The sequence below is a fragment of the Aquarana catesbeiana genome, linkage group LG05 (assembly GCF_042186555.1).
Source record: "Aquarana catesbeiana isolate 2022-GZ linkage group LG05, ASM4218655v1, whole genome shotgun sequence".
Lineage (NCBI taxonomy): Eukaryota > Metazoa > Chordata > Amphibia > Anura > Ranidae > Aquarana > Aquarana catesbeiana.
In genome coordinates, this window is record NC_133328.1 from 173,618,177 (window position 1) to 173,762,355 (window position 144,179).

General features: G+C 43.8%; 2 protein-coding genes, 1 long non-coding RNA gene and 1 pseudogene across 3 annotated transcripts in view; 1 reads left to right on the plus strand and 3 right to left on the minus strand.

Moving 5' to 3' along the window:
- Nucleotides 1-17,843: 17,843 nt before the first annotated feature.
- BFSP2 (beaded filament structural protein 2) lies at nt 17,844-120,588 on the minus strand. The gene is made up of 7 exons (XM_073632678.1): nt 119,741-120,588; nt 65,890-65,972; nt 55,957-56,113; nt 53,512-53,673; nt 50,841-50,969; nt 47,215-47,435; nt 17,844-18,044 (listed from the first exon to the last, which is right to left on the minus strand). The coding sequence occupies exons 1-7, from the start codon at nt 120,194-120,196 to the stop codon at nt 18,041-18,043; spliced, it is 1,212 nt and encodes a 403-aa protein (XP_073488779.1). The 5' UTR covers nt 120,197-120,588; the 3' UTR covers nt 17,844-18,040.
- On the minus strand, nt 43,311-43,429 carry LOC141146321 (5S ribosomal RNA; annotated as a pseudogene).
- Nucleotides 46,332-66,417, plus strand: LOC141145837 (uncharacterized). Its single transcript, XR_012244668.1, has 3 exons — nt 46,332-46,889; nt 65,937-65,997; nt 66,216-66,417. It is a non-coding gene; the product is annotated as an uncharacterized lncRNA (long non-coding RNA).
- A 10,839-nt stretch (nt 120,589-131,427) lies between the features above and the next one.
- Nucleotides 131,428-144,179, minus strand: part of TMEM108 (transmembrane protein 108) — a 313,069-nt gene continuing 300,317 nt past the window's right edge. Inside the window, exons 5-6 of the mRNA XM_073630355.1 lie at nt 136,747-136,901; nt 131,428-131,906 (exon numbers count right to left, since the gene is read on the minus strand). Of these exons, the coding sequence (XP_073486456.1) occupies nt 131,784-131,906; nt 136,747-136,901 (278 nt within the window). The 3' untranslated portion in view covers nt 131,428-131,783. The remainder of the gene's footprint in view (nt 131,907-136,746; nt 136,902-144,179) is intronic.

The following is a 144,179-nucleotide window of genomic DNA, read 5'->3' on the forward strand; positions in this document are numbered from 1 at the left end:
TGATGGATTGAACAGTGCTCCGTGAGATCTTCAAAGCTTGGGATATTTTTTATAACTTAACCCTGCTTTAAACTTCTCCACAACTTTATCCCTGACCTGTCTGGTGTGTTCCTTAGCCTTCATGATGCTGTTTGTTCACTACAGTTTTCTAACAAACCTCTAAGGGCTTCACAGGATAATTGTATTTATACTGAGATTAAATTACACACAGGTGGACTCTATTTACTTATTAGGTGACTTCTGAGGGCAATTGGTTCAACTAAAGTAAAGGGGGCTGAATACAAATGCACGCCACACTTTTCACATATTTATTTGTAAAAAAAATTGAGAACCATTTATCGTTTTCCTTCCACTTCACAATTATGTGTCAATTTGTGTTGGTCTTTCACATAAAATCCCAATAAAATGCATTTTTGTTTTTTGTTGTAACACAATGTGGAAAATTTCAAGGGGTATGAATACTTTTTCAAGACACTGTATGTGCAAATCAATATAGGATTTTACATTTTGACCATACAGTAGATATTTTATCAATGGGATATTGCCTCAATTGAGAGTATTTCTAGGGTGGGGGTGGGTACCATCATTCATATACAGTATTATAGAAAAAGGTGCCTGGGGTCACCTCAGAAATGCCCCTAGCAAAGAGGTACCTCAAGGACATAAACAAGAATATATATTTAAAAAAAAAAAAAAGATTTAATAATAAATAGAAAATAAAAACATTGTGGAAATATAGTAAATGGCATTGAATCAGGGAAGGCTGATGAGCGGACATGTGTGAGTGAGTGCTCCACCCCCCTCAGGACTCCCAGGCTGAATCCACAAACAAGCAGCTGAGCTGCCGATCAGATGATCATGACGACCCGTAGACAAGCCGTACTGCAGCCGGTGGGAAGGGGTCGGAGCTCGATGGACGGAATCCGAGCCTACTTGTCTCCCCATGTCTCCGATCACGGAGCGGGACGGCAAACGGGGAGACAGGACGTAAAGACGCGCAGTGGAGTAAACACTACTGGTGGCATGGACCGAATGGAGCGGAGGCTCCTGACAAAGAATCTCATTACCCAGGCAATGGGAGACGGTCTCGCAGAGCACGGTAGGAGATCCCCTGCAGAAGGTAGGGGGAGGAAAGCCCCTAAACAAAGCTCTCCAGGTGGGGGACAGGGCCCAAGGAAGACTGGAGAAGAGGTGAGGGCCGGGGAACAGGGCCACTTAAGTCCCGGTGCGGGAACCCCAATAGCGGACATTGATAAACAGGATCTATTAACACAGGACCAAGGTGACTTGGATCAACTGGAGGCTAATAGGGGGACACTAGAGGCCCTACACTGTGCAGAGACTGTATTAACAGCAGGAAGAGAAGTCCCAGCCCTCAATACGGGTCAGGTGGTCATACAGGGCATCCAAACTTTGGGGGAAGCAGACCTCAGTCAGGGCTTGCTGGAACACTATCAGTCCTTAATGGTTAATCATTTAAGCCCAAAAAATGGGGATAGGCAACCCCAGGGTCCGAATAGACAGATGGAAGAAATGGAAAAGGACATCTGGGTATTATTAAGGGCCCTCCCCACAAAAAATTATATCCAACAATTAAGCAGCGCCGTGGAACAGTCGTGTTTGCAAGCGGTGGAAAGTTTAAAGGAGGATATCTGGGCTCTGGGACATAGAGTAGAAAAAATGGAGAATGAACAAGAGGCCATAGTACATGCAGTGGCGGATGTTCAAGATACTATTAAAAAACATGAAGAGGTACTAAATTCTTACAGGGACCAGTTGGACGATTATGAAAATAGGGAGAGAAGACAGAACATCCGTATAAAAGGATTACCCGAATCAATCCCAACATCTGAATTAGTTTCAACAACCCAAAAAATCTTTTGTCAGATCTTGGGGGACTTGGCACCTGAAACCATAGAAATAGACCGGGTTCATCGGGTTCCATCCCATAGTGCACAGAAGGCTGAGACATCAAGAGACGTCATTTGCAAAGTGCATAAATATGCAGTGAAAGAGAGCATTATGAGGATGGCCCGTAGCAAGCCTGGAATTCTGTTTGATGGTTTAAATATAGCATTGTACCCAGATATATCACGTCGGACTCTTTATCAGCGTCGGTTAGTCCGACCTCTGTTAGAAGCCCTACGTTCAGCGGAGATTAAATACCGGTGGGGGTATCCATTTAGTCTCACAGCTTCCAGGAATGGTAGAACAGCAATGTTGCGTACCAAAGATGATCTAGGAGCGTTTGTGGAAATATTGGACCTTCCCATGGTGGACTTTATAGATTGGAGAATAAATTATCTAGGACCCCCTCTACAACGGCCTGAGCGATGGCAAGAAATTTCGGCAAAGGCCAACATGGGCATGGCTCAAAGAAGACACAGGCTGATAAGGGGACTAAATAGAGGAGGGGATCTGAAGGGACCTAAAGAAAAATGTTTTTTTTTTTTTTTTGATATACGGAAGCGATAAAGTAATTTAGATCCAGTCACCAGGGAGGGGAATTGTAGGCAAAATGCTCCTGAGGAGGGAGGGAATGAATGAGTATGGTGGGAAAGGGGGACCATTTCTTGGTCAATAGGTCAGTCCCGATTTAGGGGATTAGTTAATCTGCTAAAAGCAGGAAAGGGAGGTGGCCTGTGCATAAGGGGTGTTTATTTGCACAGCCCCCGCCCCCCCCCCGATTAGTAGATATACTCCAGGGGGGAGTTTTTTTGGTGTGGAAGAGGATTGTGTATGGTTTTTTTTTTTTTTTTTTATGGTGTATATTTGATGAGTTTTTTTTTTCTTTTTTTTTCTTCTTTTTTTTTTCCAATGTATTATGTTATATTGGTAACTGGGTTAGTAGGATCAGTGGCAAGAATGTTAGGGAGAGAGGTGTCGGGGGGACAGTATCAAGGGATTGGCACTGGAAGTCCACAAGGATAATTTAGAGAACGGCTGCCATATTGAAAATTATATCATATAATGTAAGGGGGTTGCGTTCACAAATTAAAAGAGGGTGCCTCTGGTTGGAATTGCAACATCAGGCAGCAGACGTGGTCTTCTTACAAGAGACACATTTCAGGGAAAGCTCCACTCCTAGCCTGCCTCAGAACATAATAAATCAATGGTACCATGCAGTGTCACCAATTGCAAGGGCAAGAGGGGTTACAATCACCTTTAAGAAGTCTTGCCCATGGAAAACGGAGACCCTTCAGAGCGATCCAGAGGGACGTTTCCTATTTGTGAAAGGTACACTGCATGGTGTACGTTATACGTTTGCATCGATTTATGCACCAAATGAAGGGTCGGTTAATTTTCTTGCTAGAACATTTAGAAAACTGGAAAAATTTAGAAAAGGATGTCTAATGGTGGGCGGGGATTTTAATCTGGTGTTGGACCCAAGTATGGACACATCAACAATTAGAACTGTCCTGTCTTTTAGAGCCTTAAAGCATGTTAAACAACTTCTACGTTCTCAACATCTTGTAGATAGCTGGCGGGTAATGCATACAGGAATTAAGGATTATAGTTACTACTCTAAAACACATGACATGTACACCCGACTGGACCTGTTCCTGGTGGACCAATTTTATTTGGAGAATGTCCTCACAAGTACAATTGAATCCATAACTATGTCAGATCATGCCCCCATAACTCTGACTTTTTGTCCCATTCAAATGGGTCATTTGGAGCGAACCCAGCGTCTGAATGAGTCATGATTGGATAAAAAGGAAATCGTGGAGGAATAAGGCCTTAAAATAAAAGCATATTTTTAAATAAATGAGACAGGGGAAGTGTCAGAGCAAGCAGTGTGGAAAGCTCATAAAACAGTCATAAGAGGGGAATTGATAGCATATGGCTCATATATTAAAAAAGAAAGTAAGAAAGAAATAAAGGAACTACTAGAGAAAATCAATGTATTTGAGATGAAACACAAGAAAAATCTCGACCCTGCAGTTAGTAGGCAATTGGAGAGCTTACGATTAGAGCTCTCACAATGCCTAGATCGCAGAGTTAAAAACAAAATTAGGTAATTTGCAAATAGGTCGTATGAACAGGGGAATAAGTGTGGGCGGTTATTGGTTAAACAACTTAAAAAACAACAAGACTCTAGATATGTTCATAGTTTAGTAGTACAGGGTAAGAAGGTAGTTGAAACTAAAGCTATAGTGACAGAATTCGGTAGATTTTATGAGGCGCTATATAACATTCCCAAGACAGATATATCGCTAACAGGGGACAAAGAGAGACAATGTAGGAATGAGATACGGGATTATATTAAAGAAGTATCAATGCCCACGTTGTCAAATATAATTATAGCAGAAATTGAACGTCCAATTTCGGTAGAGGAGTTGAGTGGGGTGATAGCAGCCTTGCCATCAGGAAAGAGCCCAGGGCTGGATGGGCTGACGAATTTATATTATAAAAAATTTCTTCCAGTATTAGCAGTACCACTCTGTAACTACTTTAATTCAATCAAGGCATCCAATCCACTACCGCCAGAAGCCCTCTTGGCTTATATAACGGTTTTGCCAAAAGGGGGGAAAGATCCCCAAAATTGCGCAAACTACGGGCCTATCTCCCTACTCAACTCTGATACTAAATTGTTAGCAAAAATCCTGGCCTTGAGGCTTCAAGAGCACATGGGTGAATTAGTTCATCTGGACCAGACGGGGTTCATGAGGGGACGCGAGGCGAGGGACAACACCATTCGTGCGCTTCACGTCCTCCATTGGATGCAAGATGGTCCAGATAGAGCCCCAAGGATCATACTATCAATGGACGCCGAAAAGGCATTTGATAGGGTGAATTGGGGCTTTATGAGAGAAGTATTGAGGGGGGTAAGCCTGGGGGAACGGATGATGGGTTGGATAATGTCTCTGTATGCAGAACCAAGAGCAAGGATTAAGGTAAACGGCACATTGTCAGACTACTTTAATATATGAAATGGCACGAGGCAGGGGTGTCCATTATCCCCTTTAATATTTGCTATAACACTAGAGCCATTCCTACGTAAAATCAGGAGTAATAGAGAGATACCCGGGACGTGTATTGGCCCTGGGGAAAATAAGGTAGCAGCATATGCGGATGATCTTCTTTTCTTTCTCTCTGCCCCACAGACATCTTTAGCAGCACTAATGGTGGAAGTACATACATTTGGTATCCTATCTAATTTTAAAATTAACTTCGAGAAATCTATTGTCCTGCCTAGTCATGTTCCATTAGCATTAGCTAGGTCACTGAAATGTACATACCCATTCATCTGGAACAGAGATTCGCTGGAATACTTGGGGGTACACATTAGCGCAGATCAGAAACTGCTATATGAACTTAACTATGGTTCATTACTGACAGGGATAATGGAGGACTTGAAGAAGTGGAAGGGCCAGTATCTAACTTGGTTTGGACGAGTTAGCGCTATAAAAATGAATATATTACCCAGATTAATTTATATACTGTACCGATTAGACTACCAGAGAATCTTTTTAGACAAATACGAAGGTCGTTTGTGGCCTTCGTATGGAACGATAGAAGACCAAGACTGGCCTATGACATCTTGCAAAGGAATAAGGCTGAGGCGGGCTTGGGATCACCAGATATCGCATTATATTATAAGGCCATGACCTTAGTTCGGATTCTGAACTGGTGTCGTGACTCACAGAATAAATTATGGGTCCAACTAGAAAAGTCAATGGCAGGGAGGGATCTGGCAGGGGCACCTTGGATTTCGAGCTTATCAAGAGGGCTTTCACAGTGGACGTCACCGTTAACTAGGAATTCGCTAGAGGTGTGGGACAAGTTGAATAGGAGGGGTAAATATGCCCCTCAGGTGTCCCCTCTGGCTCCCCTGGAGGGATTCCCTTGGTTCCCTCCGGGAGAGGAGACGGGATATCTGGGGGCATGGGTTCGAGGTGTGGATACCACGTTTGGCAGGTTTGCCCCGAGTGGAGTCCTATCAACCTTGACGGAAGTGGTGTCAAGATTTGGGACTATACCTCTGGCGGATTGGAAATATCGTCAATTAACAAGTTTCTTCAATAAAATAAAGTTTTTAACAAGACCCCTGAATTCACTCACTATGTTTGAAAGGCAGTGTGTACAACTGTTGGATTCTAAACACATGCTGTAACAAATGTATAGAGTGATTCTTAGTGGGCAGGAAGGGACAGTTCCCTATTTTGTTAGAGAATGGGAGAGGGAACTGGATCAGGCGTTGACAAATACACAAATTAAAAAGATGATAATACTAACTTATTCCGCATCTATAGCTCAAAGGTGCAGGAAATGGCATATACATTCCTATCAAGATGGTATAGGACCCCAGTCAAACTATCACAGATTTTTCCAACAACAAATGATCAGTGCTGGAGAGGTTGTGGCCAGAAAGGCACATTTCTCCACCTGTGGTGGATGTGTCCTGTAATTAAACCATTTTGGGAGTCAGTGGCCCCATGGATTGAGAAATTGACTTCTGGACCCCTGGAGTTCAAATCATTACACTACTTATTCCATGGGATGCCTGGGTCTATTAAAACATATTGGAAAGGCTTAACTCCGCATTTATTAAATGCAGCGAAAATAATAATACCGAAATATTGGAAGCAAACCCAATGTCCTACATTAATAGAGGAATTAAGTTAATTCAATAATGGAAGCGGAGAGATGGGTTTATGTAGTGAAGGATCAACAAAGGAAATTTGAAAAGACCTGGGCAGGGGTGGATACATTGTGTTACGGAGATAGAAAAGGAGAGAAGCACTGCTGAGTAGGAGAGAGAAGATATGGTACAGTCCCTAGGAACAAACATAATATTAGAGGTTGACACTGAAAGTGAATCGATAATGATTGTACACTAATCCTATATACTTACTGAAGTGGTGGGGGGTGGAGGGTTTGTGGGGTTTTTTTTTTTTTTTCCCTTGTCCATGAAAGAGGGTGTTGATCAGGATATCTTAAATTTTAAATTCACAGTGTGGTTTTTTTTTTTCCCCTTGCAAAAAGGGTTTAAAGTTCAGGTAGATTGTCCATTAATGGCCTCTTACACTACATGATAGTTAATTGATAAATACACTTTTTTTTTTTTTCTCACAAAATGATTTAAAGTTTGGACAGTTTGGCCATTACGGCCTCCTACACTATTTGATAGTTAATTGATAAATACACTATAAAAAAGGGAAGAAAAGGAAAAAAGGAAAGAGAATTTTTTATTTTTTTTCTCACAATTGGGCATGTACACAGGGGGTATGGGAAGAAGTAATGGGTTGACTCTTGATCAACAATAAAGGTGTAAGGGGGAAGGGAGAGGAAATACATTTTTTTTTTCTCATGGGTAAGGGATAGGTCTGTGAAATTGCGAAATGAATGTAATGTAATTGTATAGTTCTTGTTTGTGGTTTAAGAAACACAAGGTTATATAATGATGTATGGAATGTTGTATTTATAAAATGAAAATAACATTTTGATTATAAAAAAAAAAGAAAAACATTGTGGAAAAAACTACGTTGACAAAAATTGTTAAATACAGTCAATAGTTACAGCCATGTGTACTGCTTAAACATTGTGGGAGAGATGAAGATGACCCCCAGTATTGAAATGGGGTATCAGATATGATGCGTCTTGGTGATTGTCCTTTACTCATTTTGCAGCAATTGCTGCTTCTTCAGAAGGAGCCAGTCATAACCATCTATTGAAATAAATCATGATCGTAATTTCATATTTAAACTATTGTTTATAATATTGGTGCATATTTCAAAATAGAAAGATTATTTTTTTTTAATATCATACAAAACTAATATGGGTTCTGAGAAAAAGGTATATATGCGCATTGCTTACCTAAGAAAGGGCAGTGGCAGTGTGGCAGCACCAATAAAGGCACCCAAAGGCGTTTTTCCCCCACGGTGGAGACGGGAGGCTCTAGGGACCCCTGGGTTCTAGATTAATTGTTAATAATGCAGCTGGAAGCATCAGGTGCTTGTCTACCCTTTATGAACCCATGTTGATCAGGTTGTATTAAGGAAGGAAGGATGTCGGAGGTGGAGGCGTTGAGCGATTAGCTTAGCGTAAATTTTTGCATCTTCATTTAATAAAGAAATAGGTCGGAAGTTGGCTGGTGTGTCTGGGGTTTTGCCTGGTTTAGGCAGAGTAATGATATTGGCCGACAGCATCTCCTCTGGAAATGTTTTTCTGGATGCTGCTTCTGTAAATACCTCCACCAAATACAGCGAAAGTATTTCAGGAACAGATTTAAAATACTAAAAATAATTTTGTGATTGGCAAAGGGGACGTTCACAGCCTCCAGTTGTGAAAGGGATAAAGAATTACATCAAATTACACCGGAAATCATTAATAAGATCTGGGGTTGATTGAGGAGTAGACATGTCCTCTTTTAAGTTGTAAAGAACATTGTAGTAATCAGAGAAGGCCTTGGCAATTGCCTGGGGGTTAGTGAGCTTTTTCTTGGTGAAGGGGTGTATAATAAAATGTATTCTGACTTTAGCACTGCGTGTTTTAAGTTTATGTGCCAAAAAATTGCCTGGTCTGTTATTATAGGTGTACTGATGTAGTTTAAGGCGTCTCAAATATTGGTCATGTTGGGTGCATAGTAAGGCATGCAGTCTCAGTTTAGTCAGTTTAGTCAAGCTGGCCAAAATGGATTCCTTGGGGGTAAGCTTGTCTTGAGATTTAAGGCTATGGATTGAGCCGAGTAATTCTGTAAGTTTACTATTAAAATGTCGTTTGGCCTGAGCCAACATCTGTATAATAAGCCCCCGCATGTATGCCTTATGGGCATTCCATAGGGTGAATATGTTGGAGGTAGTAGAGGCATTTATACAAAAAAGTTCTTCCAAGTGTTTGGAGAGTTTTTGCCAGTTGTCAAGATTTTGTATAATCGCATTGTTGCAACGTTAGACAAACACTTTGGGACAGGCGTCCTCCTCCTTAATGACAATAGATATAAGGGCGTGTTCTGACCACGTTGTATCATGAATTGAGAAGGAGGAGGTCTGTTGTAGTACCCATTCATCTACTAGGAAGAAGTCTATTCGAGAGTAAGACATATGTCTAGGAGAAAAGAATGAATAGTCTCTTTCATTGCTGTAGTGACATTTCCACACATCATAGACATCTGACACATGTAGAAGGTCACTAAGATCTGGGCACAGTCTTTTACCTGACGAGGAGGTGTCCTAGATGGCGTCATTCACTGCATTGAAAACTCCGCCCATGATAAGGCTGCCATGCAGGACAGACTGCAGCTTCTTGAACAACCTCTTGAGGAACCTGATTTGATGGACATACACATTCACAAGGGTATATGGATTGGAGTTAATATGGCATAGGAGGATAATGTAGCGACCTTTCTGGATCTAGGATGGTTTCTTTGAGAGTGAAGGATACTGAGTTCTGTATGGCAAGTAGAACTTCTCTCTTCTTTGCAGAGGTAGAAGCAATGAAGATGTGGGGATACAATTTGTGGAAGCAATATGGAGTAGCATTAGCAGCAAAGTGAGTTTCTTGGATGTACAATCAATCAGGGTCATGCTTTTGAGCTTCTTCCCACATAGAATTCCTTTTAGGAGGGTGGTTTAGGCTGTTGTCATTTAGTGATAGGACCTTGAGACCCATGGTTTTCTATGAGGAGATGAGCAGTGGTCGATCTGTCTTTTATGGTGGCCAATGAAATACCGGTCTGGCATAAGGGAGGTGTCTCCAACCGTAGGAGAAAGATCGTGAAGCGTAGTTGTCAAGATGTGGAATAAGTTCTGTATCTGTGAGTCTCCTGAGAGACCAGTGATCCTGAGTTGATCAAGTTCCAACTGGGAACTTGAGAAGAAGGATACAAAAACTAAAAAGTAAACAAAAGTAACCATAAAAAATAACGTCCTCTTGTGCATGAAGAGGGACAAAGGCAGCCTGTGCTGCTGCACATATGCGAGTTAGGGAGTGTGATGGATTACATGCCTTCAGTCGCTGGGAGTTGATAAACTTAGTAATAGTTGGAGTGGATTGTGAGCCCTCAGGTAGGTTTTTCAGGTGTTGCGCTTGTGTCGGGTAGGTTGCCAATCAGGAGCCTGTTTTGAGGTCGCTGATTGGCCAGAGGTGGTTCGGGAATAATATTCCATTTGCGGAGGGTGGTAAGGACTTCTTCCATTGAGCTGATATGGGAGGTCGATCCTTGGTGAGTGATTTCTAGTGTAGCAGGATATTTCCATTTGTAAGGCACATTATGGTTTCTAAGTGCCTTTGTGATGGTTAATATATTTTTGCGCTGTTGCAGGTATATTTAGAGAGAGGGAGCAAGCGAAGATGTTGTGCTTGTTCTGGAAGTTGTGATGGATAATGGAACGCTTCTAGTAACTGTTCTTTGACCTGGAAGAAATGGATCCACAAGATAACATCTCTAGGTATTTCTGCTGGTAGGAATGCTGGTTTAGGCAATCTATGGATCTGGTCAATTGTCAGATCTGCCAAGGAGAGGTTAAGAATAACTGCCAGAAACAGATCTCTCACATAATGGGGGGAGTTGAGAGGGTAGGATCATTTCAGGTATGGCTCTAATTTTCAAGTTGTTCCTGCAGGACCTATCTTCAAGGTCTGCAAGTTTTGCTTTAATCCACACAATATCTTCCCCTTGTACGGAGTGGGCATCAACTAATATGTTAACATTTTCAGTGAAGTCCGAGAGAGTGGTCTCTACATGATCCAGCCAATCTTCTAAACCTTGTAATTCTGCTTTTTGTAGATTCAAACATGTTAAGAAATCAGATTGCAGAGAGGCCCTGAGAGACAATAGCATGTTTTTGAGCATTGTATCAGAGACCGGTTGCCCAGTGGTTGGGAATGCTGCTATAGGGTCTTCCTGTGGTGTAAGAGCAGGTGTAATATTATTACTGTCGAGGCCTACTTCCTCAGCACATGGTGGTGATGGGTCCCTGTGTGGCTTTGAATTTGATGGGCTGGCAAATGTAGGTGTGCATGTGCCAGATCCTGTTGCCGCTGTGGATGCAGTGTTGATCGTGGAGGCAGAGAGATTAAGCAGTGTGGCTGATGCTAGAGGTCTGGCCGTGGGCCGCGGGTGCTGGGTTCCGCCGCCATTATGCTGTAGTCCGTGGGCTACAGGTGGAAAGAAGTCCAAGAGTTTGCGGGGCTCTCTTCCAACGAGGCATGCTGCAGAGTATCGTAAACCTGGTGCTGGTGGTAGTCAGAAAGCGCTGAGGGCTCACTTAGGATTGAAAACTCCTGGCGATCATGAGCAGCTCCCAGTTCACTTGTAAAGGGCCTGCTTTCTTTTAAAAAATGTGAAGGTTTATTTTAGGGCTTAAATAAAATTGGGAGAAAAAATGCAAACAAAAAAAATAATATAGCATATACCATTGCGACACAAGTCATATTGTGATTGAATGTTATTAAAAAAATTACCTTTCCTTTTCAATCTGCAGCACTGTAATTTTCTGTAAAATGCATTGCAAAATGGCTAGCTTGAGTCCATAATCTCCCTCCACTTCGTTTTCCGCCGTCCTGTGCCTTGGCGTTTACCCCTACTCATTGGCAGCGCTGCCCGGGTGGATCCTGTTGGCCACGACTGGGTGCTGTGTGTGGCTGGATGCACAGGGCTTGGGTTCCTTTATGACCCCTTGCCTATTTTTGGCCTTTGTCAGCTGTGCTGGTGTCATGATCCCTTCTATGGCCCACCCTCCATCACTGGGCTGCCCTATCCCGCTTGCTGGGCGGGTCCCTGCAGAGATTTACTCCTCCTGCCTCTGCATGCATGTCCCTCGGTGCTATGTTGCGCTGCACGTCAATTGACGCGACGCGTCACGTGGTACACTAGGCCTACCTCCCAGCACCCTGGGAGATGTAGGCGAACAGAGGACTCACTGGCGCATGCGCACTGGCTTCTTTACGTCCACACTCGGTCGGTGACGTCAGACGCCGACCAAGTGGGGGGTATATAAAGCCAGCACATCCAGCTTTCCATCTGCTGGATCCCAGGAGCGCCTATGCTACTAATCTGTGAATTTCAGGTATTTTTTCCAACATATCTATTTTTAATGGCTTTATTTCAATTGGCATAGCATTATTTGACCCAAACTATTTTTGTACTACCACGTTAAGGTCCCGTTCCGACATTTGATACTCTGAGCGTTTTTTGAAAAGTTGCCTTACCCTGCTCTATGTGTCTACACAGTGTGATTGTAACTTTCCTGGGTTGCAACTATACCAGGGCACTTACACATCTGACACTATAGGCAAGTGATATGGAATACCCTACTTTGCCTGAATTCCATCTCTTTGATTAATAGCACTTTTTACATCTGTGTAACTATTATTAATTTAATTTAATTTTTATATTTATTTTTATTCCACTTTTTAAATTTTACTTGTATTTTTTATTTATTTTCCACACACATGTCCCAATTAAGACATATGTTCTTTTTGCAACATGTGTCCCACTATTATCATTTAATTACTTCATTATCTGCTATTCCATCATTCCCATATATTGATTCATTAAAGTCATAGTTTTTCTTTGACTTTATACTTTTCCCTCTCCATGCAGAGGGCCTCTTGGTTATGTTAAGAACTGTAGCCTTGCTCAATTGCGAGTCTCTGGCACCCCTGTACCCATGTTTCTTTCTAACCAAGTTTTTGTAAGTATTGAGGCTATGTTAGCCCATCATATAGGACCATACTATGTCCTTAATCTTAAACTTCCTCCCTCCTTATATATTTTTTTTCTCCATTCATATTTAGCCTGGTCCTTATATGTTCCCTGTAGCTACTTGAATACGGCACCCTCTCCGTGGTGGCTGGATTCCTTTGGTGCGCGCCCTGCCCGTGGGGACACTTAGGTAGGGGGGGCCTATGTGGTGGGTGATATCATGAGTCATGCCACAAAATCAGTTTAGTATATGCGTTTGTTATTTTGCATGCTTTGTAAATCAAGTACTAATCTGTTGCCAATTACTGAAACGTTGTTTTTGTATCCATTGTTATTAGAGCCATTGTCTCACACTGGTAATTACACATTTACCCTGAAGAAGCCAACGTTTGGCGAAAAATGTAGGGATTCACTACCAGTCACTACTACAGGCATATGGATACTCTGGCCAGTATTAGTTACTATATGTTACTCTTTTATTTTAAGCACCTATGATTGTTTTGTTATATTTGTCTTGTAATAAAATATACATTTTAAACAAATCTGCATTTTTATATATATAATGTTAGGCACCGTTATAATCCCAATCTCCAATTTCCCTATTTTCTACTATTACCAGGGATGAGGTGCCGCATCTGTTGAGGTCACTCAACCTACATCCTATCACATTTATGGCTACCTAGAGGAGTTCTGTAAACAGAATGTGTACAGAACACCCCCCCCCCGATATGTAATTTCCTGCTTGTGTGATTGGCCTACTGATTTTCCCAGAAGTGCCCTAAAATACAAGTCAGATTTTGAGCATCCACTGCAACAAGAGTCATATTTGGTTAGATACGCTCAAAGAGAAATCATGTCTAAAGGGATGCAGACCCTGCAGCTTGTCTCATTAGTGCCCTGCAGGTGCAGCAGCTGATTGATCATTATAAACCCACTCCCATACAGATTCACTCTGTACATGGACACAGACAAACAAACAGCTATTCTTTCAGAATAACACAAATCCCTGTAATGTACATAGATCACCCAGAGGGGAAAGTGTTACTCTTTAAAGGCCCATTTAGTTTTGTGTATTAAGGTAATGCGCTGTAAAATGTGCATTTTACCGCTCTTCACTGCAGTGAGTGTTTCGCAGTGTGTTGCAGTGCTGTTCATGGTGACTGGACCCCCAAGACAAATGCACAATGTAGCATAGTGCATTACAGAGCACTTAAAGAGTAAGACCCCATACACACTATTAGATTTTCTGCAGATTTTTGTCTTCAGATTTACCAAAACCATATAATATGAGGTCAAACCTTAAGAGTTTCAATTTGTATGCAATCAGGCAGGCCCTTGCACTACATGGTTTTGGTGAATCTGAAGACAAAAATCTGCAGAAGATCTAATAGTGTGTATGGGGTCTAACTCTACTTTTGTTGCACCTGCAGGGGACTAATGGCACAGGCTGAAGGGTCTGCATCCCTTTAGACGTTATTTCTCTTTGAGCGTATCTCACCAAAAATGACATTTTTTGTTCCAGGGGATGCTCAAAATCTGATTTATATCTTGGTGCAGACTTCTGGGAAAATTAGTAGGCCAATCGCACAAGCAGGGAATGACATATCAGGGGGATGTTCTGTACGCATTCTGTGTACAGAACTCTTCCAGGTAACCATATTGCATTGCATTTTACAGAAAACTACAGTGCTGCAGATTGAAAAGGAAAAGTAATCATTCCATTACAATATAATGTTTGATGTAACTGTAAACACTATGTTGTTTTTTTTCTTTTTATTTGCTCATTTTTTTTTTTTCCCACGAAAGTGGAGTTACCCTTTAAAAAAAAGGGTGAGTGTCTTGATGTGCTAGCACAAGGGTCTCAAAACTTTCCAAAACAAGGGCCAGTTTACTGTCTATCTGGCTTAAGGGGGGTTGGACTGTCACAAATGGGAAAAGAAAATTCCCCAGCATCAGTGGGAGTAGACAATCTCTTATCCCTGGTGGTCAGTGGGAGTAAAAATATTACATAGCGCCTTTGTTTAATTTGAGGAGGAATTTTGCCCCTTCTCTGGTATTATAGGGAGGACATTTTCCCCATCGTTGGTGTCCATGGGAGGAATAGTACCCAATTGTTTATATCATTTGGAGAAATGATGTCCCATCGTTGGTGTCAGTGGAAGGAATAATGCTCAATTATTGGTGTCAGTGGAAGGATTAATGCTCAATTATTGGTGTCAGTGGGGGGAATTATGCCTCACTGTTGTCAGTGGAAGGAATAATTTTTTTTGTTGTTGGTGTCAGTGAGAGGAATTAAGCCCCCAGTTTGGAGACCACTGTGCTAGCACATTCAAAATGAATGGGCCCCCTAAATGGGACATAATATTTACAGTATTTCAGTTGGTGCTGTACTCTATGAAGTGGAGTATTCATATGCCTAAAAGATGGCCGTCTTCAAGCCACTAGGCATGGATGGAAGTCTGAGGAAATGTAGGGACTTTTAGTCCAAGAGTTCTTGTTGCTAGCAGTGCTTTTAGGATCTCCTGCTCTCTGGCTCCCAGGTCACCTCCTGTCATGCTCGCCTCCCGCACTTCTCCCAAGCCTCTCCCATCCTCTGGAACTGCCTACCCCAATCTGTCCGACTATCTCCTACTGTGTCTACTTTTAGGCGATCCCTAAAAAAACATTTCTTTAGAGAAGCCGAAGCCTATCCTGCCTCCACTTAACAACTGTTTGAGCAGGGTGCAGCATGGTGTGGCGGCTAGCAGAGATCACACAGAGCTCAAGGTGAATGAGAACCGTGTATTAACAAAGTTACAAAAATTAACAATTAGGTCCAGTGGGTAGGCACAGCCGACCGGTGCCACTTACGAAACAGTAGCAGAGAAGCGTTATCTTGAAATTATGCTGATAACTCCTGCAGTGAGGCACGGGAATGCAGCCTGGCTGGTCCACATTCAAATGGGATGCTTCCTGAAAGGGAATAGTGTAGTCCCTGCACTTTCCCTACTCTTCTCAAACCTCTCCCTGCCGCTATGCATTGTCCCTGACAGGCAGGGAACCTGTCCCTACACTAACAACTCCCATAATGTGTGCCAACTCAGGAGTCCAGGGCTTTAAATAAGCTCTGTGCTCATCCAAGATGACCATGGAGGTCACGAGGGGCACCAGCATCCAATTTGACAGCTATTCCCCTGGTGACCACAGGATATCATAGAGGAGCCAAGTTCCTCACGACTTCCTTCCCCTTCTGTATTGCCACAGACACATGTGGATGTGAAAGTGAAAAAATGAGAATAAGAGGGGGAGGGGCGTTTTGGTGTTGACCTTCCACCATGGTCTCTCACCCTGACCCCTGGTTGACCACCAATCATCTTTTCTGCCCCTCCCCCTCTTATTCTCATTTTTTCACTTTCACATCCACATGTGTCTGTTTTGTTCACATTGTCCCACACTTATAGGTTTTTTTCATTTTTTCACACCAGGTGAGCCTGGGAGTGTTGGTCTGCTGTGTTCGTTGTCTGTGTTGCCTGCCGCTATTGGACGCGCCCTCTCGGTTCCCGTTACTGACCATGGGCTGGCCCACTGACCTGGATGCCTTGTGTCCTGGTGTACATACCCAGTAAGTTTACATGCCCTACCCGGGTTCTGGGTGGAAGGTTACCCATACTCCCCCAACTGCGTTATTGAGTTTCTACGTATTTTCTATTACAGACAATTCGCATATCTGCTCCTGAAGAGCGTCTTTAAGCCGCGAAACGCGTCGAGCTAATTGATGTTGTGAACCCTTTATACACCCATTATGTTATGCAAGATTTTACATTTCTACCGATGAAGGATTTAAGAACTTTTGACTGTGCAGTTGCCACCTTTTGAAATGTTCTTACATTCTATGAACACTGGTGGACTCCCCAAAATTCTATCATTATTGTACAGGACTGTAAACATCTTGTTACCAGTTGTTGCTACTATAGAGTCTGGCGCCTAGTCATGGGTGCAGCCTCATGCATGTGCAATTTTATGTTGGTTAAATATGTTTTTATGCAATATTAAACAATTTTTTATCGTCCACCAATTAGTTCATTTTGTCACCACGAGCTTCAATTAAAGTCCCACCTCTTTTGCTACACTTTGCTGCCCTGGCCGCTTCAGTGTATGTCTCGCCCTAGTTGACAGGGATGGAGGCACATGGTCCTACCCAGCCATACTAGCCTCATTTAAAGTCCCATCTTCCCAATCCCCCCCTTTTCCAATTTAGCGATCTCCCCCGCTGAGCTATTGTGTTCTGGCAGGGGGACAGCCCCCCCGCCAGAACACTCCGATCAGCTCATCGGGAATTGGTCAGCTGCTTATTTTTTTTTAGCATGCTCGTTCCACAGAAGCCGGCCAAACAGCCGGCCTCTGTCGGACAGACCGACATACATCAGATGAATGTCAGATGTTTTTTTGGAACCGGCAAATGTCTATTGACATTCGGCCTTGTGTACTCGGCATTACATGCATTCAGAGTATCTAATCTGTCCCAGAACACAGATTTCTATTATTTCTAAATGCAAGTAAACTGAAAGAACCTGAATGTAGGTAAGCACACAGTTTTAATTATACCATTTAAAATCAATGTTTATGAGGCCTAAGAAAAGTGTTCTTTCCTCTCCAGGGAGGGTTTCAGTTCTTCTGAGGCTGCTGCTCCTGGGGAGAGCTACTGAGACAATGGATTGCAGTCTGGGTCTCAGCAGGAGCTGGGATGAGAGCATGGAGGAGATTGCTAATAGACTTTTTGCTGGAGGGCTGTGTTGTGTTGTCATGGTCTAGAGAAGGATCTTTTAGTTCCCTCACTGAGGATCTTCCTGTGGAGGCTGGGTGGCAGACAGCTCCTGGGACCTTGTGAGTAGCACCTGATTTGGGACTGTAGTGCCTGCTCCTGAAGGGATTTTTCTACTATGAAGTTTGTCCTCCCATTGATTGCTATTAATGTTTTGGCGTATCCTGTAACCCTAAACCCCCTTCTCCTGTACTTCAGCAATAAATACTAAAAAAGACATCCCCTAGGCCTAGATGGATTCTGAATTGCTGGTGTGTGTGACTGGCAGCCTCTGTACCATTGCAGGAGACCTGGGCATATTCTCAGCGGCCCCTTTGCGGATAAACGCTACATTTAGTTCTATTGATATGCCTTTTTTAACAGGTAAAATATAACAGGGTAATATCTCCAATAACTTTATTTGAATACATTTCTCATACAACACTTTTAATCTGCAAGCAAATTAAAATGGATTGCACACAAACAAAATAGAAACCAGATCAGTGTTGGTGTACCCAAATTTATCACAATTCCATAGCACATATACTTAGATGCACTTTGTCATCTTGATTGTGAGCATTGCCTTTTTTTGATTGCTGTATAAAACATCATCTAAAAATTCAACAGAAATAAGCAAAGGTTACGTTTACAGTAATGTGGTGAACTGCATCTTACAAAATAGCAATATAACATTATTAATAATAGCAACAGTAACGCCCCGTACACACGGTCGGACATTGATCGGACATTCCGACAAAAAAATCCATGGATTTTTTCTGACGGATGTTGGCTCAAACTTGTCTTGCATACACATGGTCACACAAAGTTGTCGGAAAATCCGATCGTCCTGAACGTAGTGACGTAAAACACGTGCGTCGGGACTATAAACGGGGCAGTAGCCAATAGCTTACGTCTCTTAATTTATTCTGTGCATGCGTGGCACTTTGTGTCGGATTTGTGTACACACGATCGGAATTTACGTCAACGGATTTTGTTGTCGGAAAGTTTTATAGCAAGCTCTCAAACTTTGTGTGTCGGAAATTCCTATGGAAAATGTGTGATGGAGCCTACACACGGTCGGAATTTCCCACAACAAGGTCCTATCACACATTTTCCATCAGAAAATCCTATCGTGTGTACAGGGCATTAGAGTTTATATAGCATCATCATCTCCTGTGCTGCTGTACACAGGATATAACACAAACAAGGATTAATCATCATGCAAAAACACATGTACTGACAACTGCATATGTAGCACCCTTGTCCCTAGAATAGGGCTATAGGTAAATTTAGTTGTGCTGGGTGGTATCCAGCCTGGCTAATTTGTAGTGTTTAATGATTACATGACTTCTGTTTAATTCCTTTCAGTTGTGGCTTCTCCCTTTTGTCAGTAGGTGGCACTGTTGCCTTTGACATTAGTATGATGAGCTACAGTACATTTCGTTATGATAAACATACTTTTCTCAGACAATCATATTTTCTGCGATGCATGCTGGGAAAAGCTATTTAATGGAAGGAAGTCAGGTGATCAGGGTCAGTCTTCCTGTCCAGGGCTTTGGCCTTAGTGGATGTGTGTACAGTTTCTGGCTGCTAAAGCCTGAGGCCTATCCAGGTGGCTGCCAGGCCTATCTGAGGCCTATCCGGGTGTTCAAGTTTATGCAGAGGAAAGCCTGCCAAAGATCCGGAAACTATTCTAGAGGGATAAAGTTCTAAAGAAGCACCAGGGGTGACCCTTCATGAGCAGGAAGCTATGAAGTGGCTGGGACGACTTCAAGAGAGAACTCATCCAAGGGAAAATGAAGCAGTAAATAAAGTTTAGTTACTAGAGGAGACAGTCTGTCCTACAAAGTACAGATGTGCTGGTTCAGCTTAAAGGCTCTATTTCCTGTACTGCTGTCTACCTCACCTATTTTTGTCTAAGGAGTCTGCCAATCTGCCTGTTACTGATCATTTTTAAGGGTGTCCTGTGCCCTGTCCCTTCTTTCCCACATTATTCCTGTTCTGAGAAATAAACTTCTCTACTGTTTAAAGCATAAAAGTGACTGGCGCCCAATGTTCTTTCTTGTTCATTACACACCATGCCCACAAACCTGCACCCTGAGAATGTATGTCATCCATCCCTACACCGATAGTCACCATCAGGCTCCTGGAAAATTGGGGTAGGCTCTACACATAGCAAAACATTCATTACTATAGAACTACAGGCAAATAAAAAATGTGTTATACATGCTCTTTAATGCAATATAAGTTTGCATATAAAAACAAAATCCTTTAAATATAGATTAAATACTTGGTGATCCTACCAGTAAGGGATGCTTCCTCCTAGAACAGTGATTTTCAGCCTTCTTTCAGTCAAGGCACCCTTTAGAATTGTGCACAATCCCAGGGCACACCAGTCTGAGGTCTCGCTCACATAAGAAGGTGCGTCCGAGCGCGTTGCAGATTTAATTAGGCTGCTCTATGCTAGTGAAACATGCAAAAAATGTGCTGCCATGATTTTTAATTTGAGCCCCACCAAAATGCATGGTATTGAGGTGCCATGCATTATAGTAGGCGAAAACATGCATGCAATATGTGGATGTATGGGGGTGCTACTAAGAATTGCAATGGTGCATTTACTGCACTGTACCTGGTGTGAAAAAGCCCTGTTGTTTTTAAGACAGAGTTAAGCAGTCAGTAGGTTGTAAATCCCCCCCCCCCCCCCCATCCCCTCAACTAGCTCAACCCCCCGCTTGTAGCATAAATCCTGTGTCCAAAATGCACCCTCCTACCACAAGTCCCCCCTGCAAAGTTCCCTCTCTAGCACAAATCCCCCCCCCCACGCCTTTATCACAACAAACTTACAGAAAGCCCCGATACAGTCCGATGATTAAAGGTTTCCTGTGTTAACTTCTGTCTATACGGAGCAGGGAGAGCACATCCTTCTTGGGGCTCTCTCCCCCTCCCTGCTGCTATCTATACTACTGCCGGCAAAACTGAAAGCTGTGTGCACTGCCTGACCTTTCCTTAGCAACCAATGACATAATCGGTTGGTAGGACGCATGCGGCTGGCTTGTACAGTTTTCAGTTTTGTCGGCAGTAGTATACAGTTGTGCTCATAAGTTTACATACCCTGGCAAAATGTATGATTTTTCAGAGAATATGAATGATAACACAAACTTTTCTTTCACTCATGGTTAGTGTTTGGCTGAAGCAATTTATTATCAATCAACTATGTTCACTCTTTTAAAATCATAATGGCAGAAACTACCCAAATGACCCTGATCAAAAATGTACATACTCTGGTGATTTTGGTCTGATAACATGCACACAAGTTGACACAAAGGGGTTTGAATGGCTATTAAAGGTAACTATCCTCACCTGTTATCTGTTTGCTTGTAATTAGTGTGTGTGTATAAAAGGTCAATGAGTTTCTGGACTCCTGACAGACCCTTGCATCTTTCATTCAGTGCTGCACTGACGTTTCTGGATTCTGAGTCATGGGGATAGCAAAAGAATTGTCACAGGATCTGCGGGAAAGGGTAGTTGAACTGTATAAAACAGGAAAGGGATATAAAAAGATATCCAAGGAATTGAGAATGGCAATCAGCAGTGTTCAAACCAGGGCCGTTTTATTGAGAAGGCACCCCTGGGCACTGCCCGGGGGCCCCTGGTGCACATGGGGCCCCATCAGGGCCAGTTCTGTCACAACCTGGCAGGATGCGGTAGAGCTGAGGTGAGCTGGAAGGACTGCAGTGTGGTCTCTGCATAGACAAGTGACAACGATCAGCGCTGGGGCTGCCTAGTTCGGGAGTCAGGGGACTGCTTTTATTCTGCCTGCCTGCAGGGCTGGCTTTCATTTTTCTCTCCTCTCCTTCACTCTTCTCTGAGTGGACTGAATGTTGGCAGCTCCACCTCCTCGGTCTCCACGGCAGCAGGTCCTGTGCCTATCCTGCACTGTCACTCACCATTCTCACAGGAGGTTTCAGAGTGAACAACACTGGACCTCGGTGTGCTGAAGGCCCCTGTAAACTGACCAATCCCTGATTCCCTGCTGTGCCCAGGCTAGCAACCCCACCCCCTGATGTGCACACACACAGCATGGTGCTAGATAGGTGTGTGTGCAGCTGCAGCATGAAAACTGCAATTGGAGGAGACTGGAGGCTGGAAAATCGGTAAGTCCACTGTCCAGACAATCCCCTCAATATAACAAACGTCCTTCTCTGCTGCTCTGAGCTGGTTCACACTATGCGGTGCGGGGACTGCATGCGAGTTTGAACAGGAATTGCACCGCATTCCTGTTCAAATCACATGCGATTCTTCAGCAGTGTGAATTGAGCTATTCATTCTGTATGGCTCAAATCGCACCGAATCTGCACCAAAGTGGTGCAGGACCCTTTTTTTTTTTTTTGGCCGTATGGGTGTGAACAGATTGTATGGTGTGTGAACACCAAATCGAATTCTGCAAATTACACCATTTTGCCAATCGATTTCAGGGTGTCGTTACCTTAACATACACACCTGCAGCGAGTTCACAGTACAAAAGTGTGAACCGGCACTTAGTTTCTTACTGTAAAAAACTGCTGCACATGGATTGCTTTTCAGAGGTATTAGATGGGCAGTGAGGAGATGATATGTTGCCTCCTCACCACCTATTTTAACCCCCTGAATGCTGCATCACCCCCACCACAACTATATGCATTGCACATGGTTGTGGGAAAGTTGCAGCACAGACTCTTATTTGATTTGGTTGCATTTGGTAAGCAGTAGTGCAAATGCAACTGCTGATATAATTCTTGCTGCAGTCAGGAATCAAAGCATCGTGGCTCCAGCATGTGTACCCCCCCAGCTACTGCCTTGTCAGCAATTCACCCCAGCTGCTGCATTACAACATGCTGTGCTTTCTTTTTTAACCACCTGCCACCGCATACTGTATATATGCGGTGGCGGAGTGGCTCTCCTGCGTAGCATCACGTACCTAGTACATGATCCTGCACTTCCAGGTCTAGGGCGCACACGGATGCCGCTGGCAATCCACTCACACTGTGATTGGACACAGCAGGAGCCAATCACCAGGTCCGGCTGACTTGATGTCCGCCAGCACCTGCCGATCGTTCGGGACACAAGCAGAACAGTAGTCTGCCTATGTAAACAAGACACACTGCCGTTCTTTCAGTAGGGAAGGTATTGATCCTGTGTTTCTGCAACAGAACAGTAATTTGGGCATTTCTTCTCCCTGGAAAGCAGGGTGAAAAAACAGCCAGTTCTGTAAGTGAAAGCAGCACATATTACACACATTACTCTTGCTAGGCACACAATTAACCCCTATATGTTAACCCCTTCCTAGCCAGTGTCATTAGTACAGTGTCAGTGTATAGTACTGTATGACTTTTAGTGGGACTGTGATAGGGTAGCAGGTAATCTGGTACTAACACACCCCCGCAGGGAGGTACACTGACTAACTGACACTGACATCACTAGTGACACAGATACAGCAATCAAATATAATACTTAATATAATATATAATATAAAAAATGTTATACTGTTTGTTCAAATCTATCAACTATTTATACTTGAGAGTATGTGTGTAAATTGGGGAAGACTTGTAGGGGCCCCAGTGCATTACTTTGCCCAGGGGCCCATGATGCTATTAAGATAGCGCTGGTTCAAACTCTAATCAAGAAGTGAAAAATGAGGGGTTCTGTTGAAACCAAACCACGGTCAGGTAGACTAACTAAAATTTCAGCCACAACTGCCAGGTAAATTTTTCGCAATGCAAAGAAAAACCCACAAATAACTTCAGGTGAAATACAGGACTCTCTGAAAACATGTGGTGTGGCTGTTTCAAGATGCACAATAAAGAGGTACTTGAAGAAAGATGGGCTGCATGGTTGAGTCACCAGAAGAAAGCCATTACTACGCAAATGCCACAATGTATCCCGCTTACAATACGCCAAACAGCAGAGATGAGCCTCAAACCTTCTGGCACAAAGTCATTTGGAGAGGAGTCAACAAGGCCTATGATGAAAGTTACACCATTCCTACTGTGAAACACGGAGGTGGATCGCTGATGTTTTGGGGATGTGTGAGCTACAGGTAATTTGGTCAAAATTGATGGCAAGATGAATGCAGTATGTTATTAAAAAATACTGGAAGAAAATTTGCATTCATCAGCCAGGAAGCTGCGCATGGGACGTACTTGGACATTCCAACATAACAATGATCCAAAACACAAGGCCAAGTCGACATGTCATTGGCTACAGCAGAATAAAGTGAAGGTTCTGGAGTGGCCATCTCAGTCTCCTGACCTCAATATCATGCAGTTCATGCAAGACAGCTCAAGAATTTACGGGAACTGGAGGCTTTTTGTCAAGAGGAATGGGCAGCTTTACCATCTGAGAAGATAAAGAGCCTCATCCACAAATACCACAAAAGACTTCAAGCTGTCATTGATGTTAAAGGGGGCAAAACACGGTATTAAGTACTGGGGTATGTAAACTTTTGATCAGGGTCATTTGGGTAGTTTCTGTTGTCATTATGATTTATTAAGAGTAAACACAGTTGATTGATAATAAATGGCTCCAGCCAAACACTAACCATGAGTGAAAGAAAAGTTTTTGTGTTATCATTCATATTCTCTGAAAAATGGCCAAGAATTCATTAATTCTGCCAGGGTGTGTAAACTTATGAGCACAACTGTAAATAGCAGCAGGGAGGGGGAGAGAGTCCCGAGGACGTCAGGGCCGGATTAACATAGGAGCTATTGGAGCTGCAGCACCAGACCCCTTACCTTAAGATAGGCCCATTTGCCCCCCAAAAAAAATCACAAAAAAAAACCAAACAAACAAAAAAAATGATCAACTTTGACGGTCGTGGCTCGGTGACCAGAGACCCCACATTTGGGGGGTAGGTAGCTGAAGACCTGGTTCCAGAGATGCAGGGCTCCTTGTGCAGCCTGTCAAAAGCTACATACAGAGTGGCCAGTTTAAATACAAGCTGGCACACTCTGTTTGCAGCAGACTGAGAGGATGAGCTCACAGTGCCTCTCCTCACTTCTTGTCAGGGGCACTGAGCTCAATGGACAGCTTGGAGCCTGCAGAGTTTGACAGGCAGCACTGCCTGTCAAACTCGCCTATTGATTTTAATGGGGCCGCTCTGCAACTGCAAGCCAAACTCTCTTGCAGTTGCAGCATAGTCCAACAATGTAAAACTACCATTCAGCAATGTAAAAAAAAAAAACAAGGAGGTGGCAGTAGCACCTCATGAATGCCTGTCAGCTGCTGCTATGCCACTTGTTGAAAAGCAATCCACCACAGATCACTTTTCAGAGGGCAGAAAGCATTACCGCAAATGTCAAGGAAACTTGAAATACATCATCCATTTCACACTCCCCACCAACCAGGTCACTCCCCAGCCACTTCCCATGTTGGCCACCTCCCTTCAACTTATATCACAGGTGACCATTTCCCAGACCCTACTCCAAAAGATATCACTCCCAGTTACTCCCCCCCACCCGCTGATTGATATCCCTCCATGACCACCTCACACCCCCCTGCTGACAGACCTCTCTCCCCAGCCTGTCCCCACACACCCTCTCACCTGCTGACCTGTGGATGGGGGAAATCACTCCCGCAGTGTTATTGTATTTTGCCACTGGGGAGCCTTCCCTACCCACAGAATATAATGATCAGTGTTGCTAACTATAGCTGGCAGCACTGATTGTTTTGGGAAAGGCCTGACAGGCTGGTTGGACTCAAGTCGATTAATAGATTGACTTGCGTACAACCAGCTAGCCCATACATAGATCGACTATGGTTGGTCTCTGCTTAAATGGATTAATTTCAATCCATGTATGGCCCGCTTAACCATTATGCAGTCCCTAAACAACCTTCCACAAACCTTTATTTTCCTTCCCAGATTCCTTCATCCTCCTCACCTGTACATAGTGCCCGCTGTCATACCCTCCACACTCCTCTCCTGCGCATACTGCCCACTATCATACCGTTCCACACTCCTCTCCTGTACATACCGCCCACTGTGATACCGTCCACAGTTCTCTCCTGTACATACTGCCCCATCATACCCTCCACACTCCTCTCCTGTACATACTGCCAACTGTCATACCCTCCACACTCCTCTCCTGTACATCCTGCCCCTATCCTACCCTCCACACTCCTCTCCTGTACATACTGCCCCTATCCTACCCTCCACACTCCTCTCCTGTACATACTGCCATATCCTACCCTCCACACTCCTCTCCTATACATACTGCCCCTATCCTACCCTCCACACTCCTCTCCTGTACATACTGCCCCCATCATACCCTCCACACTCCTCTCCTGTACATACTGCCAACTTTCCTTCTCTCCACACTCCTCTCCTGTACATACTGCCCCCATAATACTTTCCACACTCCTCTCCTGTACATACTGCCCCCATCATACCCTCCACACTCCCCTCCCATACATACTGTCCACTGGCATATCCTCAACACTCCTTTGCTGTGCATACTGCCCACTGTCATACCCCCCACACTCCTCTCCTGTACATAGTGCCCACTGCCATACCCTCCACACTCTTCTCCTGTACATAGTGCCCACTGTTATACCCTCTACATTCCTCTCCCTCACCTGCACATGCTTTCCACTTTTATACCATCCATACTCCTCCCCTATACCTCTTACCCACAAAAACAGTTCTTTAAAATGATATTGAATATCCTCAATGTTACCAGCTCTAGAATGGGCACACTTTTGTTAGTTCAACTAATCTCCTCAGTCTTCATTTTTGTTCTGCCCATTATTAGTACTCTAAATATACCACTGGTGAAAAAAAGTGTCCCTAAAAATATTTCTGAAATGTTGGCAACTATGCACTTGGGCACTGCCCAAGGGCCACTGGGTCAGTAGAGGGCCCCATGAGAGGCTCCCGGGATCCTGTGATAATAAATTGGTAGTAAACTTCGCTAACATTACTACTTTTTAGAGGCCCTGAGGTAGGTTATGCCATAATGTACTAGTATGCACAGCATACTAGCACATTAGGGTACACGTACCTGTCAGACTGAGCCCTCCAGCGCTGTGCAGGGATCAATCCGGCGGGTCTTCCTTCCGGTCTTCCTTCCGGGTTCTGTGCCTTCAATCACTTGCCTTGGCCGGGCTGTGTTGCTGTCACTCCCACGCATGCTCATGCTCATCCTCTCTCTCTCTGATCCTCCCTCCCCCTCACCCCTCTCTCATCCCCTTTCTCTCTCTCTCATCCTCCCTCTCTCTATTTAATTTAATTTGTTATAACAAAAAAATTGTTTGCATTTTTATTTATTTTTTTATAAAAAGCCCCACCAAAATCCTCAACACCAGGCCCATGATGTTCTAAATCCGGCCCTGGAGGACGTACAGGATGTGCTCTCCCTGCTCCGTATACACAGAAGTTAACACAGTGAATCTTTAATCATTGGACTTTATCAGGGCTTTCTGTAATTTTGCCGCGGCACCCCTGAGGACTTTTTGCGGCACCCCAGGGTTCTGCAGAACCCCGGTTGAAAAACCCTGTCCTAGAGAGTGAAAATGCTACATTGTAATGCTACAAATCCCTAAAATGTTGGCTACAGTTCTGTAGCCATATGACTATTGGTTATGTAGGTTGAGGAGGAATGACAACCTTCTCCTGGCTGATAACCTTCCTCTTTACTACCTGTCAGTGGCAGGACATGCCCAACCCCACTCACAGAAGGTATGATTGGCACCATAGAGCTGTTCATGAGGTGAAGAGCTAATGTGCCCGCTGTGATGATATCGCAATACCAAAACAATAAAAAAAAATTCTGCATTACAGAGACTAGGTAATTAATATAAAAATTAGGTTTCATAAACTGGGGGATGGTTAGTTATAAAATTAATTATGCCTACAGTGGTACTTAAAGTGGTAATAAACCAATAATGTAATCAATTGCAGCTTATGAATCATTAGACGTGGTGGCTACATTAGTTTTCTTTTTTTGTTTTGTCTTTTTATTCTCTGTTTTCACCTGGTGATCTGTCCAGTAACATACCTCCAGTATTAGGTTTCATTCACACTGCTGTAAACATTTTACTGATGTTAGTATGTTTTTGCTAGCAGAAAGGTTCCTGTGTAATGGTCAATAAGTTCCTACGCAATGATCATGACCAGTGTAGATAAGATGTACACCTCCCCTTTTAATGACTGCTGCCATTTATTATGCTCCAACCTTAAACTCCCACTTAACCTTACCTATAATGAAGAGACCACACTTTAATTGGATCAATTGATCAACATCCTAGGGAAGGAAGTTCTCAAGCATAAGAAGTCAATCTTAACATCCTTGATGAGCTTCCGTATGGGACGACCCCCAAGTCGTTGCCACCGACGTGAAGCACCAACACATCAGGCGGTCTGTCCAGGTGCACAAAATGCTGCACCTCAGGCAATACCCTAGTCCACTGCATTCCTGGCCTTCCTATCCAGCGGATACATGCCTCATCCCTGGAAATCCCCAATTGCCTGCCACTAGGTCTCATGTCTGCCCGCCTGGCCCCCCAAAACACATAAGAGTGGCTCAATATCCAGACAAGACCCCTCTGGATTCCATCTGAAAGAAAGGAAGAAAACCACAGATAACCAAGGTAACATAACAGCTACCCACCCCATCCTGTAACCCTTAGACAAGCCCATTAATCACCACTCCTCCCCTTCAAGTTCCAAATCAGTGGGCCCCTGTCTACTCGACCACCAAGTGCGGCCTAACGTAAGTACGGAATCTCCGTGAGTCCGATCCGCTTAACCACATCTTCGTCCAACCCACATTGTGCAGCCTCTGTGGCTGCTCCAATGCGGAAGGAGTGCGAAGTATACTGCGTGCAATCCAGACCCGCTGTCTTCAAGCATTTTCTGAAAACTGACACGAACTAAAATTTTGACAAAGGTGACCCATCATTGTAAAACAACAACACCCCGTCCACTACCGGGCAAACTCCCAGGAAGTACCTCACCGCCCTCACCGGGCACACCGGAGAATCCGGCAACTTATATAGCCTCACCTTCACCCCCTTGCCACCCTGATCTGTCTTGGACCGTCTCAGCAAGACCTCAACACTAACCCCTTGGAACGCCATGTCCTGTGCTCGCAAACCCCCGGAACCCTCCTGGAAGGGCTAACCAACTCGCATATCCGGAAGGCACCAAAAAAGCCAGCCTGAAATGAGGACACCTCGTATGCCGATGTGCAAAGCGTACCCAACTGACCCGATAACACCTGAAGGTTGCCAAAAGTCACCTGGCCTCCTGACATCCCTATGTTTTCGTGACCGACGATAGCCTTTCATTGCTTGTCGAACACAAAAATCCTTTGTATAATCTGCTGCACCCTGTAACTTGAACAAAAATGCCAGACCTGCGAGCTTGCGGTCCATTGCTGAAACCGACACCCCTTGCTCCAGATTCCTGGAAACGAAATAGATGACTAGCAACCTTACCTTCGCAGCCACTGGATCTACTCTGACCTGCCTGACCAACGCCCACCATTCGTTCCAAACCTTCTCGTAAGCCCCCCAATTGGACCCACTCACCGATCCCCTTATCCATCCTGCGAGGACTCCAAGACAATCAACCACATCCATCGGGGACACGGAACACCCTGTCGTTCTGTAGTCGGAGTCAAACCCCGAAATTTGTCCCACTGAAAACAAGACAAGGCGTCAGCCAACGTATTATCCACCCCCCGGAGATAGAAGGATATTCAGCTGTAGGCAACGCAGCACCTAGTGCCGCAGCAGCCAGACGACAGGTTGACGAGGCTGAGATACGGTTAATGACTTGTACCACCAGATTGTCACAGTTCAATCTGACCTTCGAATCTCTGAACGACTCACCCCATATCTTGATTGCCAGCACCACTGGAAACAGCTTCAGCAGCACTAGATTTTTACAGAAGCCAGCCTCCACCCAAGCACTGGGCCAGGGCTCCGCGCTCCATTGCCCTTGATAGAACGTCCCGTACCCTGTAGACCCGGCTGTGTCCGTGAACAGATCCAGATCACAGTTACTCACTGGGCCGGCCATCCACAACGATTTACCATTGTAGTGTGACAAGAAAGTATCCCACACCTTCAAGTCTTCATGATGTTCCCGAATGATGCAAATGAAATGGTTGGGAGACCTGACTCCCGCGGTGGCTGCCGACAGCCGTCGGCAGAACACCCTGCCCATGGGAATGATGCGACATGCAAAATACAGCTTTCCCAATAAGGACTGCAGCTTCCTAAGCTGAATCTTTCATAGCCCCAGGATCGCCTGAATCTCCCCTTTAAGAGCCAACTTCGCCTCCAGTAATCGACACTCCATAGCTTCTGAATCGATGACTATACCCAAGAAGCTAAGAGCAGTAGTCGGGCCCTCCATCTTATCGCCTGCTAGCGGGATACCGAATGTACCCGCCGTATGCTGCAAGGTGGATAACAGTACCGCACACACATTCGACGATCGGGGTCCTACGCAGAGGAAGTCGTCCAGGTAATGAATTATAGGATTCAATCCCGAAACGTCCTGGACCACCCACTCCACAAAGGAGCTGAAGGTTTCAAACAATGCGCATGAGATTGAGCAGCCCATAGGCAAGCAAAGATCGACGTAGAACTCACTCTACCAGCAATACCTAAATAACCAGAAACTGTCAGGATGGACAGGGAGCAGGTGGAAGGCTGATTCGATGTCCGCTTTTGCCATTAGCGAGCCCCTACCACAGCGGAGCACCCATCCCACAGCCGCATCGAAGGACATGTATGACAATGTGCAGGCGTCCAGGTCGATCGCGTCATTGACTGAGCCCCCCTTTGGGAATAAATGGTGTATCAGCCGAAACGTATTTGGCTCCTTCTTGGGTACCACTTCCAGAGGGGAAATCACCAAATCCGGCATAGGCCGCTCCTGAAACGGTCCGGCCATGCAACCCTATGCTACTTCCTTCCCCAATTTCTCCTCCACCACCCCGGGGTGAAGCAATGCCGATCGCAAATTCTTTGCAACCGGTGGGATGACAGACAATGAACTAGGGATTCTGAAACCCTCCGAGAATCCCTCCCGCAAAAGCCAAACGACCACCCGGTATGGATAACTATTTAGGAAAGATTGCATCCTTTCCCCCCTCACTGGTGTCCTCCCTTTTGTTACCAAACTCTCCGGGGTGACCCTACCCCTTTTTAAAACAGCGGGATCCGGGATGAGATCCACCGCAACCTGAGCACTCATGTTTGAAGCAACAGGCGCCTCCAAACTTACATGTTCCCTCATTATATTGCCAGCAGACGCCCCATTTTTTGGCAGCTGGCTGTCCGAGGGAAGAAGAACCACTGCCCCCCCTGGAAAAAACTGGTTTGGGGCCGGCGCCGAAGACATAAGCTTCATCCAGAGGCTAATATCCTTATGGTCCCAGCGCAGGGAGGGACGTACCGCCCTGTGTTGTCGTACCTGAGCCACGCCATACCCATGTACACTCTGTAGGTCTCCCCTATCGTGTCCATGTAGCAAAATAGCGCCGAAAAATGTTCGGGGTTCCTCTCACCTATCACGCTCGCCATAATGGCAAACGCTTGCATCCAGTTTGAAAATGTGCGTGGGATTAGCCTGTAACGCCGTTTTTCCTCATCTTCCCTTTTGCTATCATCCGGCTTAACCCTACCTGGGTTAAACTTCAGAGGCAAGAGGGAAAAAATTTCCACATACTCACCCTTCACAATCTTTTTCCTGACCTCTGACTTCAGTTGCGACCCCAGCGGTCCCTCGAAGCAGACCTATACTTCGCATTTTGCCGCATCCGCAATGCGAACCACGTCCTTCTTGCCTCCACCTTCCTGTGCTGTACCCGCTTTTTCCCCCGCCACTGTCGCCACCGTAGGAGATGGGGAAGACCCTGGCAGGGGCACCGCCCCAGTGAGCACTACCACCACCGTAACAACTGGGGGGGCAACCCCTCAGCCCCAACCCCCCCGCCCAAGGGTGATACCTCACTTGGCGGCACCCACACTGACACTTGCGGCACTCGCGCGATCATGCCCGGTACAAACCGCTGTACCAGGTGCCGCAAGCCCCCCAACAAAGCCTGCAATTGTGCATCGGGCCCCCCAGGGGGTCCCCTACTGTGGCCAATAGAGACTGCGGGCCACCCATTGCGGTCCCTGACCCCCCCCCACAGCAACTACCCCCAATAACCCCGGCAATGCATTGGTAAGTGATACAGATGACACAGAAGGTGACTTACCGGGCCGACCAGGGCTTGTCCCTGCCGCCGCTGCCCCAGAATCCAATGGCGCCGGACGCTCCTGCCTCTCGTCTGCCTCTGATCCACTCAGCTCTCCCTCAGACCGGTCACCGGGCGACTGCAGGGGCTCCGTGTCATCTATCACCGGGGATGAGGGCCTGGATGCTGCCGTCTCCTGACCGCGCTGGCCATGCCTCCCATCACTGGCTCTGCCCCCCGATTTCGCCATCCTCTTGCCAGGGGCTCTGGACACAGAGCTGTTGGGCTGTCCACTCCTCCAAGCAGGGGAGCATCTCTGGCCTCCGAGCAGCCAGCCGGGGATGGGGTAGGCCCAGCGGCCATTGCGGTCATCCTCCCGCGCTGAGACCTCCCCCTTGCTGCAGTAGCAGATGAGGGGGTGTCCGTTGCTTCATGCTGACCTCGCTGCGCGGGCGGGTGGGAGACGCTGGCCTCCGGGCGCGTGGGAGGTCCTGTCCCCCTACCTCTGCTCCCGCCTGGTCTCTAAGAAGCGGAGCCACCTGGCTGTGGAGCCATTCAGGGCCATTGTTGGCACTGGCTGCCCGTAGCTGGGCAATCAAGCGCTCGATGTCGGCCATTACACGCTGCTCGGGGCTGCAAAACTTCTCCTTAAAAACTCTCCCTGCAGTGTTGCCCGGGACGCCCCTCCTGCCCAATAAATAAACGAAACCCCTTCCCTCTCCACACTTTTAAGCAATCCCCCGCTCACTACCTTTCCTGAACAACTTTTCTTTAGCCCTTGCAGTACCCTTATCACCCCTGTCATGCCGGCCCTCTGCTAGCTCCTTTACAATCCTTTCGCTCCAGGCCTCTCTGTAAGATACTTGTGCACAAACACGTAATGATGAGCAATGATGCGTATGTGTGTATACGTGTGTAAATTTTTCCCCTTTGTGTGGATGTTATTTACTTGTATGCTTATGCATGTACACGTGTATAAATGCACAAGTGCATTTATCGCATGTACTCAGATGCAGATTTTTTGGTTCTGTGTTACGGATGTGAAGGCAGTACAAGTTTACATATCTTTGTGAATTGCTGCAATGAAAACAATGCAGCTGCGTTCACATCCTTAATTAAAAAACACATTTATATGCATTTTTTATGGCTATGTGAATGAAGCCTTAGAGTGCCCCCCACTCTATATAAAGGGCCCCTTTGGACAGCAGCATTGTTAATCTGGGGGGAGAGGAGTGTTAGATGTACTAGAAGATTTAGATACACTAACTAATTGAAGCCAAAAGCCAGATCACACTTTATAAGCAATAAAAGGAAACAGTTTTGTTCCTTTTGGGAAAAAGGTTTTCCATAAATAAATAAATGCTGATCATTATAAGCACCCCTGTCAGTGGTAAATGGTTTGTCTCAACCCTTCACTGCTACATCTGCAAGAGAGCTTGCTCTCAAACTTATCACCAGATCACCAGGTGCAAATAAAGGAAACAAAGCCCAAAAAAGAAAACCGATGCAGCCATCACATCTAAGAATTGGTAAGCTGTGTGGGTTGGCTGGGACAAGACTTTAGCCTTCCCCATTGGCTCTATCCTGTCCTATGACTATTTAAATCAATCCAAATTACAGATAGCCCAGTCTTTTTGCTACTTGGGCATCCAAATTCATAATATTTCCAAATATGAGGCCTTAAATATCACCCCATAGTTACGCAGATGGTTGCCAAGCTTCGTACTCGGTCATCTTTGCCATTAAATTTGATTGGTCATATCATCTTTAAGATGATCTTTCTGCCAAAGTTGTTGTATTTTTTTTTTTTTTTTTTTTTTTTAGAGCAGCCCCAGTATTTCTGCCCAAAGACGTTTTTCCACATATTGGGAGTTATTTACTAAAGCTGGAGAGTGCAAAATCTGGTGCAGCTCTGCACAGAAATCAATCAGCTTCCATGTTTTATTTTCAAAGCTTAATTGAACAAGCTGAAGTTAGAAGCTGATTGGCTACCATGCACAGCTGCACCAGATTTTGCACTTACCAGGGTTAGTAAATCCACCCCATTGAGTCTAACTTGTTCTCCTTCCTTTTGAATGGGGCTCAACCACGTATTTCCAGGTCCTCCATACAGGCCCCTAAATCTGATGGAGGCCTAGCCTGCCCCAACCTGCGAAATTACTTAATTGCAGCTCAGCTTACTTTTATCTATGACTGGTTTCATTCTGCTTCCCCAACCCCCTCCACCACCCTCCTGTCACTTTTTATGGTTCTAGCATTTCTTTGAAAGATGAATTGCACAGGTCTATAGGTTCTCCATGCTCTCATTACTCCCCTGTGAATGTGTGTTTTATGGCTTGGCGATAAGGAGGGAAACTAGTCTCCTTGTCAGCTCCGGGGGTGTTGCCTTATGCCCCCCTGTGGTCTAATCCAAATCTTCCTGAGCTCTACGGTCACACCGACTCTAACTGGTGGAGTCGCCATTGCATTACCCATGTTTCTCATGTCTTTAAGAATACCATTTTTGTGTCATTTGAGAACTTGAAGGGTTGTCACGGTGTGGATAAGAAGTTCTTTTTTAAATATCTAATTTCATCATGCCATTGCGGAAGCAGTATGGGACTTAGAGCTCACGGAATCTCCACTTAAAGAAATGGAATCTCCACTGGAAGAATTGTTATCCTATCCGGAATTTACCAAGTTAGTATCTATTTTTATGGCTGCCTTCAGGTTGCTAGGTTGTCAGAACTCTACCTATTTATTTTCTTTGAAAACACCCTTCATCTTCCTGTGCCTCAGAGCCCTGAAGTTGGACTATTAGGTATTTTGAATGACTTTGTTCCTCGGTCTCATGCTCTCACTCTGCTTTGTATGTTTTTGTTTTATGAATGTAAACTGATTTTGTTACACTGGAAGGATGCTGTTCAACCCTTCACTCAACAGTTCTATCATTTAGTAAATGCTGATATGCCTGAGTTTAAATTGCTATATAAGGGTGGGGCGTGCCCTAAAAAGTTTACTAAGATATGGCAGCCATGGTTGGATATCTCTGAGTCCTATTGGGGGGAGGTTTCTTTAGCCCAGCAAACCTTAACCGTAATGTACTAATTATGTACGCATTTACTTCTACGGTTTGTAACTCTGTCCAGGTTATTTAGCCAATTATCTACTGTTGTTTCATGGGGATTGTGGCGCAGGTATGCAAGATACAGTGATAATATGTGTGTGTATAAATGAACACGTTCTGGTGTTTTGGCACTTATATTTCCCTGGTCATTGGTACTGTCACCTACCAGAGGGCTATATGCAGTCCTTGCGGTTAATAATACTTTCTGTGCCTTCTGGGTGCTGTAATTTTACCTGTTTTCTATGCAGTTTCTGTAATTTTTGTTCATTGACATTGTTCTAATTCTATTTTTGTGTGTTTATGGAAAAACATAAATAAACGCCTTTCAAAAAAGAATTGGTAAGCTGCAGTATGATAAATATTTGCTTTTGGGTTGAATGCCACTTTAAGCAAGATTAATTTAGAGATAAGAGGTAGAAACCTATGGCAAGAGACCAAGTAAGCTGTATAAAAAATGTTGTTGGATATTGGAGGATGAAATCTCATTGGATCAATGACTGAAAAATGTTTAGGTCTTGTTTGGAGTGGATGAAGGTTTCCAAGCATACCAATAGTACATAAAAAGAAATTCCAGAGAAAGGCTGAGTCTTGTGAACAGCCTTGACGATGAAAGTATAAAGAAAGGACTTGGTTAGATGAGAAGAAAAATGTCTAATGCAGAGCAGCCATTGCAATTTTGTAGTTTCTGGAAATTAGAATGAAAATGTATGAAGGGACTGAGATAGACAGAGCTTTGTAGCTTAAAGCCTAACTCCAGGCTAGAAGAAAAAAACCCTTACAGAGTTCGTCCCCTCTACACTGCAAGAGTTAAACGCTTTTTATGTCTAGCGGTGGATGAAAAGACTGCATTTCTGTCTTAAACTATACCCCAACTCCAGCCAGCTCCAGTGCTGTCCTCTTTTCCTTATGGCACTTCAGGCGATGGGTGGTCCTTCAGCATTATCACATACAATTTAGGGCTATTAGTCCTGCATTGTACGTGAAGGAGGCAGGAGTGTAAGAACGGGACACAACTCCCGTCGTACCATTCATCCCAGGCTTGGAATGGGTTTTACGAATTAGACAGGTCCATTGACAAGGGCAACTTTGCCGTGGTGAAACTGGCCATGCACATCGTTACACGGGCAAAGTTTTACACTATGTGCGGCCGTTTGTTCCCTACAATTGTGCATGTAGCCTTACCACCAAATTCAGAAGGAATGGAGTAGTACAAGTCTGTTTATTGGGAGACTGCAGAGCAGAATGTTACAACAGGGACCCGGACTATAATGAATGTATGAACTAGGATTTTAGTAGTGTCATGTGTCAGAAATGAATGGATATAGGCAAATTTGGATAAACAGTTATACTTTTAGGCAGTAGTTTGAATGTGTAAATGTTTGCAACACCCTATGCTTCTAAGTCAACCATAGGCGATACAAAATTGATAGAATACTGAGGAACAGAAAATTTAAAGATGGAGTTTTGTCTATAACTGTAATTATTAACACCCCAATGCTATCTCTATATGAGTAGTATCAGCCAACTAACTATTCTTCCTATACCTGAAACACATACACATATACATACATGTCCAGACACAAAAGAAGAACATTATCTTGTGTGTTTCATACCCAGAGCTCCAGAAATGGACACAGGAAGCTGACAATTTTCCATCTTGGCCAATCTACATTTTTTACCCCTTTGGTAGTCTCTCCCCCCATCTTCTTTTTTTTGTTTTAAACCTAATCCTGTTATTTCCAGAAGTAAATCCTATCTGGTCAGAGCCAGGAATAGTGGTATCACTTTATTTACTGTAATCTGAATGATAGCATCTTTGCTATGTGTTTTGCTAAAGGGAAATTGGTTGATATGACTAACCATAGTCAGAATTGCTATTATCACTGCTTTCTTCATAGACTAAACAGGCCATAGATGATGTGATTTTCTTTCCTGCAACCATTGTGGGGGTTGTTCTCCCAGCAGGTGGGGCAGCAGGAGCTGTCCCTGTTGGGAAAACACAATGATTATGGTTAGCGGCTATATCCTCTGGCAATAATCGCATGTGGGAAATCCGACATGCTGGTTGTACCTAGGGGTGTTGCTAGGTGGAAAAAAGACCAGGGGCTTCAGCACAAAGGTAAATTTGATAACCCCTCTCACATTTTAAGGAAAGTATAGTCCAAGCCCAGCATCATGGCCGGGGGGTCTAGGCTCACTTGCCGGTTGCCGCCTGGCTGGGTTGCGGCCTGTTCCAGTGCTTTCCAGTGGGCCTTAGTGACAGCACACTGAGTCTGGGCTAAGAGTTCACTGGAGCTGGCTGTGAAGTGTATGCTGCGGCCTGTTGCTGTGATGTCCTGCAAGCGGCGGACCGCAGCACAGCTGATGCAGAGACGAGGACTTTAAAACAGACCAGAAGTTGGAACTGGATGGAGGCCATACAAAAGCCAGTGTAACCGGCCCCCCTCCTCCCCAAAAAATTCTTTATTTGGTTTCTGCCATTCTTGTTTTGGGAACTGCTTGGTGAATGAGCGGTGATGTGTGCAAACTGCATACTATAGCCCCAGGGCCGGACTGGGTATAAAAACCAGCGCTGGAAATAATTTCATACCAGCACCATAGCATTATTATACCAGCCCAACAGCATAACGTCCGCCCCCATCGAGACCACAGCGGGAACAAGTGGCAGCCAGCCAAAACCCCATGGGAGCCAATCTGATCAGAGTGTTCTAAAGATGATGAATACATTTGAACTGAATAAGTCTATCAGCCATACTAAACACATTCTGAAAATATACGGTACCTCAGTGGCCTCTTCCCAACCCTCCTCAGAGAGCCCAAGCATCAGCATAAGCCTCATCAGTGCCCATCAGCGCAGCCTTGCCAGTGCCCATCAGCGCAGCCTTGCCCATCAGCGCAGCCTTGCCAGTGCCCATCAATGCAGGCTTGCCGGTGCATGTGGAGAGGAGAGCGGCTGGTTTACACAGAGCAGGGATCTCCCACTTACCCAGAGCGCTCGCAGTGTCACACTAAGTCCTGACTCCTGGAACGGTTCCTATGATGGACATCACATGTCCCGGCATCGGACCAGTGTGACGTCCATCACAGGAGCCGGTCCAGGAGGTGGGACTTCATATGACTATCCCGGTAGGCCAGTCCGGCCCTGTATAGCCCTGAGTTCCCGGCCAACCCCAGGTCTTGGGACTCGGCGCTGATAATTATCATTTAGCAATACGAAATTCGGGGCTTTTTGGGGGGCCCACTCAGGGCTATAGCCTGGGTCAGCCCCCACCCAACGCCAATCAGCCTGCCTATACATGGATCGAATCTCGGCCAGTCCTTGCTAAACGGGCCGTGATTTGAACCAACTATGGCCAGCCTTAAGTTTATGGTGGGTGTCTTTTAAACAAAAAGGACAATTTCGGAGTCAACCACATTTTCTATGAGGAAGTCATCTAAACTGAGCTCTACATATCTAATTGCTCTACATATTTCTTCCCAGATAGGGAAAGGGATCCCAGTGCTATAACTGGATGCTGGATGTATTATAATTTTTTTCTGGGATAGCCAAGGTGTCAGACATCTTCTGTCTTTGTTGATTAGAGTCTGCCACACATACTACTCATTTGCTGAAACAATCTTCTCTAATCAGTGCTATCAGGCAAAAAAGTATGCTCTGTTAGTTGTCATGGTGCCTGTTTTTCTCAGCAGCTTTTCTAAATGTAGAGAGAGAAAAGTTCCCACTGCTGTTATAGGGAGCATCTAGAAAACTTAATAGTGCCCAAGCAGTGCCCTCAAAAATCTACCTTTGTTAATCGTACATCACGGGACACAGAGCCATAGTAATTACTATGTGGGTTATAGGCCACCTTCAGGTGATGGACACTGGCACACCCTAAAGACAGGAAGTCCACTCCCTATATAACCCCTCCCACTACTGGAAGTACCTCAGTTTTTTCGCCAGTGTCTTAGGTGTTGGTCACGAGTAGAGATGTGCTGTGCTGAGCTCCACTGGAGCAATCCTTGCTGGGGCTTAGCTGTGCAGCTGGATCCATTCAAAGTGTCTTTTTAGGCCAAATTGAACGGTACCTGGGCCTCGTGGTGGAAGAAACGGGGTTTAGCCCATAACACTTCTCTTTCTAGAGAGCTGGACCCCGGGATCCAGTGCTTTTGGTTTTTTCACCCATAAGTTTATTCTGGTGGGGTGCTATTAAGGGGCCAGAAGTGCGGATCCCCCTCTAAAAAGGGGCCCCAGTTGCTGAAGGTTTTTTAAACGGAGCCAATCGTGAGGGGTGAAGATTGGGTCTGTTGGTTTTACCAAATCCTTGCGGTGGGAAAGGTAAGTGGAGATTTCTCAGGAATTTTTAAATTTCTTATGAATGGTCTCCTTTAAAAAGTAAATGTTGTCATGCCTAAAAGTCACCACTGGGTGCTGTATAGAGCATGTACCTTGTCATGCTTTCTCAGATCTTGCTCTGTCAGCAGAAGCTGCAGCTTCCTCCGGCGAGCAGTCACAGGACTGCGGTAAGATGTTTGGGGGGATTTTTCTCTAAAAACACCCCCCAACCGGACACAAGCTCCCCCCCTCTCTCTGAGTAGAGGGAGAAGCAAGAACAATCGGTGGATGTCGCTCCATTCTCCATCGCCTCTGTACGGCGGTTTGTTACAGCCCCCCTCCTCGCCGCCCTCCCCCCCCACACACACGCCGATCCCGTTGCATCGGAGGCCTGCGCTCACAGGGGAAACGCTCTTTTTTGAAAAGAGGAGGGGGGGCACTGTGGGGAGATGGAATGGGCGTGGCTTAGCACGGCGTTGGCGTGCAGCAACATCCAGCACAGGGATACTTTTAAAAGGCTCCATTTTTTGCTGACTGCAGCTGTCGGAGAGACACAAAAGCTGAAAAGGGGCATGTAAGTGGTGACACAGGCATTCCTTTGGCATATTTACTGAAGCATCAGGCTGAGTGTTAATAGCAGCAACAGTTGCTGGACTATTTCCTCACGCAGTGAATGCGATTTCTTCTGGTAGTACCTCTGCATTTGTGCATTGGGCTATGGTCAGAAGGGGAGGTAGAAACACCCCAAAAAAGGCCTCAAAAGGGACTCCTTCAAGCTTTAAACAGCCTAAACTCATCTCTACAATGGCATCCTCCCCTGAGAGGGGGTGGCCGGTCAGAGTGAGCCATCAGGGCTATCAAATATTGCAATTGTTTTCAATACTGCAGCCGCTGTCTATATTACTGGAGAGGGTTTTTTCCTCAAGCCATAATAGGATTGGCTAGCGGGTTTAATCGCATCCCAGAATGGGATAAAATGTGACAGGTCCCTTTCCATTACCCAGGACCCTCAAACTGAGGATCTGGGGGCAGGAGAAGATGAATTTCCCTCTGGGGACTGTGCAGAGGCTGATGACTCCTCTTCTGAGGGGTCAAATCCATGGGGATCAGCATTTTTGCTACTCTTCATTGAGTCGGTTGATATGCCCACTTTTTGTTTGGGTTCACTAAAGCCTCCCCAAGCTGCGCATGCCTTTCCTGTCCATTCATTGCTGGAAAGGCTTATATATTCTGAGTGGGATCACCCAGATAAGCATTTTTTTTCCTCCTATAACACTTTATCCTATGGAGGAAAAATTCACTATGAGGTGGGAGATACCAGCAATTGTCGCTACTATATTCTCTGTGAATGAAAGTTTGACTTGTCCGGTAGACAATGCTCATATGCTTAGGGATCCAATGGATAAGAAGTTGGAATTCCTATTATAAAAAAAACAAAAAACTTTCCTTAATCGTACATCACGGGACACAGAGCCAAAGTAATTACTATGTGGGATGTCCCAGAGCAATGTCAACTGAGGGGAGGGAGACACAACAGAATTAGGGCAATATGAGACTAGAGTACTTATACAGCAGCACACTACGCCCAAAGGCGATATCCTCATGCCTTTTTACATTCAACTGATAAAATCTGGTAAATGTATGGACTGAAGACCAAGTTGAAGCCTTGCAGATTTGAACCATGGAAGCCTGGTGATGCACTCTCACGAAGCACTAACAGTCCTAGTGGAGTGCGCTTTTGATTTGAGAGGTTAGAATCCTCCTCTTTAAACCAGTTACTTGCTGAATCCATTTAGAAATAGTAGATTTCGATGCTGCCTGTCCTTTTTCTAGGACCTTCAGGCAACACAACAAAACATCAGTTTTTCAAATCTGAGCAGTCGCCTTCAAGTAGACCTTGAGTGCTCTCACCACATAAGGAGAATGTAGTAATTTTCCTTCCGTAGAACAGGGTTCTGGGAAAAATGAAGGTAGAACAATATCCTGGTTTGGATAAAAACTAGACATTACCTTCGGTAGAAAGTTAGGATGAGGATGCAATACTACCTTATCCTTGTGAATAATCAAATATGGCTCTTTACAAGAAAGAGCAGCCAACTCTGATACCCTTCTTGCAGAAGATATGGCTACCAGAAAATTTGTTTTCTTGTCAAAAGAACCAAGGTAATATGCTGTATCGGCTCAAAAAGGCTGTTTCAGCAATGCCGACAGAACTAAATTCAAGTCCCATGGTTTCAGGGGTGACTTAACCGGAGGATTAAGCCACGTTACCCCCTGAATAAGCTACGAACCAAAGAATGCGAAGTGGTTGTTGAAATAATACCGATAAGACCGAAACCTGGCCTTTGATAGTATGCAAGGCCAGCTTAATTTAATTTAATTCTACAGAAGTCAAGAATTCTACCTATGACATACTTCCTGGGGTGCCAACCCCTGGATTCACACCAGGAGACATATGCTTTGCAGACTCTGTAATCTATGATTCTGGAAGCCAGCTTCTCTGCATTAACCAAGATAAATACCACTGAACCTGACAGCCCACGCTTCTTCAGAATGTGGGTCTCTATAGCCAAACCATTAAATTTAGCGTTTGTAAGGTAGGATGGAATACCGAACCTTGCGAGAGAAGGTCTGGACGTGGTGGTAGGGTCTATGAATCCCCTACCGCCATCTTTATGTTCTCTGCATACCAAGATCTTCTGGGCCGGGCAAAGGGCCACAAGAATCACCGATTTCCCTTCCTGCTTGATCCTGCAAAGCAGTCGTGAAAGCAGCAGAATAGAAGGAAACGCATAAATCAGTGAGAACTGATTTCCCGGGAATACTAAGGCATTTGTTCCGCATGCTAGCGGATCCCTTGTTCTTGACACAAAGTTGCCGATTCTCTTGTTGAACCTGGATGCAAACAAATATACGTCTGGGATCCCCCATCTTCGGCGCATTGCCAGGAAGATATCAGGGTGAAGGGAACATTCTCCCAGGAACAACTGCTGGTGACTCAAGTAGTCCGCCTGCCAAAATTCTATTCCCGGAATGAAGACTGCTGATAGGCAAGGTACATTGTTTTCTGCCCAAGTTAAGATATGATTCACCTCTCTCTTGCCTCTTCTCATGCCCCCCTTGGTGATTGATATAGGCCACTGCTGTGGCATTGATGGATTGGATCCTGACAGGACAATTCCATAACCTGAACGTCCAGGCCCTCAGGGCCAAGCACGCTGCCCGGATCTCTAGAATGTTGATGGGCAAGGTCATTGTTACCACCTTCCAGGTAACTGGTAGGAAAGATTTTCCCTGGAGACAGATACATTGGGAAATCTAGAGCTTGGATCTTCTTGTTCCAAGCCGATAAGATACTGTTTTGCAGCAGCCTCAAATGAAACTGAGCATAAGGAATGGCCTTGAATGAAGCCACCATCTTTCCCAACAACCTCATGCAACGCTGAATAGAAGGATTTTTCTTTGCCTTGACCGCCTGAATCAATTCCTTTATGTCCCTGATCTTTGCCTCGGGTAAGAATACCCTTTTCTGGGCTGTATCAATAATCAGACCCAGGTATTCTAATCCCCTTGATAGTTTTTTTTTTTTTTTTTTTTTTTAGGATTTCTCTAGGTTGAGAATCCAACCTAGGTATTCTAGGTAGTTGACTGTGGATCATACTTTAGTCTAAGCAGGCTACTGACTGGTATATCAAGAGCAGATCGTCTAGGTAAGCTATAATCGTTATACCTTGTGCCCTTAATCTGGCAACAGGAGGGGCCAGGATCTTTGTAAATACTCGAGGTGCAGTAGCAAGACTGAAAGGCAAAACTACAAACTGAAAATGAAGATTTTCTACCTTGAAACGTAGATATTTCTGGTGAGTGGGAAATATAGATACATGGAGGTATGCATCCCTGATGTCTATTTATGCCAGAAGTTCTCCACCTTGTAGGACGGAGACCACTGATCGGATAGACTCAATGCGAAAAGAGCGGATATTCACAAACTGGTTTAGATCTTTGAGATCTAGAATGGGTCGGACATACCCATTTGGTTTTGGTACCGTGAGAAGGTTTAAATAAAACCCCAATCCCTGCCACTAAGATCAATTTCTTGAGACAAAAGATGGTTCAATGCTTGAAAGAGAGACTTCTTTTCCTATGGAATCTGAGAAAACGAGGAGGCGGGGACTTTCGGAACTCAAGCTTATACCCTAGAGTTATTGAGGAAGTCAACCATCTGCAGCCTATGGCACCTGGTATTCCCAGGTGATCCCCCATCCAGGTAATGACCAGGCCCGACCCTGCTTAGCCTCTGAGATCAGACAAGATCAGGCGCTTTCAGGGTGATTTGGCCATAGGCTCCTGACACTATTCCTACCAGACCCGTGAGAACTGCAGAAGTCTTCCTCCCACTTCGACCGAGCAGGGGTGCCCCCTCATAAGGAGGCTCCAGTTCCCCTCTTGAACTTGACGGTGGAGGCCGTCGTGACTGCCTGGAGGCAGATGCTCCTGACAATCGAGAAGGAGCTTGTTTAAATGAAATACGATTACTCCTCCCTAACTAGCAAAAGGGTACTTTTCCCACTAGAAATTTTTTGGATGCATTTATCCAAATCATCCCCAAACAGCTGTTCACCAAAAAGGAAAACTAGCATGACACTTTGGCTGACCAATCTTTCAACCACAAGATTCTATGCCTATGCACCAGCCCAAGCATAAGGTACGAGGCTTGAAGAATAGAATCTCTCATGGCATCTATTGCTAAACATAATGCCGCTGGTAACTCAGCTAAATCCTGGCCTGCTGATCAGGAATAACCTTGAGCAGGTTGAGTCATCAGAGATAAATAGGATTTTTATAACAGCTTACCTGTAAAATCCTTTTGTTTGAAGTACATCACAGGACACAGAGGTCCCCCCCCCTCTTTCTGGTATACACGTGTATTGCTTTGCTACAAAAGCTGAGGTACTCCCAGTAGTACTCTTCATGTCCCTACCGGTACACCTCCCAACAGTCCTGGATTGGGTGGGACTGTCCCACATTTGAGCCTTTGTCCCGCGGTTCCGGAGTACAGGGGCTTTGGCCCTCATTCCTCCATGCAGAGCAGGACCTGCAGCAGTATGCTGTAACATCTAGCACAGCCAAGGATTGGTGGGCAAGCCAGGGATTGGTGGACGAGCCAGGGATTGGTGGGTGAGCTGGCAGGGGTAAGGATGCAATGAGGCAAAGTGTAGATGTCAAATTCAGCCTCTGATGTCGGGGATGGGCGGGCCGATATTCGCTTTCAGCCTCCTTGCTCCACCCCACAAACAGAGCACCACCCTGCTCCTCCCTGACCCCGCCCACCACAAAGCACAATCCTGCCCTGACTCCGGCCACCAGAGAGCGGCATCCTGCCCCTCCTCCTGACTCCACCCACCACAGAGTGGCACCTGGCCCCTCTTCCTGACTCCGGCCACTAGAGAGCGGCCCCCTGTCTCTCCTCCTGACTCCGCCCACCACAGAGCGGCACCTGGCCCCTCCTCCTGACTCCACCCACCATAGAACGGCGGTCTTCCAGTGACATGTGCGATCCAAGGAGGTTGGTGCTCCGTGTGGGACTGAGGAGGGTGGACGCCAGGGCCCCAAGGAGGGCCAAGAGTAATGTGGCGGCCCCTGCAGTGCGGAGCTGGATCCTCACCCTGCAGGCTATGAACTCCAGGTGTGGGCAGTGGAGTACACTGTGAGAGGATCCATTGTCACCAAGACTGGGCAGATCAATAGAGAACTGCAGAGGGTGAGTGGCTATAACTGCCAGCATGGCCTGAGTGACAGGAAGACTACAACTGCCAGCATGGCCTGAGTGACAGGGGGACTACAACTGCCAGCATGGCCTGAGTGACAGGGGGATTACCACTGCCAGCATGGCCTGAGTGACAGGGGGACTACAACTACCAGCAATTGAGTGACGGGGGACTACAACTCCCAGCATGGCATGAGTGACAAGGGGACTACAACTCCCAGCATTTACTGAGTGACGGGGAGACTACAACCCCCAACATGGCCTGAGTGACAGGGGGACTACAACTACCAGCATTTAATGAGTGACAGGGGGACTACAACTCCCATCATGGCCTGAGTGACAGCGGGACTACAACTGCCAGCATGGCCTGAGTGACAGGGGGACTACAACTCCCAGCATTTACCGAGTGACTGGGAGACTACAACTCCCAGCATGGCCTGAGTGACAGGATGACTACAACTCCCAAGGTGGTCAGGGTGACCAGGAACTACAACTCCCAGCATATCCCAAGTTACAGGGAAATTAAAAGTTCCTGCATGCATAGGGTAACAAGGCACTGTATGCACTCCTGAACCTCGCACTCTGTATGTAACGCACTTCTGAACTTCGCACTGTGTACGTAACGCACTCCTAAACCTCACACTCTGTACGTAACGCATTCCTGAACCTCACACTCTGTACGTAACGCACCCCTGAACCTCGCACTCCATACGTAACGCACTCCTGAACCTCGCACTCCATACGTAACGCACTCCTGAACCTCGCACTCTGTATATGTCGCATTCCTGAACCTCACACTCTGTACGAAATGCATTCCTGAACCTCACACTCTGTACGTAACGCTCTCCTGAACCTCGCACTATATACGTAACGCACTCCTGAACCCCGCACTCTATACGTAACGCACTCCTGAACCTCGCACTCTGTACATAACGCACTCCTGAACCCCACACTCTGTTTGTAACACACTCCTGAACCTTACATTCTGTATAACGCATTTCTGAACCTCACACTCTGTATGAAATGCACTCCTGAATCCTTCCACACTTTGTGTAACGCACTCTTCCACAGTGTGTGCAAAACCATTTGTAATGGAAGCTTTTTATTCTTTTTTTTTTTAAATGATTGTGCTGGGGTTTGTGTCTGTGAAACTCTTGCTTGTGGCACAGCAATCAAAGCAGGAAGCCCGAGTTTTGTTTAATTACTCTCCATAAGCCCCATCCTTAATAATTTGGCCACACCCATTTTTGCCACAGCGTGCGTAGGGACACTTCCTCTCTCAAGTGTCCCTCATTCTATAGTTCAAAAGTTGGGAGTTATGCCTACCAGTCATCTGATCACCAGTGATCAGGGGACAGGTCTGAAATGAGGAAGAAAAGTCCCTCCTCTATCAAGATGACCATCTCTACACAGAGACTCAGAGTAGAACAAGGCAAGTTGGTATTGGGTAAAAGATCAGCTACAAGGAACAGATGATTAGTCTTGTGTCCCATGATTGCATTTTTGGGCACATCTTCCAGATGTTCTCTTTAAGGCCATACTGCTTAAAGTGGTATTGAACCCACAAGCAAAAATTGAATATATGGCATTTTACCAGCCATCAGATGTGGTGGTTGAATTTGTTTTCTTTTTTAGGCTTTTCCCTTTTGTTTTCGTCTGGTGATCTAGCCAGTAATACTCCTCCTGTATTAGGGTGCCTACACTCTGGATGAAGGAGCAGCAGAGACATCTTTGGACAACCGCATTGTCAGTCTAGGGGGAGGGGAGTGTTTGATGTACTAGCAGATTCAGATAAAATAACAAATTGAAGCTAAACTCCACTTTATAAGCAGTTACAGCAACAGTTTTTTTCCCTTCAGGATAAAGATTTTACAAAAATAAAAGATGATCATTGTAAGAACTCTTGTCAACGATAAATGGATTGTCTCTTCCCTCTAACTCCTACATCTAAAAAACAACAAATTTACTGGCAGGATCACCAAGTGAAAAAGAAAAGCCCAAAAATGAAAATGAATGCAGCCATCACATCTAAGAAATGGTAAGCTACAATATAATACTGTAAATTTTGCATTTGTCTTTAACAATGCTTCAACAAATTTCATATTAATAGGAATACAATAACTAGAAGATGTTTAAAAAAAAAAAAAAAAGCAATTCAATAGAGCAGGGTCTCCAAACTACGGCGCTCAAGTTGTTGCGGAACTATACTTCCCATGAGGCATTGTAAAACTCTGACATTCACAGACATGACTAGGCATGATGGGAATTGTAGTTCCTGAACAACTGGAGGACAATAGTTTGGAGACCACTGGTAGAACTAACAGTGCATCCATAATTTAGCAATACCTATTTTGCACACTTACCTGTTTTCCACCCCATCCAAAATAGAGTGGTATGCTGCTATATCTTTTTCAAGCTGCAATTTATGAGACAGCAGATGTTCTCGATCCCTCTGATGCTGCTCAGTCTCACTTTTGATTTCCTCCAGTTCTGCTTCCAGCTTGGTGATCACAGAGCCTAAGTTCTGGAGCTCAATATCGTGCCAGTGTTTAGCATCATGCAATGAGTTCTCCAAACCTCTTTTCTGTAAACACATACATACAAATATATTTATATATAATGCCAATTATACAACTACCCAGTATTAACCCCGAGAAATATTACTCCTTCACAATTATCAGGGCATAGCATACAAAGATTTTGCCAGTATCTGATATAGTCTGAATCAGGTTGTTGTTGCAAACAGCAAACTAATTTAGAATGCCCATATTATTTAATTTCCTTGGAGTTTTTACAAAATTCTACTTTTTCATATTAACGCATGTGGGTTCTACACTATTAACTAAACAGGAGAGTGCAAAATCTAGTGCAGCTGTGCATGGCATCCAATCAGTTTCTGCCTTTGCTCTTCAGCTTGTTTAATTAAAGGGTAACCCCACTTTCATGGGGAAAAAAATAGCAAATAAAAAAAAAAGAATAATATAGCAAATACAATTACGACACACATCATATTGTAGTTGAATGTTATTAAAAATTACCTTTCTTTTTCAATATGCAGCTCTGTAATGTTCTGTGAAATGCAATACTGTATGGCTACCAGGAAGTGTTCTGTACACAGAAGGTGTACAGAACGCCCCCCAGAAACATCATTTCCTGCTTGTGTGATTGGCTCACTGATTTTCCCAGAAGTCTACACTAAGATACAAGTCAGATTTTTGGCATCCCGTGCAATAAAAATGTCATTTTTGGTGAGATATTCCCAATAGGCAATCAAGTCTAAGGCCCCTTTCACACTTGTACGACCTGAAAGTTGCACGACATTGACACGACTTGAAGCAATGCCTGTGTAATCTTGAGGTCTATGAACCTCAAGTCGCATCAAAGTCAGACCAAAGTACTGCATGGACTACTTTGAAGTCGCTACATCTTGAAGTCGCACAGATATGAACGGTACTCATTTGAAATCATGGGGTACGACTTGGTTTGTTACTTTGCAGGACAAGTCACACAAGTGTGAAAGGGGGGTTAAGGGATGCAGACCCTGCAGTTTTCCTCATTAGAACTCTACAGCTGCAGCATCTGATAGATAATTATGAAACCATTTCCATTAGACCCAGGGTCGGCAACCCATCGATCGCGGGCAACCTGTCGACCGCGGGTAGGTGGGAGGGAAGGGGGGGGAGAGGACACTGCTGTGTGTGTGTGTGTGGCGGGGGTGATTTGAAGGGGGCAGGGAACACTGCTATGGGCAGGGCCACCCCCATAGCAGTGTCCTCTACCACACTTTACATCACCCGCCCCCTCCCCAATCCCTGAATTCTAAGCGTAACGCACTCCTGATCCCTGCACTCTGAGCGTAACGCACTCCTGATATCTGCATTCTGAGTGCAGCGCACTCCTGATCCCTGCTTTCTGAGCACAACGCACTTCTGATCCCTGCACTCTGCACGCAACGCACTTCTGATCCCTGCATTCTGAGCGCAACGCAGTTCTGATCCCTGCACTCTGAGCGCAATGCACTCCTGATCCCTGCAGTTTGAGCATAACACACTCCTGATCCTTGATTCCTGCATTCTGAGTGTAACACACTCCTGATCCCTGATCACAATGCACTCCTGATCCCTGCATTCTGAGCGCAACGCACTCCTGATCCCTGCATTCTGAGCACAACGCACTTCTGATCCCTGCACTCTGAGCGCAATGCACTCCTGATCCCTGTAGTTTGAGCACAACACACTCCTGATCCCTGATCCCTGAATTCTGAGCGTAACACACTCTTGATCCCTGATCCCTGAGCACAACGCACTCCTGATCCCTGCATTCTGAGCATAACACACTCCTGAGCCCTGCATTCGGAGCATAACGCACTCCCGATCCCTGCATCCTGAGCACAACGCACTCCTGATCCCTGCATTCTGAGGGTAACACACTCCTGATCCCTGCATTCTAAGCGTAACACACTCCTGATCCCTGTATTCTGAGCATAACGCACTCCTGAGCCCTGCATTCTGAGCGTAACACACTCCTGATCCCTGATCCCTGCATTCTGAGCATAACGCACTCCTGATCCCTGCATTCGGAGCATAACACACTCCTGATCCCTGCATTCGGAGCACAACGCACTCCTGATCCCTGGATCCTGAGCACAACACACTCCTGATCCCTGCATCCTGAGCATAACACACTCCGGATCCCTGCATTCTGAGCGTAACACACTCTTGATCCCTGTATTCTGAGCATAACGCACTCCTGAACCCTGCATTCTGAGCGTAACACACTCCTGATCCCTGATCCCTGCATTCTGAGCATAACACACTCATGATCCCTGCATCCTGAGCACAACACACTCCTGATCCCTGCATTCTGAGCACAATGCACTCCTGTCCCTTGCATTCTGAGCACAATGCACTCCTGATCCCTGCATTCTGAGCACAACACACTCTTGATCCCTGCATTCTGAGCATAACGCACCCCTTAATATTGCATTCTGATCGCAATGCACTCCTAAACATTGCATTCTGATTGTAACTAAAACCTCTAAACTCTGCATTCCCTTGTAATACTTTTTTTTTTTTTTTCCACTGCATTTGGGATCTATTTTGGGGTTAGCAATGTATCATCACCCACAGTGGATCACAAAGCAATTGCGTTTTGAACACTATGCAGGAAACACACATGGAACCTGCCTTTCTGGCATCGCAGTCTGGTGTGAACTGGCTCTAACAACAGGACACTGTACCCGGTGATCTTTGGCTTCAACAGTGTTGTTCAAGTAGATCTGCATCTCTCTAAGGTTGCCTACCCCTGTATTAGACTCACTCAGCACATGGGCACAGAGGAACAAACAGTGATTTCTTCAGAATAAGAAAAGGTAGGAATCTGCAACAAAGTTTGTTAAAATCCCTGCAATGTACATAGATCACCCAGAAGGAAACAAAAGTGGAGTTCCGCTTTAAGTTTTGACAAAAAATTCCGTAAGCTGATTGCTTTGGATGGTTTCACACAGGCATTCTCCATAGTTCGTATTTGCCTGCTTAGCAGGGGATCTCCCCACTAAGCAAGCGGATGACAGGTCAGTGTCCACTCCGCTATGTGGAGCAGACACGGACACAGCCCCACTGTTCTCTTTGGGGCTGTCAGATGGAAATGGGCGCCTGCCCGTTTCCATCCGTCTATCATGATCATCCAATCTGCTGTTTTTAGTGGACAGAATCAGATCGGATACCAGCAGGTGTTAGTGGACACCTGTCCGCTGACATCTGCCGCTCCATAGAGAGCTATGGATGGTCCAATCAGGTCCGCTTGACCTGGCAGACCTGATCGAATAGCCTGTGTGAAACCACCTTTCTTTTCAGAACTGCACCAGATTTTGCACTCTCCAGTTTTAGTAAATCAACCCCTATGTCTATAGAACAGCAGTAGATCTATAAACATCATTCCCATTTATTTTCCAATTAATTTTCCCTGTCAGCACAGCAACTGAACTCACCAATGTCCTAAGGGACTCCGTCTCAGCCTGCAGGCTCTGGATTTTGCAGGCTGTATCATGGAATTCCTCTCTCAGGGTTTCCACAACTTCTTCCTCTTGGCTTTGTAATGCTGGCAGAGCTGCTGATTGCTGTTAAATGATAAATGAAAAGCCATAACTTTACTAAATAGTGGTTAACATAGGCTCAGGGCTTGTGCACACAGACACCTACTCCCACCTCTGCACTGATAAGGCTATCTAACGGCTCTATGTTCTTTCCGGCATCTAAGCTGGCCATACATGGATAGAAAATAGTTTGAAAAAAACGGTCAGGTTTCTAAAGATCTGTTGAACGTGCACGCGATAACGCCATAATTGTTTTGATAATTATCAACATATTATCGATCGCTAACAACGTAAACGGTGCAATTTTCATCAATTGATTACACGATCCGGGATTAGATTTTAACATACGCATGTGCTGTAGATTTTTTTCAAACTGTTTTCGATCAATTCCACTACTTGTGTAGCGGTTTGCAGAGCCCCCTAAGAGCAGCAGGGGGACACTGGTGCTGCTGTACTGTGGGCAGCTGCGGGTCCCCCTCCCGCTTGGAGCGTTGCCACAGCAGAAGACCGGAGGACCTGCTTGTAAGGAGAGGGGGTGAAGCTGCGGGCGTTTGTCTCCTCTCCCGTCCACCGCTCGCTCTGTCCCCCCACCTCCCTGTGCTTGAATCTGCCGGCCAGATCACCACCACCGTTCAACTCAGGGACCCAGCTAAGCAACCTAAGTGCCACCCAGCTCAGCAACCCAGTGCCACCCAGCCCAGTGGAGACGACCCACACCGCTTCAGGGATCACAATACCCATCCAGGTGTCCTGTCGACCGCCGTCCGGTCACCTTGTCCATTTAGCTACCAGCCATCCTGACTGGTCAACAGGAGGTGATCTGGTGCCTTGCAACATTGTCAAGAGCCTGAACGAGCATTAGGAATCTCCGTTGTGTCATCGCACAGAGGATTGGTGAGCAGATGTAAACCCAAACATCCTCCTTAACACAGCACAGAAACTGCATGCAGACACCTATTACCCTTTCTAGTGTCGGAGGATGCTTGTTTGGAGCTGCCATCTTTAACCAGTCTGTTCTTACAAAACCATTACCTAATGGAATATCCTAGATGATTACTGTCTCAATTTTGCTTGATTAAACCTATTCTCTTTACAAAGGGCCCCAATGTTTGCTAGCAGAAGACACTAGTATCTTCAACCCAGGACCTGTAATGTTATGGAACAGTGTTTACTGTACCTGTTTAACCCATTTCTTTTCTTTGCGTGTTTGCCTCTCAATGGTGTTTGCGGCCCAGAAGGAGCTGAGAAGTTGACAAATCTTCTCTCCTCCCTCTCAGCACCTGTGTTATGGGCATATAGATTACTGTTTCTTTTTATACTTACAGTTGCTAAATATTGCATTTCGTCATTATTACAGTATTGGTACTCTGCAATAAGATTTAACAGTGCTGTAAGTTTCCACATGTTTTAAACCGTGATAATATCTTCGACTTGTTTATCACTACCAGGTGTGTCTGTTGTTTTGGTAACAATCCACAGCCAGGGTAACGGTATTTTCCACTTATGTCCTTAAACTTGTTTGAAGTCATTTTAATTAACCAGTGCGCCAGAGGGGCTGAGGTCATTCTTGGAGTTGAGGCCGAGATCAGAAAACCCAAAATCACCAAGCGGCTCCTTCGGGGGTGGCGCTACACAAACGTTTAGAAAATCGATCGTTTGGGCTCAAAGAATCCGACATGACGGTTTGTTTTTTTGCCAGTAAACTTTGCATTTCAATAATAGAAATAAGCCCAATAACGTTTTGAAAGTCGAACGAACAAGCATATCAAGAGGCCTACATCATTTTGTTTGTATGCTCTCAGATTTTTTAAATTATTGTGTTGCTGTCAAGATGTACTTATGATCTGTGTAAAGGAAATGCCCCAATACTGTTGTAATAGAATAAATTGCCATAAATCTGAACACCAGACAAATACACAAAAAACCCATGACATTAAGGTTGGGTTCACATACAGTATGCTGCTGTCACGGTTCACAACATGGGGTCCGGTGTGTTCCTGTTCACCGATTCAGGTGCGATCTAGGTCCAAATTTTTTCATACATTTGCGCCTGAATCGGAACCAAAGACGCACAGGACCCTTTTTAAATGGGGACAGCAGCTGCCCCGGAGCTTTGTGAACCGGCTCTCCTGTCATGCAAATTGGATGCGGGTAAACCGCATCCAATTCGCATATGTGTGAACCCAGTCTTGTAGGTCATACCCAGGTCAGAGACCAGGCTCTCTTTCTATCTCATGCAGAGAACACACAGATGGACACCACAGGCTTCACAACGCACTTTGCATTTTTTATTGACACATGAAATGCAAGCAATGTATATTGTGAAGTAAACACTTCAGTGTCCTTCTGAGAGTAGCTAGAAGTATCTGCACCTCATTTTAAATTAGCCTCTAAGGGCTCCTTTACAATTGTGTTAAAGAGCGGCCTGAGTTGGATTGCTCTTCAGAGGGTGTTTGACAGATAGTCAAACTGATGTTTTAAACGTGGGTTACTATCTGTCAAGTTAAATCGTTCAGGAGAGGTTGTAAAAACGTCCTGTGTACATGAAGCCTAAAGTATCACTTACTTTGGCCTGAAGAAGAGCACCAGATTCAGCTCTATTTTTTTCAATGTCCTTCTCCCAGTGAATTCGAATAGTCTCCAGTATATCATCAAGGCCAGTACCAATTGGAGTATCCACTTCTTCCAACTGAGATCCTGCTAGCTGCTTGTACAGCATCTTCACATCCTAAAAATAGATAGTTTTGACAAGTTTGATTTAACCTCTTTTTAAAATATCATGGCCATATTAAGCTGATCTCTACATCATTTATGTTTTCTTCCAATGATCATTCCATGAAAAGAAACTTTTAAGAGAAAAATATAAAGGCTTCTGTCACTGAATTCCTTCTGAAAATCTGGATGGTTGGCTGTCCGTTCCTAGAACTCAAACTCATAGATTAGTCCAGTGGCTTTCATACCTTTTCAAGACAGTGAAGATTCTACTCAGTATTAAACATGTTATTTCCTCATCTTCTTTTTTTTCCCTGGGTTTCCTCATGATGATATAGAAACTGACTGACATTGTGTATCTGGTTATCTATATTATGCTCCCTATTATTTGGATTCTACTGCTCGGGCTGCTTAAAGTGGTCCTAAAGGCAGAAGGTCTTTTTTTACCTTAATGCATTCTTTGTATGAAGGTAAAATAAACCTTCTGCATGCGCCTATGAGTGTCTGTTGACACACAGAGCTGGCTTGGGAGCGAGCACACAAGAGGGGGGCACTCTATAAAGGGAAGGAGATAGGAGCGCCAGCAGGGGGCCCCGGAAGAGGAGGATCAGGACCACTCCGTGCAAAACCTTTGCACAGAGCATTTAAGTATAACATATTTGTTATTTTTTAAAAAATGATCCTTTACAATCAGTTTCATATATACTTCAGAGAATGCAATAACTTAAAAAAAATTTAGACTTTAGAACCACTTTAAGCCAGTCCTGAATAAAATTATGAGTGGTCCTTTTTAGGGAAAAAAAACAAACTTTCTTTGTAAAAATTGTGGATATGCAATTGTATTAGCAGCTTATGGTCCTAGGTGATGTAACTAAAGCATAAACATTTTTAAAAATACATATTTTTTATTGTACCATATGTTGATATTAGCAAAAAATATAGAAAAGTGCGGCGCTAAATAAGAATGGTGCTAAACCATATAAAATGACTAGTATTTAAACATTCAAAGCATGTGCAAATATACTTAAATATTTATAATATTTACAATTGTCATTTGTTGTGCCGGCTGCTGCCTTTTATTTTGTTGACAGCGCAGTATTCACCAACAAAAATTTCTACATATGTTGATATTAACCTCATGTACCAAGAAAAAAGTCCCAATAATGTTGCATTTCTAGAATGAATTCAATTTTGAGATGATGATATTTATAAATGTGTTTGCTCATAAAGTCTATGACCAACTTTTAGATGCAGTTGTGATACCATCCTTGGAGTTTTGGGAATGTCCCTTTTTTATGAGCTATATACAGGCCCAGACTGGCCATAGGCATTTGCCTGGTGGGCTGGGGCAGCTGGGCCTCATGTCCTTACAAGAGTGGTCTGTTGATGACTGGGCTACACAGCGGGAGCTAAGCGTTGACCGCAGTCCGGACAGGGCTAACACAGACAGCTGCTCACCCCCCCCCACCTCATAACTATGCAGCCATGCCTGTGTCTCCTCTCCCAGCTCTCTTGCTAGGAGATGGAGATCTGCACAGATAGCGGGAGTTTTTTCATATTAAATTATGTTAATATGATCCAGATCTGCAGCTCCTCCTGCCCTGCTGATAGGATGACATTGTTGGCACGGGAGACCCTGTAGAGCAGTGGTCATCAACCCTGTCCTCAGGGCCCACTAACAGGCCAGGTTTTTAAGATAACTGAAATACATCATAGGTGATATCATTTGCTGCTCAGTGATTGCAGTATTCTAGTCTTCATCTCCCCAAGGTAATACATAAAACCTGGCCTGTTAGTGGGCCCTGAGGACAGGGTTGATGACCACTGCTGTAGAGGACACACTGCCCCGCTGAAGGTAGAATTATGCAGGGGAGGCAGAGAGTAAAAAGGGGGCACTGTGATTAGAGAGAAGGGGGGGGGGCATGACTGCAAGCGGCAGTGTGATAGGGACTGTGATTTCTAGGGGCACTGTAATGTAAAGGTGCACTGTAACCATTACAGTGCCTCCCCTTTTTATCACAGTGACCCCTTACATTACAGTGTGGAGGACCGACTCTGTGAATATCACATCACCCACCGCCTCAGTAAATGACAACAAGACCCCCCCCCCCCCCCCCCCCCCGGGCCCTGGAAAATTGGCTGCTCAGTCTAAAATGCCTGGGCCTATTTTTTGTCCCAGTCCAGGCCTGGCTATGTACTGTATGTACTATTATTTACAGAATAAAGCAGCATTTCTCTTCCTCTTATGTCTATTCCTGCATTATTTCTCATTGAAAAAGCTCATGCATTTTTCTTTTACCTCTTCATGGTTCTTTGACAGCAAAGCAAGCTCCTCCTTCATGCTATCTATCTGACTTTCCAAATCCATTTTTGTCAAGTTAGCATCATCAATCACTTTGTACAAGGATCGTATCTCCTCTTCCACCGCTTTTCTGAAAGGCTGCTCATTCTCATATCTGCAATTCAAGCATCATGTCATTTCCATGAAAAGGCAATTTTGGCTTGTTGTTTATGTGGCCTGTATAAGGTCAGCTTCCCCTGTATAAAGGCGACCTTGTTATTTTATGGTACGCCAAGGGAGATTTTTGTTCGAACAACTCACAAACCAATATACTGAATTTTCACTAGATTAGAGTTGATTAAAACGCGAGAAACGCACTTTTTGCTTAAAGAAACATACTGGTGAATACACACATTCATCCAAATAATATGCAAGGTATTCACAGAAACACCCAGTTTGTTGAAACATACTTTGGGAATGTCATTTATTTCTGGGAATTCCTTTGTAAACTAGCAGTGAAACCTTTTACTGTTCAAGGTGACGTTAAGTGAATAAGTTGATTGCATTTATGCAAGTGAATCAGTTCATTGCTTTCACATTTCAGAGGCAGAGAAGATTGCACCAGCAACAGTCTGTAATCTTTAACCACTTTAAGACTGGGCCTCTTTTTCAGACTCGGTGTTTACAAGTTAAAAACACGTTTTTTTTTGCTAGAAAATTACTTAGGACCCCCAAACATTATACATTTTTTTTCTAACACCCTAGAGAATAAAATGGCGGTCATTGCAATACTTTTTGTCACACCGTATTTGCGCAGTGGTCTTACAAGCGCACTTTTTTTTTTGAAAAAATTCACTTTTTTGAATAAAAAATAAGACAACCGTAAAATTAGCCCAATTTTTTTTTATATTGTGAAAGATAATGTTACGCTGAGTAAATCGATACCAAACATGTCACACTTCAAAATTGCGCCCGCTAATGGAATGGCATCAAACTTTTACCCTTAAAAATCTCCATTGGCGACGTTCAAAAAATTCTACAGGTTACATGTTTTGAGTTATAGAGGAGGTCTAGGGCTAGAACTATTGCTCTCACTCTAACAATCGCGGCGATACCTCGTGTGGTTTGACCACCGTTTTCATATGCGGGCGCTACTCACGTATGTGTTCGCTTCTGTGCGTGAGCTTGTCAGGATGGGGCGCTTTAGAAATTTTTTTTTGTAAACATCCCTTGTAATAGAAAAAAGCATGACAGGACCTCTTAAATATGAGATCTGGGGTCAAAAAGTCCTCAGATCTCATAATTGGACTTTAATGCAATAAAAGAAAAAAAAAATTGTCATTTGAAAAAAATGACAACAGAAAAATGTGTCTTTAAGACGTATGGGCGGAAGTGACATTTTGACGTTGCTTCCGCCCTGCTATGGTATGGAGACGGGTGGGGGCCATCTTAGCCACATTCATCTCCATACCCAGCCATGGACAGGTCCCGATCGCCTCCGCTGCTGCCGACGGCTCCAGTAAGTGGCACGGGAGGGCGGCGGGGGGCCCCTCTCCCGCCGCTGATAACGATGATCTCATGGCAAATCCGCCAAAGAGACCACCATTATCGTTAACCGAACCGCTGCCTGAAGAGATGGATACCTCGGTTGTGGCAGCAGCTGCTGCCATTACCGAGATTTCCCTCTTCAAAGTCAGGACGTATATCGTCCTGTGGTGGTCGTTAAGTGGTTTTTAAAGGGAATGCATAGTGGTTTTGTACATTATAGAACACTATATAAAGTCTGGTGGTAGCAGCAAATCCATGGATACTGAGCATTAGGAAGTAACAAAGCCATGGATACTGTGTATTATAATCACAGCATCAAAAGAGAACATTTATCTGGAATATATATCATTCCGAGGTCTCCCTGCAGTAAGATAGTATCCTTTCTAACAGCACTGACTGTATCTAATTGCAGTGGTTTTGTACATATTGTACATATTGTATATTTTTTTATCATGATCATTGCTTTAAAATATACAAATATGTTTTATTTAAATTTAATTATGATTGCATATGAGTATTTTGTATTTGCATTTTCAGCCAAGGTAAAATTCCAGACTCCTTTTTACATGTTTAACTCACTATATTTATCTGCTTTGCTGAAATTTTTTAAATTTAAATACATTTTACCCCAAACCTGTATAATCATATATATTTATAATCAATTATAAATGTAATACTTATTAAAATAGCAATAAACCGAATTTTAATGCATTATATAGTGATTGAGGCTTTATTTAGTAGTATACAAATCTGAAATAATATATTAGTTGGTGAAATCCAATGAAATATGGGTTGATGCAATTTGTCCTACATATTCTAAAAATTATTACACCCACTGTCTTGACTTTAGTTTCCACATGTATGTATGAAATAGTAACAGTAAAAACATTTTTTTTTAACTGCAGAGGAAATGTGAACTTCCCCGAACCGCCTTTTCTAGGTATTTCCAGTTTCAGCATGTGATACAAACCCAATTTGGTACCCATGACACCAATTTTTCAGTTTAGCCATTGATAGATGTATTACGGTCACAAGGACCTAAAGTTCTTATACCAACTCTATACTCACATTTATTGTCTACTACAACCAACAAAACTCCGCTGGCAGTACGCACTAAATGGCAAAAACTCATCCCTGATTTTTCCAATGAGGACTGGGAGGAAGCATGTTCATCCTATTTATCTGTATTCCCGGCTGTAATTAACAAACCAAAACACCTTTATATGTTGTATCAATCATACTTAACCCCAGTTAGACTGCATGCCATGCATCGCTTGCCTGCTCCTACATATGCTCGGGGTACTTGTCTACGTGCAGATTTTGCACATCTTATGTGGCTTATGTGGCTGTGTCCTGTTATTGCAAGATATTGGAAACAGGTGATGGATGTATTGTCTTATCAATACCTGTACCGTGTACCCCGCGCTGATATGTTTGCTAGGTGTTTTGGACTAGGAACAGTGGCCGAGACATGCCAGGACTATGCTAATGGAAACATTATTCCTGGCCCATAAGGCTGAGGTACTTAAATGGATCCAACCCACCCCTCCCTCTGTATGTAAGTGGTCACAAATGGTAAATAAAGTGTTACCCTATGAAAAACTCATTTTTGAACATAGGGGTTGCCCAAATAAATATCATAAAGTATGGGATGCATGGTGTTCTTCTACCCTTACTGTTACTAATACTTGAGAGATTTGATAAATGCATTAGGTAATAAAGTTATGGAAATGTTCATGTTTTGACGAATATATGTTTTATGAGTTATCTGATTCTTCTTATCCTTCTTAATTCCAAGATGGTATGTTGCTGAGAACATGTACCAGGACTGTTATGTTGTTGTATGCTGCATATTTGTTATTGTGGAACCATTCTTATGTACTGTAATGTACCTCATTCTTTTCTATACGCATGTTGAGCGTTTTGGTTACTGTACCAATGTTTTATATATTTGTCAATAAAAGTATTGTATGTGTAGGGAGATATCAACATGGATGTCACACCACTTCCTCAAACTCATCTTCCTAAAACCGAGCTCATACATTTTTCCTCCTGCCTGTGCCCCTTCCCCTGACTTCTCCATCAAGATCAATAATACAACCATCAGTCCCTCCCCTCATGCCACGGTACTAGGTATAATCCTAGACTCTGACCTGTTCTTTCAACCCCCAAATCCAGTCACCACACAAATCGTCCAGACTTCACCTCTGAAACATCTCTGAAATACACCCTTTTCTAACAGTTGAGACCACTAAGCAACTTATTCACTCCCTTGCTATCTCTCGCCTTGACTATTGTAACTCCCTCCTCATTGGCCTACCTCCTACCTCTCTGCAAGCTATCCCCTCTTGAGTCTATCATGAATGCCACTGCCAGACTCATCCACCTTACACACGGTTTAGTGTCCGCCACTCCTCTCTGCCAATCCCTCCACTGGCTTCCCATTGCCCAACAAATAAAATTCAAAACACTAACATTAACATACAAAGCCATTGACAATTCTACCCCGAGCTACATCACCAAACTTATCTCCACACATCACCCAAACCGTCCTCTCCGCTCCTCCCAAGACCTTCTGCTCTCTAGATCCCTTGTTTCCTCCTCCCATGCTCATCTCCAGGACTTCTCCAGAGCCTCTCACATCATCTGGAACTCACTACCCCAATCTGTCCGGTTTTCTCCTACTCTGGCCACTTTTAGGCGATCCCTAAAAACTCATCTCTTTTCCGGGAAGCCTATCCTGCCTCCAGCTAACCACCAAAACTTCTACTCTCATCAGTTCATCCCTCACAGTTCCTACCTTTTTGTTTCACCAGCCCCTCCCTCTTAGATTGTAAGCTGGCAGGAGTAGGGCTCCTCTAACCCTCTTGTTTTGAATTGTACTGTTGGTGTAGTGTCTCCCTACATTGTAAAGCTCTGCGCAAACTGTTGGTGCTATATAAATCCTATATAATAATAATCATTTGTGCCGGGAAGAGATGTATGCTTGAGGGGATGGAGAAATGTTCTGGGTGGGAAATTTGCTTAGGAGGAGATGAATTTTGAATGGGGGGGGAGGATTTGTTGTCTTTGTGGAGCTGACCAGTGCTGGGTTAAGGCTGGCAATGCATTATACACTTTTCTTGTACAATTTTACTTAAGATTTAGCAAAACTATGTATGTGTAAATATGAGGTCAAACCTGAAAACCTTTCAATTTTAATGTAATCAGGCAGGCCCTTGGACTACATAGTTGAAGGTAAATCTAAAGAGAATTGAATAGGTAAATTGTAAAATGTGTGGCCTGCTTAAAGAGGGAGTCCACCCAAACCGCAAAAAAAAAAAATATATTAAAAGCCAGCAGCTACAAATACTGCAGCTGCTGACTTTTAATAAATGGCCACTTACCTGTCCCAGAGTCCAGCGATGTCGGCAGGCGACGCCGAGTACCCGCTCGGTTCTCGGCAGCTGCCGCCGCCATCCTAGGTGGTGGGAATCAGGAATTGAAGCGTTGCGGCTTCACTTCCCTACTGCGCATGCGCGAGTCGCGCTGCGCATCGCAAGTGGTCCCCGCTATCTCCTTGGAGCTGTGTGTTTCCCAGGAGACAGCGCGGTGGGGACAGGAAAAGGCATAGACTCCCATGGGAGTCTATGCCGGAAGTGGGTGCAAATACCTGTCTTACACAGGTATCTGCACCCCCCTCCCCCCTGAAAGGTGCCAAATGTGACACCGGAGGGGGGGAGGGTTCCGAAAAGCAGAAGTTCCATTTTTGTGTGGAACTCCGCTTTAAATGAGTGATTGTTTGCCAAGACATTGATAGGAGCTTAGGTGTGATTAGAAGTAACCTTCCATGTTGTGGCACTGAAAGCTGGATGATTAGGATAATGACTGTCTTGACACCGTGGTGTAAGGTAACTGTATATGGGAATTCGAAAATGTATTTCCAGATGAGAAATTTAAAATGTCTTGTAGCTTGTGTAGAGGTAACTCATGGCTGGAGTTCAGCTTTAACCCACATATGCAAAAACAAGTAGGGAGTTATTGCAAGTAGGGTGAGTCCAAAGTAACAAACATGCATATTAGCTGTGCCAACACCTGACATGTGATGCTTTTGCCAGGCAAGTGGCTCATTAAGTTGTATGGGGGGATGAAGAGGACAACCATGGAGATTACCCCTTTAAAACAAATTAGCAAGCCTCCATATTCCTTTCCTCTCAGGTCCCTTTTTATTACCATAGATCTTTTTTGTGATAGAAAAAGACCAGTGTTTGTAGGTAAAGCGACATGCCTAATTCCAGCCAACAGTAGGCCTCTTTTCCTTAGATAAATGTCGTCTTGTTTCTCAGCTTAAGAGGCCAAGAAGGAATAATGATTTTTCTGTTTCTTTCCTATGAGTGTAAAAATACCTTTTTCATAGTTTTTTTTTTTTTTCCTAAACATATTCACTTATTTGCAAAAACATGCATAACTGTGATCATGTGAAAGAAACGATTACTGAAATGTTGTTTATGTCTCTCTGTGACTTTATTACGGAGAAATATATTGATAATTCAAATGAAATCTTTATTACTTTTTAACCACTTCAGATCCGGTGGGTTTTACTCCCCTTCATGACCAGGCCATTGCGCTACTTTGACAATTGCGCAGTCATGCAATGCTGTACCCAAATTAAATAATTTATATAATGTTTTTCACACAAATAGAGCTTTCTTTTAGTGGTATTTGATCTCCTCTGGGTCTTTTATTTTTTATTATATAAATGAAAAAAGACCGACAATTTTGAAAAAAAAAAAACAAGCAATAATTTTTATTTCTGCTATAAAACATATCCCATAAAAAAGTTTAAAAAAATCTAATCTCCTAATACATTTGGGCCAAAATATATTCTGCTATATGTCTTTGGTAAAAAAAAATCCCAATAAGTGGATATTGATTGATTTGTGTAAAAGTTATAGCGTCTACAAACTATGGGATATACACTGGAATTTGTATTTATTAATTTTTTCTATACTAGTAATGGCGGTGATTAGCGACTTATAACGGGACTGTGATAGTGTGGCAGTCAATCTGACACTAACTGATGTTGGAGGGAACTAATTAACTGCCACTGACATCACCAGTGACATAAATACTGTGATCTGTGCTGATAATATGTACTGTCACTGTACTAATGACACTGGGCAGGAAGGGGTTAACATCTAGGGCAGTGGTTCTCAACTCCGGTCCTCAGGACCCACTAACAGGCCAGGTTTGCAAGATAACTGAAATACATCACAGGTGATATCATTTGCTGCTCAGTGATTGCAGTATTCTAGTCTGCATCTCCCCAAGGTAATACTTATAATCTGGCCTGTTGGGGGGTCCTGAGGACTGGAGTTGAGAACCACTGATCTAGGGCGATCAAGGGGTTAAATGTGTGCCTAACAAGTGTTTATATGCAGTATGTACTTTGTGCTGCTTTTAACGGGGATCTAGTTGTTTTCATTCACTGCTTAGCAGTGAATGAACAAATGAGATCCCCTGTCACTGAAGTTCTGTGTTTACATTCACAGAGCTGTGTTTGACAGGGCAGCCATCAGAAATTTTGGGGCCCCTTACACAGTTTTAGGCCTGGGCCCCCCAGGCCTGACCACAAACATTCCCCAGGGCCCGCCCACTGGCCATCCCACCGAATCCACCCACTGGCCATCCCAGTCCTTCAGTGCACCCAATTTTATTTTAACACTCTAATGCCCTGTACACACGACTGGTTTTGCCGTCGGAATAAACTCTGAAGGTTTTTCCGATGGAGTTCCGACGGAATTCCACTCAAGCTGTCTTGCATACACATGGTCACACCAAATTCCGCCCTTCCAGAACGCGGTGACGTACAACACGTAAGACGGGACTAGAAAACGGAAGTTCAATAACCAATAGCTTCTGTCTCGTACTTGCTTCAGAGCAAGCGTTTTTGATACGTCGGAACAGCATACAGACGAGCGGTTTTCCCGATAGGAATTTGCTCCGTCAGAAAAATTTAGAACATGTTCTCTATCTAAGTCCGTCTGAATTTTCAACAGAAAAAGTCAGATGAGGCATACACACGGTCGGAATATACGATGCAAAGCTCCCATCGGACTCTTTCTGCCGGAAATTCCGCTCGTGTGTATGCGGCATTACAACTTAATGTATTCTCCATCCCATATCCTCCTCCTCTAGTCTCATCCCCCTTATTCCAATACCATCTCCTCCATCCCATGTCCTCTTTCGCTTCCAGTCCCATCTCCCCATCCCATGTCCCCCTCCTCCTCTGGTCCCATCCCCTCCATCCCATGTCCTCCAGTCCTATCTCCTCCATCCTATGTCCTCCTCCTCCAGGCTCTAATAGGCTTCAAAAAAGGTGAACTTTGAGCGCAAAGCATTGTGCTCACAGTTCACCCAGGTGCTAACACTGAACCGCCTCTCCATCTATTTCTTCAGCTGTGGTTTGCACCTGCGCCTCTGGACCTGGCCTAAAGACAAATCGTGGTTGTACGCCAGCTGTGGTCTGCAGGTATATAGACAGGCTAGGGTAGTATATAGACAGGCTAGGGTATTATATGGGTGGGCTAGGGTAGTATATGGACTGGCTAGGGTAGTATATGGACAGGCTAGGGTAGTATATGGACAGGCTAGGGTAGTATATGGATGGGCTAGGGTAGTATATGGATGAGCTAGGGTAGTATATGGACAGGCTAGGTTAGTATATGGACAGGCTAGGTCAGTATATGGACAGGCTAGGGTAGTGTATGGACAAGCTAGGGTAGTATTTGGACAAGCTAGGGTAGTATATGGACAAGCTAGGGTAGTATATGGATGGGCGGGGGTAGTATACGGATGGGGTAGGGTAGTATATTAATAGGCTGAGTGTGTTGGGGGTACTGCTTGTCAGGGGTGTTTTTTCCTGGCGGAACAGTGAGGGTGTACAAAGGAGCAGAGTGGATGTACGGCTGGAGGGGGATGAGCGGGGATGTGGAGTGTACAGTGAGTGGGGAGCTCTTTCTGCAGAGCAGGACTGGCTGTGAGGGGCAGTCGGGCAGTCCGGGGCAGACAGAGAGCGGACAGCTACTTCCAAGTGCTGGAGGAAGAGCCCGGTCTTCGCGATCGGGCTGTGTGCTGGGGCTCAGGATCCGTAGCCGGGATCGGAGCTGGGATTATCAGTCAGGTCACGTGCACATACCAGCCAGCTGCATTGGTCCAGATACCCTGCTGTACCTGCTGTTCCGGTGATGATGAGGATGGAGCCTGACAGAGCCTTGTGGTGCAGGTCAGGAAGGAGCGGAGAGGCCTAGGGGGCCCTAGGAGGCTGAGGAGGAGCCTGAAGAGCAGCCCCCAGTTGCAGCTTCACAACGGAACTACCAGGCTTCCGTGCCCAAAAACGAGCCAGCAGGACCTACATCATCTCTGTAAGAGCCACCAATCAGGACATGAGAGAGGCGGGCCTGCTGGAAAACTTAATGGAGGCTTTCTTTGACAGCCGCTTCTCCTGATGGCGACCCTGGTGGGGAACATAGGCAGACCAGTGGCCATGGCTGCGCCCTAGTTAGCAGTGTGCTCTATGCAGCTGCCTAGTTTGCCTAGTGGTAGAACCAGCCCTGGCACTGACAATCAGGGCACTGATCATCAGTGTCCTGATGATCAGTGCAGCCCCAACAGTGCCCACCAGTGCTGCCAATCTGTGCTCACCAGTGCTGACAATCAGTGTCAATCAGTGATGCCCATCAGTGCAGCCTCATCAGTGTCTCCTCATCAGTGCCCATAAGTGCAGTCTATCAGTGCCCATCAGTGCAGCCTCTTTAGCCCACATTGGTGAAGGAGAAAAAATACTTATTTACAAACTTTTATAACTGAAACCAAGAAAAACTATTTTAAAAAAATATATATTTTTTGGTCTTTTTTTGTTTGTTTAGCAAAAAATAAAAAACTCAGCGGTGATTAAATACCACCAAAAGAAAGCTCTATCTGTCTCAAAAAATGATAAAAATTTAGTTTGGGTACAGTGTTGCATGACTACGAAATTGTCATTCAAAGCCCGACAGCACTGAAAGCTGAAAAATGGCCTGGACAGGAAGGGCTGAAAGTACTCAGTAGGCAAGTGGTTAATGAGTGTGGTGAAATTGTACTTTGCAAAGAATACCAAACCACCCACAAGGAAAAAAAATACAGTAATTTTGTTTGTACATGATTGGAAGATGGAAGTCAGCAGAGCTTCACCTCATTCGTTAATCTTAATAAATATTCCCTTGCAAAATGCCTATTTGCCTTAAATGAATCAATCACACTGAATCATTCTTCAGTAGTACACTAATTGCAAAACGTGAACCCTGTAGTATAAACTTTCATATGCAAGTATTTAATTGCATGTAGCATTTCATTAGTGTATGTCTTCTGACATAATTGTGATACCTTTCTTTAAAGTCTTCTGCACATGCTTGTATATTTTCTGTCTGCAGCATAAGTCGGGCATTTTCCAATACTGCATCACCGACCTGTAAAAACAAGACAACTATAAAGGTGACTAAAATGAATTCCCTTGAATTCCAACATGGACTTATATACATATATTTTTAAAGTTGTGTGTGTGTGTGTGTGTGTGTGTGTGTAGAGCTTTATATATATGCACAACTGGTAGAGTGTACATTGTCTCTAGATGCATTGACCCAAGGTATCTCAGTGACCAAAATTACAGTTCACTTGTTCTAACAGGCTCAATCTCTGCTGCTTTTTTCTAGGTATATATTGACTGGGCAAGACAGAAGATGCCTGGGAAATTTCATCCTGGAGGACAAACATAAGAAACTAGCACTATTATTGTAAGAAATGTGTTCTGTGGGCTTTCGAAGGTGCGCATCAATTATTGGTAGGGCTTGTGAATGGTGGCTGCTGCTTTAAAGAACATGTTTTATTGCTGTATACCTTTTGCATATACTGTATAGATGCTAAAAAGGAAGGTCAACAATGGATTGAAAACTAAGTACTTTATGAACTGTTAAAATGCTAAATAAAATATCAACATCAAAAAAAAAAATTTCATTCAGCTTTCTTTAAAGTGGTTGTATACCCACTTTTTAAATTTTTACCTACAGGTAAGCCTATAATAAGATATTCACTTTGCATGCAGCCTCTGACGTCAGTGGCGCATGTGCTGTGAATGCCTGCTTGCCGGACCTTGCCGGGAAGAAGACTCCTGCACGCAAGCGTGGGAATGACGTAATCGCGGCTCCGGCCACTCACATCGCTGGAGTCGCGAACCCAGGAGACACGCAGAGGGCAAAATGTCAGCTCCCTCGCCATGGACCGGCCTGCGATACGGGGACCTTGTTATAAGGTAAGTATTTCATAATGCAGTGCATACTAGCTCATTATGCCTTTGCCTTAAGGGTTTTTTTTTAACATTTTTTTTTTCTGAGGGTATACAACCGCTTTAACAAATGAGCAAAACAGATTTCACAGTTTTGTTAGTTGTGCAATGGCAGGCTGAGCAGCAAAGTAAAATAATGGAAATGTTTTCTTTTTAGGGGAGCATCCTTCTAGATCAGAACATAAATTATGTTAACCCTTATATTTTTATAATAAAGAAATGCAATAATTGCACTAAAGCAGACTGAAAATCAAAGGCACCAAGACTGTGTGGTAGTGGAAGGGAGGAGGTAGAAGATGAAGAACTGTTTTCTTTTTCAAGATCGGATTGTACAGAAGAGGAGAAACAGTAGACCCTGAAACTGGATTGTGGAGGAGGGAAGCGAAACCAACAGGATTGGAATATAAAAGGGGAAGAAATGAGACAGATTGGTTGGAGAAGGAAACAAAAGATACCATGATTGGACTGTGCTGCGAAGTGGTGCATTGGGGAAAAATCAGGACAGGAAGGTAGATATTAAGAAAGGAGTCAGAAAGATAGCATTAAGGGTGTTGGTGAGACCAGATTGTGGAAGGGGGGAAGGAAAAAAGAAGCAAGTATATGTATGTATGTGTATATATATATATATATATATATATATATATATATATATATATATATATATATATATATATATATACACACACCGATAGATAGGTAGATAGATAGATAGATCCTACATATGGACCTCAATAGGGCAGGAGCCAAAGTCAATGACAGTTGCTGTGCTAGGATTGAGGTGTAAACAGGCCACCACCCAAACATTTCTTAATTATATTTAACCAGGAGGCAAATTCTTCACTGCCCACTTAACCCAGTCCTCCAATTGGCTACAAAGAGATGCCAGTTTATTAAAGTAGTGCTTAACCATGCTTACCTGTGTAATGTAATAGCGCCACACAAACCATAGTTGGCTTAAAGGAAGAACATCAAATTACTGGGCCCTATCATATTTTGTAAAACAATATTTAAAGTGGGAGCAAAACTAAACCCTTTTATCATTTTTAAAGTTGGAAGTTTCGGAGCACGGTGTGTGTTGCAACTGAAACACTCTTTGAAGTGTTTTTCTGGTGCCTTTGTCCAAATCTCTTCACTGTTAAAAGAGAAAGTGGAAGTGGAACAGGAAAAATCCAAAACATGTCAGTTATTATCAGAACAGAAGGAGACAGCAAACCCAATAGGTACACCTGCTTTGGGTTAGGGGTTCTCTATATTTAGACAAGAGAGGAAATCCCCCAATGAGAAAGGAAAATCTCACCTTCTACACTCTTTCTGAAACAAACATATTTGCTGTACTGTATTCTAGCTCTACAGAGAGTCACAAAGCTAAGGGGGACACTAGGCGCAGGGACGGCATGACAGTGCTGGACTGCACATTTGCCTGTTTAAGAAGAAGGAGATTTCCCCTTTTAGAGAAGGGGAGGGGCTGGCTGAGGAAAGTAAGGAGATGTGTGAGAAGGGGAAGTGACGTCAGTCGAAGAGCGGTGGAGGAAGAGATTAGTCAGCACACCTCACCGCTCTTCATCTTCCCCTGCTTCTCACACATAATGGGCTTTATGGAGCAATTGAGAGCGGCGGTTGCCGCTAACGGCACGGACTGGCTCCAGCAGCAGCTGCGGGCGATGGCGGACGGCGGGACAACGGTGAGCGGGGGGGGCCAACAATTCCTCGTGCGCGGCGGTCACGGCCGCCAGAGAGATACAGCCCTGAGGCAGGCCTGGGCACATCCCGATCTGAGCAGCGTGGGCTAGCAGCAGGAGAGGCACAGACACCCAGCACGCAGGGTACGCAGAGGGATGGAAGAGGAGAGGTCCGTGGGACTTGGCGTAAGGTCGGAGTGACTGGGGGAAGGGTGCCCAGCAATGCACGCTGCTCTTCCCCCCCTGCAAGGCGTAGATGCATGCAACAGCCCGAGGGGTCTGCAAGAGAGGGACGGAGGGATCGGGACGCACGAGAGCGCACCGCGGCAAGTGGTGCAGGGGCACAGGCAACAGAGATGGCCAGTAGTCCACTACAGGGCGGAAGAGGGTCAGCCAGAGTCACCAGGGCCAGTGTGAGTGGAGGTAATGGTCGGTCAGCACACACCCCGCGAAACAGTAGGCGTAGGAGTCCATCACCAGGGGCATCCAGCGGGTCTGGCGGTAATCAAGGGAGGAGTGGTCGAGCTCAGCACCGCAGGCCCTCGGCAACCACCGCGACCGCAGCTGGGGTGCAACAGGAAGTCAGCAGGATGGATAACTGCGACGATCGGTCGGAAGGAGAGCTGTCCGGGTCTGACAGAGGTGACGACAAAGGACATCAGGCAACGGTGGTTCCAGGAGTGGCGGCTGTTGGGCCCAGTCCAGGGCAGCCCAGTGAGTGCGATTCTTCTAATCCTGTTACTTTTCTATTGCATAACTTATTGGGGCGGAATGAGCAGAGGGGAAGTTCAGGGTCGGGAGGTGTAGCCAGGTCAGGGGGGGCTGAGAACGGGTCGGCTCCACCGCCAGCAGTGGTGCCCCAGACAGGGAATGAGGGTTTGCGGGAGTTGTTAACAGGTCTAAAAGAGCTAGTAGCATGCGTGGAATCAGGGTCAGGAAGTGGTCCGGCTACGGCGTGGACAACAGAGAGGACTATCCCGCAGACGGGGGCCGCCTCACCTCTTTCGGGCGACATACCGGTTTCGCCGTTGGCAGCCGTTGCAGCGGTGGGGGTGCCCCCCACTACGTCAGCAGTGGCTACGACCTCGGGGGACCAGGGGAAGACAACGGAGAAAAAAGCAGATTCGGTTAGATTAGCAGATGCGGCAAGGAGTGAGGTATATGTCTGCTTTGAAGGCCCGTTGGGGGCTCATTTAAAAGCAGAGATAAAGGAAAAAATATGGAAGGGAGAATACGTGGAAATTTTCACGTTGCTGCCTTTAGAAAAATTTAATCTTGATAGGTTAAAACCGGTTGAAGGAAAAAAGGAGGATGAGGAGAAGCGTAGGTATCGCTTGATTCCGTGCACGTTCTCCAATTGGCTACAAGCGTTTGCCATTTTGGCGAGTGTGGTAGGCGAGAAGGCGCCGGAAAATTGCTCAGCGCTGTTCGTGTACCTGGAGGCCATTAGTGAGGCATGACGTGGCTACGCTATGATGAGCAATTTCGTCAGAGGATGGCTGTGAGACCGAATCTACGCTGGGATCACAAGGACATCAGCTTGTGGATGAGGTTGATGACGGCAGCAAGGGCCCCTAGTCAGTTTTTTCAGGCAGGGTTCGGAGGTTCAGCAGCCCCAGGACAACCGACCGAGAAGAGATGGGGCTATTGCTGGCAATTCAATGAAGGCACCTGTAGATTTGGATCCAACTGTCGCTTCAAGCACTTGTGCTCCGGCTGCGCGGGATCCCATGCATGGGCAAAATGTTTTAAAAAAGGAAAAGGCCGTTCCGGAGATGCTTCAGGTAAGAGGGAGGACTCCGGTATGGGTGGAAAGGATGCTGCCTTTCCTCAATAGATACCCAGATTGGGCAGCGGCCGCCATGCTGGAGGCAGGTTTTAGGAATGGGTTTCCCATTCCTTGTGCTTTGGCGGCGGTGCCGCCCGAGGCCAAGAATCTGCGGTCGGCCTTGCTGCATTCAACGGTGGTTACTGAAAAATTGGGAAAAGAGGTTTCACTGGGACGCATGGCGGGCCCTTTTCAGGGAATACCACTACAGGGGTTGGTGGTCTCTCCTTTGGGTGTGGTACCCAAGAGAGAGCCGAACAAGTTTAGACTCATACACCACCTCTCTTTCCCAAAGGGAGGGTCGGTGAATGATGCCATCGCACCAGAAGATTGTGCGGTTACGTACACATCTTTTGACGCAGCGGTGGCATGGGTTAGGAGATATGGGCAGGGTTCCTTAATGGCCAAGTCTGATATCGAATCGGCTTTTGCCAGTACATCCCGACAGTTTCAGATGGCTAGGCTGTAAATGGGAAGGGGCCTACTACGTAGACCGGTGTCTTCCAATGGGATGCTCTATATCCTGTGCTCTTTTTGAAACGTTTAGCTCATTCTTGGAATGGGCGGTTCGGGATGTGGCAGGTATCAATTCAGTCATCCATTATTTGGATGACTTCTTATGTGTTGGCCCGGCAGGTTCCAACATATGTGCAGTGCTTTTGGGGACATTGCAATATTTAGCAGAAAGATTTGGGGTGCCGCTAGCCCCGGAAAAAACGGAGGGTCCAGCGGTGACTATCACATTTCTCGGAATAGAGATACATTCGATGAAGATGGAATGCAGGATTCTGCAGGACAAACTGTTGAAGTTGAAAGAGGAAGTTCGCGGGACTATTAGAGTTAGGAAATTGCAGCTTCGCCAACTCCAATCTCTGTTGGGTAAGTTAAATTTCGCTTGCCGAATCATCCCTATGGGCCGAATTTTCTGTAGGCGGCTGTCAGCCGCCACTGCAGGGGTCCGGGCACCAACACATTTCGTGAGTCTGAATAGAGAGCATAGGGAGGATTTACGGCTGTGGCAGGTATTCTTGGAGTCTTTTAATGGAAGGGCTCTTTGGATGTCTGGGCCGATCAGCAACTGTGATTTGGAATTATTCACGGATGCGGCTGGTTCGACTGGGTTTGGCACCTTCTTTAAGGGTCAATGGTGTGCTGCCAAGTGGCCTGTGGCTTGGCATGAGGCTGGGTTCTTGAAGAACCTGGTACTTTTGGAGTTGTTCCCCATTGTAGTGGCCATGGAGCTGTGGGGCGAGTCATTCAAAAACCTTAAGGTCCGATTCAATTGTGACAATCTGGGGGTGGTGCAAGTGGTTAATCGGCTGACCGCGGCATCAGTGCCGGTGGTCAGGCTTTTGCGCCATCTAGTACTTTGCTGTTTACAAGTGAATGCATTCATTTATGCTGTGCATCTACCAGGGACTGAGAACACCTTGGCTGACGCTTTGTCTCGTTTTCAGTGGGACAGGTTCCAGAGGTTGGCACCAGAGGCAGATCAACAAGGGGTCACCTGTCCCAGCTGGATATGGAACATTGCCTTGGAACAGCAGCAAAATGGATTCAGCAATCCGTGAGTATGGCTACATGGAATGCCTACTCTAAGGTGTGGAAGGATTGGTTCGCCTTTTTGAATGGCTTGGGCATGGGATCGGATGATCCGGAAGTGGACAAGGCAGTGCTGTATTTTATCATTAGGGACTTTGAAAAAGGTATCTCGGCAGCTGCCATCAATCGCGAATTGGCAGGTTTGGCCTTCCTTTTTAAATTGCAGGGGAGTCGGGACCATACTAAGGACTTCTGGTTACGACAGGCAGTCAAGGGGTATAGAAAATCGTACAAACAGAGGGATGGGAGGTGGCCCGTCTCATTTGAAATGCTTAAGCAATTGATGCTGAGTTTGGAAAGGGTTGGTAGATCCGGGTACGAATGTGCACTATTCAAAACAGCGTTCGCGCTGGCCTTCTTTGGGGTGCTGAGGGTAAGCGAGCTGGTGAGCCCTTCAAAGACAGCTCCGGGTGGGCTTATGCACGGTGAGGTTGAATTATGGGTGGATAGGGTTCGTATATGGATTAGTAGGTCCAAAACGGATCAAGCTGGGAGAGGCAGGTATTTGGATTTTGGTAAGATTGCTGAGTGTAGTATATGCCCGGTTAGGATTGTAGGAGCTTTCATAGTGGTTAGGCCAGCTTTAACAGGCCCCTTTTTGATACATGAGGACGGTTCGTGTCTTTCAAAATACCAGTTTGTAACGGTTTTTAAAAAATGCGTGGTTATGGTGGGATGTGACCCTTTACAGTTCTCTTCGCATTCTTTCAGAATTGGGGCGGCCACGGAGGCTGCCAGGGCGGGTCTGAGTCTGGAGGTAATTAGACGTATTGGCAGATGGGACTCGGATAGATTTAAACTATATGTCCGCCCACACATCGTTCAATTGTAATGTTAGTTTGGTGATGTTTACGAGTGGGAGTTGGGTATTAAGTGTTCATGTGGTTTTTCGTATTGTTTATTTCGTTAACAGGTCAAGAAGTGTGTCTTGTATGGATACTCGGGCACTCCTATGTGTTTTGGGGAGCCAAGAGAGCTGACGTTCGGCCGAATGGCAGGCAGCTACGGATTCCCAGACAAGAGGCCCTCATCAGGTGTATTGGGGTCCCAGGTATGCAGTGGAATAGAGTGCTGGGGGAAGTTCATAGATTCGCTCGCCTGGACAGGGCCCCTGATGTATTGTTATTGTATGTGGGTGGAAATGACATGGGAGCCAGATCTATGAGGGACCTTATCAAAAACATCAAGTGTGATTTTTTGCGTTTGAAAGCTGCGTATCCCAAGATGGTTTTAGTGTGGTCTGATATGGTAGGGAGGTTGTCATGGTGTTGGGCTTGGTCTGATAAAAAAGTGGACAGGTCCAGGATAAACGTTAATAAGGAGGTGAGCCGGTTTTTTATAAAGAATGGGGGTTTAGCCATTCGTCATAGGGAGTTGGAGGTTGACACATGGCGTTATTTACGCAGCGATGGTGTACATCTTAATGAGGTGGGTACGGACTTATGGTCATTAGGCTTACAAGAAGGGATACATAGAGGGCTGAGGGTGTGGAGGTGCTCACAAGAGTAAGGGGTTACCCCTTTCGTGCGGTGGCAGTTTTTGGTTTCCTTTAATAGGATAAGTTATGTTACAAGTTGTAACATGTGTTACCCATCCAGGGGATGGGGGGTTGTTTGATGGTACCCATCCATATGATGGGGGGTTTTGCTGGTACCCATACATGGAAGGATGGGGATTGAAGTTGGTACCTTCAGACCTTAAGGGTTAACCTGGAGGAGTTTAAAAAGGTTAGGTCACTGGGTAGGTTGTGATAATGCCGTGTCAGGGGTTTCCGACTGGCAGGTTTAAAATAATGAGGTTGTCCCCAGTTACCAGGGTTATAGTTGTTGTTCTTACAGTAAATTTACCCTCACAAGTTATTTAAGAAAGTTACAGTTATTTATGATATTTATGTTAATTTATATGTTTTAATAAATAGGCCGCAAGGCCATTTTACTCCAAGAACTAGTCTGAGTCATCCATGATGTTTTTGGAGGGAGGGTATGTGTGGAAAGGATGGTATTAGGTACATGGGCTTAAGTCCTACAATGTCATGAATCTACATTAAACTTATTACATGTACAATTGTAAAATATTACATTTAAAATGTACATGTGGAGTCCTAACAGAACTTTGATAGTTTCTAAAAACCCAAAATGTTAGACACCCTCACTGCCTGAAGGAACAATATTCAATATTTTTTTCATGAGAAAGTCTATTGTTGACCTCACCATCTGAAAATTCTGGTTGCTTTCCTGACATACTGAAGCGCTTGCTTCTTCATTGACCTAGAGCAATACAGAGATCAGGATTTCTGGATCTGCTCCTGCAGTGACAGATTTCATATTCCTTTACATTTTTGGTTTAGGATAGAGTAGCAAGGGTTAAAATCTCTAACTTTTTTGCACTCTTTGCTCTATTGGGGAGAAAATTACAAGAATTTTCATAGTTTAGTAACCTCTTAATTTTCGATATGGAAAAAAAAAACGGATGATCATTTGTCCGATAATCTCATCATGTGTACCAGGCTTAAGACAGTTGTCACCAAAACAAGTGTTCTCTTTTGAAAGCCTTCCCCTTTATTTCTTTTGGGGTTTTTTTTCTTGGGGACACAGAAAGCAATAAAACATTGACAGAGTTGCTATCCCTTCCAGATTTTATCCAAAACTGAAAAAAAGTTTTGGCTCTAGATACAGTACACTCTAACATTCAATAAAATTATGTACTGTATAATATATATATATATATATATATATATCATATTTTAAAACAGATAGTTTCTTTATGATGTTGGCTTTGTTTTTAGAGCCATTCCCTGCTGCAGAATAAATTTGGGATGCCTCTGTGATGGTATTGCATGATGGATTTCCTTAGTTATCCAATTCTGACAAACTCCAACTTCAACCTCTACCTTGCTTCACTGTTGCCTGTAAACACTGTTGTCTGCTGCCCTGTTCTGCCTCTAGGCGAGCTAAGTGCCTTTTTGTTACAGCCACATTTTTCACATTTGGACATTAGTCCAGAGCACCTACTGCTATTTTCATCTCACTAGTTATTGTGTTTTTGTGCATAGGCAAATCAGTTGACATTGTTTCCACATAAGAGGTATGATTTTTCTAGCCACAACTCTTTCAGAAAGACCACTTCTGGCCAGACTTCTCGAAACTGTACATGGTTTACCACTGTCCCACTATTTTCTACCAACTATGAACCATTGGTGCCATTGGACAACTTCTGATTGCAAAGGGAAGTCAGGATTATGTATCATTCATATGTTGCACCTAGGTTTCCTTAGCCAACCACTGCATTTTCAGTTCTCAATGTTGCTTGTTTCTTCATACTTCTGCAGAAGAGCTTGTACAGCACACCTAGAAACACCTGTCTTCCTTGAAATTTCTGCCTGTAGGAGATCTTGTTGATGCACTAGGACCACCTTGTTGCTGTGCTCAGTCTGGCCAGTATGTAAGAATTTTTACATTGACCTGTCTTCAGCAACCTTTCTCAGGCAACATTTTTTGGAACCCTAGGGTTCCTCCAGGGTTTACTAGAGGTTCTATGAACAATTTCTTTCAGGGAAGCAACCACTGACTCCAGTTATTTTTTTTACAAGTAAATGGGCACTCTTTCCACTGATCACAAGTGTAAGGGAGCATTGCACTAACCACCAGTGTAAATATTTAGGGTGGATCTTGTGAGCTCTCCCCCCCCCCAAGGCTTCGGCCTGGGGAGGTTGTGTGATGTACAGGTTCTGTGACTAGGCCTGGGGAACCCGAGGACGCGGAACTCGCAGAGAGCCTGAGAAAGCATCAAAAGGACCACTTAGGCTGCTGTTGCTAATGGAGATGCTGCTTCTTCTGAAAACTGTACCGGTTGCTGGTTTCAGCTTTAAGGACCCCTTTGCCTGTACTGAGGTCCATGGAGAGACTGTGAGTCTGTAAGTCAGGAAGGTTTTCTAAATTTCTTACCCCTCTCTCCAAAAAATAAAATGTTTAAAAAGTCCTTAAAGTGACTGTTCCCGATTGTTACACCCCCACCTTTCAACCATAGATACAGTCCTAGAAAAATACTATCCCATCCCGTCCATGGGGGTACACCACATGCATCTGGGGGTTGGGGGGTGCTACACAGAATTTAAAAAGTTTGAATTTGATTCTACTTTAAACTTTGTTTCACAAATTGTTGCAGGGTCCAACAGTATGATCTTTTGCCTTTTGGCTAAAGATCCATTTTGTAATATCTGTACAGTTTATATGATAAACTCTAACATTGCACCATCTGTAATAGCATTGCTACATACGGTACTGGATTAATATAACCTTGGAGCTAATCCCTAGCCTAGAGCTTAAAGCAGAACTCCAGCCAAAAATAAGTTAAAAATGAGTAGTGCATTAAAAAATGAAATAACAAAACCAACTTTTGCTTCTATATTAAGCTTCAATCTAGATTGAAGTGCTTTTTTTTCTTTCACTATGGGTCCATTCATACCATGCATGCATTGGCACGTTGGGTCATGTGACCTGCAGCTGCTCTGTATTGTGGGTGCTGATGTCCTTAGCACAGCAGTTCTCAACCACTCGGCCATGGCTCACTGCTATTCAAAAATGTAAAACAAGTCCTACTTGTTTTTAGAGCAGCTCAACATATGTTTCACACATGTCAGCACTGTGCTGTGTGCATCAGTGCACAGGAAAAACAGCAAATCAATGGAAGTTTGGCTCCTCTGCTATGCCTGTTCCAGGAAGCGAGGAGAAAGTTGCTTTTTAAAACACAACACATGTGCATTTACCTGCACATGCATTGCAGTGTGAACGAACCCTATATGTTCACATGACCAGGATTATTAAACCCATTTCCTCTGACCCCAGGTCACCTTGAACCCATCCCAGCCAGCTGTATTTTACCTTACTTACCACAGTGCTTCCTAGCTCCCATAGTGCCTTGCAGTGCCCTTCAAACTCCCACAGTGCCCTCAGGACCCCTGAAAGTCATAAGCCTCCACACAACAACCCCCCCCTCCCCCCAACCTCCCACAGTGCCACCCAGCCTCCACAGTGCTGTCCAGCCTGCTGCAGAACCTCCAGGCCATAATAATGTCCCCATGATCCAACAGTGTTTCACAATGTATCCCAACCACCCAAAGTGCCTCATAGACCTCTCAGAGCCTTCCAGTCTCTTACAGTACCCTTGCAAAGCCCCCAGTCTCCTTAACAAACCTCTAATCCAAAGCACCCCACTCTTCCCCTACAGAGACACCCAGCCCTATCCAGAACCTTCTAGCATTTAATACATTATTTGCATTCTTATATTTTTATTGAGCAAGTATAAGCCTTTTTTTTCACTGTTGGGGTATGACTGGTTTGGGAGAATTTGCTGGGCCTTGGTCTCAATAAGGTTGACAACAACTACCTTAGAGTCTTTGTTCAATTTAAAGACTGCTGGTGTCCAATGCATGGCCCAAAATCTGAAGCACCAGAGGATCTGTTTTAAAAAAAATCTGAGGTAAAAGTCTTATGACTTCATTACAGTGAGCACACTTTCCTAACGCCGAGTTCATCAGATAAAGTGTCCTAAATCTGCTGACAAAAATACTGTACAAGACGAAAGCCCAATCCATGGTACTAAAATTTACTTATATATCATAAGTAATTTCAAAGTATATCTTCAAAGTGTACCCATTGTGCAAACCATGAAATTATTCAAAAAAGATAAGCTCCAGCACACATGTTCTGGGTTTAATTAGCGATTAAAGTATTATGATTGTTTTAGTGGGTGATTGAGTACAAGAAATATATAAAGAAGTAAAACTCTACCTAGTTATAAAGTTTCTGGCTGGCTGGTAATATACTTTCCATTGACAGTGCCTTGAAAAAATATTCATACCCCTTGAAATGTTATACATTTTACCATGTTACAACGAAAAATGTAAAACAGGGTAAGTACTGTTTAAGGAAACTGAAAATTGAGGGGGGGGGGGGGGGGGGGGGGCAGGTTGTTGGGTTGAACATGTATCTTTTTGTATTATTTTATGATCTTTTGTTTGGAAAATATTTCTGTGTTTACTGGAAAAAGAGAAAATTAAAATAAAGTCGAATTTAAAAATAAATTTAAAACGGAAAATTTCCTATCAAATACCTACCGTAATTTTCCTTTTCTGATGGACTCCATGGCAGCACACATATGGGTAAACCCCGCCTCCTCTCCACTCCTATAGGACCCCACTCCCATAAGTTTTTGCTCAGAGCCATTCCGTAAATAGCCTACTCATGACACTGGGAGGGAACTCCTGCTGCCATGGAGTCCATCAGGAAAGGAAAATTATGGTAAGTATTTGATTGGAAATTTTCAGTTTTCCTGACAGACTCCATGGCAGCATACGTATGGGAACTAACTAGCCATACACCCTATGGGCGGGCAATCCTGAACCAAAGGCTTTAATTTGTACCATCAAAAGACAGGACCTTCAAGCCAAAATTAACAGAGGATAAAGAAGCAGACTCTACACAATAATGAGACATAAATGTATCGACTGAGGACCACAAGTCCACCCTACAGATTACATTGGGAACCACATGCTGCCAAGCTGCCCAAGATGTAGACATACTCCTGGTCAAGTGAGCGGTCACTACCTCCAAAGGAGCCAACCCCTCCACTCTGATCCTGTCAGAAGGCCTGGACAACCCATGTCACAATCGTCCTAGATGAGGCTTTTTCCCTTTGTCCTTCCCGGCATAAAGAATGAACAGGCATTCTAAAAACCTGGAGGAAGCTGTAGCTTGTAGACATAACTTCACAATATCTGAGAACTTCCTAGAACCACCAAAGAAAAGGCAAATGTATACATAGTTAATGTGTGAACTCTATTGGTGTAAAGCAGAAGCCTCATATACTGTACACTTTGACACAGGTGTCTATTTTTTTTTTTTTTTTTTACACTTGCGAAGTCACTCATAGTAGCACAGAAGTCTGATCACTGTTTTGTTAAAGAAAATGCACTGTTGAGCGTCAAACTCAGTATTCCCCATTTACTAGATAGGGGCTTTAACCAACTAAGCCACAACGTGACCTCTCACACATCTAAAGGACGCATGTTAGTACTCTAAAGGTTGGCAGAACAATTTCTTGGTTCCCATGAAAGACTAATGTATCCTTGGGAATTGAGTCAAGCATAGGTAACAGCACCACTCACTCTGAAAAGAACATTAAGAAAGGTTCTCCATGATTGATGCTTCAGTTTCTGAGATTTTTTATGCCAATGTGATAGCTACGAGAATCGTGACCTTGACAGAGGTCTTAAACGGAGACAGCCCTAGAAAACTCTGTTCCAATTCCTGAGATGGATTCGAGAACAAGAGGGAGGTTCCATTTGGGAAGCCTCTGCTTACTTTGAGGTCAAAGCCTAGTTGCTCCCTTAAAGAATCGCTGGACAGATGTATGCTGGCAATTTCACTCTGAGGGAGCTGACCGACAGGGCCAGATTTAAATCTGACAGGAGGAAGCCCAGAATATTTTGAACTTCAGAATCATTACGTGATCCGTCAGTAGCAGACATGTATTGCATAAACTTTGACCAGATTCTCCCATAAACTTTGTGTTCACTCTCCTAGTATTCATGAGAGCGAAGATGACAGCAGAGAAGCAGCTGAGGACCCCCAATCTCAAGAACCAGAAGCCACTGTGCTGGACATGGATGTAGGATTGCACCTGGTGACAGACGGTCTGGCCTGAGGGGAAGGGGCTCTGGGTTCCGGTAGCTGAGCTGTGCTAGCAAGGGGGACTATGGCCTATTTGGCCAATAAGGCATCATTGCCTTTACCTCCACAACTTCTGTTCTGAGTCTTCATAGAAACCCAAGGATGGCTGGAACTGGAAGAACCACACAGGTCCCACTGCATTTCCAATGATCCGTCAGGGTATCTGTCCTGAAGCCTTGGAGATACCGGGCCCCATGTATAATACTTCTCCAACTTCTTATTGCACAGGGAGGCGAATGGATCGACTTCTGGACTGACCCCCAGGGACATAATCAGTCTAAAAACTTCCACCTGGAGAGACCATTCGTTGTCCAATTGGACTCCAGTACATAAACCGCTGAGGCTAGATATATATAGGGTAGATTCTTCTGAGTCCAACGCATAATGGCTTGTAGGATGCAGAAGGCTGCCCATAGTTTCTGAATGTTCAATACAATTTTGTGAAGCTGACAGCCCCACCTGCCTTGAGCTATCCCCGATAGGCAGTAAGACCCCATCCCGCATTGCTGGCATCGGACGTGATTGTGAACAATGGAATGGCAAATCAGTACATTTCTCAGTTGCAGCCACCAGGGACTCTCTCTCATGACTGAGGTTATGCAGATGACCCGAATTATGAATCCTAGCTCCCATTGCTGAAGAAACACCTTCTGGAAGGATTCATTCTCCAGAGCATCTACTTGACTATCGGATCCATAGACACCATAGTGCCGATAATTTTAGACAATAAAAGGCATGCAGGTGGGAAGAAGACAGGGCTAGAAGTATTCTGTTCCAGATCATCGGGATCCAGAGGCAAAGCAATGGTCCTCTTGATTATATCGAACTGAGCCCTGAGGTACACAAGAGACCGAGTGGGCTCCAGGTGGCTCTTTTCCAGATTCAGCAGGCAGCCGAATTTGAGGAGCTTTGAACAGACCTGAGCTCTGGGCTCCAGCAGCTGCCCTCTGTCTTGGAATAGTAGGAGAAGGTCATTCAGGTAATGATGCAGGCGTATACCCTTTGATTTGATAAAGGCTATATCAACCAATAAGACTTTGAAAAGCATGGCGGGCGATGTTGAAAGCCTACATGGTAGACAAGTGAGCTAGAGATGGTCTTGACCTACAGTGAACCGAAGAAATGGACACATGCAAGTAAGCATCTTTAGGTCTATGGAAATGAGCCAGTCGCCTGGCTGGACCCCCTATGAATTATGACAATGTCTCTGTCTTGAACTTCTTCTTTTGGTGAAAACTGTTTTAGGTGGGTGAGGTCTATAACCAGGCCTCTGCAAGCCATTCTTCTTCATGACCATAAAGAGGGGTAACTACATGCCCTGAAAGTGCCAGTCACATTCTGGGACTGGCACTGCAGCACCAGAGACTTTACGTAATACAAGAGTATATGCTTCTTTACCTCAGCGTGAGGCAAATCTGTGGAAATGAATCTGAGATTAGGAGGACATCTGAAGGACCATGCGTGTTCTGAAACGACCACTTTGACGTTCCAATAGTCTGAGTCACAAAATCAGCTTCTCGTATACCCGAGGTCAAGTTTTTTTTTTTAGCAGACGTTTGAGGGAATATCTGGCCTCTTCACCAGTTCTTCCTAAAATCCTGACCTGGTTAGTAAAAGCGTGCGACCCCCGCATGCTTTAAACTTTGTCTTCTAGACTGTGCCGTCTTCTGGCCTAACAGGCGCTGCTCTTGAGGCAAAACCCCAACTTGCCAACTGTGGCCTGGGTTATGGTGCTATTCAGCTTGTTGCCAAAAAATTAAACTCCGTCAAAGGGATCTTACACCATGCCAGCTGGAAGCAGGGACAGCAAGCCAAGGCCACAGCCATATTGCTCACTTAGCCGCAACTAACGAGAGCATAACTACTATGCCGATGATGTCAACCGATGCCAGCTCCGGCTCCTGAACTACCGAGTCTCTGGCCGCTTCATCTGAAAACGCTCTTGAATACTGCGTCCCCACATCCAAAATGATGTCCCTTAGTTCTGATAGTAATGGGAAATTAGCACCTCTCTGGAGGTGCTTAAGAAACTTCCTCTTGCTTTTCAGGAGACTGTACGGGTTCTATCCATGTAAATGCCCTCTTCATTGCCTTGCTCTGCCTCACTGTCTGAGGTCTTCATAGATGGATGGCCATCCTAGTGGGAGAACATGCCGTAATGGCTGTTGGACATTGTGTGTGGCTTGTACCCCACCCTTTAAGGGATTCTTGCATTACAAGCCTCAGAAGAGATTTCATTTGATGGAAATCACCATCCCTTTCTCCAACCGCCTGGGCATAGCATGGCTCACACAGAGACTTGCCCTCTGGGACCTGAGTCCCACATCCCCAGCAGGCTCCTTCCTTGGAGCACCTGACATGACAGTGGGTGTGGTGCCTAGAGAAGGATTCAGAGCTTCTGCTATGAAGGCTGGACCTTGATGGTAAATTATGATGACTAAGTCTGGAAGAAGAATATTGATGTTGTGACCTAATGAGGTCTTTATCATCTCATGCAATGTATTGTCAATCTGACCTAGAAAGACTCACAAAAAAACTAAATAAGGTAGAAAGTAAAGGGTTAAAAAACAAAAGGAGTGCCCAGGCAAGCGAGGCAAGGAAAGGGTTAAACACACCCTCCAATACCTGCTACACAAGGACTGGCCTCAAGGGGGGCAGTGATACATTCATAGTGTGAAACTGCACAGACATCCAACCTGCACAGGTGATAGAATCATAGCAGGATCACACACATAGGCAGCACACAAGGGTGTTAATGCAGAGCATATACCTGTGATGACTGCACACAGCATTTAGGGAAACTGCTGCAAGCTGCCCACAGAGAAATCCCAATATCAACAGTACTGACCACTGATTGAATTTCTCCACTGTAATGACTCCACATGGCGCCGCATCCATAGCCCTTCTCCACACGTCTTCCGGGGCACAGCTTGCCGAACACCCAGGCTTCGATTGTTGACACTTTATCCAAGGTAAGACTTCAACCATTCTGGTCCTTAGGAGGAGTACAAAAAAGGAATGCGGCCTCTGGCTCTGACCAAAATTTATGGGAGTGGGGTCCTATAGGAGTGGAGAGGAGGCAGGGTTAACCCATAGGTATGCTGCCATGGAGTCTGTCGGGAAATTTATTTTATTGGGATTTTATGTGATAGACCAACACAAAGTGGCACATAATTGTGAAGTGGAAGGAAAATCATAAATGATTTTAACATTTTTTTACAAATAAACATGTGAAAAGTGTGCCGTGCATTTGTCCTGAGTCAATACTTTGTAAAACCACCTTTCGCTGCAATTACAGCTGCAAGTCCTTTTGGGTATGTCTCTATCAAATTTGCACATCTAGAAAGTTACATTTTTGCCCATTCTTCTTTGCAAAATGGGTTAAGCTCTGTCAGATTGGTTTAGAGGGTCTATGAACAGCAATTTTCAAGTCTTGCCACAGATTCTCAATTGGATTTAGGTCTGGACTTTGACTGGGCCATTCTAACACATGAATATGCTTTGATCTAAACCACTCCATTGTAGCTCTGGCTGTATGTTTATGGTCATTGTTCTGCTGGAAGGTGAACCTCAGCCCCAGTCTCAAGTCTCTTGCAGACACTAATGCCCTGTACACACGGTCGGATTTTCCGACGGAATATGTGCGATCGGAGCTTGTTGTCGGAAATTCCGAACGTGTGTGTGGGCTCCATCGGACTTTTTCCATCGGAATTTCTGACACACAAAGTTTGAGAGCAGGCTATAAAATTTTCTCACAACGAAATCCGTTCGCGTAAATTCTGACCGTGTGTGGCCAATTCCGACGCACAAAGTGCCACGTATGCTCAGAATAAATTCCGAGACGGAACTGCTCGGTCTGGTAAAACTAGCGTTCATAATGGATATAGCACTTTCGTCACGCTGCAATGTTTTAAATTGTTGAATGCAGCTCACTCTCTTCTTCTTTATAATGAAGAAGAATGAAGTTGTTTTGCTGCTCATATTCACACAGAGTTCTCACAAACTTCTTTCTTTATTATTTCTCATGATTTCATGAATATAATATAATATTTGTCACATCTACCGAAAATTGCTTTATTTTTAAAAATTTTTTTTTGGTATTATTTGTTGTATTATTTTTAAATACAGATCTCCTGTTTTTTATTTATTTTTTTTTTTGTGATCTCCAGAATAGTTTTGTGTGTGTTTTGTGTGTCAAGTTACCACAACACCATTATTATTTTGTCTTTTTTAATCTCAAGGAGATTGGTTGGTGTTGGTGTCCCTTGTTAATTTCACATTGTATTTTTGAAATGTACCTGCCTCCTCACAAACAAACTGTCCTTTTTGAAGGAAAACACACATAGGTAAGTATTACTTTAAAAAAAAAAACTTTATTAAGGGGTCCTAACCAAATAAAGAAGGAGGCAACACTGGAGAAACAACAGAAGTTGGCAAAGCCTTTGGCCCCCAGGGCACACATCAACTATTTTCAGGAAAAATTGGTGGCCTGAGGAGTCCTTATCTAAGGGAGTACAATCTGGTCCAGAAGTCCAAGAGATCATGAACAGCAGCAGATGACATACATGTCCCCAGGCTGTGGTCATACAAGAGCCTGCATATTTTGTCAGACCAGACTGAACCCAGGCCATCACTTTCCACTCCTCCTTCTAGGCTGTGGCTGTGGTGTTGGAGGTGTGGCAGCAGGAGTAGGATGATGCAACTCACACAGGTGGGTATTGGGTGTGATTTCGCCCCTCAACCCCTTATTTCATGTTTTATAAATGATTTCCTCACACATGAGGCGTTGCCCCTCCTGCATGTCCTGCAGTTTGGTGGCAGCCATGTAGACAAAGGCCTCTTCACGAGTGGGGGTGGCTCTGAGGGACGCAGAAGCCTCCTGAATCAGCCTGAGCGCTGACTTCTCCACGTTACTCCCCTTCCTGGGTCTTTTGTTTGGAAGGCGAAGGGGAGGAACCTGTGACTGTGTGAGGCTCCTACTGGGCCCTGCCACCTCCTGACTGCCACTTACCCCTGCCTCCTCCTGGCTGCCACTAACCCCCGCCTCCTCCTGGCTGCCACTAACCCCCGCCTCCTCCTGGCTGCCACATTCCACAGCCTCCTCCTGTGTGCCACATTCCACAGCCTCCTCCTGGCTGAGGTCTTCCTGTGTATGAAAAAGGGACATAGTTTTAGTTTTCTCTTCATCAATCACACACAGTTTTCATCTCATGACTGTTGATAAATAGAGAAGACTATCATTCTGAGCCCAGCATTTTTCATTCTTGCCCCAATTATTTTTGCCCACTACTGTCTATTGATTTGTAAACACCTTTATTAAATCAGCAATTAGTGATCAATAAAACATCTAGTAAACATCATTTATGTTTTGCCAAGAAATCTGTAGAACAATGCTATACCTGGCTCAAGCTGGGCTCCTCCACTTCTTCCTGGCTGGAAGTCCCAGGTTGGACATCAGAAGCCTCAGCTGGGGTGGAATATAGGGTGGAAGGAAGAGTGGAAGGAAGGGTTGAGAGGGATTCCCTGACTTCAGTCTGGTCTGACAGAAATTGAAGTCTCTCATAGTACCACAGCCTGGGGACATAAACGTCATCTGCTGCAGCTCCTGATCTCTGTGAATCCTGGACCTTCTTGCGCTCCCTAAGATATGTGCTCCTCAGGCCACCAATTTTGGCTTTTAAATAGGGGATGGTTGCCGTGTGGACCACCAGTTTCACCAACTCCAGCAGTTTCTCCAGCGCTGCCTGCCTCTTATGTTAATGATTATAATACAGGTGTTTGACCTGCCACAGACAGGGCAGCTCCCTGTATTTGTCTATGAACAGGGGGAGGAAGTTGTGATCATTGAAGCCATCCGTTTTCTCTGCAAGACACAACACAAGACAAACCCTAATGTCAGGCTAAACTCTCCTAATCTTATCCTAACATAGGCCTCAATCCATAAGCAGTATAGGCCCAAGTTAAACTTGTACCTTCGTTATCACGATCGGCGCTTCCGATACTCCTTCCTCCACTCACAGATCGTACGCACGATTCACGCTTGTTACGCTCTATATACACTGCGCATGCATGAAACTCCGCCCGCCCCTGACGTTCTTTCTAGTCTATTCCCCGCCCCTTCTCTTTCGGCGCAGTGGGGGAGAGCACATGGCGGAGAGACAACAGGTGCATGATAATAGCAGCAACGAGGAGGAGGAGGAAAGCCCGGAGCCAGAAACGTCACGATCCTGGAGGAGATTTAAGGCCTCAAATATGACCTTTGTAGAGATGGTGGAGATGGTGGACATATTGAAGAGGGCCGACTATGACGGGAAGTATGGACCTTACCCAAATCCAAATGTCAGAAAGGCCAAGATCATGGCTAAAGTTGTGAAGAGTCTGCATAGGACTTTTGGGGTACGACGATCCAAGGATCAACTCAGGAAACGGTGGTTGGACCTCAAATTAAGGGAGCAGGATCAGTACAGAAGGATCAGGAGAGTGCTGCAAAAAAGTAAGTAGTTGTCCTGTGTTCCTATTATTTATTTTTATGATGTTTGTGCTGCTCCATGTGCTTTTCTTTACTGTTGTACATTTTAAAATGGCAACTTTCATGTTCATGGGCACATTAATTGTTCGTAGGAAACATTGTTTGTTCTGCCACTAAAATACGATGTCTTGGCCAGATGCAGTTCAATACGGTTTTTCGTACTTCTATTAATAAAAGTTTGTTGTCTAGATGGGTTTGTAACTAGAATGAAATGCTAACTAGATTCTGTGTAAGGAGAGGACACTCAGCAGCTGTTTACACATCTGGACGCTGGAGCACTAGTGTGGGACAAAAGAACATCCTTTTTATTAGGGGGCCAACACAGGTGCTCCAGTGAATAATATAGGGGTGTCTCCATCTGTGAAGCTTGCACAAAATAGGTAAGTATTCAAGCTTTACAAAGGACAAAAAAAATTCTTTAACTTGGAACTCTGCCAAAACAGACAATTGTACCCCACTTCCAAGCAATGTTTCATATTCCTATTTCTGCCATCAAATATCTGTGTGCTAAGTATACCTATTTTTGTTCACATAGGGGAGAAAAGACTCGGAGGACACCACTTATCAGAGGAGACCAGGGACCCCCCCACCTCAGGAAGAAGGGGAAATCCCCCAATCTCCACCATCCGACATTCAGCCATTCTTCCACACGTCCACATACAGGAACTTGTAAGTAGCCGACACCACCGCCAACATCACAATACTATTGAACCCCTTGTAATTATAATAGTATGACCCCGAGTTGGGGGGTGGGACGATATGGACGTGTTTCCCATCAATTGCCCCTACGCAGTTGGGAAAGTCCCACCGCTGGGCAAAGTGGGAGGCCACAGTCTGCCATTCCTATGGCGTGGAAGGAAACTGTGGAGTCAAACAAGAATAAAAAAATTAGTCATTTTGCACATAAACATGGAAAGCAGATTAGGCACAAACATTCTTGCCCAACATCAGTATAACATTTAATTTAGGGAGTATTTAAAGACAAAAGTATAAGGTCCACCTATCAGATTCCTCACCCCTTCTGATGGCCCATTGTTAAAATTTTAGGGGGGGGGATGTTTTGGAAAGGTAACTCTCTCCACTTCATTGAGAGGTGAATGCCTAAATAATGTGTATTACTTTGGCCAGCCCCTCCTTACTTACTATTGGCAGCCCACTGTACAGGTAAGAAGTGTCATAATACAAAAATATAAATACACACTGTCCAAATTGGAGCACAATTTTAACTTTCTACAATTGCCTATCAAGATAATAATAGGATACAAAAACTTTAAACAGTACCATTTGAAAGTATTCAGGCAGGCCCTTGCACTACATGCTTTGGCGAATTCATACAGAAATCTGACCACAAAAGAGGTAGGTATAGTGTGTATGGGTTTGGCAAAGTCAGCAGATAGAGGATTGGTATCGGTTGACTTAGCGGTTGGGGGAGGGAGGGTTCCAAATGAGTTTGGGACCCCAAAAAAAGCCTCTGGCACTCTGCCAGAATTTAAGGACACAAATAACATTTGTACACATTTTAGGGGGTGTTTATGGTAAAGCACTACAATGGAGCTGACAAAATACATTAAGTGACTAGGCGAGGTGTATATAGGCCCAGGAGAGCATCCTGGGGAGGTAAGTGAAGGCAAATATGCATGAAGGACAAAAAAAAATGTTTAAAAATTCCAGCATGCATGAGCACAAAGGGGACATTCACAGCATATTACAATCATGGTAATTAGGGAATAATGAAAGAAATACAATATATTATCAAGCATTAAATGCAATAAAATGTGATGTTAAAGGATAAAAATCTTACCTTGATATAGTCCTTCTGCGGGACCTGGATGATGGCAGAACAGGTCTCTGGGATAATGATCCCCAGAGCCTGGGGGGAGATGCCTGTCGAGAACTTGAGGTCCTGCAGGTTTCTCCCCGTCGCCAAGTACCGCAACGTGGCGACTAGCCTCTGCTCTGGAGTGGAAGCTTGCAGCTATCCTGCCTGCTGATATAAGGGGTCAGCAAAGCCAACAAAGGGTGAGAAACGGGGTCCGTCATCCTGAGAAAGTTCCTGAAATCACCAGGATTATTCTCACGATCTCACGGAGCAAAGGCATGTGACAGAATTGGTCACGCTGGAGCAACCAATTCTTGGCCCATGAACTCCTCCTCGCCCTGTTCATGGACTGGGCTTGTGTCAAAGTAAAAACCCCAACACCAAGCCCCCGCACAGCACGAACTCTACGATGAGTACGTACACGCAACATGGCTTCAAAACGGTCGGCTGATCAGAATGAAGTAACAGAACGCACTGAAGAACAGCAAGGCCTGTGAAGAGCAACCTGAAAATCAGTAACGAACAGACAAGAACACACTGAATAAACCAATGGGAACTCACTGCACGCACTGAAGACCAGATACAAACCCACAAGCACAAACTGAACAGCAGAAAAACGATCTGAAAACCAAGAGTCTGAAAAAGCGCGAATCGTCTCTCACCAAACTTTTACTAACACGAGATTAGCAAATGGAGCCCAAAGGGTGGCGCGCTTGGTATTGAACTGCCCTTTTATAGTCCCGTCGTACGTGGTGTACGTCACCGCGTTCTTGACGTTCGGAAATTCCGACAACTTTGTGCGACTGTGTGTATGCAAGACAAGTTTGAGCCAACATCCATCGGAAAAAAAACGATGGATTTTGTTGTCGGAATGTCCGACCGTGTGTACAGGGCGTAACAGGTTTTCTTCTAAGATTGCCATGTATTTGGCTGCATCCATCTTCCCATCAACTCTGACCAGCTTCCCTGTCCCTGCTGAAGAAAAGCATCCTCACACCATGATGCTTCCGGTGGGGATGGTGTGTTCAGCGTGATGTGCAGTGTTAGTTTTTTGCCACACATAGCGTTTTGCTTTTAGGCCAAAAAGTTTATTTTTGGTCTTATCTGACCAGAGCACCTTCTTCCACATGTTTGCAGTGTCCCCCACATGGCTTCTCGCAAACTGCAAACGGGACTTCTTTTGGCTTTCTTTCAAAAATGGCTTTCTTCTTGCCACTCTTCCATAAAGGCCAGATTTTGGAGTGCACGACTAATAGTTGTCCTGTGGATAGATTCTCCCACCTGAGCTGTGGATCTCTGCAGCTTCTCCAGAGTTACCATGGGCCTCTTGGCTGCTTCTCTGATTAATGCTCTCCTTGCCTGGCCTGTCAGTTTAGGTGGACGGTCATGTCTTGGTAAGAAGAATATTTTTTTATAACCTAACCCTGCTTTAAACTTCTCCATAACTTTATCCCCGACCTGTCTGGTGTGTTCCTTGGTCTTCATGATGCTGTTTGTTCAAGGTTCTCTAACAAACCTGAAGGCTTCAAAGAACAGCTGTATTTATACTGAGGTTAAAATACACACACGTGGATTCTATTTACCAATTAAGTGACTTCTGAAGGCAATTCATTTTACTAGATGTTAGTGAGGGGTATTAGAGTAAAGGGGGCTGAATACAAATGCACACCGCACTTTTTAGATATTTATTTGTAAAAAAATTTGAAATTGACATTTATCATTTTCCTTCCACTTCACAATTATGCGCCACTTGTTGTTCTGTCACATAAAATCCAAATAAAATACATTTACGTTTTTGGTTGTAACATAATTTGAAAAAAATACAAGGGGTATGAAGCACAATGGGTATCTGTAGCAAGCAATGTATAGTTTATACCATGTGGAAAGTTTCCATTTCAACCAGGGATAGGAATTGTTCAGCTATACATTTTTACTGCGTATTTCAAAATAGAATATTTACAAGGTATGTTATTATTTTTTTGTCTTGTGGTGTCCTTGTGCAACTGTTCATTTTTCTGTGAACAACTTAATTATGGAAAAGTCTTCCGCTGCTTTGTCTTCTCCCCACTCATCATCCAAGCTTTCATCCAAGCTTCATCAAGATAAAAAAAACAACTATCGGGTGCTAGTTCCCAGACTCTGACCTGTCCTTTCAGCCTTAAATCCAAATCTTGCAGGCTTCACTTCCCCAACATTTAAAAAAAATGCCCCTTCCTAACCAATTAAACCAACAAGCTACTTATTTACATAGAATTTGATGGGCTATAGGTACCTCATCCCTATTGTTGCTCGAAAATTTGTAGAAAAAACAGTCTGAACAGACTTTACCAGTACCAGTGAAGGACAGTAGAAAACTAATTAAAAATAATAATTTTTATTACAAAATTTAAGAAAATTTGCTTAACACACTGTTAATAAAACCACAAAACATTGCCTCAATTTCAATATATCAGGTCAATAGGTTATTATTGTATATTTCTGTTACTGCTATGTCAAGAGGTCGATGAGCTTTGCACCATTGCTTCTTCAGCACCTCAATGTCTTGACCACAAACAGAGGTGGCCTATCCAAGAAAAAACATAACTGTTAATTACATTTCATCAAACATGGATGCAACATACAGTATCTCACAAAAGTGAGTACACCCCTCACATTTTTGTAAATATTTTATTTTATCTTTTCATGTGACAACACTAAAGAAATTAGACTTAGCTACAGTGTAAAGTAGTGAGTGTACAACTTGTATAACAGTGTAAATTTGCTGTCCCCTCAAAATAACTCAACACGCAGCCAATAATGTCAAAACCGCTGGCAACAAAAGTGAGTACATCAATAAGTGAAAATGTCCAAATTTGGCCCAATTAGCCATTTTCCCTCCCCAGTGTCATGTGACTCGTTAGTATTACAAGGTCTCAGGTGTGAATGGGGAGCAGGTGTGTTAAATTTGGTGTTATCACTCTCTCTTTCTCATGCTGGTCACTGGAAGTTCAAGATGGCACCTCATGGCAAAGAACTCTTTGAGGATCTGAAAAAAGGAATTATTTGTCTACATAAAGATGACCTAGGCTATAAGAAGATTGCCAAGACCCTGAAACTGAGCTGCAGCATGGTGGCCAAGACCATACAGCGGTTTACCAGGACGGGTTCCACTCAGAACAGGCCTCGCCATGGTCAACCAAAGAAGTTGAGTGCATGTGCTCAACATCATATCCAGAGGTTGTCTTTGGGAAATAGATGTATGAGTGCTGCCAACATTGTAGCAAAGTGTTTCTTCAGTGTTGTCACATGAAAAGATATAATAAAATATTTACAAAAATGTGAGGGGTGTACTCACTTTTGTCAGATTCTTATATATGGGGGGGGGGGGCAGGATGCAAGCTGAGAGAGATATATTTGATTAAATGTAATTAACAGTTATATTTTTTCTTGGATGAGATTTTGGTGCGAAATGCGTCAACCACATGACAAAGCAGTAACAGATATACAATAATAACCTATTGACATGATATATCAATATTGAGCCAATGTTTTGTGGTTTTATTAACAGTGTATTAAGCAGTTTTTTTAAACTTTTGTAATAAAGATGATTATTTAAAATTGGTTTTCTACTGTCCTTCACTGGTACCGGTAAAGTCTGTTCAACCTGTTTTTTCTACAAAATTTCAAGCTACTCATTTACTCCTTTGTTATCTCTCACTTCGTCTATAGCAACTCTCTATTTACTGGTCTCCCTCTACACGGGCTATCCCTCCCTTCAAAGCTAAGTTTACCTTTAAAAAAATACATGCACATGATTTTGCAGGAAAATGTGTTTACAGAGGAGTGTGCAATGGCAGGCTCCTGCAGACACAGCAAACAGCTCTCTGTCCATATATCTGCACGGGCAGACAGTTTATCAGCTTCAGGAAGTGTGAATGAATTACATGGGCTTTCATCAGTTAATTATTATCCTTTCAGTCAATCATGAAGATGGCTGCCAGACCTTAATAAAAACAATAAAAAACTTTGCAGTGCAAATAGTGTAAGGGAAATCAGTTCTATATTATCTAACACTAGACCGAAAACGTATAGTTTTAGAAGAAAATACGTTCCCACCTGCTCAGTGTCAGGCACCCCACTTTGTCAATCCCTCCACTAGCTTACGATGGCCCAATCAATACAATTCAAAATACTCCCAGATTTGGAACTCCTTGCTCTGCACCCCAACCAAATGGGCAAGATTGGGTGCACCTAGCATCCTAACCTATACAGCCATTATCCCTGATCAATCTAACAGTGCTTTCCTGGGTGCAAATTGAACAAATGGTGCTCCAAACAACACCGCAGCTGCTGCTCTCCACCCTACACCTGTATCTTGAGCCCAAGCGCTCATATCTCATTTCTGCAACCATAAAAATCTGGTCTACCATCACACAGATCTACAAAGGCATCCCCAAACATCTTTGGCTACTTCCACTTTTATCGATGGAACTCATAACATCTGACCTATTACTAAAAAATTGGGTCACAGCAGGTATCCCACATGTTGGAGGCCTCTTATAGGGGATAAACTCATCACTTTCTCTGAACTTTGTTCTAACTACAATCTCCCCAGATCGGACTTTTTTAAATACCTCTGAGTCAGGAATATCCTTTCAAAATTCACTGGTCTAAAGCTCCCTTTTGTTGACTTTCTTCATCACTATGAAAAATCAGACTCTCAAACCAAGGGAATCTCATTCATCTACCGTCTATTCCTCCAACCACACTACAAAATAAATCAATATCTATGACCTACTGGAACAACCACCTTAACTTTACCATCCCTGCTACTCTATAGCACTCTACACACAGAGCCCCGCTAAAAGTTTCTACAGTAAGTGCCTCTCTCACTGTAAATCCTTGCAAAAGATATTTCTTTGGTGGTACTATACTCCCTACAGCTTGCCTCCATATTACTAGATCATTCGGCGAAACGCTGGCTCAACTGTGATCACCCAGAAATTCTACCCAAAATATGTTGGCTTTTTATCCTATCTTTACCAGGTTCCCGGTGGTGGTCAGTGGTGGTTGTATCGGTAACTTGTACACAAATGACTCTCACATTGTACATGGCTGTCCTAGGAGTAGACGTCCAGGCCTTGTCTTATCATATACAGTCATTCACAACTCGCACCCTTATTTCTGCCAGACTGATGGCCCGTACACACGGTTGGACATTGAGCGGACATTCCGACAACAAAATCCTAGGATTTTTTCCGACGGATGTTGGCTCAAACTTGTCTTGCATACACACGGTCACACATAGTTGTCGGAAAATCCGATCATTCTGAACGCGGTGACGTAAAACACGTACGTCGGGACTATAAACGGGGCAGTAGCCAATAGCTTTCATCTCTTTATTTATTCTGAGCATGCGTGGCACTTTGTGCGTTGGATTTGTGTACACAACGGATTTTGTTGTCGGAAAATTTTATAGCCTGCTCTCAAACTTTGTGTGTCGGAAAATCCGATGGAAAATGTGTGATGGAGCCTACACACGGTCGAAATTTCCAACAACAAGGTCCTATCACACATTTTCAGTCGGAAAATCCAACCGTGTGTACGGGGCATAACTGTTATGAGACAATGGAAAACCTCACAACCACCTCATCTACAAGGTGTTAATCATATTCCCAATGACCATCTCCTGCAGGAATTCTCATACGCTAAAGCCCATCTCAGAACTTCTAATTGTCATGACCAATGGGCTCTATGGCTGGCAGACAACAGAAGCGTTCCAGTCTCTTAATTTCACCTTACCTTTCACTCATGTTTTCACCTCCTTCTCCAAGACCTAAATGCCTGATATGACTGTAGCGCCGGTAGATTTTTATCTACCGCTGATAGGTAAATTTAGTGGGTCGCTTATTATAGGAAGTTGGATTTGCCTCTGTTTCAGCTTGGCTGACGTTGCGAGTGGTTCTACATTGTGCCACTGGGTGTCGTTGTCACCATCGGCTGGTGTTGGAAGAGCAACGTGTTGAAGCGGATGAGTGCTCCTCTGTCCCGGAGATAACTCGGTGGAGGTGGTCCTCCGAGTTGCATTCTGGGAGAGGGTATTTATGGGACAGACGCCATGTTTTAGGGTTCGTTTTCAGCCACCTGCTGGCCCTCCTGGCCGTCAGGTATGCACTAGGAATACCACCTCGTGGTCCTCCGTTCTGGAGGCCTGCGTTGCTGTGGCGTGTGGCTGGGCCCAGAAGCCTGTCTAGGGCCTACCACAGCAGCAGAGGAATGGTCCTGAGCTGTCTATCCTGAGTGAAGAAGCTGGACAACCGAGGAGATCCCAGGGGAGGACCTGTCATGGAAGGATCATGTAGAGTGCTGGTCTGGAGAGGGGCCTGGTGACTTGGTTGGAGGACGCATTCTGAAGTAATCTTACAGTATAGTACTGCCGGGTTAGCTTAAAGGTTCAAGTACTGTATCTGACTTTCATCACAAACCAATACATCCTGTAACAGAGGATCGTACGGGTTTTATTCCAAACAAGTCTGTGGCAGAGACTTTAGTTCATGCTACGTACTGCGGGCAAAGATTGAATCCCACAGGGGGAGCGTTTTCAACTACAAGTGATTGATATTCAGAGAAATGTTCTAAAGAATACTAAGAAGAGTATTTGAGCTTCCCTGCAGCTTTCCTTCTACCTCTTTCCTGCTATTTCCCTTGTTCGTTTATTAAAGCATTGGAAAACCTACTCAAGTGTTTGGTGCTTATATCGTCCAGAGGTAAACTCAAAAGAACCCTAGACCTGGTGCCGGTGAAACAGAGGTATCGAAAGTGAAGGTAACAAGCCCGCTTAAACCAGCAGCTCCACAGAGAGTTATTGCTACATGTGGGGGCATCGTCCGGGATTTGTTAGCCATCAATTCTCACAACCTGGAGAGGTGTTTCACCGGGAGATTACAGTGAGAGCTGGACCTTGTCATTTTCTCAGGAGAAGAAGAGGTTAAAAGTTGCAGGACTTTATTTCTGAATGCGTAGGCTGCGGGCACCAGTAAAAGCCCGGGAGCTACGTGATCGGAAGAACAAGTGGGAGGAGCCTACACTACTTAATACCGCGTGGGACGCGTGTATGTGTTTGGCGCCAGAGAAGAAGAGAGGCCTCGTGATCGTGCTGAGAAGATCAGAGTGTGGCCATGTCTTTTTCAGCGATGCAGCCAATGATGGGACCAAGAATGTTCCATGTCGAGTACGGTGTTGACCGAAACCCTGCTTACAGATACCGGTATTCGTCTGAAACCGCAGGGGAGGTTTGTTCTCTATACCGTCTGAGATATCGAAGGGCTGGGCATGATTTGCCACAAATGTGAGGGACTGGCCGTACATCTCCGTCCATTTGGTCGCTGCCCGCAATTTGGAGAATATATGTTTATGGTGGAGCAACCTACCATGTCGCCCCGTGCTTATCGAATGGATTGGATGACAGGTATCGCCACAATAGAAGCTGTTACTGCTGCGGAAAGAGAACAGCAGGCCGTGACTTTGCCTGCTGTTGCCGTCTCATCAGGGGACATTACTTTAATTTCTACGTCCACCACACCTATCCCCGTTGTACCTGTCCAGAGGAAGGTGGGATATGTGAAGGCTTCCCGTGGCCGTGGTCGAGGCCTACCCCAGAGACTACCCAAACCGGATCCAACAAAGTCCACGACAGGAACAGGTGAGCAATCAATGGGGAATGTATCTGGGACCGTAAATAAATATCTGCCAGCAGAAGAACTGGGAGATTCAGAGATAGAATCCATGCCGGATCTCTCTGGTGATGATGACCTATTTGAGACTATGTCACAGGATTTGTTATGGGCCCAAGGCAAAGATGCCGCCTCTGCTATGACTTTTCCTGAATGGACAGCCCTGAGTTCTGGGAAGACGTCACCTTGTGTGGAGCCACACAGCACTGTTACTGAGACATTGTCAAAAGTTGCTAGTTCACTTCAGACACCGACTGGGTCTATGGTGAGCAAATCTTTGAATTCATGTGTGCCTCCAGGTATGGGGAAAAACAGACCCTTGCCGAAACTTGCACGTTTGCAGAGAATGTTGAACAAGCGTGTAGCTACGGAATATGGTTTGGAGTTCCCTTATGTTCTCCAGGACATAATGCAAGTGATTGAAGCTAACCGGGAGCTTTGGTACAGTGAAGCTGTTTGGGACTATATGTCTGTGCCTAAGCCTTTCCGAAAGACTGGATGTTCCCTTAAAATGGGTGAACGTTTCAGCAGATGTTTTATGCACTGGAATTTCGGTCGGCACATCTATGCTGACAGAGTGGTCATCTGCAGGCCCGGAAAAGATGACGTTGTATATTTCATTACTACAGTGGATAAGTTGGGAAAAGCACTGACATTGCCAGATCCCCGGTTTTATTGGTAATTATGGACAAAAGGACTTTGGGGTAGTTAGTTAGTTAGTGTCAGTGTGTAGAGATCTTCGTGATCAAGATCTGAATATTCATCTGAGTGTTTTAAATCCAAGGACTTCTTTTTGCTAGCCGGATTTCATTAAAAAAAAAAAAAAAATATATATATATATATATATATAGGGATTGACTTCTAAAGATTATTCTGTAGATAGTGGGAAGAGAGTTTCATTTTTATTTAAATGAGACTTTGCTCCTGAAATTGTATAGGTCGCATGTGTGTTTAACATGTTTTCCTTTTCAGGAACCATTTGATCTCCTATCAAGCTGTTAGGCTTTTCAGCTAAGATAGATAGGGGGTTATGTACAGTCATAGGATGGTTTTGTTTACGGATGTGAACATAATGTTTTACAAATGTTAATTTTGTAATGTCTTTTCTACTGTCTTTCCTTCTTCTTTAACTAAATCCAAGTTTTAAGCTCAAATACTTGTTCTCAGGCTTGGGAGTTATCATTAGTTTGTCAGACGTTGAGGACAACGTCTATTGTACTGGGGGGAGTATGTAGCGCTGGTAGATTTGTATCTACTGCTGATAGGTAAATTTAGTGGGTCGCTTATTATAGGAAGCTGGATTTGCCTCTGTTTCAGCTTGGCTGACGTGTGGTTCCACATTGTGCCGGTGGGTGTCGTTGTCACCATCGGCTGGTGTTGAAAGAGCAACGTGTTGAAGCGGATGAGTGCTCCTCTGTCCTGGAGATAACTCGGTGGAGGTGGTCCTCTGAGTTGCATTCTGGGAGAGGGTATTTATGGGACAGACGCCATGTTTTAGGGTTCGTTTTCAGCCACCTGCTGGCCCTCCTGGCTGTCAGGTGTGCACTAGGAATACCACCTTGTGGTCCTACGTTCCGGAGGCCCGCGTCGCTGCGGCATGTGGGTGGGCCCAGAAGCCTGTCTGGGGCCTACCACAGCAGCAGAGGAATGGTCCTGAGCTGTCTATCCTGAGTGAAGAAGCTGGACAACCGAGGAGATCCCAGGGGAGGACCCGTCATGGAAGGATCACGCAGAGTGCCGGTCTGGAGAGGGGCCTGGTGACTCGGTTGGAGGACGCATTCTGAAGTAATCTTACAGTATAGTACTGCCGGGTTGGCTTAAAGGTTCAAGTATTGTATCTGACTTTCATCACAAACCAATACATCCTGTGGCAGAGGATCGTACGGGTTTTATTCCAAACAAGTCTGTGGCAGAGACTTTAGTTCGTGCTACGTACTGGCTGCTAGACAAGTGAGAGAGGTCTATCCAGGCGGGCAAAGATTGAATCCCACAGGGGGAGCATTTTCAACTACAAGTGATTGATATTCAGAGAAATGTTCTAAAGAATACTAAGAAGAGTATTTGAGCTTCCCTGCAGCTTTCTTTCTACCTCTTTCCTGCTATTTCCCTTGTTCGTTTATTAAAGCATTGGAAAACCTACTCAAGTGTTTGGTGCTTATATCGTCCAGAGGTAAACTCAACGGAACCCTAGACCCGGTGCCAGCGAAACAGAGGTATCGAGAGTGAAGTTAACAAGCCCGCTTAAACCAGCAGCTCCACCGAGAGTTATTGCTACATGACTAAAATACACTATACTGCCAAAAGTATTGGGACGACTGCCTTTACACACACATAAACTTTAATGGCATTATAGTCTTGGTCCGTAGGGTTCAGTATTGAGTTGGCCCACCCCTTGCAGCTATACTAGCTTCAACTCTTCTGGGAAGGCTGTCCACAAGGCTTAGGAGTATGTCTATGAGAATGTTTGACCATTCTTCCAAAAGTGCACTTGTGAGGTCAGGCACTGATGTTGGACGAGAAGGCCTGGCTTGCAGTCTCCGCTCTAATTCATCCCAAAAGTGTTTTCTTTTGGGTTGAGGTCAGGACTCTGTGCAGGCCAGTCAAGTTCCTCCCCCCAAACTCAATCATCCATGTCTTTATGAACCTTGCTTTGTGCACTGGTGCACAGTCCCGTTGGAACAGAACGGGGCCATCCCCAAACTGTTCCTACAAAGTTGGGAGTATGAAATTGTCCAAAATGCTGCCTTAAAAGTTTCTTTCACTGGAACTAAGGGGCCAAGCTCAATACTTGAAAAACAACCCCACACCATAATCACCCCTCCACCAAATGAATTGGAGAAGTGGCCCAATACTTTTGGCAATAGAGTGTGGATGAGTGAGTTTGGGGTAGAGGAACTTGACTGACCTGCACAGAGACCTGACCTCAACCCAATAGAACACCTTTGGGATGAATTAGAGCGAAGACTGCAAGCCAGACCTTCTCATCCAACATCAGTGCCTGACCTCCCAAATGCACTTTTGGAAGAATGGTCAAACCTTCCCATAGACACACTCCTAAACCTTGTGGACAGCCTTCCCAGAAGAGTTGAAGCTGTTATAGCTGCAAAGGGTGGGCCACCTCAATACTGAACCCTACGGACTAAGACTGGGATGCCATTAAATTTCATGTGCGTGTAAAGGCAGGCGTCCCAATACTTTTGTCAATAAAGTGTATACAATCTATGATGTATTATGACATTGTAACTCACTGCCCTGTGTGTATTGTTTATTATTTTGCACCATTGTTTTTATCCTAAAAGCTCTACATTTTTGGGGAAGTTGCCAACTCACAGCACGGCTGGATTACTTTTATTGTTGTTGATGCATTGTTTGAAGATATGATTCTTGCACCTTATTTCTTTGTACAGTATCTTTTAAAATTTCTCAAAGTAAAAGATATATGGTAAAAAAAAATCAAAATACTAACAATAACATGCAAAGCCCCTCACAACTCTGCCCTGAGCTACAGTACATCACAAATCGTGTCTCAAAATATCACCCAACCATCCTCTCTGCTCCTCCCAAGACCTCCTACACTTTAGCTCCCTTGTTTCTTCCTCTTATGCTCACATCCAGGAATTCTCCACAGCCTTTCCCATCCTCTGTAACTCTACCTCAGTATGTCTGGCTATCACCTACACTGTCTAGGTGATCCCTAAAAGGTGTTTTACAAGAGGAAGAGTTGGAAGATCGGCTGAGGTGTTCACTCCAGTGCCCCAGAGACTGGATCTCTCTCAGTCAAATGCCCATCACGGTGATTCCAGTTTATATGGTGCCTTTGCCTTACTCATAGTGCACAAGGATTTTAATGTTTGAGCGCATTACTTTTGTTTATTTTTATTAAAAGAATAAAGCTACACTGGCCAGTTCTCTCTGTTTTGATTGTTTCCAGTTTCAAGAGCTCAAAGGCAGAGCATTTGGACTTTCATTGTTGAACGACTTGCAGCAGGAGAACCTGTTACTCACAGCTGATAGCTTAGATCTGTTTCTATTTGTAGAGAAAATCATTTGCATTTCCTCATACCACTAATTAGTAGCCCATAGCAACTTACCAGAAGTAACTTTGCTGAGGTTACACTAAAACAAAATGGATCCTGATTGGTTGCTATAGCTACCAAACTTTGCATTGCATGCTTTGTTCCTAGTACAGTTTTAATGAACAAGCTTGTTGGTACCCTATGCTTTACATAGTTGATGCATTCATTTAACACCTTTACAAGATAAATCATCTTTAAAAATTTTATTACATCGTTTAATAAAATTTTCTGTATAGTGAATTTTGGCATGACTGTCACGTACCTAATTCTTTATTGAAAAGCAGTTTTTGTAAGCACAATTATTGATGTAATTATTATAAAACATTATACTTGGCTTCATTAATAAAAAATATTTACAATTGATATCCTTTGTACATGTTAGGCATAGGAGCAAATGATTTAGGGGTGATCTTTGTGCTAGTCCAAGGCCCAGGTAGGTGGATCCATGGTATTGCCATTTAAAATTTGCCACATTATTATTGCATTTGTAGAGAAAAAAATAAGTTTGGATAGAGTGAAGAGTGTGATGGTGGTGTCCCAATTACACTGGGGAAATATCTTATAACTAATTGCAGCTACACTATGATTCTGCTTAATTACAATGCTTTCTCTTAATATAAGTAAAAGTAGTGATCCAAGAAGAGTAACGCTGCTCCAGGTGATAGGAATAAAGTTAGATTGATAAGGCTGGGTGCTAGCTCCGGTTCCCCACCGTAGATGCAGAGCAAAGAAAGATGTAGTCGCACACCACCATAAATCCAATGTTGATTTATTGCATAACTTGTACAAAGACTGCCACCAGGACACAGGACACAGCCAGGAGGTGCCGTGTTTCACACTTAACTCGTGCTTCTTCTTCTTCAGTAGTGCTGGTTATTTGTAAAAAAAAAATAGTGCTGGTTTGCTAACAAAACTGTGGAGGGTTCTTTAAGGTCACATAATCACCACATTCATTAGTTCTTATATATGATGGTTTCATCATACTTTTACAAGATTAATTTTTCTTTACACAAGTTACTGTGTTCCAGATTTTAAGTGAGACATTTGTGAAGAAATACAGTATATTGTTAGATGTTTTACACCCTTCATCCTAAAATGGATCTTGTCTATTTTTTAGGTAAGTGGTTCTCAAGCTGTGGTCATCTGCAGATGTTTGCTGAGTTTTGGGTTGTTCAAAGCCATCAGATGTAGGCAGCATATGTAAACGTTGCATACACTGGTGATGAGGCATTCTCAGCTATTGCTTCATCAAATCTTAGCAGGACAAATCATGGCATCATCAGTGATGTTGATAGGCAAATAAATTGGCATATAGGAAAAAAGGAGGTTGTACTTTTAGAAAGATGGGGTTGACTGGGGAGTTTGTGAACTTTTATGCCTGTGCAAGGTGGAGTGGTGAAGGGGCCAATATTGTAGATGGGTAGCAAAGGGATGACTGGGATTTTTTTGCCTAGTGGATAAACACAATCAAGTAGCCCTTCTTTGGTAGGGGTAGATTTTTGTGGGCAAAAAATGTGTAACATGCAAAGTGTCCCTTGGTGGGCATGGTAAAGGGTAGATGTTCCTAAAGCACATGGTTTATTGTTACATAGTTACATAGTAGGTGAGGTTAAAAAAAGACACAAGTCCATCAAGTCCAACCTATGTGTGTGATTATATGTCAGTATTACATTGTATATCCCTGTATGTTGCGGTCGTTCAAGGTACTTATCTAATAGTTTTTTGAAACTCAATGCCCCCACCACCTGTGGAAGGGAATTCCACATCCTTGCCTCTCTTACACTAAAGAACGTAGTTTAAGGTTAAACCTCTTTTCTTCTAATTTTAATGAGTGGTCACGTGTCATGTTAAATCCCTTCCGCAAAAAAGTTTTATCCCTATTATGGGGTCACCAGTATGGTATTTGTAAATTTAAATCATATCCCCTCTCAAGCACCTCTTCTCCAGAGAAAATAAGTTCAGTGCTCGCAACCTTTCTTCACTAATGTCCTCCAGACCTTTTATTAGCTTTGTTGCCCTTCTTTGTACTCTCTCCATTTCCAGTACATCCTTCCTGAGGACTGGTACCCAGAACTGGACAGCATACTCCAGGTGCGGCCGGACCAGTCTTGTAGAGTGGGAGAATTATCGCTTTATCCCTGGCGTTAATTCCTTTTTTAATGCATGCCAATATTCTGTTTGCCTTGTTAGCAGCAGCTTGGCATTACATGCCATTGCTGAGCCTATCATCTCATAGGACCCCAGGTCCTTTTCCACCCTAGATTCTCCCAGAGGTTCTCCCCCTAGTGTATAGATTGCATTCATATTTTTGCCACCCAACTGCATTATTTTACATTTTTCTACATTAAACCTCATTTGCCATGTAGTTGCCCACCCCATTAATTTGTTTAGATCTTCTTGCAAGGTTTCCACATCCTGCGGAGAAGTTGTTGGTCTGCTTAGTTTAGTATCGTCTGCAAATACAGAGATTGAACTGTTTACCCCATCCTCCAGGTAATTTATGAACAAATTAAATAGGATTGGTCCCAGCACAGAACCCTGAGGGACCCCCACTACAGTACCCACCCCTGATCATTTTGAGTATTCCCCATTCATCACCACTCACTGAACTCGCCCTTGTAGCCAGTTTTCAATCCATGTACTTACCCTATGGTCCATGCCAATGGACCTTATTTTGTACAGTAAACGTTTGTGACAGAGGCTTTTGGAGGGGACTGAATGCCAGCCTCTTGCCTACCGATTATGGGCCCTGGCATTTGGGGGAATGGTGCGCTTTGGGAGCTGCATGCCTAGGGACCATTGAGGTGGTGTTACTTTGGATTCGGGTCCTTGTCCCCCAGGACACACAGACTCTAAGAACCCTGTGTATGCCATATTGAAAATGGTGACTGGGAGGGTATGTCTTGGATTGCTTAAAATGGGGCAGTAATATTTATCCACAATATCTCCCAGGATATATGTAAAGACTATTCTTGGTTTGTTTGATTCTGAACTCCACATGTTAGTTGAGAGAGCTGATCACATTGGCCTCTAGAACTTAGTAGGAGTCGGACAGTCTACTCATACTATAGTTTGTTGCCTACTAGGCTGAGGAGGGGGGGAGATCACTGTTTGTATTATTAATTGTTATTAGCTCCTGCTATTGTGTTTATACTACTGTGTGAAGCTCGGTGACCACAAGTCTACCCCAAAGGTCATGTCTCTGAGTCACCTAGTCTGGGTAAATGATTTAGTAAACTAGCTCATGTTAATTAGGTTAATTAGGTTACAGTTGTATTGTTAGAGTAATATGAGCAGGAGGGGGGAACCTCCTCTTTAACGGTATAGAAAGACTTGTAATTTTGGTTCTAATAAATGAGTCCATGTTAGCAGCTAAACAAGTCTTGTCTTGTTTTGTGCTTGGGAACGGATGGAATATCTGATATCTAGTTTCAGACTGGGATTAAGTGGTATACTGACGGAAGCACTCAAGCGGAGAGTGGGACGTTCCATTACATTGGTAGCAAGCGGCGGGACGCTTCCTGCAGTCTGGGACATCCAAACTTCCACCTGGATCCAAGGTCTGGATAGCAGGAGAGGAGAGGTACAGATACCAGCCGCCATGGAAAAGGAATTCAGAAGGAGGTTGAGAGAGATGCAGATACAGCACAGAGGACCAGTATCAGAGCAGGTCCTACTGGGATGGTTTGATTCTATTTGCTGCGAACTCTGGAAGGAAGCGCTAGCCCGTGAGCAGCAACACCAGGGAAAAGTTCTCCCCTCCATCGAGGAAAGGTACTGGTGGCAGTATGGATTGCGGGTGCTGTTTTTGAGAGAAAAACCGCACAAGGAGCAGACAGCTGAATTAAGCAGGCTGGTCTGGGCAGAGATGCGGCTGGATGAGAGCTACAGAGCCCTCCAGTGGCATGTATCCCAAGCATACCCTTGGATAGCGGATGACAGCCCAATGGAAGGCTTTGGCTATGGCGGCCTGGGACTGTTGTATGTGAAGCTGACAGGGCACCCTAACTTTGGGAGTGATTTGGAGTGGCGGTTGGACGAAATCATGGATTACAGAGAACGGCTACTGAATGTCTCGAAAGAGCACTGGGCACTGGAAGATATAGAGTTTCTGGCCGTTCGGGAATGGGAGCTAGAGATCGCCTACAGACAGCTGCTAGACTCTGCTCAGTGCTAGGGCTGGGCTCCCTTTGCCTGGGACTATCAGGAAATAACAGTTGACAACTCTAAAAACCTGGCTGAAGAGTCGGCAATGTGGCAGAGTAACAGTGTGCTTTGCCAACCTGCCCCTGAAGCTATGGACGTAGAGGTCTTATGGCGGATGCAGCAAGTGCTGACTGACCTTGATGATCCTGTTTCTGCATTTGATGATCTTGGATGGAGGAATGTGCCTGTCCAGCAGCATGCCAGAGAATCGGCAGTGGAAAATCTGGAGATTGCCATCCCCAAAGCTGAAGTGCTGACAACAGGGCAGAGCTCTGCTAACCTCTGCCCAGCACTGATAGCATCTTCTGAGTTCCATGGACAGGAGATGGTGAACCTCTATCCCCAGACACCAGTTGCAGAGACAGGGGATTTGATAGACTTTTCTGCTGAGGAAGAACAATCTGGTAAGCCCCCAGCAGAAGAGCTGGTATTAGGGCCAAACTTCACTGTGCTCTGCCCAGCACCAACAGCAGTATCTGTGGAGTTACAATACAATACAATAGCATAATATGCTCTTAATGCGAACCCATCTCTCCTCTCCTCTTGTTCTTTGTTCCAAAGATTTTATCCCAGTTTATATCTTCTAGCAAGGATTTTTTAGGGAAGTTGGCTCTTTTGAAATTCAGTGTCTTTGTATTTCTCCTAAGTTTCCTATTTTTGTGATTTATACTGAAACCAATTGACCTGTGATCACTGTTTCCTAAATTGCCCCGTATTTCCACATCCGTGATCAGGTCTGTATTGTTGGTAATCAGTAGATCTAGTAACACTTTATTTTTAGTTGGTGCGTCTACCATCTGGCCCATGAAATTGTCCTGTAAGACATTTAGGAATGTCTGGCGAGCCTTAGACGAATGCGTGGTTCTCCCCGCCCAGTCTATGTCTGGATAATTAAAATCCCCCATTATGATAACACTTCTTATCCTTGCTGCTAATTCAAATTGTGATAGGAGGGCCGCCTCCCCCTCCTCCCTCAGGTTAGGGGGCCTATAGCATACTCCCAGTATTATTTTCCCCTTAGCTTCATCCCTTTGGAGCTCTACCCATAAGGATTCCACCTCCTCCCTAGCTCCCTAGCTCCCTTAGTGATGTCATCTCTCACATTCACATTCACTTGTACATTATTCTTGATATACAGGCATACCCATCCCCCTTTTTTACCCTCTCTATCCCTGCAATAAAGGGTATACCCTTGAATGGTTGCCAGTCAATCATGAGAGCTTTTGAACCAAGTCTCTGAAATTCCCACAAAATCCAAATCCTCCTCGTACAACAGTATCTCTAGTTCATCCATCTTGTCTGCCAGGCTCCTGGCATTGGTGAACATGCCACGTAGTTTAGACCGGTCGCATACTATCCTCTTATTGGGTGTTCTGAGATTGCAACTAGGACTTGTTACCAAACTTACCTTGGGTTTATGTGCTTTAGTCAAGCTACCACTAATGCCCCCAATACTACCCTCGACTATGTTCCGCGCTGACTATCACTACCTCTGGACCATCCCCCCATCGCCTAGTTTGAAAACCCCTCTAACTTTTTGGCCATCTTTACTTCCAACACATCTGCCCCCTCCTCATTTATGTGCAGTCCGTCCCTTCTATAGTACTGTGACCGACTGAGAAGTCGGCCCAGTCCCCCAGGAACCCAAACCCCTCCTTACTATACCAACTCCTCAGCCACTTGTTTACTTCTCTAATCTCCCTCTGCCTTTCTTGTGACAAAACTTTTCACATATTCCAGCATTATCTTCCTGTGTGGCTCAGGAAATGTATTCACTTGTTATCTTAGAACCACAAAAGAATCTGGGGCTGGAATACTTTCCTCTGCCAGATCCTGATCGCAGGTCTGAATGAGAGAAGATAGATGCTCAGCATGGGTCATTGACTGTCCTGCTCTAATTGAGGTCTGAATGTCTCTCAGGTAAGACCTCTTCTGCTAAAAGAAGTGGAAAAGGAATGTATTAGGTACAATAGTGTCAGGAAGGTAACAGTTGTGAGCATGCCCCAGCACATAGATGAGTAACTCTTGCTAGTAATCAGGGTGCACCTACACATTGGCGCATCTGCTTGTGGACTCACGTTATGTGCATATCAGCACGCACCTCTGCTCATGCCCAATCTCAGGAATGGAGCCAAATGCCCTGTGACAGACTCACCCGGGACAGAGGCTATTGGAGGGGACTGAATACAAGCCTCTTGCCCACCGATTATGGGCCCTAGCATTTGGGGGAATGGTGCTCTCTGTGAGCTGTATGCCTGGGGACCCTGGGGTTGGTGTTACTTTGGATTCAGCTCCATGTCCCCCCAAAACACACAGACTCTGGGAACCCTTTATATGCCATATTAGAATGATAAGACTGAATTATACTGTTGGGACACATCCTGTGAGAAGATGTTAATGTCATCAACTCCACTCACCTGTCTGATGTCAGCTATAATGTGTTTAATGTAAATAAGTTTAGTCTAGGTTCTAAGGGTATTCAACTCATTGTTGTTTGTTCTAATTAACCCTGTGTTGATGTTTATGGTAATGTGTGTTAATTGAATGAGCTGATCACATTAGCCACCAGCACTTGCTAGGAGACGGACAGTCTAGGCTGAGGAAGGGGGAGATTGTTGTTTGTATTGTTAATTGTAATTAGCTCCAGCTATTGTGTTTATACTACTGTGTGAAGCTCGGTGCCCACAAGTCTGTCATCTGGTCTGGGTAAATTTTTTAGTAAATTAGCTCATGTTAATTAGGTTAGCTTTGAGTCAGCCTGCTGTATAAATGTTGAAGGAACAAATTGCATTTGTAAATTGCCATAGCGGTAATAAATCCAGTGGTAGCAGTTTTCCAGGTCCCAGGAAGGAGGCGTACGGACTACTGCTGGCTAACGCATTTCGAAGGTTACCCTTCTTCATCAGAGCCTTAGTAGTGTTAATCTCCTGCTGGTTTTTATACATGTGTCCATCTAACCAGGGCTGGTCAGATTGGTTCTGAAACTCCTCCCTTAATTAGTGGGCGGTTCTTTGAGGAGGGGGGGGGAAAGGGGGAGGGGGGGGGAGAAAAGGATTTTGGTCTAGGCTATGTTGTTATTATTAAGGGGCCATGATAAAAAAACTTTTTATATATTTAATATAGTTTTGGTCTGATTTGATTAGTAGTTCTAATTTAGATATTTTAATTTAATTTTTAATTTTTAATTTTTAAGTTATAAATTTTTGACACTAATTTTTAAGTTTTTTATTATTATTTATTTTTGATTTTTGATTAATATTTAAATATATAAAGCTGCGGCCATATGTGATTGGGAGTGCAAACAACCAATAGCAAATAGATTAAAATAGTCCTATTAATACTGTTACATAAGTGAATCAAGACATATCGAGTGTTCCTTGGAGCTCCTCTCCCCTTTAGTCTGTACATTCTAAACCTCAGGAGAAAACTAACCAAAGGTTACAAAAAGAAGAAGATTGGAGACAAAGTAGCATACCTTATGATATGTATGTCTGATGTCACCCCATTAGCTCGGATGGAATGTCTCAGCAATAAACGTAACTGTACCGGCATCTGTTGCTAGCCTGTATCATGTTCCTGTGTATAATAGAGACTGATGGAACGCACGCCGCTCCTCCGCTTCCGGGTTGCGGTCCACAGGGCGGAAGTGCGGTCGTGACGTCATATCCGGTGCGCCCTTCGGCGCATACGATTGGCTAACTGTAGTGATCTCCATTTTGTTGAAGGCAAAGATAGAGGCAAGGGGGGGGGACAAAAACGTCTAAGCTATGGGTTATATGGGGATACTAAATTGATTAGATTGCATTTTTGAAAGAGATTAATAAACATATGATATACTAATTCAGGTGATGCCACTGGAAGGGAAAGGAAGGGAAAGAAAAAAAGAAGAAAAACTGGGGAAAAAAATATAAGCCTAGTTACTGGATGTTAGGCATATTATTTGTCCAAATATACACTGGATGGAGACAGGGGCTATTAAAAAGACGGTTCTTAGAGCTGTAACCAAAGGGTGACAATATACTGAACGCATGTATTTAGAAAAACCAGCAAGAGAGACACTGACAAAGAGATAATAGTATAAAATATATATATATAAAAAAGGTATAATATATAAAATATATATGTATATATATATATATATAAAAATACATAAAAATATATATGCATCAGCATAGACATATAAGCACATGGAAATCAGATTAAAATCAATTAGAAGTAGAACCGTATAAAAGTACACAATATGTGTACTTAGTCGATGTGATATATAAAAAAGGGGGGTTGTTATGACCACATATAAAAAAACATATAATGGTTTTTAACATTATTTCTGGTATATCTAGAGATTATTTAGTAGACCCCAGCGAGAGGAATAACAGAACTGTTATGTCAACTTACTTTGTAAAATAGTGGTAATAATAGTAATGGTGACAATTTCAATAAAAGGGGAAAGTTTTTATATATGGTATTTGATAACGATAACGATTACATTGCATTAGATTAATTAAATTAAAAATATATATAAAAAATTATTATTATTAAATGATGAATTAATTATATCAGATGAGGTAGATATGGATACTAGATTGTAGAATGTTAGATAGAGCCACTGCCCACTGATAGATGTACATATATATATATATATATATATATATATATATATATATATATATATATACACGCATATACATACATACATGCGTACACCCATGATAAATCATGTATAGGCATATATATAAGCGCATAAACATACATATAGCCGCGTAAAGACCCGTGAATGCTATGGTCTAATCTTGTGGTGCATGCATTTTGGACGCCGTCTATGAAAGGGGTATTAAATTAATATGACTAGAATGTATATAAAAAATTGATCTAGGATCTAATAGAATAAGACTTATTGCAATAAAATGAAATGATAGTGCCTAAAAAAATCTGATATAGGGCAATAAGTAGGGTCTGGTGATGACTGGGTGTCATAGCGGTAATGAATTAATAATATGAAGTTGAATACATATAGAATTGGCCCTCTGCAGTGGCTTGGTACTAGCATTAGACTATTTTGTGTATTTCTGGGTCTTCGTTTAGGCCTCCCGGGGCAAGACTGCCAAGGGTGAAGATCCAGAAGGCTTCTCTCTTACATAGCCTCTGGTGTCTTCTTCCTGTATCTAGCTCGCCTCAGATCGACTGAATCCCAAATACTCTCATGCCTGCAGGGTTCCCTTGGTGGACCTCTACAAAGTGTCGAGGAACTGGATATTTGTCTCTTAGATTTATGATGCCACATTTATGTTCACCGATTCTGACTCTCATTGGGCGTTGTGTACGGCCAACGTACAGACGCCCACATGGACAGACGATACCATAGATAACGTACTCTGTTCCACAGTTTATAAATTGTTTAATTTGGTGAACGCGCCCATCTCTCCCTGCTACAGTTTTTTTCCTATGCCACATGTACATGCATGTGCCACAGTTCTTAATACCACATCTGTAGCACCCTTTTTGGTCAAATATCGTTGTCCAGCTATTAGTCAGTTTGTTGGTAAATGTTTTTACCCTACTTGGGGCTATCAAGCTCCTAAGATCTCGGGGCTTTCGGAACACAATATTAGGGTGATCAGGGAGTGTCTTACCCAAAACAGGGTCGTGTTTCAGAATATTCCAATTCTTTTTAATGACATTCTGAATTTCGAACGCTTTATTCGTATATTGGGTAGAGAAACAGGCCTGTTGGATATCAGAAGTGGTGATCTGGTATTGAGATTTTTTGTTGTTTGAATCTGCACCATTTTATCTTGTTTTTAATCAATAAATCTGTAAAGGATAATGCACTAGGCTGGTGCGCTCTTTTTTCTTCTTTTTCATTTTTGGCATTAGGACATCCCATCCTTAAGAGCAGCAAGGCCGAAATCCATAGTCCTTCCTGAACCTTTGGGATCTTTAGCTTACACACCCGTGCGCAAGAGTATTTTGCTTTGCTGTATAAATGTGTGTGAGATCTCAAATAAAGAGTTAGTCCTGATGTACTCCAAGACTGGTGTTGTCTAGTTCTTGGGGGTTCCTATAGCCAGATCCATTGGACTCGTGTCCCAGAACTCAGGAAGCGGTATACTGACGGAAGCACTCAAGCGGAGTGTGGGACGTTCCGTGACATGCCCTATTTAGAGGAAGGCCTTATGTCTGTAATCGCTGCATAATCTTCAACTCCCCCGTGACCTCTGTTTCTTCATGTCTATTATCTGTGCTTCTGTTGCTGACCTGGCTTGCTCCTGAACATGGTCTGCTGTATTCCTGATCTTGGCTTGCTGCTTGACCACACTTCCTCTCACTCCTCCATGTATGGCCCTAGCCTGGCTACTGACTTTGTTTCTGCTGTCCACCTGTGCTGACCTTGGCTTGCCTCCTGACAACATTTATGATCCTGACAGGTACTGGCACTTGCCTCTGCTGGGACTTCTTCACACTCTCCATACCATGCATCCAAGGTCCATCTCCCAGGTGCCACCCTGCGCCACTGCTTATCTGCTCTTCCCTCGGCAAGCTGCAGCAGGTGGAGGGGCGGAGGGGCAGCAATAGCCTCTTCCAGCTTCCAGGAGCCCTATCCTGGATCCAGCACCACCTCGTCATTGTCCTCCTAAGGTAAGACCATGGATCACCGCTTTCCCCTCTGACCTGTCCGGGGGAATGGTAGTGTGCGAGTGTGGGGGCCAGGTTTGTTTTCAGCCCCCCCAAAATATAAAGCACCAGCTAGATACCACAACCATGCTACTTTGTGCCTTGCTTGCATCTCTGTCTCAGGGGTGCTCTGGTTTCAGCCTTCAACTAAAGTCCCTGACAGTAGCCTTGTAATGTCGAGTGCAAATAATATGCTTTGTAGCTGCTTTAGGGTTGCCACCTGTGCGGGACTCACCCCTACAGCCTGGGTTTTGAATCATGTGTCTGGTTTTGAGTTCCCCTGAAAACTGGACACATTATTCAGACCAGTGGCTCATAGCTGGAGAGAGGATTATGTGTTCTCCTCCCTCCAACCTGCAGGTGGCAATAGAGAGCTGGAAGAGAATGAAAAGTCTTAGCAGCACTGCCAAGGAATGAACACAGAGTGTGAAGACTGAAAAAGAAACCAGGAACTTCTTTGCAGTTCACGATTAGTAAGTACAGGGGGAGAGGGGTGCTGTGGTTGCACATCTGATGTAAGGGGTGCTGTGGTTGCACATCTGATGTAAGGGGGGCTGTGGTTGCACATCTGATGTAAGGGAGCTGTGGTTGCACATCTGGTGTAAGGGGTGCCGTGGTTGCACATCTGATGTAAGGGGTAGTGTGGTTACACATCTGATGTAAGGGGGCTGTGGTTGCACAGCTGATGTAAGGGGTGCTGTGGTTGCACATCTGATTTAAGGGGGCTGTGGTTGCACATCTGATTTAAGGGGGCTGTGGTTGCACATCTGATGTAAGGGGGGCTTTGGTTGCACATCTGATGTAAGGGGGCTGTGGTTGCACATCTGGTGTAAGGGGTGCTGTGATTGCACATCTGGTGTAAGGGGTGCTGTAATTGCACATCTAATGTAAGGGGTGCTGTGGTTCCGACATCTGATGTAAGGGGGGCTGTGGTGGCGACATCTGATGTAAGGGGGGCTGTGGTTGCACATCTGATGTAAGGGGGGCTGTGGTGGCGACATCTGATGTAAGGGGTGCTGTGGTTCCCACATCTGATGTAAGGGGGCTGTGGTGGCGACATCTAATGTAAGGGGGGCTGTGGTTGCACATCTGATGTAAGGGGGTTGTGGTGGCGACTTCTGATGTAAGGGGGGCTGTGATGGGGACACCTTATGTAACCTGGTTCTATTGTCTTTTACTTGAAATATGGATCGGATTAACTTACTTTTACATTATATTAGAGAGCAACTCAGCTGGAAAAAATTTTTAGCAACTGGGCCTCCTTGAATTTCAGTTGCCCCTGTTCTAGGTGGACATTTTTGTGTTAGTCAGCACGGAACATATTCCAGAGGGCAGTATTGGGGGCATTAGTGGTAGGTTGACCAAAGCACAAAAACCCTAGGTAAGTATAGTAGCTAGTCCTAGTTGCAATCTCGGAGCACCAAATACAAGGACAATATGTGACCGGTCTAAACTATGTAGCATGTTCAGCAATGCCAGGAGCCTGGCGGACAAGATGGGTGAACTAGAGATACTGTTGTACGAGGAGGATTTGGATTTTGTGGGAATTTCATAGACCTGGTTCAACAGCTCTCATGATTGGCTGGCAAACATTCCAGGGTATACCAGGGTAAGGATAGAGAGGGTAAAAAAGGGGGAGGGGTATGCCTATATATCAAGAATAATGTACAAGTGAATGTGAGAGATGACATCACTAAGGGAGCTAGGGAGGAGGTGGAATCCTTATAGGTAGAGCTCCAAAGGCATGAAGCTAAGGGGAAAATAATACTGGGAGTATGCTATAGGCCCCCTAACCTGAGGGTGGAAGGGGAGACAGATCTCCTATCACAATTTGGATTAGCAGCAAGGATGGGAAGTGTTATCATAATGGGGGATTTTAATTATCCAGACATAGACTGGGCGGAGGGAACCGCGCATTCATGTAAGGCTTGCCAGTTCCTTAATGTCTTGCAGAACAATTTTATGGGTCAGATGGTAGATGCACCAACTAGAAATAAAGCATTACTGGATCTACTGATTACCAACAATACAGACCTGATCATGGATGTGGAAATACGGGGCAATTTAGGTAACAGCGATCACAGGTCAATTGGCTTCAGTATAAATCACACAAATAGGAAACATAAAGGGAATACAAAGACACTGAATTTCAAAAGAGCCAACTTCCCTACAAACCTTGCTAAAAGGCATAAATTGGGATAAAATATTAGGAACAAAGAACACGGAGGAGAGATGGGTTTGCTTTAAGAGCATATTAAATAAGGGCATTAGCCAATGCATCCCATTGGGTAATAAATTTAAAAGAGCGAACAAAAGTCCTGAATAGCTTAACTCCAATGTAAAAATGCATATAAAAGCAAAGGGCCTTCAAAAAATACAAGGTTGAGGGATCATCATCAGCATTCAGACTTTATAAAGAATACAACAAGAAATGTAAGGGTGCAATTAGGACGGCTAAGATAGAACATGAAAGACACATAGCGGAGGAGAGCAAAAAAAAATCCCAAGAAATTATTTAAGTATGTAAACAAACACAACAAGAGAAATTCGCCCATGGGACTTTAAATGAGTTGGTCATAGAGGTCATAGTAGATAGTATAAAAGTTTATTAAGGTTCCAAAAACATGATTTACGATGAGCGTAGAAACATCATAGGGCATGATTAGACCATTGACATGTTGGTTATAGTAATAAAATACATGGTAACATAGTATACATATACAGCTTGTGTACTCTTAGACCATTGACATATTGGTTACAGTAATACAATCCATAGTATACATATACAACTTAGTACTCGACGCGTTTTGCGAGCTCTGCTCGCTTCCTCAGGAGTAGTGTATATGCAGGATATCTACAAAATAATAAATATCAATAAGATATAACATTCAATAATGATTATGGTCAGAAAAGAAGCACATGGCCTAAAAAGGTAACCCATACTTGCATTATGGTTAATGGATCCAAGTTTATTAAGGTTCCAAAAACATGATTTACGATGAGCGTAGAAACATCATAGGGCATGATTAGACCATTGACATGTTGGTTATAGTAATAAAATACATGGTAACATAGTATACATATACAGCTTGTGTACTCTTAGACCATTGACATATTGGTTACAGTAATACAATCCATAGTATACATATACAACTTAGTACTCGACGCGTTTCGCGAGCTCTGCTCGCTTCCTCAGGAGTAGTGTATATGCAGGATATCTACAAAATAATAAATATCAATAAGATATAACATTCAATAATGATTATGGTCAGAAAAGAAGCACATGGCCTAAAAAGGTAACCCATACTTGCATTATGGTTAATGGATCCATGGAACTGGTCTACAAAGGCAACAGCGGAAAGCACTCCAACCGGGAGCTGAAGGGACGCCCCTTCAGCTCCCGGTTGGAGTGCTTTCCGCTGTTGCCTTTGTAGACCAGTTCCATGGATCCATTAACCATAATGCAAGTATGGGTTACCTTTTTAGGCCATGTGCTTCTTTTCTGACCATAATCATTATTGAATGTTATATCTTATTGATATTTATTATTTTGTAGATATCCTGCATATACACTACTCCTGAGGAAGCGAGCAGAGCTCGTGAAACGTGTCGAGTACTAAGTTGTATATGTATGCTATGGATTGTATTACTGTAACCAATATGTCAATGGTCTAAGAGTACACAAGCTGTATATGTATACTATGTTACCATGTATTTTATTACTATAACCAACATGTCAATGGTCTAATCATGCCCTATGATGTTTCTACGCTCATCGTAAATCATGTTTTTGGAACCTTAATAAACTTTTATACTATCTACTATGACCTCTATGACCAACTCATTTAAAGTCCCATGGGCGAATTTCTCTTGTTGTGTATGTTTAATAGGGATGGAGTTGTGTTATATTAGGAGGCAGCATCCAGACCGCCCTCTTTTTCTCTTAAGTATGTAAACAAAGGGAGGACAGACCACATTGGCCCCATAAAGAATGAGGAAGGACATCTGGTTACAAAGGATGGGGAGATGGCGAAGGTATTGAATTTATTCTTCACAGTCTTCACGGGGGAATCGGGGGGCTTCAGTAACCAAAACTGCAGTGTTTATCCTCATGACACATCACAGGAAGCACCTCCATGGTTAACAGAGGACAGAATTAAAATTGGACTTGAGAAACTTAACATTAATAAATCACTGGGACCAGATGGCTTGCATCCGAGGGTACTTAGGGAACTCAGTCAAGTGATTGCCAGACCATTGTTCCTAATTTTTACAGACAGTCTACTGACTGGAATGGTACCAAGTGATTGGAGAAAAGCCAATGTAGCACCAATATTTAAAAAGGGCCCAAAATACATTCCTGGGAATTACAGACCAGTTAGCATAACATCAATAGTATGTAAACTCTTGGAGGGGATGATAAGGGACTATATACAAGATTTTAGGAAGGAGAACAGTATCATTAGCAGTAATCAGCATGGATTCATGAAGAATCGTTCTTGCCAAACCAATCTACTAACCTTCTATGGGGAGGTGAGTTGCTATCTAGATAAAGGAATGCCCATAGACATGGTGTATCTGGATTTTGTAAAAGCATTTGACACAGTTTCCCATAAACGTTTACTGTACAAAATAAGGTCCGTTGGCAGGGACCATAGGGTGAGTACATGGATTGAAAACTGGCTACAAGGGCGAGTTCAGAGGGTAGTGATAAATGGGGAGTACTCGGAATGGTCAGGGGTGGGTAGTGGGGTCCCCCAGGGTTCTGTGCTGGGACCAGTCCTATTTAATTTGTTCATAAACGACCTGGAGGATGGCAGAAACAGTTTAATCTCTGTATTTGCAGACGATACTAAGCTAGGCAGGGCAATAACTTCTCCGCAGGATGTGGAAACCTTGCAAAAAGATCTTAACAAATTAAAGGGGTGGGCAACTACATGGCAAATGAGGTTAAATGTAGAAAAATGTAAAATAATGCATTTGGGTGGAAAAAATATGAATGCAATCTATACACTGGGGGGAGAACCTCTGGGGTAATCTAGGATGGAAAAGGACCTGGGGGTCCTAGTAGATGATAGGCTCAGCAATGGCATGCAATGCCAAGCTGCTGCTAATAAAGCAAACAGAATATTGGCATGCATTAAAAAGGGGATCAACTCCAGAGATAAAACGATAATTCTTCCGCTCTACAAGACTCTGGTCCGGCCGCACCTGGAGTATGCTGTCCAGTTCTGGGCACCAGTCCTCAGGAAGGATGTACTGGAAATGGAGCGAGTACAAAGAAGGGCAACAAAGCTAATAAAGGGTCTGGAGGATCTTAGTTATGAGGTAAGGTTGCGAGCACTGAACTTATTCTCTCTGAAGAAGAGACGCTTGAGGGAATATGATTTCAATATACAAATACCGTACTGGTGACCCCACAATAGGAATAAAACTTTTTCGCAGAAGAGAGTTTAACAAGACTCATGACCATTCATTAAAATTAGATGAAAACAGGTTTAACCTTAAACTTTGTAGAGGGTTCTTTACTGTAAGAGCGGCAAGGATGTGGAATTCCCTTCCACAGGCGTTGGTCTCAACGGGGAGGATCGCTAGCTTCAAGAAACTATTAGATAAGCACCTGAATGACCACAACATACAGGGATATACAATGTAATACTGACACATAATCACACATAGGTTGGACTTGATGGACTTGTGTCTTTTTTCAACCTCACCTACTATGTGTTGCAGGAATGTGCACAAAATTGTGTGCATTCTTGCAATGCACAAAAACACACACAACCTTTTTGCAGGTGTGCAGCGGTGCCTTTAAGTCTTAATGGCACTACCACACCTCTTGCTTTTGTGCTCATTCATCTGCAGCAAAACATATGGTAACAAAATAGCATGCGTTTTGGTGCAGCACAATTAAAAAAAAAAGTTCTATTTGTATTACATTTTGTTTTTCATTTGTTTTGTAAACTACAAAAAAAATAAAAATTCAGCGCAGCGCTAAAGTGTTCAGGTTTGGCTTGATGGAAAGGTGGCAACCCTAAGCTGCGTAGAGTGGAAGAGGAACAAATCTCAAACAATATATGGGCAGATATGGTGTGGAATAATTAGGGCAATAAAAGGGTCTGGGCCATAAATCACAGGAGTGGTCCTCCCAGTGTAAGGCTCATTTACTGCACTCTGGGTATACTGACTTAAAGCGGGGGTCCACCTACATCAGCTAAAAAAAAAAATATTAAAAGCCAGCAGCTACAAATACTGCAGCTGCTGACTTTTAATACATTGCCACTTACCTGTCCCAGGGTCCAGCGATGTCGGCAGGGGACGCCGAGAACCCGCTCGGTTCTCGGCAGCTGCCGCCGCCATCCTAGGTGAGGGAGTCAGGAAGTGAAGCGTTGCGGCTTCACTTTTCACTTCCTGGTTCCCTACTGCACATGCGCGAGTCGCGCTGCGCGTCCCAAGTGGTCCCCGCTCTCTCCTGGGAGCTGTGTGTTTCCCAGGAGACAGCGCGGAGGGACAGGAAGAGGCATAGACTCCCATGGGAGTCTATGCCGGAAGTGGGTGCAAATACCTGTCTTAGACAGGTATCTGCACCCCCCTACCCCCTGAAAGGTGCCAAATGTGACACCGGAGGCGGGGAGGGTTCCGAAAAGCGGAAGTTCTATTTTTGTGTGGAACTCCGCTTTAAAAAAAAAAAAGAACAATTGTTTTAGATGGAATGACATGCCTCTCAGGGGAAGAGAAAGCTTTGTGTGCATGTCTGCTGCCATCTTGTGATTTGACAAATTACATACAACCAGCCCAGAGTTTATATGTGTCTTCATTTTCTTTAAAGCTCCTCTAGTACTTAGTACAGAAATACTAATCTGTCTTTTATTGTGAGCTGTATATAGCGAAGTTTACCACAGAAGACAAGGAAAACCTTCATTGAATAGGGCATTTCTCACACACACACTTTAAAATTAATGAAATACAGCATTAATTATTTTGAGGAGCTACGCAAACAATCCACTTAATCATATCAAATCAGATCCACCCCTGCACAAGACATTTCCCAATATTATCTGATGGCTCAAAACAGACAACATGTGGGTGTGTGACTAGCATTCGTCTGTTTATAGTGTTTCGAATACATTAGCAGAAATTCCTTTAACTCCTTGCTGCTGCTGCCCTTTAAGGGGGTTGAGGGGGGGCAGACTTTTTTGAATGTGTGACTGCTTTGATTGGTTGTCACATCAGTTACATGTTCGGAAGCTCCAGGTTGCAAGTATGTATCTTGAGCTAGCATACCTCCCAACTTTCTGAGATGGGAACGAGGGACCCTGATAAGCAAAAGTATGTATTCATAGAACACACCCCCTGCCACACCCCTTACAAGGATAATTAAAATTGCAAATTGATTGGTTAAACCCACAAGTGCTTTTTTTTTTTTTTTTTTACCACTACTATTTCTTATATTGGCTATTGAAATGTACAAATGCAACAATTTAGAACTTGGACAAAGGTTTAACAATATTAAACCCTTTTTGGTAGATAAATAGTGTATTTTATGATACAGGTATATACATCAGACCAAAATGAGAAACAAATGAGGAGGAAAGAGGGACAGAGGGACTTTGTTCCAAATCAGGAACAGTCCCTCGAAATCAGGGACAGTTGGGAGGTATGAGCTAGCCATAACAGCTTTGTTACTGTGATGAAGCAGAAAAGCTGTTCTCCATGGACAGATGGGTGCTGCAGCTCAGTATTAAAGACAACTTGTCCAGCAACCACATATATGTGTACGGCCGGCAGGAACAGGTTAAACATACTTTTTACTTAAAGGTAAACTAAACTCTGGTTTAAAAAAAAAATCTCTCCAAAATCTCCAAATTCAATTTTTTTGCTGCTGTGATCAAACGCCATATTAAAGGGTGGTTATGTTTATTCTCCATGGTCCCACTGTATGTAGGAACATAGACACCTTCTCTTGGGACTATAGGCTATGGGATGTGTAGTTTGCATAGAGCACTGCACATGACCACAACTAATGTGCACTACTTGTTCCAAACAAATGGAAGTAGGTGGGAAAAGCAGAGGTTTGGTAGTTCATGGAGAACACAACAAGGTAAGAAAAAAACACAGCATGAAAAAGTTTAGTAAAAAATAGATTACCGGGCCATTAAGTATTGGATATATATAGATTGTTTTTGGTGAATACAGATATTGTTTTGCGTCACTTTAAGTTAAATAGTAAGTAAGTAGTATCTATGAATGGGGAGGCTGAGTGATTCCAAATTGAAATAATCAACTTCACTATATAATATTAGATATTAGTCAGTATCAGTAATGCCGCGTACACACGAGCGGACTTTTCTATCCGACGGACTTTCGGCGGACTTCTGATGGACTTTCCTAACGAACGGACTTGCCTACAAACGATCACACCAAAGTCCGACGGATTCGTACGTGATGACGTACGACTGGACTAAAATAAGGAAGTTGATAGCCAGTAGCCAATAGCTGCCCTAGTGTCGGTTTTAGTCTGTCGAACTAGCATACAGACGAGCGGATTTTTCGACCGGACTCGAGTCCGTCGGAAAGATTTGAAACATGTTTTATTTCTAGGTCCGTCGGACTTTTGGGAAAAAAAAGTCCGCTGGAGCCCACACACGGAGTCCGATCCACCGGACCAAGTCTGCTGGAAAGTCCGCTCGTGTGTACGCGGCATAAGAATCCCCCTTTTTAAATACTACAGTCAGTTTAATGGAAAACAATAATAATAATAATAATATTTTTTATATATGTATTAATTCTCTGTCAACAGAATTATTATATTGGTGCAAGTAGGACATTCATTCCACAAGGGTCTGTTGTGCTGCAAAATAACTATTCTATGTTGTAATTAAGTATTTATTATAAAATAAGAGGGGCCCCAAAAATGTGAATGCAAATATATTATTATATATTTTTATGTAGGAAAAATGTATAACAAGTATTTACGTGCCCAGAAAAAACAGTAAACGTCTGAGATGTGCAACCACAAGCAGAGAAATAGCAGATCACTTACCTGATGATATATATTTTCCCAGTTCTCTCTGAGTGAGCCCCAACTGCTCACAGTCGATGCCTTTTTGTCCAGATATACCCTGATATGTTCTTCAAGCTCACAGTTCACCTGTTCTAAGGCTCTTACTTTATCTATATACTCCACCAGGCAACCATTCAAAGATTCAAAATTGGGAGCTCTTCCTCTCTCCAAACCTTGAGATACAGGAACAGGTGGATTAGAGCTACGCAATCCCTGCATAAAAACACTGCTGATGCCAAGAGCCCGTCTAGATACTCGAGTACCAAGGCTACTTACACCCCCAGTTGGTACACTTCCTACATACACCCCAGGAGGCCTTGGTAGGTTGCTGGCACTGCCGATGCTGACCCTACGGTTGGTAACCCCAGCACAGTCTGTGGAAGACAAAGGAGGCTGTTGCCCCAAGATAGATGATCTACGCCTTGGTAAGGGCATTGCTGCAGGGAGATCTCACCACACTGTCCCTGCTCTGAGAAACTCTGGATTCCCTTCTCTACGTTACATTGTTTTTTTTTTTTTTGATGTTGCATTTTTGGGATTACATTTTGTCATATGCATTTCTAGAATGTGGTGTTTGCACTATTTGCAATGGAGAATTCTGTGTCATTGTTCAAAAGCATCCACTGGCTCAGCAGTTCATTTCAGGAATAATCTGTGTGCTGTAAATAAATGGCCAATGGAAAACGGTCATTAGGCACAATTTATAACTGACGGTCTGTATGAATAATGAAAAAAGAGGCTTACCAAATCATTAACATATAGGTGTGTCAAAATTCTTACAAGTGTTCCAGCACCAGATTAACAAGCAGGTTTTCACTCCCTACTTTATACTTCATTTTTTGGCATGCTTCACTGAAGCTGACCATATTCATATACAATTGCAAATCAACAATAGGAGCTAGCCAAGCCAAGCAACAGATATTTCCTTTGTTATCGATAAGCAGATAGGGGGGTTAAGACATAAGAAAAACTAGATACTTTTGTGCTTGTTTAGTAAGAGTATTGTGCAGAAAAAAGGTGCAGAAGGCATAATATACTTGTTTTTTTCAGTAAAAATGTTTTGGTATTTAAAAAAATAAACATGTACTGAGATAAATATGGAAGCTGTCATTGCCGACCTTCTTGTAAGATCAGTATTTTCCTAGCTGTCTTTGGCTTCGGTAATTTAAGTCACTGACCCAGAAAACATATGCAACCTTAAAGCTCAAGATGCAGTCAGAACTCCTGTATACTCTTCCTGATCATTGACTCAAAGTATAGAAATGACTGCCAGGCAATAAGCATTTTCAGAGGGAAAAGTTAGCAATGGCAGCCTGCGTATTCTCATGCTACAGGATTCCTTTAGTACTTAAGCCTAGTACACACAGGCCGAATGTCGGTTGGTTCAATGTAAACCGTCCAAAATTCAGCCCATGTGTACGACAGCCGTTCAGCCAGTTTCTGTCAAAGGCTCACGACCAAAAGAGGTCTTCCGATCAGCTCCGGATCAGCGCTCTCAGCCAATGGCTGATCGTAGTGTTCTGGCTGGGTGGCCGTCTCCTTGTCAAAATACAATAGCTCAGCAGGGGAGATTGCTGTACTAACATTGGATTGTTAGTACAGTGGCTCTAACCTGAGCTGTCCGTTTTTTTTTTGGGGGGTTGAAGAAAAAAAAAAAAAAACTAGTAGTGTGTACTAGGCTTTACTCTACTCCAATCTCTTCCATACCATAAGTCTTTTACCATGATAGTACTAACAAATTGGCCTGTGAAAGCTCTAGGTTGGCTGCTGTCTTCCCCAAGGACCTAGCAAATGCCTGATAGAGTATACTGTGGATGGTAGTCTGTGGCATGGTGGTTTAAATGCAGTGCTTAGGCCACAGCTGTCTATTGGATTTGTATTGCTTCCCATAGAGCTGCCACCTAAAAAACACAGGTATTGAATATTCTTCTGCATTTAGTGTCCATATGAAGCTGACTAAACTCTTTTTCTGTGTAACCTCCAAACAACTTCCAAATGAAAAGCGGGCACCAGAAGGTCCTTGACAATAAAATTACCATTTATTTTTTTTAGGCTAGGTTGGGTTGAATTCATTTGAGGTTACTTAAACTGGTATTTTTTTGTTGTTTATTTGAAATTACTGGTATATAACAGGTGCAGCGCTCACAAACCCAAAACTAAAATGATAAAATTAAATAGTAATGAAAGATAATACTATGAATCACCAAGATCTTACCCCCAATGTCTCCCATCCAAGTACTAGCCAGGCCCAACCCTGTATACAGTGCCTTGCAAAAGTATTCACCCCCCTTAGCTTTTTACCTATTTTGTTACATTACAGCCTTTAGTTCAATGTTTTTTTTAATCTGAATTATATGTGATGGATCAGAACACAATAGTCTAAGTTGGTGAAGTAAAATTAGAAAAATATATACATAAAACTTTTTTTCAGAAATAAAAAAATGATAATTGGCATGTGCGTATGTATTCACCCCCTTTGTTATGAAGCCCATAAAAAGCTATGGCGCAACCAATTACCTTCAGATGTCACATAATTAGTGAAATGATGTCCACCTGTGTGCAATCTAAGTGTCACATGATCTGTCATTACATATACACACCTTTGTGAAAGGCCCCAGAGGCTGCAACACCTAAGCAAGAGGCACCACTAACCAAACACTGCCATGAAGACCAAGGAACTCTCCAAACAAGTAAGGGACGATATTGTTGAGAAGTACAAGTCAGGGTTAGGTTATTAAAAAAATCCAAATCTTTGATGATCCATAGGAGCACCATCAAATCTATCATAACCAAATGGAAAGAACATGGCACAACAGCAAACCTGCCAAGAGACGGCCGCGCACCAAAACTCACGGAGCGGGCATGGAGGGCATTAATCAGAGAGGCAGCACAGAGACCTAAAGGTAACCCTGGAGGAGCTGCAGAGTTCCACAGCAGAGACTGGAGTATCTGTACATAGAACGACAATAAGCTGTACGCTCCATAGAGTTGGGCTTTATGGCAGAGTGGCCAGAATAATGCCATTACTTTCAGCAAAAAACAAAATGGCACGTTTTGAGTTTGCGAAAAGGCATGTGGGAGACTCCCAAAATGTATGGAGGAAGGTGCTCTGATCTGATGAGACTAAAATTTAACTTTTTGGCCATCAAAGAAAACGTTATGTCTGGTGCAAACCCAACACATCACATCACCCAAAGAGCACCATCCCTACTGTGAAACATGGTGGTGGCAGCATTATGCTGTGGGGAAGTTTTTCAGCAGTCAGGACTGGGAAACTGGTCAGAGTTGACGGAAAGATGGATGGTGCTAAATACAGAGATATTCTTGAACAGAACCTGTACCACTCTGTGTGTGGTTTGAGGCTAGGACGGAGGTTCACCTTCCAGCAGGACAATGACCCCAAACACACTGCTAAAGCAACACTTGAGTGGTTTAAGAGGAAACATGTAAATGTGTTGGAATGGCCCAGTCAAAGCCCAGACCTCAATCCAATAGAAAATCTGTGGTCAGACTTAAAGATTGCTGTTCACAAGCGCAAACCATCCAACATGAAGGAGCTGGAGTATTTTGCAAGGAGGAATCGGCAAAAATCCCAGTGGTAAGATCTGGTAAGCTCATAGAGATTTATCCAAAGCGACTTGGAGCTGTGATAGCTGCAAAAGGTGGCTCTACAAAGTATTGACTTTAGGGGGGTGAATACTTATGCACATTGACTTTTTCTGTTATTTTGTTCTATTTGTTGTTTGCTTCACAATAAAAAAAAAAATATCTTCACAGTTGTGCGCATGTTCTGTAAATTAACCACTTGCCGACCGCCTAACGCGGATATACAGTGGCAGAATGGCACGGGCAGGCAAAATCATCGACCTGCCCGAGGCAGTTGGCATTGTTAGGGGAGCAATCAATGCTGACGGAGAGGCCACTCATTCGTGGCCACCCCCTCACGATCGCTCCCAACAAATGACAATCTTCCTCTGCCTCTGTAATGTAAACAGCAGCAGAGGAAGTGATGTCATCTCTCCCTGTGTCGGTCTTTTTCGTTCCGGCGCCGAGGAGAGAAGACATCAAGTAAGTGCACCAAACACCACACATACAGTAGAACACTCTAGGCACACTTTTCACCCCCCATCACCTCCCTGTACCCCCTGTCACAGTGACACCAATAGCATTTTTTTATTTTTTTACTGATTATTGCATTGGTGTCAGTTTGTGACAGTTATAAGTGGTAGGGGAGTTAGTGTTAGCCCCCTTTAGGTCTAGGATACCCCCCTAACCCCCCCTAATAAAGGTTTAACCCCGTGATCACCCCCCCGTCGCCAGTGTCACTAAGCGATCGTTTTTCTGATCGCTGTATTAGTGTCACAGGTGACGCTAGTTAGGGAGGTAAGTATTTAGGTTCGCCGTCAGCGTTTTATAGCGTCAGGGATCCCCATATACTACCTAGTAAAGGTTTTAACCCCCTGATTGCCCCCTAGTTAACCCTTTTGCCAGTGATCACCGTATAACTGTTAGGCCTCTTTCTCACGGGGCGGATCAGTGATGATCCGCCCCGTGAACATCCGCTGGCTCAGCGGGGATCGCTCCGCCGATCCCCGCTGAGCAGAAAGATGACAGGTGCATCGCTGCACACTGTGCAGCGATGCACCTGTCAGAGCGCCGCTCTCCCCTATGGGGGGATCGGATGACGACGGACCGTAGTGTCCGTCGTCACCCGATCCGATCCGAAAACGGATGGAAAAGTAGGTTTTTCCTCCGTTACACTTTTCGGATCGGAGCGGGGTCGGATGTCAGCGGACATGTCACCACTGACATCCGACGCTCCATAGGGATGAATGTATGTCCGTTTTTCATCCGAAAACGGAAGGATGAAAAACGGACATACGGATCGTCCATGTGAAAGAGGCCTTACGGGTGACGCTGGTTAGTTAGTTTGTTTTTTATAGTTTCAGGGCACCCGCCGTTTATTACCTAATAAAGGTTTAACTCCCTGATCGCCCGGCGGTGATATAAGTTAGGTTTTGGGGTCAGATAGGGTCTGCGTCGCCCCAGGCAGTGTCAGGTTAGCTCCAGTAACGCTAATGCCCACGCACGCAGCATACAACTCCCTTAGTGGTATAGTATCTGAACGGATCAATATCTGATCTGATCAGATCTATACTAGCGTCCCCTGCAGTTTAGGGTTCCCAAAAACGCAGTGTTAGTGGGATCAGACCAGATAGCTGCTAGCACCTGCATTTTGCCCCTCGGCCCAGCCCTGCCCAGCCCACCCAAGTGCAGTATCGATCGATCACTGTCACTTACAAAACACTAAACACACATAACTGCAGTGTTTGCAGAGTCAGGCCTGATCCCTGCGATCGCTAACAGTTTTTTTGGTAGCGTTTTGATACAGTCGCTAACAGTCAGGAGCTTTTTTGCCTGTGAGTCTCACTAGTGTACCACTAAATTTAGAGCCCAAAATGGCAAATCGAAGGTACACTAGTGAAGAGGCCTACACGTTTCTGAGCATGACAGATAGTGAAGAGGAAGTCACTCACCTGTCAGATTCAGGCTCAGAATACGATCCTGTAGACGACAGCGGCTCCATGACAGATAGCTCTAACGACGGAATTGTGGTCCCTGCCAAGGTCAGGCGTACCAGACACCGAACATCTTCTTCTGTCGTTGATGTGCAAGAACCGCAGGTCCCTCGTATTGAGCAGAGCAGTACTAGCGCCGCTATTCCTTCTGGTGAACTGGCAAGCACCAGCGGCCTAGTACACCCTGGTCGTACATCCAGCACTGCAGTAACACGTGGTGACGTGGCGAATCCCATAAGTGCAGTTCAAGCTAGTGAGGTGGCAAGCACAAGTAGTGTCAAGCTGCCATCAAGAAGACGAACACAGGCACGTCGTGCCCATAGTGCCCTTCCTGCTGCATTTGCCAATCCTAATTGGGAACCCACCACTTCTGCAGCACCCGTACTTCCCCCATTCACTGGCCAACCCGGCATTCAGGTGGAAACAGTTGATTTTACGTCACTTGATTTTTATTCGCTGTTTTTCACCGAAGATCTCTATAGATCTATTGTGGACCAAAGCAATTTGTACGCTGGTCAATACATCGCCACTATTCCCCAGTCCTCCCTTGCCAGAGATTGGAGACCAATTACGGTTTCCGAATTTAAGCTCTTTCTGGGCCTTTCCCTCAACATGGACATAACTAAAAAGAGTGAGTTGCGGTCATATTGGTCCACTGACCCAATTCACCATATGCCCTTGTTCTCTGCCTCCATGACCAGGGCACGATACGAGCAGATCTTGCGGTTCATGCACTTCAATGACAATGAACTCTGTCGTCCTCATGGAGACCCTGGATACGATCGGCTCTACAAAATTTGGCCCCTCGTAAACCACTTCAACCAACGTTTTGCAGACTTGTTTACTCCCCATCAAGTTGTTTGCGTTGATGAGTCCCTGATTAAGTTTTCTGGCCGCTTGTCATTCAAACAGTATCTTCCCAGCAAGCGTGCCAGATACGGGGTCAAGATGTATAAGCTCTGTGACAGGGCCACAGGCTATACATGTAGTTTTATGGTTTACGAGGGAAAAGATAGTCACGTAGAGCCGACAACCTGCCCTGACTACATAGGAAGCGCTGGCAAGATTGTGTGGGACTTGGTGTCATCCTTATTCGGAAAGTGGTACCACTTATATGTGGACAATTATTACACGAGCGTGCCACTTTTTAGTCACTTGTTTGATCAGCAGATTAGAGCATGTGGCACCGTGCGACCCAGTCGCCGGGGCTTTCCCCAGCGGCTTGTAGATTCCCGTCTTAGTCTGGGGGAGAGAGCCTGCTTGAAATGTAATAACTTGCTCACTATGAAGTGGAGGGATAATAAGAATGTTTTCGTTCTTACCTCCCTTCATGCAGACACGACGGTCCAAATTACTACGGCGACTGGTGTTGTGGAGAAACCCCTCTGTGTCCACGAATATAACCAAAATATGGGAGGGGTGGACCTCAACGACCAGTTGTTGGCACCGTACCTAATTGCCCATAAGGCCAGACGCTGGTACAAGAAAGTGTCTGTTTATTTATTTCAATTGGCTTTGTTGAACGCTTATGTGCTATACAGAGCTTCAGGATGGACTGGATCTTTCCTTAAATTCCAGGAAGAGATCGTCAGAGCCCTTCTGTTTCCACCTCACCTTCCCCAACCAAATGCAGTAAGCCGGCTGCATGAGAGGCATTTTCTTTATGTCCTCCCGAGTACCCCTACCCAACGAGCCCCCCAAAAAAGATGTCGTGTCTGCAGCAAGCGCGGATATAGGCGTGACTCCTGCTATTATTGTCCCTCCTGTCCTGACAATCCTGGTCTTTGCATTGGTGAATGTTTTGAACGTTACCATACACTAGTTGAGTATTAGCGTAGGGTACAGCACTGCACAGACTAGTACACACTTTCACAGGGTCTCCCAAGAGACCCGAACCTGGAACAGGCTACAGTTACAAAAGTTACAGTTACAAAAAAAGGTGTAAGAAAAAAAAAAAAAAAAACACAAAAAAATATATAAAATAAAAAAAACAAAAATAGTTGTCATTTTATTGTTCTCTCTCTATTCTCTCTCTATTGTTCTACTCTTTTTTATTGTATTCTATTCTGCAATGTTTTATTGTTATTATGTTTTATCATGTTTGCTCCTACCTTTTGCGAGTGCATGCCCCCATGCTTCGGCATATATATATTTTAGGCACAGGTTGCGTTAAAAAATGTTTTATTTTTTACTATTTCTTACTGTTATACTGTAATGTTACTTTGTTTTATTGTTAACCATCATTTGCTTAGCAGGTACGCCATTCAGTTGCAGCGCGGATTTATTTATCTTGACAGCAACAGCGTTTGCTCCCACGATACATAAAGCCGTGACTCCAGCGCTGTCGGAGGTGATTTCACCACCACAGTTAAAAAAAAGCATATATGCTGAAGCATGGGGGCAGCAGGGGCGGAGGAGCGATTTACTCCTACCTTTTGGGGCGAATGCCCCCATGCTTTGGCATATATAAACAGTGCATGTATGCCCATCATTAGAAGTGGGTGGATGAAGGGAGGTATTCTAATGGTGGGCATACCCACCGATCAATCTCTTTTTTTCATGCAGCCCACAGGCTGCATGAAAAAAAAGTTTACAATATATGCCCAACAAGGACCAGCAACGTACTGGTATGTTGCTGGACTTTGAGTGGTTATACCAGAATAATGCCTTCAGGTTTAGGTATCATCTTGGTATCATTCTTTTCAGCCAGCGGTCGGCTTTCATGTAAAAGCAATCCTAGTGGCTAATTAGCCTCTAGACTGCTTTTACAAGCAGTGGGAGGGAATAGAATTCCCCCCCCACCGTCTTCCGTGTTTTTCTCTGGCTCTCCTGTCCCAACAGGGAACCTGAGAATGCAGCCGGTGATTCAGTCATCTGACCATAGAACTGATCAGAGACCAGAATGGCTCCAAACATCTCTATGGCCTAAGAAACCGGAAGCTACGAGCATTTCATGACTTAGATTTCGCCAGATGTAAACAGCGCCAATGGGAAATTGGGAAAGTATTTTATCACACCGATCTTGGTGTGGTCAGATGCTATGAGGGCAGAGGAGAGATCTATTTTTTTCAAAAAAGAGTACCTGTCACTACCTATTGCTATCATAGGGGATATTTACATTCCCTGAGATAACAATAAAAATAATTTAAAAAAATGAAAGGAACAGTTTAAAAATAAGATAAAAAAGAAAGAAAAAAAATGTAAAAAAAAAAAAAAAAAAAAAAAAGCACCTCTGTCCCCCCCGCTCTCGCGCAAAGGCGAACGCAAGCGTCGGTCTGGCGTCAAATGTAAACAGCAATTGCACCACGCATGTGAGATATCACTGCGAAGGTCAGATAGAGGGCAGTAATTTTATCAGTAGACCTCCTCTTTAAATTTAAAGTGGTAACCTGTAAAGGCTTTTAAAAATGTATTTAGTTTGTCGCCACTGCACGTTTGTGCGCAATTTTAAAGCATGCCGTGTTTGGTATCCATGTACTCGGCCTAAGATCATCTTTTTTATTTCATCAAACATTTGGGCAATATACCCTGTTTCCCCGAAAATAATACCTAGCGTGATTGTCGGTGATGGCTGCAATATAAGCCCTACCCCCCAAATAAGCCCTAGTTAAAGTCCTTGTAGGTCTTATTTTCAGGGTAGGGCTTATTTTCGGGGAAACAGGGTAGGGCTTATTTGGGGGGTAGGGCTTATATTGCAGCCATCACGACACTCACGCTAGGTCTTATTTTCGGGGAAACAGGGTAGTGTGTTTTAGTGCATTAAAGTTTAAAAAAGTGTGTTTTTTCCCAAAAAAATGCGTTTGAAAAATCGCTGCGCAAATACTGTGTGGAAAAAAAAAATGAAACACCCACCATTTTAATCTGTAGGGCATTTGCTTTAAAAAATATATAATGTTTGGGGGTTAAAAGTCATTTTCTTGCAAAAAAAAGAAAAATTTTCATGTAAACAAAAAGTGTCAGAAAGGGCTTTGTCTTCAAGTGGTTAGAAGAGTGGGTGATGTGTGACATAAGCTTCTAAATGTTGTGCATAAAATGCCAGGACAGTTCAAACCCCCCCCCCCCAAATGACCCCATTTTGGAAAGTAGACACTCCAAGCTATTTGCTGAGAGGCATGTCGAGTCCATGGAATATTTTATATTGTGACACAAGTTGCGGGAAAAAGACAAATTTTTTTTTTCTTTTTTTGCACAAAGTTGTCACTAAATGATATATTGCTCAAACATGCCATGGGAATATGTGAAATTACACCCCAAAATATATTCTGTTGCTTCTCCTGAGTATGGGGATACCACATGTGTGAGACTTTTTGGGAGCCTAGCCACGTACGGGACCCCGAAAACCAAGCACCGCCTTCAGGCTTTCTAAGAGCGTAAATTTTTGATTTCACTCTTCACTGCCTATCACAGTTTCGGAGGCCATGGAATGCCCAGGTGGCACAAACACCCCCAAATGACCCTATTTTGGAAAGTAGACACCCCAAGCTATTTGCTGAGAGGTATAGTGAGTATTTTGCAGACCTCACTTTTTGTCACAAAGTTTTGAAAATTGAAAAAAGAAAAAAAAAATACATTTTTCTTGTCTTTCTTCATTTTCAAACACAAATGAGAGCTGCAAAATACTCACAATGTCTCTCAGCAAATAGCTTGGGGTGTATACTTTCCAAAATGGGGTCATTTGGGGGGGGTTGTGCTATCTTGGCATTTTATGGCCTTCGAAACTGTGATAGGTAGTGAGGAGTGAATCAAAAATTTACGCCCTTAGAAACCCTGAAGGAGGTGATTGGTTTTCGGGCCCCGTTTGCAGCTAGGCTCCCAAAAAGTCCCACACATGTGGTATCCCCGTATTCAAGAGAAGCAGCAGAATGTATTTTGGAGTGTATTTCCACATATGCCCATGGCATGTTTGAGCAATATATCATTTAGTGACAACTTTGTGCAAAAAAAAAAAAAAAAATTGTCACTTTCCCGCAACTTGTGTCAAACTATAATATATTCCATGGACTCAACATGCCTCTCAGCAAATAGTCTACTTTCCAAAATGGGGTAATTTGGGGGGGGGGTTGTGCCATCTTGGCATTTTATGGCCTTCAAAACTGTGATGGGTAGTGAGGAGTGAAATCAAAAATTTATGCCCTTAGAAATCCTGAAGGCGGTGGAGGAGTGAAATCAAAGTGACAACTTTTAGTACATTTTTTAATTTTTTTATCATTATTCAATCACTTGGGACAAAAACATTTAATATTTAATGGGCTAAACATGCCTCTCAGCAATTTCCTTGGGGTGTCTACTTTCCAAAATGGGGTAATTTGGGGGGGGGGGGTTGTACTGCCCACTGCCCTGCCATTTTAGCACCTCAAGAAATGACATAGTCAGTCATAAACTAAAAGCTGTGTAAATTCCAGAAAATGTACCCTAGTTTGTAGAGGCTATAACTTTTGCGCAAACCAATAAATATACGTTTATTGACATTTTTTTTACCAAAGACATGTGGCCAAATACATTTTGGCCTAAATGTATGACTAAAATTGAGTTTATTGGATTTTTTTAATAACAAAAAGCAGAAAATATCATTTTTTTTCAAAATTTTCGGTCTTTTTCCGTTTATAGCGCAAAAAATAAAAACTGCAGAGGTGATCAAATACCATCAAAAGAAAGCTAAAAAAAAAAGGATGGAAATTTAATTTGGGTACAGCATTGCATGACCGCGCAATTAGCAGTTAAAGCGACGCAGTGCCAAATTGCAAAAAGTGCTATGGTCAGGAAGGGGGTAAATCCTTCCAGGGCTGAAGTGGTTAATTGATGCAAATCCTTAAACAATCCATGTTAATTCCAGGTTGTGAGTCAACAAAACACTAAAAATGCCAAGGCACTGTATCTTCCGAGATCAGATGAGATCAGGCACATTCATGATGGTGTGCCTGTAGGCCAAGCATTTTTATTCGAAATTACTATAACTAAATATTTTGTGAATATCAACATTATATTCCTTGGACTTGTCCCATTCTTCAGAGCTCCAAAATGCGTTCCTACATTTTTAAAAATGTAATTAAGAAAGTGTTTCAGTAAATAAATAAACTACACACAACATTTTTACATATAAATAACTGTATTTATAAAGCCACAGATCGTTCTGTAAAGTATTACCACAATTGTAAAAAGATGACAATTCTTAGGAAAACCAGCTGAAAACATAGTTATTGGGGGAGAAGAGGGAGGTACACAAAGCATATTTATATTATATAGGTGTATGTAGATACTTAAATCTGCCATTAGGGTGCTCTTGAAGGGATGGCGGTCAACTAAAATCAACTAAAGTGTTAACTGTCTGTTACCCAGTTTCTACAGAAAATAATGAGACAATGCTTCCACCTTGTCCTTTTTATTCACAGCTGTTTATGTCTGGAACTAGATGGAAAGTATAGTACTAAGCATATCAACGGTCATCATATTTTGGAAACATGTTCACGTCCCGAAAAAAGTGTTTCCTGACAAAATGGGTTGACAAGGACCATGCCACTGCTTCGGTAATCACCGTTAGCTGGGGAGCGAGGCTCTGAGAGATGATCCTGTGGGAAAAAAAACTATATGTTGGTATCACAATATAACATAACATTGCATCATATAATAACATATAAAAGAGCATGTATTATTTTTAAAGACTAATACTACTCAAAAGGAATTTCTCATATCTATGCATAAGCTTCAGTCTGAAGCATCTGTCTGTTTTCTCATAACATTTTTGAGCTGTAGTTACAACCATAACCTTTAAGCAATAATCGAAATCCCACCCTCCTGCTGAATTATACAAATGGAAAAATAAGTGAACAGCATTAAGTGCAAACATTTTCCTTCCAGAATCCCTTAAAGATATGGTGCCAAGGGGAGATTAAACTGGCTTCATCGGAAATCATAAATTTGGGTGCTCTTAAACTTTAACCCAAGCTTTTATGGGTAAGTAGCAATTTCTGTAAATATCAGATACCTCCAGGGGTCTGTGTGCTGCCTCTGCCACTGTTAAGTAACCTAGGACCTCCAAAACCCAATGAAAAATGTAAGTTTTATTCGAACCTCCTAGTCACTTGAGCTAGTCCAATTCTTCCATCTCATGTGCTTTACATTTCACTTATTTTTTTATGATCAACGGCCCTGCTTACCATTTGTAAAACATATATACTACTGTGCAAAAGGTTTAGGCAGGTGTGAAAAAAAAATTGTAAATTAAGACTCCTTTCAGAAATAGAAGTGTTAATAGTTTATTTTTATAAATTAACAAAATGGAAAGTAAATGTACAGAAAAAAAAGTCAAAATAAAATCAATATTTGGCATGACCACCCTTTGCTTTCAAAACAGCATACACTCTTCCAGGTACACTTGCCCACAATTTTTGAAGGAACTCAACATGTAGATTGTGCCAAACATATTGAAGAACTAACCACAGATCTTCTGTGGATGTTGGCTGCCTCAAATCCTTCTGTCTCTTCATGTAACCCCAGACAGGCTCGATGGTGTTGAGATCAGGGTTCTGTGGGGTCCAAACCATCATTTCCAGGACTCCTTGTTTTTCTTTACGCTGAATATAGTTCTTAATGACATTGGCTGTGCGTTTGGGATTGTTGTCCAGCTGCAGAACAAATTTGGGGTCAATCACACGCCTCCCTGATGGTAAATCATGATGGGTAAGTATTTCTTAGCATTGAGCACACCATTGATACTGATCCAATCTCCAACTCAATTTTCAGAAATGCAGACCCAAACTAGCAAGGAACCTCCACCATGCTTCACTGTTGCCTGCAGACATTTATCATTGTACCACTCTCCAACCCTTCGGCAAACAAACTGCCTCCTCCTACAGCCAAATATTTAAAATTTTGACACAGTCCAAAATACCTACTGCCATTTTACTGCACCTCAGTTTCTATGTTTTAATGCAGTCGAGTCACTTAGCCTTTGTTTTCACGTCTGAGGTATGCCTTTTGGCCACAATCCTTTCATAAAGACCACCTTTGGCCTGACTTCTCTGGACAGTAGATGGGTGTACTCTTGTCCCACTGGATTCCACCAGTTCTGTGCTGATTGCACTTCTGGACATCTTCCGATTTTAAAGAGAAATAAGCATGATGTGTCTTTCATCTGTTGCATTAAGTTTCCTTGGCCTACCACTGCGTCTATAGTCCTCACGCTGCCTGATTAGTTGTGCTTTTTTAAAAGAGCTTGGACAGCACATCTTGAAACCCCAGTCTGCTTTGAAATTTCGCTGTCTGATTGTTGCCGACTTCTGCTTGTTCCTGACTCTGATTATGCGCATGTCCTGGTGTCCTTCCACTCGGCTATCATCTGAGCAGGTTTGGGACTTAAATCCACCCTCAAATGGAGTTGACATCTCCTTGGTGCATCGTCAGCTGTGCCTCTGCTTGTTAGATACCAGTGCTCCTAAATATCTTCTCACAGTATCTACACCTTGACGTTTGTGCCTTTCCTTCAACTCTTCAGACCCCAACTTATTGGGGTGCTCAAATGGGAATTGTGCAAGAGGCCACCCTTGTCATCTTAGGTTCTGCATACGTGACACAGCCTTTACAGGTTCTCTGTTAAATTTAACATATTTTAATGTACACTGATTCCACACTATTAATTATTATTTACATATCCAATTAGCTACACCATATGGCTTATCCCTGATGAGTCATTAAATACTATAAGCCATCATACATTTCTCCAGTCATTAAACAATTATGGAAAATGTATTGACTTATTGAGATGTATTTTGCTTTCATGTACTATATATGAATAAGGTATGCTTTTTCTTTTGCCCTCTGGCTAGGAGTACAATTCAGAAGACATCACTACATTATTCTTGGCTGAAACCATGTTCTCCTAAACAATTCTCTCATTAAATACCATGAAAGCCATACAGGGCTTCTGAATAAAAATTTGACTTATACTGTGTCAAGTACATTTATACCTACAGTACTTTGCTCTACAGCTCTACAGTGTAGAAACTGTTGTAATCACTTTCTTCAGAGGAAAGAAAGTATCTATTTTACCCCAAGCAACCAATCATTGGTTGCAAACTATCATTTTTTCTTGTTCAGATTCCAAATTAAAATCATGCATGAAAGGGAAAACAAAACCCCCATTTTCCTGTGTTTTGTAGAAGACACTTTCAAAAACTTTTCTCATGAGAAATGTTTTGTAGTACCCTTTATAACTTTGTTTTAAAACGTTTGCATATTTTAATACTTTTTGACTGTTAAAGCTTCTTATTTAATTTTGGATAGCGTGGGGAAGGGTTAACATTTATTTCCATCAGTCCATCAGTGTCCCTCTTGTGGAGATTTCTTGCATCTAACTCAAGAAAGGAAATGATGGAAATCTCTCCAATGGGGAGACAGAAATAACAAAAACACATTTTTTGTAAAGTGAGAGAGAGTTGGAACTTCTTACAATGTCTTTATTGCTGTTGTGCCTTTTCTGCCCTTGTAATGCCAGCACCCCCAATTTTTTGTATGGCTGTCATAGGGACAGGAATTAAAGAGTTACTAAACAACCAAAAAAAAAAAAATTGTGTCCCCTGCACCGCATACTTGCACATTAAGACATACTTACCTTTCAAACAAAGCCCTCCAGCGGCGTGCTGTCACTGCTGTCGGAGCTTCCATCTTCACCCGGTCTTTCTTCCAGGTTCGCAGGCTGTTTGAATGGAATGGAATTTTAAATATTCCTTGGCTGGAGTTAGGCTTTTGAAAATGCCAGTTGCAGACCTATAAATCACAGTACCTTTCTAGGTTGATTTGGGCCTCCTTTAAATGCAATAATTGGTGCCATATGTACAAATTCTCTTTCCACTTTGTACAGTTTTATGTGCTCCATCTGTGCTCTTTCTGGTGGCATTGGCTCCAGCTATGTCATTTTCAGTGTACACAGTTTTTTTTCACGTACCATCTTCTCAGCATCCTGATCGTGTTATTATTACTCTGCTCTACTACTTAAATCTCTGTTTTTTGTTGCCTGATTGACTGTCTTGGCTTTTAGGGCCCAGATGCAACAGCACTGGTTATACAGACAATAAATATAATTTTATCTTGACTAAGTTAAACAGCAAGGTCCACGGTACAGAAAACCACCAACATACCAACCAAACGTTCATTGCTCTTCCTTTTATGAAAAGGGAAATCTGATCTCTATGAGTACTGCAACTTGTTTATCTGTCTTGTATAACTTTACATTTTGACCATTAGGTTATCATTAATGCAAGCTTATTATGCAAGTGAATTATGGAAGTGGGCACTGTCTGTGGTACTGGAGGTAGTGGCCTTAATAGAATATTATATGTACATTTTTCTCTGTAACTGTATAAGTGTATGGCCAATGTTACAGAAGAACTATTATTCTTTTTTTTATTTAACTCCCCAAGGGACCAGGTGCAGTCCTGATCGGTGGCCCCAATGTCCCTTAAACACTATATATACTATATGCTGTCTGTAGCTCCACCCCTTTTGAAGCCAAAATTATGGGGTGTTATATGGGTGTTCCTGTGGTGGGAGGGTATAGCCAGCACAGAGCTCTGCTCCCTTTCTAAGCTGAGTGATCTGTCGCTTTTATGAATGAACAATGCTGCTTGTTCTTTCATAGTGGTAAAAGATCATTTGGAACTGTGACTCTGTGTAAAGTATCTGCCCAGTGGGTGTACAAGCAGCTGCAGATACATTACACAGAGCCGCATCACTGAGTGATCTTTTACTATAATGAATCATTCATTCGTAATAATGACAGATCACTTAGAGCTGCGGCTCTGCATGTCTATCAGGGCTGCTTTTACATATACACAGCCCAGACGATGGATGACACAATGCTGCAGCGCTTTGTGAGCTTTTCATATTATTTCGTATTATGAATGAACGATCAGTAATGTCGGACAGGTTCCATGTATAACACAACTGATCATTGCTGATTCGTAAAACCGAAAGTTCACACAATGCTGCAGCATGGTGCCATCTGTTGACCAAGCTATGTATGTGTAAAAGCAGCCCTGATAGACACACAGTGCTGCTGACTGTCTGATCTTTTTTTTTTTTTGAATGGCAGTGCTGGTCTCTGGAGTTATCCCTGCTGCAAGAGACCAGAGCTCTCAATCACAAAACTGTTTCCTTCCAGTCGGATATGGGGGGAGGGGGGACATATTAGACCATATTGCGTAGAAATGAAGGGACAGATTTGAATGAGACCAAGTGCTATATACACTTGGTCCCCCATAGGGAGTCAAAAATATAACTACATCTATAAACCTTAAGGAAATCAGAACACAAGCATTAAATATAAAATGAGGATGTTGATAAGGAAGTAGAAAAGGTCCAGCATATACTGTATATCTCAAAAAAGTGTTTGGGTATGCTTTATCATATCACCTCTGATGTTTCCAGAGACTGGATCTCTCGTGGTAGCTCCACAGCATGCTTGTTGAAGTAATCCATGGTTATTGCATTATTCCAGTAACTTAAGTTGTTCTCAGGATTGGAGGCCTTCTTCTTCCTCCTCATACAGCACACAGTTAATAAAACAGCTGCAAGAAAGACACAGTAGACATGTTGAGTCATTTAATACATTTAAAAGGTAACTCCACTTTCATGAGAAAAAAATAGCAAATAAAAAAAACTAATATAGTATATGCAATTGTTACACAAGTCATATTGTAATTGAATGTTTTTACAAAATGGCCTTGTTTTCAATCTGCAGCGCTGTCATTTTTTGTAAAATATTTTGCTGCTAGCTGCCTATACATCTTTAGCTCTGACCTTTTAGAATATACAGTGCCTTGCAAAAGTATTCACCCCCTTGGCTTTTTACCTATTTTGTTACATTCTAGCATTTAGTTCAATGTTTTTTTAAATCTGAATTATATGTGATGGATCAGAACACAATAGTCTAAGTTGGTGAAGTAAAATTAGAAAAATATATACCGTACATAAAACTATTTTTCAGAAATTAAAAACTGATAATTGGCATGTACGTATGTATTCACCCCCTTTGTTATGAAGCCCATAAAAAGCTCTGGTGCAACCAATTACCTTCAGAAGTCACATAATTAGTGAAATGATGTCCACCTGTGTGCAATCTAAGTGTCACATGATCTGTCATTACATATACACACCTTTTTGAAAGGCCCCAGAGGCTGCAACACCTAAGCAAGAGGCACCACTAACCACTGCCATGAAGACCAAGGAACTCTCCAAACAAGGAAGGGTTAATGTTGTTGAGAAGTACAAGTCAGGGTTAGGTTATAAAAAAAAATATCCAAAACTTTGATGATCCTCTAGGAGCACCATCAAATCTATCATAACCAAATGGAAAGAACATGGCGTAACAGCAAACCTGCCAAGAGACGGCCGCACACCAAAACTCACGGACCAGGCAAAGAGGACATTAATCAGCGAGGCAGCACAGAGACCTAAGGTAACCCTGGAGGAGCTGCAGAGTTCCACAGCAAAGACTGGGATATATGTACATAGGACGACAATAAGCCGTACGCTTCATAGAGTTGGGCTTTATGGCAGAGTGGCCAGATGAAAGCCATTATTTTCAGCAAAAAACAAAATGGCACGTTTTGAGTTTGCGAAAAGGCATGTGAGAGACTCCCAAAATGTATGGAGGAAGGTGCTCTGGGCTGATGAGACTAAAATTGAACCTTTTGGCCATCAAAGAAAATGCTATGTCTGGCGCAAACCCAACACATCACATCACCCAAAGAACACCATCCCTACAGTGAAACGTGGTGGCAGCATCATGCTGTGGGGATGTTTTTCAGCTGTCATGACTGGGAAACTGGTTAGGGTTGAGGGAAAAATGGATGATGCTAAATACAGGGATATTCTTGAGCAAAACCTGTACCACTCTGTGATTTGAGGCTAGGATGGAGGTTCACCTTCCAGCAGGACAATGACCCCAAACACACTGCTAAAGCAACACTTGAGTGGTTTAAGGGGAAACATGTAAATGTGTTGGAATGGTCTAGTCAAAGCCCAGACCTCAATCCAATAAAAAATCTGTAGTCAGACTTAAAGATTGCTGTTCACAAGCGCAAACCATGCAACTTGAAGGAGCCGGAGCAGTTTTCCAAGGAGGAATGGGCAAAAATCCCAGTGGTATGATGTGGCAAGCTCATAGAGACTTATCCAAAGTGACTTGGAGCTGTGATAGCTGCAAAAGGTGGCTCTACAGAGTATTGACTTTAGGGGGGTGGATAGTTTTGCACATTGACTTTTTCTGTTAATTTGCCCTATTTGTTGTTTACTTCACAAAAAAAAAAAAATCTTCAACGTTGTGGCCATGTTCTATAAATTAAATTATGCAAATCCTCAAACAATCCACGGTAATTCCAGGTTGTGAGGCAACAAAACACGAAAAATGCCAAGGGCGTGAATACTTTTGCAAGGCACTGTATGTTTTCTTTTGTAAAATGCAATGCAATATGGCAAACTGTAATGGGCTGTACACATGATAGGATTTTCCGACAACAAATGTTGGATGTGAGCTTGTTGTCGGAAAGTCCGACTGTGTATATGCTCCATAGGACATTTGTTGGCGGAATTTCCGCCAACAAATGTTTGAGAGAAGGTTCTCAAATTTTGCGACAACAAGACTTGTTGTCGGAAATTCTGAGCGTGTGTACACAATTCCGACGCACAAAAGTCCAGGCATGCTTGGAATCAAGCAGAAGAGCCACACTGGCCATTTTTCTCACCTCGTTGTATGTGTTGTATGTCACCGTGTTCTTGGCGTTCGGAATTTCCGACAAGATTTGTGTGACCGTGTGTATGCAAGACAAGTTTGAGCCAACATCCTTCAGAAAACAATCCACGGTTTTGTTGTCGGAAAATCCTATCGTGTGTACATAACATAAGCGTTCTGTACACAGATGGTGTACAGAACGCCCCCTAGATATGTAATTTTCTGCTTGGGTGATTGGCTTACTGTTTTTCCCTGAAGTCTGCACTAAGATCCAAGTCAGTTGTAGTGTTAATAGTCACATTGCAGTTAACATTTATATGCACCATTTGGTGCTTGTATTAATATATTGAGTTCATCCACCACTAAATGGTTTTGTGTCTATTTTCTGGTAGTAACCCACAGCCTGGTTAAAAGTACCTACACTTTTGTCCCTATACGTGCTTGCAGTGACTTTTATACTCGTGTCCTTATAGGTGCTTTCAGTGAATTTTATTCAACCAGGTGTATCAGAGGTTGTTCTTGGTATTGAGGCGCAGAACAGAGAACCCCAAATTACCAATCGGCTCCTTCAGTGTTAGCGCTACATGTGGGGGCTCGTCCAGGATACCTCCATTCTTCAAGCCAGTTACCAGGACTACGAGCCAGAAACAGCCACCATGGACTCAGCGGTGTAAGTACAGAAACAGCCTGTGGGAGTCAACCATAGTGATCAACATCCCTGGATAGGCCTGGACTGAGAAGCAGATCCACCAAGCAGTGACAGCACTAGTTCCTGATCAGAAGGTGATCATACTGCACTTGAAACCAGATCAAGGGACCTCCCACACTTAAGTCCTACTAAAATGGAGGAAGGGGATCCCTGCCTGCTTCCAAGGGGCTAGCCTGCAGCCGACTAACAGCTTTTAAGCCCACTTGGTTCAGCCGAACATGCCAGAAATCAACCAAGAAAGCTCAAATCAGGCAACTCTGACAGAATGAGCTGTCTTACCAGTGCCTGCAGCCATGATAGAGCCTGAATTCATTGCCACTTTGGGAGACTTTGTGGCATAGAGCCAGAAGAACAAACCCGCATACACTAGGTTTGGGTACCAAAAACTGAGAGCCTTTCCAGGAAAAACAGCCAGTGCCTGCCGGTGAAAAGAGTTTTGAAGAATCGCTGGAGCAAGTCATGCAAGCCTTAGATGAATGGGACATTCCTGAGGCCCAGAAAAAACAGAGAATCACTGAGAGCTAAAGGGGGCTTGCCTCAGAAGCTATCCACAACCTGAAACTTAGCAAACAGGACTGTACTGCTTATTATTACTCAAGTATCCTGAAAGATGTGTTTGGGAGAACAGAAAAGGCCTCCAACCTCATGTACCAGTTTGAACATTCCTACCAAAGAAAGGGGAAGAAACTGTCCATTTATATGACAAGATAATGCATCAGGTTTTTTGCTAAAGAAAGGCATAGATCCCAGAACAGTAGACAAGGTTTGGGTTTTGAAGGGAACTCAGCCCTTAGATCCTACCATGATCCAGTTGAAAATTTAGGGAGATGGTGGAATTTTGAAGTACCCTGAATAAATCAGGACTGTGCAAGAATGAAAAACCATGTTGGAGAGAAAAAAGAGGAGCCTGAGTTCAAAACCTGTCGCTGTCACTGTATTAGCCACGTCAGAGTGGCTAATACAGCCAGTGGCAACTATTCTTGCCTAAGGAGAGGGAGACTGTATTGGCCACCCTGCATGATAATTATGGTCACTTAGAGCTTTCAAATTAGTAAGAGACTGCTTCTACTGGTCCTGCATGCAGGCTGAAATTGAAGAATACTGTCACTCTTGCATACAATGTATACAGAGGAAGACTTTATCCAGCAGAGCCACCCCAGTGGACCTTCTTTAAAGTCAAGGACCAATGAAATCGATGTGTATTGATTTTCTGTGTCTGGAGCCTGACTCAGTTGGACAGGAAAATGTCCTGGTGGTAACCGACCACTTCACCCAGTATACCCAGGCATTCCCAATTAAAAACCAGCAAGCATCTACTGTGGCCAAAGTTCTAGTAGAGAGGTTCTTTGTCCACTATGGCCTGCCTCAATGTATTCACTCTGACCAAGGGAGAGACTTTAAGACCCATGCACACTATTAGATTTTCTGCAGATTTTTGTCTTCGGATTTACCAAACCATGTAGTGCAAGGGCCTGCCCACTTAAGGTTTGACCTCATATTATATGGTTTTGGTAAATTTGAAGACAAAAATCTGCAGAAAATCGAATATTGCGTATGGGGCCTAAGAGTGGACTCATTAAGAGTCCGTTAGATCTTTTAGGCATTCAGAAGTCCAGAACCACTCCCTATCCCCCACAGGAAGACCCACAGCCAGAACAATTCAATTGAACTCTGTTAGACATGCTTGCTCCCTAAAGAGAAGAAACATCGTTGGAATTGGCATATTACAGCAGTTTTACATACCTATAACAGTATAGAGAACAATACTACAGGGTACTCCCCCTATATGCTCATGTTTGGAAGAGAAGCACGATCACCTGCCAATCTGGCCTTTGGCACTTCCTTAACCACTTAAGGACCAGGCCTGTTTTTGAAACTTGTTATTTACAAGTTAAAAACAGGTTTTTTTTTTGCTAGAAAATTTAGAACCCCAAACTTAAATATATATATATATATATATATATATATATATATATATATAAATATATATTTTTTTTTTGCAAACTCCCTAGAGAATAAAATGATGGTTGTTGCAATACTTTATGTCACACCATATTTGCACAGCAGTCCTACAAACGCAATTATTTTGGAAAAAATACACCTTTTTGAATTAAAAAATACGAAAACGGTAAAGTTAGCCCAATTTTTTTTATATTGTGAAAGATAATGTTACGCCAAGTAAATTGATACCCAACATGTCATACTTCAAAATTGCAAATTGCGCCTGCTCGTGGAATGGCAGCAAACTTGGGCATTCAAAAATGTCCAAAGGCGATGTTTAAAAATTCCTACAGGTTACCAATTTTAAGTTACAGAGGAGGTCTAGTGCTAGAATTATTGCTCTCGCTCATGGTGATACCTCACATGTGGGGTTTAAACACCATTTACATATGTGGGCGCGACTTGGGTGGGTTGCGCACAAGCTTGGAGGGACGGGGTGCTTTACATTTTTTTTTCATCTTATTTATTTTAGTTTTTATTTTTTATTTTTACACTGTCCTTTTAGGACATTTTTTTGATCACTTTAAAAAGACCTCAGATCTAACATTTACGATTAAAAGTAGGACTGATTAAAATTTTTGTGTTCGATTAATCAATTTTTTTATAATCGATTAATCGACTAATTTCGATTAATTATAATGCACATACAGATCCAACTACTTTTAGCTGATCTCCTTGCATTGCAACTCTGCATTAGTCAGTGGTAAATGTGGTATACACTATATACAATCACCCAACACTAGTTAGTTTCCACAATCCATGACTTAACTTCACAGTTCACACAAATACAAAAAGACCACCAACAAAGAGACTGCCCAGTAAAGAGACTGCCCAGGAAAAATACCACCGGTAAAGAGACTGCCCAGTAAAGAGACTGCCCAGCAAAGAGACTGCCCAGTAAAGAGACTGCCCAGTAAAGAGACTGCCCAGCAAAGAGACTGCCCAGTAAAGAGACTGTCCAGCAAAAATACCACCAGTAAAGAGACTGCCCAGCAAAGAGACTGCCCAGTAAAAAGACTGCCCAGCAAAAATACCACCAGTAAAGACACTGCCCAGCAAAGAGACTGCCCAGCAAAAATACCACTACCAGTAAAGGAACTACCCAGCGAAGAGTGCCACTGCCCAGCAAAGAGACCACCCAAAACAGTCAGGAGACCACCCTGCCCACATACCACCCAGCCAAGTCCACCACAGCACAACTCCATTAAGCAGCATATTTTTTACACACAGACCAGATTACATGACATGGGGCTAGGGAGGAGGGGGAGGAGGAGGACCACCTGGCAGGCTACCTACCACTATTCATGATCTGATACCATCTAAGTCGCACACACAGCACCAAACCGATCTCCCGCACAGCACTGAGGGGCGGGGCAGAGCCGTGGAGTACAGTTCACTCCGCCTTCCGCTCTCACAAGCTCCGTTCGATACCTTGGGGCAGTGCGAAGCAGAAGACATAGGAGGTGGAGGAGGAGCCGGGACTATACAGATACAGGGGAGTGACGTCCCCAGATCTCCGACGGAACTTCCTGAAGACCCGGAAGCCGACGGAGAGTACCAATCAAAATAATTTTGATCGATCAAAATAATTTTGATCGATCAAAATAATTTTGATCGATCAAAAAAATTAACGATTAATTGAGGAATTCATCTTTAATTTCCACCGCCCTAATTAAAAGCATTAAAAAAATAAAATTATAGTCCCTTTAAGGCCGTTAGGCATAAGTGATTGACGTCACTCCGGTTCTCCAAGGGCATAGAGTTGAGTGGGGGCCATCATGCCCTCACTCAGCTTCCTACCCAACAGGCCACAGGACCCGATTGTCTCTGCCACTACCGACAGCTCCGGTAAGTGGCGGAGAGCACCAGGAGCGGCAGGAGGGGGGCACTCTCCCGCTGCCCATAAAAGTGATCTTGTTGCAAATCCGCCACGGAGACCACTTTTATATTAAACCAGTCAGCCCCCAATTTACGAAAATACCGGGGTTATGGTTATGGCAGCTATCTGCAACCTAGGAACAAAGTGCTGCTGAAAAATCTAGGTTTTTCCTAAAACACAAGCTAGCTGATCGCCTGAAGTCCCAGCCCTACATTGTCTGTAAGCAGTTGCCTGGATAGCCAGCATACCAGACCTGCCCAGAAGGAAGCATGGGCCCACTAAAACTTGGCACTGTAATCACCTACTGCCCCTGCAGAAGCAGCTCATGTGCCTCAACAACCGGATCCATGGCCCACCCAAACTACCTCTCAAAGATCACACTCAGTGACCAGGTCTCAATCTTTTCCACCAAACACAGATGAAGAGGACATTGAGGAAATAGAGATGGCCATGGACTGGCTGTGACCTTCTACACTGTCAGAGACTGCCACTCCTCTTCCTTCCAGAAAGACAGATACTGGAAC

Bases quoted from the DNA above. Each gene is read 5' to 3' on its own strand.
- BFSP2 (XM_073632678.1), bottom strand. From the start codon at position 120,196: ATGCCCTTACCAAGGCGTAGATCATCTATCTTGGGGCAACAGCCTCCT. The intron at 50,970-53,511 runs GTAAGTGATACT...ATCATTTAACAG, and splicing joins GTGCTCTTCTTCAGGCCAAA to CAATCAGCAGCTCTGCCAGC. The intron at 47,436-50,840 runs GTGAGTTCAGTT...ATGTGTTTACAG, and splicing joins CGGAGTCCCTTAGGACATTG to AAAAGAGGTTTGGAGAACTC.